The sequence below is a fragment of the Crotalus tigris genome, unplaced genomic scaffold (genome assembly GCF_016545835.1).
Source record: "Crotalus tigris isolate CLP2741 ecotype Arizona unplaced genomic scaffold, ASM1654583v1 scf7180000018922.241687, whole genome shotgun sequence".
Taxonomy (NCBI): domain Eukaryota; kingdom Metazoa; phylum Chordata; class Lepidosauria; order Squamata; family Viperidae; genus Crotalus; species Crotalus tigris.
The window spans coordinates 111,635-241,687 of record NW_024097275.1 but is presented as its reverse complement, the minus strand read 5'-3'; the positions used below and the strand labels follow the sequence as shown (position 1 = coordinate 241,687).

Genomic DNA, 130,053 nt, shown 5'->3' with positions numbered 1-130,053 from the left:
TGGCCAGAAGACATCCTCCTTGGCCATTTCAAAGACGGACTAAACTATGATCTATATGATGCTTGCCTGCCCCGAGGGGACCCACATCGACTTGAAGAATGGTACGTCTTGGCAGAGGAAGCAGAGATCGACATATTGAAGAGGCATCGCCGAAGAAAACAATGGAGCCGCCCCCCGCCTGAGCTGACACACCAACCGGTGAAATCATCGGATACAGCCAAGAAGCAAATGGGGTGTTTCAAGTGCGGAAGAGAAGGGCATCTGTCAGACCCAGCGTAAAACACTTTGAATAAGCGGGCTGCGACGCTGCTGAGAGGTGTCTGCGATGCTGCAAATCAGATGGGCGGCGCTAGAGATGCCGACGCTCAGCTGATGACGTCCTGCCTGCGACGCGCGTCTGGGGACTGATTTGGGCTGCCGAGAATCAGATGGATGGTGTTAATTATTCCAATAGGCTGCCAACGTTCAGCCAATGACGCTCTGCCTGCGATGTGCGTCTGAAGGAACTTGAGTTGAATTAATCTGCTGTTTTCAGTTAACTGGGATACTGGGTCTGACAAACATAAGGGGTGTGGCGAGGGTGGAGCGGTGATTGGTAATTGAGGTGTGGTGGCGGGGCTTATTTAATACGCTGGAATGGGAGGTTTCTCAGGGCTGACTTTCTTTTCAACTTAGCAACATAATAAATCCGGAACCTTTGTTGAATCCTGCGTCGTTCCTGATTCTTGGGTTCTGTGCCTATAGTCAGGACGAGCTTACATTAAGTCAGCCCTCACCTCACATTAGTTGCTCTAACACCCGGCGCTCGCTAGGAACAAAGAGCTATGGCAGAGGGAACGCAGGGAGAGGACCCTGTCATGGCTGAAGATTCGGAGGAGTCCGGTGAGCAGCTGGAGGGCCTGGCAGCGAGCGGCACAGGGGAGGAGCCAATGGTGGTTCGACAGAAGGAAAAGATATGTGCTCCCGTTGTTGAGGGTCCAAAAACCAGGCAGCAACGTCCGGGGGATACGGGGGGCGAATGGTGGTTTAGCCCAACGTTGGGGCTCCCTGAGGATGGTCGTGGACGACGGTTGGCGCCCAGCTTTACCGGTTGGAGGGAACGCCGGGTCACTGGAGACCACGAAGAGGACTGGAGCTGCTCCACAGCCCCGGGGCAGTACACCCTGGATGTGCTCAGAGACCAGTTTGGGGAACGTATATACCCCACTACTATACATAGCCCTGGCAAGGATAGCCGACCTTACACCTCCCAGTTCCGGTTGTCCGGTATAGAGCTCAACCTGCACCCGGATGACCAGTTCGCGTTGCGGGAACCTACCACACGGCAGGTGGGGACGGACCGTACACGTTATGGAATGGGGGTGAGGGGACTGGGGAACAGGCCGGCAGACCCCGATGACATGGGCGCAGGACCCACGGGAGGAGGAGCAGGGACTCGCCCTAGACCATCTCTGGAGGCTGGTCGGTATGGAGGACAGGTGCCACCTCCATGGCCTCAGACTATGGTGTGGAACCCTCCCCCTATAACGCTTACATTTGACGGGGACCCAGATCGCTTAGCAGTCTTTCTTAGTCATGTACTGAACCATCTAGATCGCTACTCCACCCGGTATTCATCCAATTGGTCGATGGTGGTTGCCGTCACATCGAGTCTACAGGGAGAGGCAGCTGCATGGGCAGCTGATCTCTATAGTGACCAAGCCAGAGAGCTAGCTGATGTGGGGCTCTTCCTGGATGCGTTAAGAACTAGGTTCGAAGACCCAACACGCTTACAATGGGCGGAGGCCCAACTAGTGGGCCTGCGACAAAGAGGGTGGCCGGCAAAAGAGTACATCCGTGAGTTCCAGAAATTAGCGGGGAGACTGCGATCGTGGCCGGATCGTTTATTAGTTCACCACTTTCGTAACGGCCTGGATAATGAGATACGCCGGGCATGTATAGTGAGAGGGATAGGGGGACGTCTGTCCGATTGGTTCAAAGCCGCAATGGAACTGGACATCGGGTTGAGGGAGCATACCAGTGGGCGTGAGAACAGACTACCACCCCGCCGGGGCCAGGACCCGCCCACAGGCCGTATGGTCCAGGCCACACCGGAAGCAACGCGCCCAAAGACAACCTTTAGGTGTTTCCGATGTAACCGACCAGGGCACCGAGCAGCAGAGTGCGGACTACCGGCAATACCAGGGACACCAACGGCGATCGGTAAACCAGGCTCTACACCGCAGAAAACAATGGAGAAGTCACGGGTAGCCCACCAAACGGAGCAGACACCGATACAGCCAGCTTCCGGTGATCATCCCCCCATGTTGCAGGAATACGAGGAGGATGGTCCTGTAGAAGATTCAATGGTGAGTGAACCAATCGTCCCATTCACCATTCCAGTAACCCTTACGAGCCCAAATACTGGGGAAGCGACGTCTTTCCAGGCATTGCTTGATACCGGATGCACCCGGTGTTTAATTAATAGGGGGGTAGCCCAACAGATGGGGATTAGGGTGACTCGACTAAAATCTCCGATTCGCTTTGAGCAGGTGGATGGTTCACTGCTAGGGGGGGCTCCAACCACGTTGGTGACCGAACCAGTCAGGATGGATGTAGGTGGTCATTGGGAGGTTATCAGATTCATCGTGGTCCCTTCCATGACCGAACCTCTCATTCTTGGTTTGGCCTGGCTGGACAAATGGACACCGATCATCTGGTGGGAGGATGGGTCTCGACGATTGCGGTTGCCCGTGGGTCCTCAGCCACTACCCATGTCTGATCGTAATGGAGATAAAGGGCTAGGTGCTGTAGACCCAATACCGGAAGGGGACGGACCCGGATACCCGTCAGTCTACAACGACCTGGCAGCAGTATTTAGTGAGCATGATTGCGACACCCTGCCACCCCATAGGGCAACGGATTGTGCCATCGAACTTATTCCTGGGGCAAAGTTGCCTAAGCCCAGAATGTACCCCATGACATTCGCGGAGCTAAAGGAAATGAGGGAGTATATCGATAAGAACCTGGCTAGGGGCTTTATAGAGCCGGCGCGCTCTAAAATAGCAGCACCCGTAATATTTCATGAAAAAAAGGACGGAGGACTACGGTTATGTGTAGATTTCAGAGGACTGAATGCGGTATGCGTGGAACCCATTTATCCGCTACCTCTCATGAAAGACCTCCTTGCCCATTTGGCCACCGGCAAGATTTTCACAAAATTAGATCTTCGGGAGGCATATTATAGAATACGGATAAAGGAAGGGGATGAGTGGAAGACCACTTTTAACTGTCCCTTAGGGAGTTACCAGTTCAAGGTGATGCCTTTCGGTCTACAGGGAGCCCCGGCTGTATTCATGCAGTTAATAAACGAAGTGTTGCATGACCATCTTTATAGGGGTGTACTTGTGTACTTAGATGATATACTTATATACTCGAGTACACTGGAAGACCACATACAATTAGTGCGAACGGTGTTGCAAAAATTACTAGATTCCAAACTATACTGTAAAGTATCAAAATGCGAATTCCACAAAGACCGTATTGATTACTTAGGATTCCGGGTTTCTGCGATGGGAATAGAGATGGATCCCAATAAAATACGCAGTGTATTAGAATGGCAAGCCCCAAGGACTCATTGCCAATTACAGCGGTTTCTGGGGTTCGCTAATTTTTATCGTCAGTTCATACCGTCCTTCGCTGATGTGGCCCTACCATTGACTCAGTTGTTATGTACCAAACACAATACTGGTAAACCCCGGCCAAAACAACCGCTGGAATGGACCATGGCATGCCAACAGGCCTTTGAAAAGTTAAAAAGCCTGTTTGCACAGGAGCCGTTATTGGCACATCCTAACCCGGACAAGCCCTTTGTTGTACAGGCGGACGCTAGCGATGTAGCCGTTGGCGCTATTCTATTGCAGCGTAATGAGAAAAACATGCTACAACCGTGTGCCTACACGTCCAAAAAATTCACTGAAACAGAACGACGTTGGGCAGTGTGGGAAAAAGAAGCATTTGCAGTGAAATGGGCATTGTCCACTTGGCGCCATCTGTTGGAAGGGGCTCAACATCCCTTCGAAGTCTGGACAGATCATCAAAATCTTGCTTCAAACACCAAGAAAACTAGCGCCTAAACACGTCCGATGGGCACAGTATTTCCAACGTTTCAAGTTCTGTTTAAAGGTTGTTCCGGGTGGAAAGAACTTTCTAGCGGATGCACTCTCCCGAATGCCCCAATATGACAGCAAAAGGGAACAGGTGATCCAAGCTGTCATACCTCAGTGTAATGGGGAGCACGAAAAGGCAGAGATTTGTACAAGGCTAGCAACTTTTGAAGAAGAAATAAAAACAGCTTTAGTAACTGATCCTTGGCTATCAGCGAATCCAGGGATATTGACCTATCGTAATGGTTTGGCCTGGTATGGCGATAAATTGTATATACCTCAGGAAGTGCGCAGCCGGGTATACCATCAATGTCATGACTCCAAAGTAGCAGGTCACTTTGGTTTTGTAAAAACATTACATCTAGCAAGAAGGCGATTTTGGTGGCCAAGCTTAAGGAAAGACATTGAAACATACGTAAAAGAATGTAGGGTTTGTGCACAAGCAAAGGTAATACCTAAGAAGCCAATGGGATTGTTACAGTCAGTGTCTGATCCGATACGGCCATGGCAAGATATTGGCATGGACTTCCTGGTGGAATTACCAAATGTAAAAGGTTATACAGTCATATGGACGGTAATAGACTTATTTTCGAAGCAGGCTCATTTTATACCCTGCAAAGGGCTGCCGTCTGCAACGCAACTAGCGAAGCTATTTGTACAGCATATTTATCGTCTACATGGAGCTCCCCGAAGAATTATATCAGACCGCGGGGTTCAATTCACAGCTCGATTCTGGCGTCAATTTCTGGCCTGTATTGGAACTACCCAAGGATTGAGCTCTGCATACCATCCATGTACCAACGGAGCAGCGGAACGAGCCAATGCGGCTGTGTCATGATATCTACGCTGCTATGTCTCTCACCAACAGACGGATTGGATGGATTATATACCCTTTGCCGAGCTAGCGTACAACAATGCAGTGCATAAGAGTACCGGGTTAACCCCCTTTCAAGTGGTATATGGCTACGATCTGAATCCCTTACCGAGTTGTGAACCACTAACGTCCCTGGCCACGAAGCCAGGGGACTGGATGTCCCGTGCTAACCAAGTGTGGCATACAGTACAGAAAGCACTGATACAGGCGGGGCAAATAGCTAAGGAACAGGCAGATAGAGGTCGTAGAACGGCAACCCAATTCCGAGTAGGTGACCAGGTGTATCTCTCGACCAAATATCTTAAGTTACAGGTACCCTGCAAGAAGTTGGCGGCGAAATACGTGGGTCCATTTCGCATAATACGCATCATTAATCCTGTTACGGTACAACTCCAACTGCCGGTCTTCCTTGGTAGAATACATCCGGTTTTCCACGTGAGTCTGTTGAAGCCGATAGAAAGGAACACTCATACAGAGCCTCCTGGACCTATAGCTCCGGGACAGTATGAGATACAGGATATCATGGACTCACGATGGCGGGGGGGCAAGGTATACTACCTGATATTATGGAAAGGATATCCCCTATCCGATGCCTCATGGGTGCGGAGTGAAAAGGTGTTCGCTCCGGAGCTGCTCCGAAGATACCATAAAATATGGCCAACTAAGCCGAAACCGAATGAGGGGGGGGCTCAAATAATATATAGATACTGTTGACCAAACGATGCATTAACCTGTGACGTTCTATTCCAGGGGATCCCGTGGTGAGGGGGGGCCGAATGTCAGACCCAGCGTAAAACACCTTGAATAAGCAGGCTGCGACGCTGCTGAGAGGTGTCTGCGATGCTGCAAATCAGATGGGCGGCGCTAGAGATGCTGACGCTCAGCTGATGACGTCCTGCCTGCGACGCGCGTCTGGGGACTGATTTGGGCTGCCGAGAATCAGATGGATGGTGTTAATTATTCCAATAGGCTGCCAACGTTCAGCCAATGACGCTCTGCCTGCGATGCGCGTCTGAAGGAACTTGAGTTGAATTAATCTGCTGTTTTCAGTTAACTGGGATACTGGGTCTGACAAACATAAGGGGTGTGGCGAGGGTGGAGCGGTGATTGGTAATTGAGGTGTGGTGGCGGGGCTTATTTAATACGCTGGAATGGGAGGTTTCTCAGGGCTGACTTTCTTTTCAACTTAGCAACATAATAAATCCGGAACCTTTGTTGAATCCTGCGTCGTTCCTGATTCTTGGGTTCTGTGCCTATAGTCAGGACGAGCTTACAGCATCGAGCTGTAGAATGCCGCTCAAAGGCCCCCCAGCACAACCCAGACAGATCCCCAATCAACAAACCCAGAGGGTATTCAGCTAAGCCAAAAGAAACAGCCATGAAAATGATGGAAATTGCAGAAACCCCCACCTCTGCTCACCAAGGGGAAAGAACTCCAGCCTACACCACAGGGACGGTGGATGCCTCAGATGACAGCTCGGAAGGCGAACCCCTGGTAAGTGGACGCATCACACCCATCTTCAAAACAGTGACTATATTAATCCCCCCCATGCCCGAAGCTGTGAAGGTGAAAGCCTTAATAGACTCTGGCTGCACCCGCTGCCTCATTAGCCCAACACTAGTGGGGAATCTGGGCATCCCATCCAGGAGACTGGAACAACCAATCTCATTTGGCCAGCTAGATGGATCCATAGCAGGGGGGGTGCCAGCTACCCTAGCCACTCTGCCAATACACCTCTCCCTGGGCAACCATGAAGAGGACTTAACGTTTGTGGTGACCCCAGGTATGGAATGCCCAATGATTCTAGGGATGGAATGGTTGAAAAAATGGAACCCCTGGGTAAATTGGAGGACGACAGAAATCAAATTCCCGAAGGGGGACCCTATGGACTTAAAACCCCAAGGGAGGCTACCAGAATCAAGAATAGAAAAAGCATCCATAGGAGAGGAAAAAAGATTAACAGAAATACCAGAGGAATATAGGGACCTTGCTGAAGTCTTCAGTGAGGAGAGGGCGAATGAGCTTCCCCCCCACCGACCCACAGACTGTACCATTGAATTCAAGCCTGGGGCAAAACTCCCGAAGCCCAGATTATACTCCATGAGCCCAAAGGAGAAGGAGGAAATGGAAAGATTTATAAAAAAAAACCTGGAGAGAGGTTTCATTGAGCCAGCCAAGCCTAAAGTGGCTGCCCCGGTCCTTTTTAGAGAGAAGAAGGATGGCTCTTTACGTTTATGCGTGGATTATAGGGCCCTGAATACAATCAGTGAAAGCAACCTATACCCGCTGCCCCTCATGAAAGACATGCTGTCACACCTATTGAAAGGGAAATTTTTTCTAAACTAGACTAAGGGAAGCTTACTATCGCGTGAGAATTAAGGAAGGGGACGAATGGAAGACTGCATTTAACTGCCCCATGGGGTGCTATCAATTCAAAGTCTTGCCATTTGGATTACAAGGGGGCCCTGCAGTCTTTATGCAATTAATCAATGACGTTCTAAGGGAGCACCTGTTTAAGGGGGTCCTTGTTTACTTGGACGACATTCTTATCTTTACTGAAACAAAAGAAGAACACGTCAAACTTGTCAGAGCGGTTTTAAAGAAGCTGCGAGCCGCTCACCTATATGCCAAACTCTCAAAATGCGAATTCCACCAGGAAAGGATAGACTACCTAGGCCAGGGGTAGGCAACCCAAAACACTCAAAGAGCCACTTGAACCCGTTTCTCACCAAAAACAAAACACCGGGAGCCGCAAAACCCTTTTGATATCTAAAATGAAGATAACACTGCATATATCCTTTTTTATCTTTATTATAAGTGTGTGTGTGTGTGTGTGAGAGAGAGAGAGAGAGAGTGTGTGTGTGTGTTTGTGTATGTGTGTGTGTGTGTACACACACACACACACACACACACACACACACATTAAAAATAAAAGTAAAAATATGACTCTTGGGAATATCCATACTATTAAAACAATGATCACCGAGAGAATGCTTTAAGAGAATAAAATTACATACACACATAGGTAAAAAAAGGATATATGCAGTGTTATCTTCATTTTAGATGTCAAAAGGGTCTCTCTCTCTGTGTCTCTCTCCCTCCCTCCCTCTCTGCCCTTGGTCTGCCACTCCTCTTCCCCCACTCTCTTTCTTTCTCTCTTTCCTCTCTCTCTCCCCCTCCCTCTCTCTCTCTCTCTTTCTCTCTCTCTCTTTCTCCCCCCCCCATCTGCTGCTCACCTGGCAAGCTTCAAGTTGTTGTCCAACAATCTCAGGGGTAGGCAACCTCGTCTCTTTTATGACTCATGGACTTCAACTCCCAGAATTCCTGAGTCAGCCTAGCTGGGCTAGCTAGCTCTCTCCTGCCCTTCCTGCTTCCTGCAGAGACGCAGCAAAGGGAGGAGCTCCGCCCAGTAAGCTTTTCAGCTCCTCGGAGAACAATGTGAGTGCACTCTCTTTTACACATATATATACACACACACACACACAAAACACACACACACACACACACACACAGAGAGAGAGAGAGAGAGAGAGAGAGAAGCAGGGAAGCGCAATTGCCTCTCTCTGTCTCTCTCTGCAAAGGCAGAGGAGGCTGGGAGCCACAGGGGAAGGCTCAAAGAGCCGCATGCGGCTCCGGAGCCGCAGGTTGCCGACCTGTGACCTAGGCTATCGCATATCCCCACAGGGCATTGAAATGGACCCGGAGAAGGTCAAAGCAGTACTAAATTGGGCACCACCCCGCACAAGAAAGCAACTACAAAGTTTCCTGGGCTTTGCAAATTTTTACCGCCAATTCATCCCCTCATTTGCACAGATAGCCTTGCCCCTCACTAACTTACTAAAAACGAAGGGAACATCCTCAGTAAAACCTAGCCAGCCACTAACATGGACAATGGAGTGCCAAGCAGCGTTTGAGAGACTAAAGAGACTTTTTTCTGCCGAACCAGTACTAAGGCACCCAGACATGGACAAGCCCTTCATAATACAGGCAGATGCAAGTGATGTGGCAGTGGGGGCTGTGCTATTACAAGAAAATGATGATGCAGTATTGCAACCCTGTGCATATACATCCAAGAAACTCACGGAAACAGAACAGCGCTGGCCCGTATGGGAGAAGGAGGCTTATGGGATACGTTGGGCATTACTCACGTGGCGACAGTTCCTGGAAGGCAACAAAATCCCCTTCCAGGTGTGGACTGATCACAAAAATTTAGAAGCCCTGAAAACTTCCAGGAAACTCAATCCCAAACAAGCCCGCTGGTCCCAGCATTTTCACCAATTCCAATTTAAGCTCAAACATTTACCAGGAAGAAAGAACTTCCTGGCAGATGCACTATCTCGCATGCCCCAATATAACAGCGCACGAACCACAGACTCTAGACCAATAATGGCAGAGTCACAACTGGCAGCGCCAGTAACCACAAGAACCCAAGCCAAAATAAAACCACAACTGGACAGCCAAACTGGGATTGAATTCAGAAAAAGTTTGGAAACAGATGATTGGTTCCAGAAAAACAAACATGTGTGCACAATGAGAGACGGATTGCCTTGGGTAGGGGAAAAGTTATATATACCAACAACTCAAAGACTAACTTTCATGCACCTTTGCCATGACACAAAATCAGCAGGGCATTTTGGATTTGTAAAAACTTTACACTTAATTAAACGGCAATTTTGGTGGCCATCAATAAAAAAGGACATAGAAAGTTATGTTGCCAGCTGCCCAACCTGTGCATCAGCAAAGAGGTTGCAAGGGAAATCGCCAGGGCTATTACAACCAGTGGCAAGTCCCTCAGCCCCCTGGAGGGAAATAGCCATGGATTTTATAGTGGAATTGCCAGAAAGCAATGGGAATACTGTTATCTGGACAGTCACGGACCTATTTTCCAAACAGGTGCACTTTATCCCTTGCCAAAAAATTCCCACTGCAAAGGCCTTAGCAAAACTTTTCATCCAGCACATTTACAGATTGCACGGGGCACCCCAACGCATCATCTCTGATAGGGGAGTGCAATTTACGTCTGCATTTTGGAAGGAATTTTTATCCCTCTTAGGGACCACTCAGGGATTGACATCTAGCCACCACCCTCAAGGAGATGGACAAGCGGAACGCTGCCAGTCGGTACTTGAGCAATATTTGAGATGTTTTTTAAATTTCCAACAGAGTGATTGGACGGACTTACTTCCTTTTGCAGAAGTTGCCTACAATAATGCAGTCCACTCCAGCACAGGCTACACTCCTTTTCAAATAGCCAACGGTCAAAGTTTCAACCCTATGCCAGAGTTAACCCCAAAAGAACCAACGATCCCTTCACTGAAAGAATGGATGGAAAACCTACAAAACACCTGGCCAATAGTCAGAAAATCACTAGATGAAGCTAGGCGGGCATACAAAGCACAAGCCGATAAAAAAAGGGTTGAGCCTACACCATTCATTATAGGAGAAATGGTGTACTTATCTACAAAATACCTAAAGTCCCTACAGCCCTGTAAAAAACTTGGACCAAAATATATAGGACCTTTTCCAATTAAAAGAATCATAAATCCAGTAACAGTAGAATTAGAATTACCCAAAAACCTCAGGCAAATACACCCAATTTTTCATTGCAGCTTGCTGAAAAGAGAGCATCAGTCACATCTACGGCCAAAAATCCCCCCACCACCACCTCCACTCATGGTGGAGGGTGAACAACACTTCGAAATAAAGGAAATCCTTGATTCTAGGAGATATCATGGGGCAACTCAGTACCTAGTTGCCTGGAAACACCTACCTCCCTCACAAAATGAGTGGGTCCATAAACGTCATGTCAGAGTCCCGAAGCTATTGAAGAAGTTTCACACAGAGTATCCTAACAAGCCTGACTAAATTTTATACTTGTGTTTTCTTTCAGGTGGATCTCTCTTATTGTTAAGAGGGGCCGGATGTCAGAATCCAATTATATTTCATCTTTAAATTATCAAATATAGAAACTCCCAATTCTGCCTTCTCTGGATTCTGCCATAAGAGGGAGAGAAGGGGGAGAACAAAGGGGCTTTATGGCCCTCACTTCCTTCTTTACACTTCAAAGAGCTGAATGCTGAATGTGTGTTTATTGTAACCTCGAAGCGTTAACATACCAAAGGAGGGTAGTTGCCTTTCATGTAGTTATCTGAAGTCCCCATGCAGACGGAAGAAAGAAGAAAGGGGGTGGAATTGTGATACTTGAAACTATCACTGGAAGGGGGGTTGATTGGGTGGGACTACTGGGGAACCCCTTAAAACCTTGAATGGGAGAGCTTGAACCCCAAGTCCTGTCTAGCATGCCTGCAACCATTTTCTCTTAATAAAGGATTCCTGTTGGAAGAATTATTCCAAGAGTTCTGTCTTCTTAAGATGCAAAGTGGGGTGGGTCCTTACACCTAGGTCTTGCAAAATCTGGCAACTGTTCTTTGCACAGTCAACAGGACAGTAAACCCGGATCTGACCATCAATGATAAAGGAAGAGGAAGGCTAGGTTACTTCCCTTTCCTCTCCTGAAAACTGCATGCAAACCAGCCATTAAAGGAGTTTGCCTGACAAACTGTTAACAGAAAGGTAGGGTGCTTAAAAAGACAAGCACGAGGGCATGCCAACGTCGAGAAAGGTAACATTTTTAGTTCCCAACTAATCGCAACACCTTGGTGAGGGCTTAATGCTAACCCCCGCACTTCCAGAACCAACTGAAAAATAACGCTCAGGCTGCCTCAAGAAGTCTATGTGCCTGCTGTCTCGACCTATTTCTAAGGTTCAGGTAGCAGATGCCCATCCTCTACGGAGATTCTTGGGCAGAGAAATGACCAGGAGCAACTTTAAGGATGGAGAAGGAGTTGTTGATGTCTGCAGGTTCATATAGAAGAGGTAAAGAGAAGGGAAAGTCTGGGTCCTAACACATTCAGTGAAGGGGGAAATGGGTACCCTCTACCCTTGAGAATGGAGGAAGAGGCATCTTAATAGAATAGAATAGAATAGAATAGAATAGAATAGAATAGAATAGAATAGAATAGAATAGAATAGAATTGGAAGGGACCTTGGAATTCTTCTAGTCCAACCCCCTACTTAGATAGGAAACCCTATGCCTACTAATGATGTCTGGTGGGTAAATCCCTTGGCATTACCATGAGCCCTTCTCCAAACACTTGCACAGGTCAGAATTATCAGCAGAACTGATTGTTTTCTATTTTACACAACACCCCTCTCTCCATCTCAAACAGGAATAATTAAAAAGGAGCAAAAACTTTGTAACAACACTAATCTGGATTACAAGGGATTCATCTTTTCAAAGCAGTCCAGAATTGTTGTAGAGAAAGCAAAAACAGCCAAAACTATTGCTCGATGTATCATTATCACAGATGCAGCACTTTAAATTATTCTGCTTAGTGACTGTATGATGCAGCAGCAAGACATTGGATGGGATCACATAACATACAGTATCACAATCTAACAAAACACAATGACAGAGTTCAGGCAATGTGTTATGTTGAAACAGGTGAGCCACATACTTTAATGTAATGGCCTAGTTCATACAGCATGCTGAAATAGCAGTGTGGTTTCCTAAAAGACATTGAACCACAAACCACCTGGCCTCTTTTTAGTCTGGTCTAGGATTTTATGTGAACCCATCCATCCACTGGATGGTTCAGAAGATGTACTCTGCAACTAGAAGTATCTACTATCCAAGTCATTTGGTCAGGTCTTGTGCTAGCTAGGAATGAGAAAGCTGAAGCAACTGTGAGTTTCTCCATCCAATGTTCTAGAACAAGTATGGGCAAAATGTTCTTGTAAAGAGGATCATACTGACTCAAGACATGGTGGGCAGGCTGAACTGAAGAATGGATGAAGCCAGAACCTCAAATGTGTCAGGACTCCAATTTTCTAACCCCCATATACATTCTCTCCCTCTCTCCTTGTGGAACTTGTGGAAATGATGGCCTGAATTGATCTCCGTGCAAAATCCATATTTTCCCCACTCTGTCTCACATCGGTGCTGACAACTCTTAAAAGAATATCAACAAAATTCATGCTGTCAAGACAGAAGCTCTCATAATGATGGTGATGGCTATGTTCCACCAAAAGGACATTTATTTAAGAAGCCACCCAGAAGTTGCCACCTACTTGTTAGAATAGGAGTCAAATATTCCCTCAGATCTGCATCCCTACTTAGCATCGAGAATGGTGTCTAAGGGTGATATAGGTGAGCAACCAAGACCTTTGAGATGATTCCCAATACAACTGTCATAATCTCTCAGCAGTGGTCATGCTTAGTGACTCTCGGCATGAGCACTCAATCCCAGCCATGTGGAGAGCATCACATTCCATTCCCCAAAGATACAGTCCCAAATTTTTACCTTCCTCTGGTTCCAGTTCCCCTAGGGTAGACGCCAACACACCCATCTCCTGACATTTTTTGCTGTGGGCTTTTGACTTCATATGTTTAGTCAGATTCCCTGCAAATGAAACAGAACAGGCACAAATTGTCAGTTGTAGTTTGCTAGCTACAGGCAGCAAATAGTAACATAATCGGCAAGCGATGCTTTACATTCCAAGCCAGAAACAGAAGGCTGCTGCTCTTGACATCAAGCAGCTGCCCTCAGTGGCTAATTTGTTGTCTGCTGCTCCCAATTACTACAGAATTGCTTTTCACAACTGCTAGCTCTCATGCAATGCAGAAAAAGCCAGCAGGCACATGCTTTGCAAAAACAGGGAAAGCCCTACTCAGAACTCTTCTATGTGACATGCAAAAGAGGCAGGGATACGGGATGCTCATTGCCAGAGTGCATAAAGCAGAGATGGCCATATCATGCCTATGGGTGCCAGGTGGCTGCAATTCTTGAGATGATGATGATGGAACTCCCAAATCAAATAAAGCTCACAGATTTTTTTTAATAGAACTATTAACTTGGGTTGTCTTTTTAGTATGAAAAAATTACCTAGGACATTAACCCAATCGTAAATTCTACTCCAGAAATTAGCAAAGATAAAGATGTCAAAGGAGAACTGAGAGTAGAGTAAAACTAAGAAGAAATTAAAGTTCTCCGCTAGAGTATGACCACATTCTCATTTTTAATTTAGGATAAACTTTATGATAGTTCTTTCACCTCTTGCTTTATCCTTACAATATTTTTTATTTATTTAAATGCACACACTTTGCACTCTGCAGTCTGTTTTTTCAAGGTCTCTGCTACCATTCCACTAAAAACCTCAGCCAATTTTTATATTCTCCCCACTTCTGGAAATCACTAATCAGGTCATCTAAATCAACATCTTATTTTTTTAAAAGGAGTACTGTTGTCTTTGCTCAGTTGCTAAGTCATGTCCAACTCTTTGCAACCCCATAGACCACAGCACACCGGCCCCCCCATCCTCCACTGTCTCCCAGAGTTTGCCAAATTTTATGTTCATTGCAACAATGACTATCTAACATCCCATTCTCTGCCATCCCCTTCTCCCTTTGCCTTTCAATCTTCCCCAAATCAGGGTCTTTTCCAATGAGGCCCTTCTTTTCATTTGGTGGCCAAAATATTTGAGCTTCAGCTTCAGGATCTATCTTTCCAAAGAACAATCAGAGTTTATTTCCTTTAAGATTGACTGATTTGATCTCCTTACAGTCCAAGGGACTCTCAAGAGCAAGAGTCTTCAAACTTGGCCCTTTTATGACTTGTGGACTTCAACTCCCAGAATTCCTCAGCCAGTGTGCCTGGCTGAGGAATTCTGGGAGTTGAAGTCCACAAGTTATAAAAGGGCAAAGTTTGAAGAACCCTGCTCAAGAGTCTTCTCCAGCATAAAAAAAAGTGGCTGCATGCAAAGTTTGCTCATTTAACAGTAGATCATAATCTGAACACAATGGCAAGCAAATATGAAATAGAAAAGATTTGAAGAGGTTTTATTTAGAATTACCTTAATTTCTTACGTTTGAAAGCAAGACAGATTTGCTTCAGACACAAGAACTGCTTTAAATTAAATATAGGCTGTGCTTTGGGAATAGTGTCTACGTGTCCGATAATAAATCAAAACTGGTAACTGCTCAGCTTCCAGGTGCTCAAGTAATGTGACTTGAGTGGGGAATGTTGCAATAAAGCAATAGAAGAACATGATGAGGGATTGAGCTAGTGAATCATTGGAAACCCTGATAAGAGCCTCTGTGCATGACTCTATGCATTAAGGGTCATTTAAAAAAAAACCCTTCAATCTATGTCTGTAAATTAAATTGCAGTTGTTGCTTAACCCAACCATAGAATTTAGTCACAAGTCTCAGAGAATGAAAACACAAAGGGATTGCATGATGTGTTTTTGGAGATTGCAACAAGGAGCGTTTACAATCCTACAATCTTAGAATGATTTTTTTTGCAGTTCAGAATGTAAGGAAGGGAGAAATTCTCAAACACTCAAGCCAGAGAAACATTTGGGAATGTAGTACTAGCTTCATTGTGAACCCTTAGAACCTGTATCCAACAGCAAGTAGAGGAAACCAACTTTATCAGGTCCTAAGTAACCAATTTCTCCATTGAAATCACCAGAAGTAAATGTCTATTCTCTCTTAAGCAGCAAAACAGAAAATGTGCAATAGAAGGGAAGACATATGACTGGGCTATGAAAGAAATGAAATCAAATTATGGTTGGAGTACTGCAAGTGTATTGCAAAACATTTCCTTTTCTTTATTAGCCTTTCACACAAATACACTTTTTTCCCCAAGGGACAGAGTAGATCAAAAATAAGAAGGCATTATGAAAGACTTATTTTAGTGGATCTTTTAAAGTTTTGGTTCATTCCTGAATATGTTTTCATATCTGAGTTCTCGTAATGCAACAGTGTTTCCAACTGTTGGGCAAGTAAGTCTAACTATATAAATTAACAGGGGGGGGGGAAACTGAGGTGCCAGGTAGACATGCTCCCCACCCAAGTCTTGGGTGCACCCACAGTAATTTCAAGTTGCTACCAGGAATCAGAGGAGGGGAAATTATTAAATGGGAAATAATCCTATCAATTGAGATAAATTAATGTAAATGGACTGGCACTGAAATCAAACATGTTTAGTTTTGTTTTGGTTTTTTTTTTTAATCTGATTTCACCCATTTTTTTTAATGTCCTGATTCAATTCACATTGGGAAAGTACAGTTCACATAGTCTTACTCAAAGGATTAGTTTAGCCTTTATCTTGAAAACTGCTATATATTCTTGAACTATAAGATTAGAAAGACAAAAAGACATGAGTCCAATTGTTTCTTCTATAAGCTACTTTACCTAGAGAAAAAAAATGTTTTTCAGTAGTGTAAAAAACTATTGTCCCAATTACTTAATGTAGAAAAGATTTTTAGTTTCTGATTTAGAATAACTACCGGATTTTCTATTTACAAAAATAGGATTTCTTCAAATTAATCCTCAATACCTTAAAACTTCTCCTCTTTCTCACCAACAACAAATACTATAGCATAAGTAGAATGTTTCAGACTCCCAAATTCCCTTTTAGGACTAGACTTGAATTCAGGCCCCTTAGTCTTAACCAGTGCTTTTTTTCTAAAAAAAAAAAAAAAAAGGTGCTGGAACTCACACATGTCATACAACCTGCCTTGCCTACCCTACAAGGTTCCATCCAAAAAAGGTGCCGGAACTCCGTTCTGGGGGTTCTATAGAAAAAAAGCCCTGGTCTTAACATACTTTTAAAACTCTAGATTACTGAGGACTTCTGGAGAATATAGTAGTTTGCACCTTATTTCATGACCTTAAATTAATATATATTACCCTAATACAGAGGCTAGAAGTTATCCAAATTAGTCCAGAATGTTTAGCATGTGTACATATCATGGTAATGATTAATCAATCTGGACAGTGATTCCATTTTTTGCTTATGGATCAATGTTATGGCACAGACAAAACTCCTTTTTATAGTCCTCTTCCTGTTTCAAATATGAAAGTGGTAATAAATAGAACTTATTTTTGCTATTGTTACAATTATCTAATCAAGAAGAACCTTAAAATAATTGGCATATTACACCATCTAAAGAAGAATGAATTGTTAATAATAAAAAATCAACATGATACATTGAGGTTTATTCATTGTGGAGGTATGTTTTCAATGAATTGTTACACCTCAGTCCCCCGAGCAGATACCTTCTCATATATCATAATGTTTAATTATATCAGTGGGAACAATGGAAGAGTTATTAAATAATAGAGTATATTATTCCCAACCTGAGCTAAATATGAGCACGTTTTCTTGTTAGTACCGAAATTCATTTTTGTCTACTCTCCATCTTTCTTTCTTTCTTTCTTTCTTTCTTTCTTTCTTTCTTTCTTTCTTTCTTTCTTTCTTTCTTTCTTTCTTTCTTTCTTTCTTTCTTTCTTTCTTACAATCCTCTGTAATATTTGCAGCTAAGTCATAGGGTGTTAATGCTATAAATCAGGGGTACCAAGCTGCCGGCCCATGGCCCATGCCATGAGGAAACCATGCCCATTGTCGGCAGTGGAGAAATAGTTCCGATACGTCACGCGACATCCCATGACATCGCAAGTTTGACATGTCTGCTATAAATAAAGGATATTGTTATTCAGGGGAAAAAATTAAGGACAGAAATGAGAGGATGAAATCATACCGACTGACCACAGCCCCGTGTCTCCTCATACATGACTAGAGATAGGAAGAAATGTCAGTTTTTCCATCTCTTCCAATTACTCACTAACTGATAAAATCAGTCCAGATTGGGCTTCTCAGTTCTAAGGTGTTTTTTTTTAATCCCATCTTTATTACTTTATAAATAATTCAAGGTGGTGAACATGCCTACTATTCCTTCCTCTTCCTATTTTCCGCTATTAGGTGGGTTGGTCTGAGAGACAGTGACCGGCAAGTCCCTCAGCTGGCATTCATGCCTAAGAGAGGACTAGAATTCACTGTCTCCTGGTTTCTAAGCCAGCACCTTCACCATTACCCCAATCAGTTTAACAACATTTATTCTTTTTGAGTAGCCACAGAATTTGGGATACACCGAGCATAGCAAAATTTATGCAAAGATCACTATATGCAGCCGATCAAAAAAGATAATAGTGTGATGGCATTCTTTACTATATATCTCTCTGTTTGTATATCTGCATATCTCTGCCTCTGTACTCGCTTTTTTCAAGTTTTTAATAGGCACTCTTAGGATCAAGCTCAAGTTAAATTATAATAATAAATTCTCTTTGCAACAAACTACCAAAGCAGACAGAAAAGGGAAAGGAAAAAAATGGGGAAAGGGTCCGTTCACCAAAATTAAGGGTTTTCAATTATCATTTCTTTCAGTATTGGAGAATGGAATGTGCCTTTGCTCTGCACTGTTATTGGATTCCAAGTGCCTTAGATGTGCTCAAATAATTCTATGGCACAGAATAATCTTTTACTGGATCTTAAAATACATGAATAATATAGCTAATCTTTTCCCACCTTTTAAGGTGAATATTTGGAATTGCTTAAATTCACTTAAAGGCTACACCCCACTTACCCATGATAACAAGTGCACTGAAAAGTACCCCAGATTTGTTTGTGCAATAGAACTTGGTTTCTTTCTAGGAAACAAACACATAAGCAAGAAAACTTGGCAAGGGGGGGATAACTCAGAGAGGAAAGAATTCTTCCCACCAAACTGATCTCTCCAGACACTGGGTTTTCTTTACGGAAGGAATAAATGCTATTCTACCTTGTAACTCAATGACTAATATTGTTTACACTATTATATTTGACCAATATCTGAGATTTCTGGAGGACACAAATCTGACTGCAAATTATTTCCTGATTGCCCAACTATCTTATTTTCATAAGTATCTGAGACTTGATATAGCATCAGTTGAACATACCAAGTCCCATATTTAGATTTCTTATCTTCACCTGAAAACTTTTGATAATACCACGGATACTAGGAACATTTTGCTAGTTTAAGCTTCAGGGTAAAATCCCAGAAAAACTGTCGACAATCTTTTCACCGTATCACTTTCTCCAAAGTTATATTATAATAATGTTTACAAATGGACAAAATTGGAACCAGAATAGAAACAATGTTCTATGTCTGCTTTGATAGATTTCTGTTATGTAGTCTATCTTTTATATGCAGAGATGAGGACTTATATTTTCATCATGCAAGCATTATGATGTTCCTTGCACTAAGACTCAACCCAAAAAAGATTCAGGGGATAGATGAATTGCAAATCCCCATCTAATCAAGAGAAATCAAAGTTTTCCTCTAGCCCTCCTTATATGAAAGTTCAGTCCTCCCTACCACCTCAAATTCTGAGAACTACATTATAACCCTAAGGTTTCTACTATTTTTCAGCTACACAAGCAGCACAAAACTACAGTAATTGTCTTGAATTGTTTAAAGATTGCTGCCATCATCATCCAGGAATTAAATAAATGACTAGGTTTTCTGCCTTCTTAGATACTGTATTCTCTGCTGGGACAATAGTTTTTCTTTATGAAGTTGTCCAAGGTCCTGAAAATGGTGTGATTATCTTTACTGTACATGTTCTATTTTTCCTGCATACTTGTACTCTTTTCTGTCTAGACAAGCCACAGTAGATATTCAGGAACTTATTTCAATACCTTCAAAGAAGGATTTGCAACATTTTAAGAGCTGCTGATTTTTTTTCTGTCTCAGATTAAAACTTGGAGAGAGAAAAAGAAGACTGACTTTGTGCATGCCCCATCTATTTCCCCATATTGGACACACAATTGTGTACAATGTACAAAAAAGAAAAAGAGTACCGATGGAATCAGAAAAGATATTTTATTCCTCCTGTATGCTATCTGTATTCTTGCCAAGAGTTGCGGAAGGTATTCAATATAAAGGAATGGATGCTGGGAATTGAGGGGATTCTGAGCAAGGTATTGGAGATTGTAGGTAGGTAGGTAGGTAGGTAGGTAGCGGGGGGGAGGGATAGAGAAGCAAATTCCAAGCATCTAATTACTTTGGAAAAGAAGTTCAATTCTTTCTGATTTTCTTCAGGAAAAAAACCTTCTAAACAAAAATGAATGAAGGCCCATTTCCCCATGCCTATGTTTCATTGAACCGCACAACAAACTCTGTATACATCTCAGAATTCAGATGGCGGTCAATGAACTCTAGAACAGAATTTACATTGCCTCACAAATGTTCATCCCACTTTTCAATTACACCAAGTTAGCAAAGAAGAGTTCCAAATACTTTTTCCATAGCCATTCATGTACTCCTTTTGGGCAAGCATTGTATGCCAACTGAATATCTCTTTTCAAAGCCTTGGCTATTTCCAGTTTTGCAACCTGACACTTTTCAAACTAATGTACTATCTGAATTCAAACACAGAGCTAATACTTTACATGTAGAAGACCCAACAGTGACTTTTGATTCCCCTAGAACTAGAAATGAGAATAACCCAAGAGAAGTATTCTGAACTCCTAAATTTACATTTCAATTGTAAGCCGATTTCCCTTAAGCAAAAATATGCATATTTCGCATATCAGTTTCTGATATCCTAGGTAGAGGTTTCTATACCTTGGTCAAGGTTAGAACAGGCTAATTGGCCACAGAGGCTTTTGGCAAAGCCCAGACTTAGTGCCCATGCAACACTGATGATTTTTGTGAATAGCAATAGCAATAACACTTAGACTTATATACTGCTTCATAGTGCTTTATAGCCCTCTCTAAGCAGTTTACAGAGTCAGCATATGGCCCCCAACAATCTGGTTCCTCATTTTACCGAGCTCGGAAGGATGGAAAGCTGAGTCAACCTTGAGCTGGTGAGAATCGAACTGCTGGCAGCCGGCAATCAGCAGAAGTTGTACTGCAGCTGGCAGTACTGCCTTCAAACCACTGCGCCACCACCATCATCACTATTACTTGCAAAAAAATCCATACCAATTTAAGTTAAGGTGCCACTTGTCCAAATCTGAACACGTTACTTTCTGCAAATTTTTCAACAACACAATGGCTAGTAGCTAAATTCCCTTATGCCTGTAACTGATTCAAAGTAATTGCTTCATGCAGCAAAGAGCTATTTCCACTGAAAATAAAGGAATACTGTGCTCTTAAGAGTATTGAACAGATATACTTCTAATTTAACCATACTACTATGTTCTTAAAAATAATTGTTTATTTTACTTTAAGTCATCCCTCTTCCCATCACATTCAGCAATAAAAAAGCTGCAGCTTGCTCATATTTCATATTCTCTTGGTTTATAAATCCTTCTGCCTGCAGTTCAGTCATGCTTTCATAGTTACCTTTATTTCAAGAATTAAAACTATCTCTTAGCTATGAATAAACCAAAAATGAGAAGTAATAAAGATAACAGATTCAGAAGCTTAAAGAGATGTGGGAGGCAGGCAAACTGAGAAACCCACAGATTTGGATTGGAAGTACAGTCCTTTGGGAGAATACAGATAGCCCTTGACTTATGACCACAATTGGGCCCAAAATTTCAGTTGCTAAGTGAAGACAGTTGTTACAGTAAATGAGTTTTGCCCATTTATGACCATTTTGCCACAGTTGCTAAGTGAATCACTGCAGTTGTTAAATTAGTAACACAGTTACTCACTGGCTTCCCCATTAACTTTGCTTGTCAGAAGGTTGCAAAAGGTGATCACATGAGCCTGGGACGCTGCAACCATCATAAATATGAACCAGTTGCTGAGTGTCCAAATTTTGATCATGTGGCCATGGGGATGCCACAATGGCCATAAGCGTGAAAAATGTAAGTCACTTTTTTCAGTGCTGTGAAAAACTTTGAACGGTCACTAAATGAAAAGTTATAAGTCAAGGACTACCTCTATGTTTCTTTGATCCAAAACTGCCAATAAGAGTATGTCAAGGATAAAAATGGATAGCATGTGTTAGTTTGAGATTGCAAGCACATAAGGCTGGAGGTGCCCTTGAATGCCTATAGGACCTACAAAATGATGCCTCTGCATGGCTTTTGCCCTGTAACAAGATATTATTTGGTTGCCTGTTCAATTAACAAATGCATGGTATAGATGTTCATTGTTCAAATATGCTTTCAGTGAAGGAACAAGGGAGATTTATATCAAAATGACTTTCTCTAGCTTGGCAACCACTGGTTCTGATCTCCACAGGCTCAAATGTTATACAGGTGGTCCTCAATAGTTCATTTAGTGACCATTCAAAGTTACAACAACACTGTAACTTATGACTGTTTTCCAGTTATGTCAGAGAGTGCACAGTCTTATTGTGTCGAGATAACCCAGGAATAAACACAGTAAACAAAGATTTGTATTAAATGATGGTTTATCTTACACTATCTACACTATCATACATCAGGAACAATATACATACATGTGCTAATAGAGCAGGATCCAACAAAGTAGGAAACAGAAGAAGAGAAGTGAACACATCAGCAGAGCCTTCCCTTTATTCAAAGGCTCTTAAAGGGACATAGACCCTGCTGAGTCATTCCCACCATTACATCTTTCATTACATAAGCTGGTTAGCTGTTACATTATTACCTTGACAAATTACGACCTTTGTAGCATCCCCAGGATCATGTGATCAAAATTCAAATGCTTGGCAACTTATGACTCATACTTATGACCTTTGCTTTGTCCCGAGGTCATGTGATCACTGTTTGTGACCTTTGGACAAAGTCAATGGAGAAGCCAGATTCACTTAACCACCCTGTTACTAACTTATCAACTACGGTGATTTACTGTGGAAAGAAAGGTCATAAAATGGGGCAAAACTCACTTCACCACAGACATTTTGGGGTCAATTGTGGTCGTAGGTGGAGGACCACCTGTATATTATATTGACTATTTTAACGGGTTTTGAAAAAAATGCTAACTGTCTCACTTAACAACAGAAATGTTGGGCTCAATTGTGGCCCATAAGTCGAGGACTACCTGAACTAAAGGCATACTCCATTCAAAGGTTTCCCTGTGATCTGATTATCCAGCAGATGATAGCTTTGCTTTGGCATGCTTCAGCAAACTTCAGCCAGTTTGAAGTTCTAGGTCTTCTCCAGCTGAACTTTAAGCATCATATCTGCTATTGTCCCCAAGGGAATGTCAACCAGCAAGCCAATGCACTAGGAAGATGAGCTCAGAGCTGACTGATGCTTACCTTTGGTTTTAAAAGCAAAGTTACAGTACTTGCAGACATAGGGCCTGACGTCTGTGTGCGTGTGAATGTGTTTCTTCAGCATGCTGGGTTTCTTGCAGCGAATTCCACACTCCTCACATACATACTTCCCTCGTCCACGGCCTCGCACATACACATACTCTTCGTTTGATTTGTACCTATGAGCAACAGGGTGTCATGGTAACAGAAATAAAAGATTCCCACCTTAACATAGCAAGTCTCCTTGAAAAGAAAAATATAATCATAGAACCAACACACAATCCCATTGCATTATTCATGGCTGCAGATTAAAAACGCACTGAGTGAGCATCAGAGAACCATGTGTGTGCATATGGAGTCCTACAGAACCTGAGATGTAGAGATTTCATTTATAACCACACCACCTCTACATCCTTTAACGGAGAATGTCAGTCTTTGTGAACAGTTCCTTCTTTGTCCAGTTTGAGAAAGGCAATGTTAGACAAGGATGGGAGAGGGTCCCCATCCATCCCGTGCAGTTCATTTTAGGAATACTACATTAGCAAGAAGAGAACCATGAGTGGTATCCTGACTCCTTAGAGCACGGGTGTCAAACTCGCCGCATCATGTGACGTGTCGTGACATATAGCAACTTTTTTTGCATTGCTGGAGCTGGGGTGGGCGCGGCTTCTGCATGATGCAATCAGCCCACGGGCTGGCAGTTTTGACACCTCTGCCTTAGAGGAACCAAATAATTAAACACATTTAATAAACAAGGGATTTCACTTTCCTGACAGTTTACAGAGATGAGAGGTCCTTGGTGCTCTCTGAGCTTGCTTGTATGTTTGTATGCAAACATTTGTATGCAAATGTTTCATTACTAGAATTGATGATGTTACCTAGTTTGGGTAATGAAACGTCTGCAAGAAAACAACCAAGCTCAGAGAGCACCAAGGACCCCTCATTTCAGCCCTGAGCTACAAATATTCTCCTTTAGTGCACAGAGTTTCATGTAAGGGATGTCCACACCCATCATAGTAAGCTCAGATCTTTAGCTTTGTTTTATTAACAAGGACCCTCATACCAAACAAACACGCCAACCCATTCTAATCATCTTCAGCCACATATCTTATTAATGCCTTTTACTGAAATCTAAACATTGCAGAAAAAGTTTGTGAACTGAAATCTGTGGCAAGAAATTCATGTGGAACATATCAGGGAATGATATCCCCACTCTTAAACCCTGTTAGCTTTTGGCTTAGCCTAGTAACACTAGCTTCTCTTTCCCACTAGAGCAGGGGTAGACAATCTTGGCTCTTTTATGACTCGTGGACTTCAACTCCCAGGCTCAGGAATTCTGGGAGTTGAAGCCCACGAGTCATAAAAGAGCCAAGGTTGTCTACCCCTGCACTAGAGTAATAAACAAAGTCATCATTCATGTACCTGGAAAGTAAAAAAAACTGTGGTGATACTCATAATTCACACCTATTATTTGGAAAAAAGTAGATAAGCAATTGCTTCCTCACATTTTTCCTACATTCAAAGCATAGAAATATGTCTCTCCAACTAAGAGAAATTCAGATGGTCAATGTATGTTATTTGGAAGAAGAGAGGGAGAGTGCCTTGAATTTGCAAGAAATATGGCTTGGGAATTGGGGTCTAAAATATTTAAAGGAATCCCCCCCCCCCCCAAAAAAAAAATAATTTGGAAAGGAGCCAAAAGAGGAAAGTGAGAAAGCTCAACTGAATCAGAACAATTATATTGGTTAGCTTTACAAAGGAGAAAGTAGGAGAAAATATCAGTTTTAGTTTAATTGTGGTTCATTTAAACAAAGAAATAAATGAGGAAATGCTAAGGATATATCAAATATGTTGGGAAAATATTAGTAAAAGAATAAAGTCAGTTAATACAGGTTTCAAGGAAGTTCAAGAACTGATGTGCCTAAACACAGTACATCTACTAAATAATTCACTGAACAAGAACATTTGTATAATATATAACTGCACAAGGAAGGAGGGAGAGCCAGAAATGTCAAGAACCTTAGAATCCTGTCGCTTAATTGTTGATTACAACACTGGAAAATGTAACATCCTTGAAACAAAGCAAAAAGAAGAAATGGAAGGGTCCTAACACCTCTCACTCTCTACCCAAGATCAAAATTGCAATAAAATATTTTTGTCATCAGAAAGCGATGTGGTTAGAAGACACTTCTTGCTCCTGTTGGCAACCACAGAAGACATTTCAATAATGCAGAAAGCCACAGAGTAGGGGTCTTCAAACTTGGCAAAGCTGGCTGAGGAATTCTGGGAGTTGAAGTCCACAAGTCATAAAAGGGCCAAGTTTGAAGACCCCTGCCATAGAGCAAGCAATTACTGCACAAACGAAATTGATCATTTTGGTAAAACAAAAGTTTTGGTTTTTTTCTAATTATCTTCTTAGTATCTTCCCCTTCTTTTTTTTCTTTCTGTCATTTTCTTTTTTTTTTCTTATGCATACAGTCTGAATAATTTAGGCTGAAACTTATAAGTGCTCTGTAGTTACAATTGCTACTGTTCACATAAAAGTTAATAAAACTATAATTAAAAAAAACTTGGATCATGGAGAATCAATGAAACCCAAAGGCTCATCTGAACAGCCTCACCTCACCTGCACAGTCTATCCTATTGTACAGCTATATATTAAACAGAGTAAACTGGACCTAGTTATTTCTGTTAATGCAGACAATTTTTCTTGAGTAGCTATTAGTTCAAAAAAGGGAGGGAGAAAGGAAATGAACTGCTGGGCAGGTTAACTCTGATGAAAAGGCATATTATTCTTTCCTGGCAGGTTCAGGTTAAAAATCCAAAGGAAAAAATGTCACAGTAGTCACAATATTGACCACACTGGCTGATAGAGTGGATTCATGCAAATTCAGGCAGCAGACTTGAGAAATGATGCTTACAAATATTGTGCTTTGCTTTCCCTTATTTCAGCGGTTCTCAACCTTCCTAATGCCGCGCTCCTTTAATACAGTTCCTCATGTTGTGGTGACCCCCAATTTATTTTCATTGCTACTTCATAACTGTAATTTTGCTACTGTTATGAATCGTAATGTAAATATCTGATATGAACAGTGTATTTTCATTGTTACGAATTGAATATAATTAAAGCATAGTGATTAATCACAAAAACAATATAGCAATGCTCGATGGAGAAGCTTACTCTTCTTTGCTCAAAAATGTTGTGAGGGAGGGAAGGAGATGGAGAAGGAAGGAGATTGAAGGGGGAAGGAAAGAAGGAAGGAAGGAGAGAGAGATTGAAGGGGAAGGATGGAGATGGAAGGAAGGAAGGAAGATTGAAGGGGAAAGGAAGGAGATGGAGAAGGAAGGAGATTGAAGGGGCAAGGAAAGAAGGAAGGAAGGAGAGGGAAATTGAAGGGGAAGGGATGGAATTGGAGATAGATGGAAGGAAGGAAGGAAGATTGAAGGGGAAAGGAAGGAGATGGAGAAGGAAGGAGATTGAAGAGGGAAGGAAGGAAGGAAGGAAGGAAGGAAGGAAGGAAGGAAGGAAGGAAGGAAGGAGAGAGAGATTGAAGGGGAAGGGATGGAGATGGAAGGAAGGAAGATTGAAGGGGAAAGGAAGGAGATGGAGAAGGAAGGAGATTGAAGGGAAGGAAGGAAAGGAAGGAAGGAAGGAAGGAAGGAAGGAAGGAAGGAAGGAAGGAAGGAAGGAAGGAAGGAAGGAAGGAGAGATTGAAGGGGAAGGGATGGAGATGGAAAGAAGGAAGGAAGATTGAAGGGGTAAGGAAGGAGATGGAGAAGGAAGGAGATTGAAGGGGGGAGGCACTGCCAAGGACGCTCAAGCAGCTCTGCACAATTGCCTGGGGAGGGGGATGCTCTGGCGGAAAGCCTGGTGGAGAGTCAAGTGGCGGCACTTCTGAGGCCTCGGAAGTCGCACAGAGGATCTGCACGCCTTGGAGCCGCAGCCACCCTCTCACACCCGCCAACCTGGAGCCCCCCCGCCCTCTCCCAGACACCCCCCCCCGGAACCTGCCCGCCCCTCCAGCCATCGCAGCGGTGGGGTTGCAGGAGCCCCTTTCCACGCCGCGCAGCCCATCGCATGCAAGAGGGATGCGGCCGGAGCATCAGCTCCCACTCGGAAGGTGCCACTTCTCCCCTCCCGGCCTGGCCAGCTGGCCTCCGATGCACATGCGGGCATTGTCGCCACCTCACCCTCTACCCCACCCCTTGGCCGCTTCCGAGGCCCGGAGCCCAGCAAGCTGTAAAGGAGCCGCTCCTGTCCGGCAGCTCCACAGCCGTGCCAGGCACCAGAGGGCCGAGGTGGCCTTCAACGGCGAGGGAGGCGGGCTGGGCGGCGCGGGGGCAACTCCCACGCAGTGCGGAGGGCGGCCAGGGCGGAGCGCAGCTGGGCAACCAGGAGGCATGGAGTTGAAGCCCACAAGTCATAAAAGAGCCGCAGCTCAGTTCAGCTGGCAGCGGCGGCAGCAGTTTTCTCGCCCTTCTCCTCTCCTTCCTCCTGCTGCCCTCAAAGCGGCTCGAGCGGGATCCAGGAGGAAGAGGGGTGCCTGGGGGGAGCAGCTGGGCTAGCGGTGGGGCTGGCGGGACGCATGGCACCAGCCCCCACCGTGGCTCCATTGACGGATGGAGAACCAGGCCGGACAGTGCAAGGGCGGCGGCAGCGGCAGCCGCTGCTGCATCATTGGGGGTCCCTGCCACCCTGCGCTGCCCAGCCTGGTCCTCCGTCCATCAATGGAGCTGTGGTGGTGGCTTGTGCCATGCAGGCCGCCAGCCTGGCTGCTCCCCCCAGGCACCACTCTTCCTCCCGGCGCCTGCCTGAGCTGCCTTGGGGGCAGCAGGAGGAAGAAGGGTGAGAAAACCACTGCCGCTGTCCACCCCCCCCGCTGCCTGGCCTCACCCTCCACCCATCTGATAGAGCCGCGATGGGGGCTGGTGCCATGCAGACCGCCAGACCCTCGTCCAGCCTGGCTGCTCCCCCCAGGCACCCCTCTTGCCCCGGCGCCTACCCGAGCCACCTTGGGGGCAGTAGGAGAAAGAAGGGGAGGAGGAAGACGATGGCAAGGAAGCTGCCACGAGCGCTGGGCCTCAGGAGGCGGCTCTCCTCTTTTACCTTTGCTGAATCTCCTTCTTCCTTCCTGGCAGCCTGGACTGTGGCATGCCTTCCTGGACAGCGGGTCCAATGGTCGAGCTGGCTGAGGATCGCAGGGGCTGGTCTCCCTCGGGCTGCGACTTGTGGGAGGGCTGGCCTGCTCAGCGGAGCCTCCAGAGGGCCACTCCCAACAGGGATCCCAGGGCTTCCCCAGGCAGCTCCAAGGCCACGAGGCCCTGGCGGTGCTTCTCCCAGGGGGTGGGGCACTCAGGCACAGGACCAATCAGGAGCCCTGCAGGAGGTAAGTCCGCCTGAGAGAGAGAGAAGGGAAGCTTAAGTGCCTATCTCTCTCTCTCTCTCTCTCTGCAAATGGCGGAGGAGGCCATGTGGAGACGGATGCGGAGCGGTGTCTCGGTTCCTAAGACCATCGGAAATATGTGTTTTCCGATGGTCTTAGGTGACCCCTGTGAAGCGGTCATTCGACCCCCAAAAGGGTCGTGACCCACAGGTTGAGAACCGCTGCCTTATTTAAAATGAGGTGGGCCTATAAAAAACCCCCAAACCCAACTTTTCTCCTGGTTTTCCTTAGAGCCAGCCATTCTCAAGCTACCGTTTTCCAAGGCAATTCCAAAGAAGTCATATCACATGAAGACTGGGAACCCCAGGGTCAGGGAACTTTGCCAAACTGTATGTTCCCAGATGCTGTATTGCTGTACATGCAAGATTGGAGCCACAAACAGCTGGGAAACTTGACAAAACAGGAAAGGAATCCCTTCCAGACCTTAAATACACACCAAAAGGATAGGGTTGCTGAGTGAGCATTGAGAAAAAAATGATTCCCATGTTAGTTATGGGGGGGGGGAAATGACATCTTTGGGGGTCTAGCTAGTTCTCTACCCAAATCTTACTGGGGCTATGAAATTGTCTTTTGAAGTTTGCCTACCGAGTGATAGAAAATGGAAGCCGACAGCAAAGCAATGAAAAAAAATGGTTTCTTTCAAAGAAACCACAGAGATTTCAAAGAATTTGGCCCAAGAGAACTTGCCTGTTGGAGATTCTTTTTTAAAAAATTTTTTTTTATTGATTTTTAACAATTACAATCTTTAGTGCTTAGTAAACAAAGTGTTGTCTGGGTTCACCTATTTAACATTAACTTCTTCACTACCACACAATCTAGTGTTTTTTCCCTGATCCTCCTTTCTTCTCAAATACGATGAGGATGTTTATATTCAATTTTGTATCTATTAATAATAGGAAGAACTATATTTGCATAGTGTTGACAAAATGAAAACAATTTGAGAGATTCTTCATCATCTTCATTCCTTTCCTACAAAAAGCTGATATGAAAGTCTTTCTTGTCCCAATTTGATATATTCACCACAATCTTGCAAAATAGGTTAGGTCAAAAACACAAGGAGGGCATCAAAGAAGGTGTCCTTTTTTATGACATTTTATTCATCAAGTGATAACCTTTGATTTGCCCAGAGCTTCTAGGAATTTAAGTACAGTAAACAAAATCTGGCCCTTCTGTGTTGTTTGTCCTGTCCTGGGAAATTCGAGCTGCTAGAGTTTTCCCCCTATCAAACCAGATAGTCTGCAACACGCTTCTGTTTAAACGAGTGGTTCTGAACCTGTGGGTCGCGACCCTTTTGGGGGTCAAACAACCATTTCACAGGGGTCGCCTAAGACCATCGGAAAACACATATTTCCGATGGTCTTAGGACCCAAGACACCGCTCTGCATCCGTCTCCGAATGGCCTCTTCCGCCATTTGCAGAGAGAGAGAGAGAAAGAGGCACTTTCGCTTCCCTTCTCTCTCTCTCAGGTGGACTTACCTCCTGCAGGGCTCCTGATTGGTCCTGTGCCCAGGTGCCCCACCCCCTGGAAGAAGCGCGGCCAGGGCCTCGTGGCCTTGGAACTGTTCGGGGAATCCCTGGGATCCCTGTTGGGAGCGGCCTGCTGGAGGCTCTGCTGAGCGGGCCAGCCCTCCCGCAAGCCGCGGCCCAAGGGAGACCAGCCACTGCGATCTCCAGCCAGCCCGACCATTGGACCTGCTGGCCAGGAAGGCATGCCGGAGTCAAGGCTGCCGGGAAGGAAGAAGGAGATTCAGCAAAGGTAGGAGAGGAGAGCCGCCTCCTGGGGCCCAGCGCTGGCAGTGGCTTCCTTGCCATCCTCTTCCTCCTCTCCTTCTTCCTCCTACTGCCCCCAAGGCGGCTCAGGCGGGTGCTGGGGCAAGAGGGGTGCCTGGGGGGAGCAGCCAGGCTGGACGAGGGTCTGGCGGGCTGCATGGCACCAGCCCCCACCACGGCTCTATCGGATGGGCAGAGGGTGAGGCCGGGCAGCGGGGGGGGGCAGCGGGGACAGCGGCAGCGGTTTTCCGCCCTTCTCCTCTCCTTCTTCCTCCTGTTGCCCCAAGGTGGCTCGGGCGGGCACCGGGAGGAAAAGGGGTACCTGGAGGGGAGCAGCCAGGCTGGCGGGCCGCATGGCACCAGCCCCCACCATGGCTCCATTGATGGACAGAAGACCAGGCCGGGCAGTGCGGGGGCGGCGGGGACTCCCGCCGCTGTCCCCACAGCCCCCGCGCTGCCCGGCCTGGTCCTCCGTCCATCAATTGAGCCATGGTGGGGGCTGGTGCTATGCAGCCCGCCAGCCCCTCCGCCAGCCTGGCTGCTCCCCACAAGCACCCCTCTTCCTCCTGGCTCCTGCCCGAGCCGCTTTGGGGGCAGCAGGAGGAAGGAGAGGAGAAGGACAAGAAAACTGCTGCCGCCGCTGCCAGCTAAGCTGAGCTGTGGCGCCAAGCCGGTGTCCATTCCTCCTGGTTGCCCGGCTGCACTCCACCCCCGGCTGCCCTCCGCACCGCATGGGAGTCTCCCCGTGCCGCCCAGCCACTTCCCTCGCTGTCGAAGGCTGCCTCAGCCCTCTGGCGCCTGGCGTGGCCGTGGGGCTGCCGGGCAGGAGTGGCTCCTTCCCAGCTTGCCGGGCTCTGGGCCTCAGAAGCAGCCAGGGGGCAGGGAAGAGGGCAAGGCAGAGGCGATGCCTGCATGTGTGTCGGAGGCCACCCAGTCGGGCCAGGAGGGGAGAAGCAGCACCTTCTGAGCGAGAGCTGGCGCTCCGGCCACACCCCTCTCGCATGCAATGGGCTGTACGGCGTGGAAAAGGGCTCCCGCGACCCCACCACTGCGATGGCTGGAGGGGCGGGTAGGTCCTGGGGGGCGGCTGGGAGAGGGCAAGAGGTGCCGGGATGAGGCTGGGGGGGCTCCAGGTTGGTGGGTGTGAGAGGGCGGCCAGCAGCTCCGTGTGACTTCAGAGGCCCTGGAGGTGCTGCCGCTTGACGCTCCACCAAGCTTTCCGCCAGAGCCTGCCCCCTCCCCAGGCAATTATGTGGAGCTGCTTGAGTGTCCTTGGCAGCGCCTCCCCCCTTCAATCTCCTTCCTTCTCCATCTCCTTCCTTACCCCTTCAATCTTCCTTCCTTCCATCCATCTCCATCCCTTCCCCTTCAATCTCTCTCCTTCCTTCCTTCCTTCCTTCCTTCCTTCCTTCCTTCCTTCCCCCTTCAATCTCCTTCCTTCTCCATCTCCTTCCTTTCACCTTCAATCTTCCTTCCTTCCATCTCCATCTCCTTCCCTTCCCCTTCAATTTCTCCTTCTTTCCTTTCCCCTTCAATCTCCTTCCTTCTCCATCTCCTTTTCCCCTTCAATCTTCCTTCCTTCCTTCCTTCCTTCCTTCCTTCCATCTCCATCTCCATCCCTTCCCCTTCAATCTCTCTCCTTCCTTCCTTCTTTCCTTCCCCCTTCAATCTCCTTCATCTCCTTCCTTTCCCCCTCAATCTTCCTTCCTTCCTTCCTTCCATCTCCATCCCTTCCCCTTCAATCTATCTCCTTTCCTCCTTCCTTCCCCCTTCAATCTCCTTCCTTCCTTCCTTCCATCTCCATCTCCATCCCTTCCCCTTCAATCTCTCTCATTCATTCCTTCCTTCCTTCCCCCTTCAATCTCCTTCCTTCTCCATCCTTTCCCCTTCAATATTCCTTCCTTCCATCTCCATCCCTTCCCCTTCAATCACTCTCTCCTTCCTTCCTTCTTTCCTTCCCCCTTCAATCTCCTTCCTTCTCCATCTCCTTCCTTTCCCCTTCAATCTTCCTTCCTTCCTTCCCCTTCCCTCCCTCATAACATTTTTGAGCAAAGAAGAGTAAGCTTCTCCATCGAGCATTGCTATATTGTTTTTGTGATTAATCACTATGCTTTAATTATGTTTATGCTTTAATTATTAATTACCCACCCCACTTTGCATCTTAAGAAGACAGAACTCTTGGAATAATTCTTCCAACAGGAATCCTTTATTAAGAGAAAATGGTTGCAGGCATGCTAGACAGGACTTGGGGTTCAAGCTCTCCCATTCAAGGTTTTAAGGGGTTCCCCAGTAGTCCCACCCAATCAACCCCCCTTCCAGTGATAGTTTCAAGTATCACAATTCCACCCCTTTCTTCTTTCTTCCGTCTGGATGGAGACTTCAGATAACTACATGAAAGGCAAATACCCTCTTTGTTATTAAGGTAGTGCTAACGCTTTGAGGTTACAATAAACACACATTCAGCATTCAGCTCTTGAAGTGTACTGAAGGAAGTGAGGGCCATAAAGCCCCTTTGTTCTCCCCCTTCTCTCCCTCTTATGGCAGAATCCAGAGAAGGCAGAATTGGGAGTTTCTATATTTGATAATTAAAGATGAAATATAATTGGATTCTGACATCCGGCCCCTCTTAAAAATAAGAGAGATTCACCTGAAAGAAAACAAAACAGGTATAAGACTTAGTCAGGCTTGTTAGGATACTCTGTGTGAAACTTCTTCAATAGCTTCGGGGCTCTGACATGACGTTTATGGACCCACTCGTTTTGTGAGGGAGGGAGGTGCTTCCAGGCAACTAGGTACTGAGTTGCTCCATGGTTTTTCTGGAACCATTCATCTGTTTCCAAACTTTTTCTGAATTCAATTCCAGTTTGGCTGTCCAGTTGTGGTTTTATTTTGGCTTGGGTTCTTGTGGTTACTGGTGCTGCCAGTTGTGATTCTGCCATTATTGGTCTAGAGTCTGTGGTTCGTGCGCTGTTATATTGAGGCATGCGAGATAGTGCATCTGCCAGGAAGTTCTTTCTTCCTGGTAAATGTTTGAGCTTAAATTGGAACTGGTGAAAATGCTGGGACCAGCGGGCTTGTTTGGGATTGAGTTTCCTGGAAGTTTTCAGGGCTTCTAAATTTTTGTGATCAGTCCACACCTGGAAGGGGATTTTGTTCCCTTCCAGGAACTGTCGCCACATGAGTAATGCCCAACGTATCCCATAAGCCTCCTTCTCCCATACGGGCCAGCGCTGTTCTGTTTCCGTGAGTTTCTTGGATGTATATGCACAGGGTTGCAATACTGCATCATCATTTTCTTGTAATAGCACAGCCCCCACTGCCACATCACTTGCATCTGCCTGTATTATGAAGGGCTTGTCCATGTCTGGGTGCCTTAGTACTGGTTCGGCAGAAAAAAGTCTCTTTAGTCTCTCAAACGCTGCTTGGCACTCCATTGTCCATGTTAGTGGCTGGCTAGGTTTTACTGAGGATGCTCCCTTCATTTTTAGTAAGTTAGTGAGGGGCAAGGCTATCTGGGCAAATGAGGGGATGAATTGACGGTAAAAGTTTGCAAAACCCAGGAAACTTTGTAGTTGCTTTCTTGTGCGGGGTGGCGCCCAATCTAATACTGCTTTGACCTTCTCTGGGTCCATTTCAATGCCCTGTGGGGATATGCGATAGCCTAGGTAGTCTATCCTTTCTTGGTGGAATTCGCATTTTGAGAGTTTGGCATATAGGTCGGCGGCTCGCAGCTTCTTTAAAACCGCTCTGACAAGGTTGACGTGTTCCTCTTTTGTTTCAGTAAAGATAAGAATGTCGTCCAAGTAAACAAGGACCCCTTTAAACAGGTGCTCCCTTAGAACCTCATTGATTAATTGCATAAAAACTGCAGGGCCCCCTTGTAGTCCAAATGGCAAGACTTTGAATTGATAGCACCCCATGGGGCAGTTAAATGCAGTCTTCCATTCGTCCCCTTCCTTAATTCTTACGCGATAGTAAGCTTCCCTTAGGTCTAATTTAGAAAAAATTTTCCCTTTCGATAGGTGTGACAGCATGTCTTTCATGAGGGGCAGCGGGTATAGGTTGCTTTCACTGATTGTATTCAGGGCCCTATAATCCACGCATAAACGTAAAGAGCCATCCTTCTTCTCTCTAAAAAGGACCGGGGCAGCCACTTTAGGCTTGGCTGGCTCAATGAAACCTCTCTCCAGGTTTTTTTTTATAAATCTTTCCATTTCCTCCTTCTCCTTTGGGCTCATGGAGTATAATCTGGGCTTCGGGAGTTTTGCCCCAGGCTTGAATTCAATGGTACAGTCTGTGGGTCGGTGGGGGGGAAGCTCATTCACCCTCTCCTCACTGAAGACTTCAGCAAGGTCCCTATATTCCTCTGGTATTTCTGTTAATCTTTTTTCCTCTCCTATGGATGCTTTTTCTATTCTTGATTCTGGTAGCCTCCCTTGGGGTTTTAAGTCCATAGGGTCCCCCTTCGGGAATTTGATTTCTGTCGTCCTCCAATTTACCCAGGGGTTCCATTTTTTCAACCATTCCATCCCTAGAATCATTGGGCATTCCATACCTGGGGTCACCACAAACGTTAAGTCCTCTTCATGGTTGCCCAGGGAGAGATGTATTGGCAAAGTGGCTAGGGTAGCTGGCACCCCCCCTGCTATGGATCCATCTAGCTGGCCAAATGAGATTGGTTGTTCCAGTCTCCTGGATGGGATGCCCAGATTCCCCACTAGTGTTGGGCTAATGAGGCAGCGGGTACAGCCAGAGTCTATTAAGGCTTTCACCTTCACAGCTTCGGGCATGGGGGGATTAATATAGTCACTGTTTTGAAGATGGGTGTGATGCATCCACTTACCAGGGGTTCGCCCTCCGAGCTGTCATCTGAGGCATCCACCGGCCCTGTGGTGTAGGCTGGAGTTCTTTCCCCTTGGTGAGCAGAGGTGGGGGTTTCTGCAATTTCCATCATTCTCATGGCTGTTTCTTTTGGCTTAGCTGAATACTTTCCGGGTTTGTTGATTGGGGATCTGTCTGGGTTGTGCTGGGGGGCCTTTGAGCGGCATTCTACAGCTCGATGCCCTTCTCTTCCGCACTTGAAACATCCCATTTGCTTCTTGGCTGTATCCGATGATTTCACCGGTTGGTGTGTCAGCTCAGGCGGGGGGCGGCTCCATTGTTTTCCTCGGCGGTGCCTCTTCAATATGTCGATCTCTGCTTCCTCTGCCAAGACGTACCATTCCTCAAGTCGATGTGGGTCCCCTCGGGGCAGGCAAGCATCATATAGATCATAGTTTAGTCCGTCTTTGAAATGGCCAAGGAGGATGTCTTCTGGCCAATTCAGTTTGCTGGCAATGGCCCGGAATTCTTGTGTATACTCGGCCACTGGGCGTTTGCCTTGCCTCATCGTTGTTATTCTTTCACGGGCTTTGCGATCAGCCAGGGGGTCTTCAAATCGTCTTCTCAAAGAGGACATGAAACGGTTGAAGTTACTGAGTTCTGGGGCATTGGAGTCATGCAAGTTCACTACCCAATCCGCAGCTGGTCCATCCAGGGCAGATTGCACGATCCGGATGCGGGCTTTGTCGCTGGGAATATCCTGCCCATATTCCTCCATGTAGCTGAGGACTTGGGTTAGGAAAAACCCCAAGCGTGTTGGCTCCCCTTTGAATTTCACTTCCAACGGTGGACGTCTTGGAATGGATCGGTGCCTCTGTTGTGGGTGGTAGTGCCTTCCGTCCAGATTGCCATCTGTGGTCCGGTAGGGGGTGGGGGCTCCTGGATCAGTAGATGTCCCTGGGGTTGCAGGTTCCACGTCCCCCTCGGTGTCTCTCCCTTTTCGGCTCCAGGAACTGGGGCGGCCGTAGGGCTCAGTATTCTCCTCTCCTAGGGAGCTGAGAGTTCTCTTCATCAGGTCAATAGCTTTCTCTAGGATCCAGTCTGAGTACGGTGCCCAGCTTCCTCCCTCTTCACTTGCGTGCAGGGATTTCTCCATCTCCTGCTTCCATTCTGGTTGCTTGGTCCCCCGTCTCAGGGTCACCTTTCTTGATTCCTTTCCCCACTCACTTTTCTTTCCAACGCCCATCGACCAGCGAGGCTTGTGGTCCTGTGTCTCCACCACTTCTTCTCCTGAGGAATCTGGCCTCTCGGATCCCAACATCTGGCAAGGTTCCAACTGGGTCAGCGGCTCTCTTTCCAGGGAGTTTTCCCCCTCTCTTGCTCCATTGTCTGACATGGTAAATTTTTGCAAAATCCCCCGGCAAGGGTCTCCTTCCAGGTGGATTAATTTTGCAAGTCCTGTCTAATGTAAGGACCCACCCCACTTTGCATCTTAAGAAGACAGAACTCTTGGAATAATTCTTCCAACAGGAATCCTTTATTAAGAGAAAATGGTTGCAGGCATGCTAGACAGGACTTGGGGTTCAAGCTCTCCCATTCAAGGTTTTAAGGGGTTCCCCAGTAGTCCCACCCAATCAACCCCCCTTCCAGTGATAGTTTCAAGTATCACAATTCCACCCCCTTTCTTCTTTCTTCCGTCTGGATGGAGACTTCAGATAACTACATGAAAGGCAAATACCCTTCTTTGGTATGCTAACGCTTTGAGGTTACAATAAACACACATTCAGCATTCAGCTCTTTGAAGTGTACTGAAGGATGTGAGGGCCATAAAGCCCCTTTGTTCTCCCCCTTCTCTCCCTCTTATGGCAGAATCCAGAGAAGGCAGAATTGGGAGTTTCTATATTTGATAATTAAAGATGAAATATAATTGGATTCTGACATTATGTTTAATTCGTAACAATGAAATACACCCTGCATATCAGATATTTACATTATGATTCATAACAGTAGCAAAATTACAGTTATGAAGTAGCAACGAAAATAATTTTATGGTTGGGGGTCACCACAACATGAGGAACTGTATTAAAGGGTTGCAGCATTAGGAAGGTTGAGAAGCACTATTTTTAACATAAGAATGCTTTGTACTGCTTAATAATAGCAACAGGGAAATTATTAAGAATAAAACAGATAATAAAAGATAAAGGAGATGTTTTATAGTTGAGTTTAAATTCTTGAGATTATGATGGTAGGTTGCTATTTCCTTCATCTGGATGAGTTTTCTGATGTCCTAGTCTAGCTTACCATGCCCTCAGAATTTTCTGGGCATGTACTATCGAAGTACTAACCAAGTCTATGGAGATTCTCAGTCATACAGGTCATGGTTGTCCCAAAGGTGCTTTTTCAAAAGGCAATTGGACTTTGTTTTTCCTTGAAGACGTTTCACTTCTCATCCAAGAAGCTTCTTCAGTTCTTCAGTCAAAACTGAAGAAGCTTCATGGATGAGAAGCAAAATGTTTTAAAAGGAAAAACCAAGTCCAGTTGCCTTTTGAAAAAACACCTTTGGGACAAGCTTGATCCTGTTTAACAATATAATCATAACAAATGCCAACTCAAGAAGCTGAAAACCTGTCTGAATTACATCTGTAAGAACATTCCTTTCTGAATGTGTCGAGGAAGATTCTCAGTCATCCAGGTGCAGTTATCTGAAAACTGAGTCTTGCCAACTGGATTTCTTTGTGTTAATTTGAGATGTTTCAAATTAACTCCTCATCCAAGCAGCTTCTTTAGTCAGAGCAAGTTGGTTAAGCAGAGTCGTTGGGATGTACCAACTCATCCTGAACCAAATTCAGGCTTTGTTCCCCAAAATGTGTGGCAATTTTCAGATTCCTTTCAATTCCTGAACTGAATTTAGGAGAAGTTGCTCCCTGTCTTTGCTGCTTCCAGATGCCCTCAAATGTAGCTAGCAGGGATGATAAAACAATCCAAGGTGAGTAGGGAAGCAAAATAGAAACCCAGGTTGTTTCCATAACCTCAGAGAAAAATGCATAATAGACAAGTGTCTTATGAAAAAAAAAATATGTACCAATGCAAAGGACTGCTAGTCTTTTCCAAGATCTTTTTTTACATGCTATAATGAAAAGCTCTTGTCAGAAAAGATTTGCCTTGACCGAACCATCTGCATTTTAGACAGAAACCATACAAATGCAGCCCTGGATTGCACTCCAGATTTATGATCCAGATGTGACCCTTTGTGTTAACTGTTTTTCAGCAGTGAACCAGGCGCAAAAAGTATGGTTCCACAGAGTTGACTAGTTGCATAATCCTAGCATTTTTGATTTGGCAGAAATAGACAAGTAGCTGTCACCCACAAGAACCAGAATGCTTGGGAATTAGCAGATATTTTATCATTGTTGCTAAGACACAAGATGTTATATAACGTCACCCGGGGAAAAAAGCCAAACTCCAGCAGTTGCCAAATCTCTCTTCTTCCCACTTCTACCACTGAGACAACTTTTGAGTATTTTGCATCAAATAACCAGCTGGTGGCTCAGAAACTCATTCCTGAGTATTTCTAAAGAACAAATTCCCTCTTGACTTAACAGTATTAGAAGCCACACTCAACCAGAGCATAGCAATAGCAATTGCACTTCTTATATACCACTTCACACGGCTTTACAGCCCTCTCTCTGTGGTTTACAGAGTCAGCCTGTTGCCCCCAACAATCTGGGTCCTCATTTTACTGACCTCAGAAGAATGGAAGGCTGAGTCCACCTTGAGCCAGTGAGATCAAACTCCTGGCAGTGAGCTGAATTAACTTGCAATACTACATTATAACCACTGTGCCAACCACGGCTCATTGAGCAGGCATACTTGGGCTCACAACTTGCCTAGAATTTAACTGGCTCTATTCTATGTACGCACAAGCTTTTGAGTCAGTTCTGTCTCAACTTGGCCCTGTTTCAACAACATAACTAAATGAGCCAGGGTGAAGTTAATCTGCGATGGGGACACACATTAACTGATTAGGTATAACCGGCTCTATATGTAAAGTGATATAGGCTAACCATATACCTAGCTAACCCATCTGAACTCTACAGGTGTAAAGCTAGGGGTTAATTGGGTGAAACATGTTGTGGAACAGAGTTACTGAGCAGAGAGTAAGTATTCAAAAAGGCAAAATATCCTTGATTTCTACAAGCAAAAATCCCCAGGAAATTATCCAGTTTAGTGTGAAACAGGGTATTTACAAGGTGGATTAAAAACAGTCCATAGTTTGTGGGAAAGAACAAACTTCATGGATTTTACATCAATATAGGTAGTCCTTGACTTAAGCACTTTTGCTTTACAACTATACAAAGTTATGACACACTCCCCAAAAGATACTTATAACCCAGGTTCCAAGTTACAGCAGTGCCGCAGTGATTATTCACTCTTACAATTGACTGCAAGGCCATTGCAGCAGGCCCTCCCACCTATCTGCCACCCATCCTGCTAGGTCTCTGCAGGCTTCCGTCTGCTTCCTGCTCTTTAAGGAGGCTCCATTTGTCTTTACAATCTCCTTAAAAATAGAGCCCCCTACAGGCTCATGACAAACTAATCAAAGAGAGAAGCAAACTAGATCTAAGGAGAAATTTCCTGACAATTAGAACAATTAACCAGTGGAACAACCTGCCTCCAGAAGTGGTGAATGCTCCAACACTGGAAGTTTTTAAGAAGAGACTGGACAGCCATTTGTCTGAAATGGTATAGGGTTTCCTACCTGAGCAGGGGGTTGGACTAGATGACCTCCATGATCTCTTCCAACTTTATTATTGTTATTGTTGTTTTGTTGTTGTTATTATTATTATTTACTGCTTGCTCACACCTGGACATTTTACAGCCCATGGGCCCCATATAACCCTTTGGCAGTCCCTCTCTGGCCCACGGCGTCAGACAGTTGACAGGGCCATCGGGACATCAGCAGGGGGACAGGAGGCGGCAGCAGCAGCTGCCAAAACAATCTCAGTTTCTCACATGGCCCCTTGGGAAAATTAAATGTCCACTACTGGGCTTGCAGAATAGCACAAGGTTGCCATGAAGCAGCCCCCATGTGCTGATAGTATCTGCTGCCTGACTTTAGGCTCCCTTGGATGGCTGGGTGGGAAGCAGGCTGAGGCCTATGGGGACCCAAGGAATAGGAATTGGATCACGGGGTGCCTCAGTGTTGGGGAGGCCTTGAGAGACCTGGGGCAGGTGAGCCTGGGCCTGTACTAGCCTTCCAGGACCTCCTCAACTCCTGAGATACCCCATGCTTCAATTAGCAGCCTGCACATTGGTTTAATAGCCACATCAGGGAGAGCAGGGGGTGGAAGTCATTAAGCAAGGCCATCTCACTTAATGACCATCACTACTTGCGACTATAATGGGCAATGTAAGGACTCACCTCAATCTTACATCTTAAGAAGACAGAACTCTTGGAATATCTCTTCCAACAGGGATCTTTATTAAGAGAAGCTGGTTGTAGGCATATTAGACAGGATCTGGGGAATCCTTTCCCACACTTCAATGTTTTAAAGGGTTCCCAAGCAGCCCCACCCCACAGTTCTTCCGGGCAATTCGATCCGTTAATCCGCTCTGTTGGCACGATCACTCGTCCTCTCTTTCCCAAATTCCAGGCGTTGGCTTTTTCCCCACCTCTTTTCCCTCACTGCTGGCAAAGAGGAGAACTTCAGAGGGACTAAGATGAAAGGCAGATGGCCACATTGTTTGTTTAGTCCTCTCGAAGAGAATCACAAATGGTCACTTTGTTGTTAATGAAGGAAGTGAAAGTCATAAAATCCCTCCTGCTTATCCTCCTCCCCTTTCGTAGTATGACAGAATCCAGAATAGAGTGCGAATTGGGTTTTATCAGAGTAGGTAGATAGAAATGAAATATAATTGGATTCTGATATCCTGCCCCCTTAAAAATAAGAGAGATCCACCTGTAAAGAAAACAAAACAGGTATAAAAGGTAGTCTGACTTGTTAGGATACTCTGTATGAAACTTCTTTAATAGCTTCGGGGCTCTGACATGATGTTTATGGACCCACTCATTTTGTGAGGTAGGGAGGTGTTTCCATGCTACTCGGTATTGAGTAGTCCCATGATATCTCCTAGAGCAGTGGTTCTCAACCTTTCTAATGCCGCGACCCCATAATACAGTTCCCCATGTTGTGGTGACCCCCAACCACTTATACATCACCGGGTGCCAGGGGCATGGCCAAAGAAAAGGGGGAAAAATGGTGGACAGACTTGTTTGGCGACCCCCGTGAAATGGTCATTCGACCCCAAATGGGGTCCCGACCCACAGGTTGAGAACCACTGTCCTAGAGTCTAGGATTTCCTTTATCTCGAAGTGTTGTTCTCCTTCCACCATGATTGGGAGTGATGGGGGGGGGGAGTTTTGGCCATAAGGGTGACTGCTGTTCTCTTTTCAGCAAACTGCAGTGGAAAATTGGGTATATTTGCCTAAGATTTTTGGGTAGTTCTAATTCTACTGTTACTGGGTTTATGATTCTTTTAATTGGAAAGGGGCGTTGTCTTACCTGAATGCCTTTTCTCAGCATGAGGAATGTAGAATCCACGAATGGGTTGATTTAATCTTCTAGCCCAATCAGACCAAACAATCAAAGTTGCCACGCCCCTGCAGGGTCTGAGCATGCCCCAGTTTCGAAAGGGCGAAGCGAATGATTGTTTGATGTGATGGCTCTGAACTGCTAACACTAACCTAACTGCTAGTAATGATCAGGGAGGAGGTGGATTCTACATTCCTCATGCTGAGAAAAGGCGTTCAGGTAAGACAACGCCCCTTCTCCAGCATGTAAAGGAATGTAGAATCCACAAATGGGACTTACCAAAGCCCCTATGATCCCACGGGTGGGAAGCAGGTTGGTTAAGTGTCGGTGCTGAAATGGACCACTTGTTGTAAAACCCGACGGCCAAAAGCGGCCTCTGTGGAAGCAAACTTGTCGAGTTTGTAGTGGAGAATGAATGGTGAAGGGGACGACCACATAGCCACCTTACAGATGTCCTCTATGGACGCCTGAGTCTGCCACGCCGCCGACGTGGAAGCGCTACAAGTAGAGTGCGCTGTCAGACGGCTTGGGACAGGTAAAGAGTAAGCCTGGTAAGATTGAGTGATACAGGCCTTGATCCACCTGGCTATAGTAAAGGAGGAAACCTTCTGTCCCTTGGAAACTGAGTGGAAAGAGACAAACAATGCCTCCAATTTGCGAAAGGAAGCTGTCCTCTTGATGTAATGATGCAATGCCCTACGTACATCTAGGTAATGCCACTGCTTTTCTAGCGTGTGAGAAGGATTGGGACAAAAGTTTGGTAGTACAATGTCCTGAGCCCGGTGAAACAGTGTATTCACCTTGGGAATGAATGAGAGATCTAACCTCAGCACCACTCTGTCCTGATAGAAGGTACACAGGTCTTCCCTAACTGAAAGAGCAGCCGACGTGATGGCTACTAGGAAGGCCACCTTGTGGGACAAAATGTGAAGAGGACAAGACTTTATAGGTTCAAAGGGAGACCTAGTGAGTGCCTGCAGAACCCGAGGTAGTTCCCAAGATGGATACCTGTGTACTACCGGAGGTCTGGTGTTGGAGACTCCTTTCATAAAGGACTGGACCCTGGGATGATGGGACAATGGAGTGGCATTGGCACAGGTGAACACCGTGGAAAGAGCAGCCACCTGTCTACGCAAGATGTTGGGCACTAAGCCCTTAGCCACTCCATCCATGAGGCATTCAAGAATCACTGGAATAGTGACAGAAGAGATAGACAAACCCTAACAGGTACACCAGTCACAAAAGTTCTTCCAAGTGGCATTACAGATCCGGTTTGTCGCCGGCTGTCTGGAAGCTTGGATCATAGCTATCACCCTTGAAGAATAAGATCCGCATATCAGGAACTGGTGCTCAGATGCCAGGCGGCTAGTTGTAGCCACTGCGGGTCTGAATGGCGTATGGCCCCCTGCGTTAGAATTATCCTCTCTGGAGGGATTTGCCAAGGGGGGGCTACAGTGAGGTTCACAAGATCCACGAACCATGGACGCCTCAGCCAATACAGGGCCACAAGGATTAGCTCTGCCCGTTCCTGTAACAGCTTCCTGATGATGGCTGGGATCAAGGGAAGGGGTGGAAGGCTGGCTGGTCAAGGAGGGCGGAGGGCGTCTGCTCCCTCCGAACCCTGGGATGGGTACCGAGATAGAAACCAGGGAAGCTGGGCATTCGTCAGGGATGCAAACAGGTCGACTTTGGGCTGACCGAAATGATGAGTTATCTCCCGAAAGAGACAGCGATGTAGACGCCACTCCGAATGATCTATCATAGATCGACTCAGAAAATCTGCCTGGTCGTTTTCCACCCCTGAGATGTGTTCTGTCTTTAGGGACAACAGATTCTGTTCCGCCCATGACCCCAGACACTGGGCCTCGGACATTAGAATTCACGATCGAGTGCCGCCCTGCCTGTTGACATGGGCCTTTGCCGCCAGATTGTCTGTCAGAACCAGCATGTGGCGGCCCGCCAACTTCTTGTGGAAATGGCGAAGTGCTAGGTGTATGGCTCTGAGCTCTAACCAATTGATATTTTTCTTGAGATTCCATTGAGACCACCGCCCCTGGGCGAATTGGGATTGCAGATGTGCCCCCCCCATCCAAACAGACTGGCGTCTGTAGTCAAGGTTACCCGAGTCGGTTCTCTGAACAGGGATCCTTTGGACAATGCTGGGGACAACCACCAGATGAGGGACGTGAGTGTCTGTGGTGGGACTTGCACCCTCTGTGGAAAACATGCTACACCCCATTTCTGGTAAGGGAGTAGAAACCACTGCAGTTGTCTCGTATGGAGCCTGGCCCAAGGCAGGCTCCATACTGAGATCAGTTTCCCTAACAGCTGTGACAGTAGGAGCAGGGTTACACGTTTCTCCTTGCACAACCTGGTGACCATCGTACATATGCTGAGCTGACGCTCCTGAGACAGGAAAACTCGGCACTGGTTGGTGTCTATTATTGCGCCTAAGTGGAGCAAACGGTTTGCTGGGATCAGATGACTCTTTGGGAAGTTGATCATAAATCCATGATCCTGGAGTGTCTTGATCGTCAGTGCCACGTCTGATCGGGCGTTCAGTGCCGAGGATGACTGGATTAGGATATCGTCCAAATAGCACTGAATGCGGACTGGTACCAACCTGAGCTGTGCAGTGAGAACCGCCAGGATTTTGGTGAAAACCCTTGGAGCTGATGATAGGCCGAATGGCAGGGCCCTGTACTGATAGTGATGGTTGGAATACCTGAATCTGAGAAAATGCCTGTGATTTGGATGTATGGGAATGTGCAGGTAAGCTTCTGTCAGATCTATGGATGTAAGAAAGTCCCCCGGCTGAATACTGCCCAGAATAGAATGAAAAGTTTGCATCTTGAATTTTTGGTAAATTAGGTACCAATTTAGAGCCTTGAGGTCTAGGATCGCCCTCCATCCTCCCGAGGCCTTTGGCACCATGAATACGATGGAGTAGAAACCTAGTCCTCATTGATCTGGGGGTACCCGCTCTTTTGCCTCTATGCTTAACAGATGACAAATGGCCTCCTCCATGAGACCTTGTTTCACGGGATTTCGGGATAGGGGGCGGATGAAGCGCCGAGGGGGGAGTGTAAGGAACTCCAGAGACAGTCCATCTCTGATAAAGGTTAGAAGCCAATTGTCCGTGGTGGTGCTTTCCCATTTGTGGAAGTATAGTGCCAGTGTTCCGCCAATGGGGGGAATCCGCCTCAAGTCACTTTAACTTTTGGAAAGGATGACCTCTGCCGCGAAAGGGCTGCTTAGCCTGGAATTGTGGCTTTGGCTTGTCTCTGTAGCCGGACCGGTCCGATGAGCGGTCCGGCCCTGCTTGAAAAGGCCGATACCCACTCCAGGTAGTTCGGTCTGAGCCAGACTTAAACGACGGATGCCAGTTGTATGGAGAAAACCGTCCGCCCATTTTTTTTGACAATATGAGCTAGTACCTTCAACTTTTCTTTGTTTTCAGTCAGGTAAGGAGTGAGAGCCTCTCCAAAAAGGCGACCCTTTTTTTTTTATTGAAAGTTTTTTAAATTTTACAAAACAAATCCCCTCCCCAACCCCCCCACCCTCCCATACCCTCCCCCCCTCCCCAAACCTCCCAAACCCTCCCCCAACCTTCCCAGAGTTGAGTACAGGCTTAATTAAAAATTTTCAAAAAAAAGAAAAGAAAAACTTAAAACACATATAAATCCTAAACAAATCTAAATACCTTAAATTAAATAGGTTATCTTCTCTAAAAAAATAATAATTACAGTCCTTAAACACATTATAATATACTCTAAACATTTTCTAATATCATACTTATAATATTATTCATCATTCTATATAAACTCCCTCCAAAACACAAATTTAAACATTACTTTCTTTGAACATCTATACGTACAATATAAATCTAATCTCTCCCTCTTTCTTTATCATAAAACAAAAAAAAAATAAACATATAAACCTTCATTATACCATTGAAACAAAACACTCTTTGAATACTTAAGCTAAATACTTAAACTTAAACTTTAAACAAATTGTCTTCTCTTAAAAATAATAGTAATAACGATAATAATTTAAAAAATCCAATCATTAAACACGTTGTAATATACTCTAAACCTTTTCATGTCATACTTATATTCCATCATTCTTTATAAACTCCCTACAAAACACAAATTTGAACATTACTTAAAACTTAAAACATTAAAATCCCCTTATACGCATTTAAATCTTTACCAATAACAAATATCATCTTAAACACATTGTAATATACATCTTCACCAATAACAAATTGCATCTTAAAAATAATAATAATAATAATAATAATTAAAAAAACCCAAACATTGAGGACATTATAATATACTCCAAACCTATTCATAACATACTTATATCAAATAAATACCTAAACAAAATACTTAAACTTAAACTTCTTATCTAAAATTTTCATTCAGTCTCCATATCAGTCTCTCTTGCCCATAAGCATCGAAAGAAATGCGTTAAAATCTGCCCTTGAAGATCGCTCCAAAAAATTTGTAAGTCCTGGTTCTCCCACAAACTCAGGAACCAATACCTGTGAAGCTTCCTCAACCTCCTTCTTCTGTTGGTCTTTCTCTTTACGACCCTTTTGATATGGTGCCACAGCTACTCTCCATTTGTGCCTGGTATCGGCCTTCCAATTTTTTAGTCAGAACAACCGGCGTGCGGCCACATTGGAAGCTATGGCCTGAGACGAATATTTGGCCGACTGCAGAGACACATCCGCCATATATTCCAGTGCGGCCCTTAGTTTAGTGTCATCCTGGTGAACCCTTACTTCTTCTGGGGATATTCTGGCCTGTGATTCCGTGAGCCAGATTAATGCAATTCTGGCGAAGAAGGAGTTAGATGTTGAGGCTCTTATAGCCCAAGCCGATGCCTGATGGGTCCTTTTGAGGGAAATCTCAGACTTCTTGTCCTCAGCCTTAAGGGCCTCCGACATATCTCCTGGGATTTTGGTGTCTGACAATATGGGGGCAAGAGCCTCGTCTACACCCGGAACTTCAAGGACATTGTTGAGGGAAGGGACCGTATCTAAGAGCTTACGATCTAATTCCCCCGAGAGCAGAGAAACTTCCAGGAGATCCCCACTGATCCTGAATGGATTTGAGAAACACGGGGGGACAAGGTATCTGTAGGTTCTTCTTGACCGTTTCCAGAAACAGTGGGTCAGAACTCTGTCCAGAGTCCTGATCGGTCGTCTGTGGTTTCACCGGTTCAATTTTTCAGGTGACATTGGCCTTTTGTAAAAGAGAATAGAAGGAATTTGGATTAAACACCCCTACCATAGGAGTGGCCTCCGCCTGAATGTCTTCCCCGTCTGACCACATGCCTTCTTCCGGAATCTGTGCGGAATAATCCAATATCTCGCACCCTTCAGATTGAGGTGGAGAACTGTGATCTGAGATCACATACTCCCTGGGATGCATAGTTTCCGTGGGTGTAGGGGGGTTTGATGGTCCTTGGACCAGAATGGCCCTCCCTGAAGCCGCCATCACCTGAGCCACTGCCTGTGAGATCATGGCTTGGAGCTGGACAGTAAATGAAGGATGTTCGGGGCCCCAAGGACCCGCTGCCATCAGCGTGAAAGATGCTGATGGGATTGGGGGAGGGACGACTGTAGTAACCTCCCCGAGACCCACAAGACACTGAGGAAGGTCCTGGCTCAGCAGCTGGAATTGAATCTTCGACCTGTAATCTCAATTCTCTGTCAAAGAGGGACAGATGGTCCCGTTCATATCCCAGCAAAGAGCCCTGGTCCAGGGTCTGCTCGGGAGACCAAGCCCGTGTAAAAGGGGAAGGTCGATGTTCCCCTGATGTGGATGCAAGAGGAGGGGAGGGGATAAGCTGCGTCTCTCCTGCCCGTCGCTGGGCTTTGGAGAATTGTTGCTCCAGCGCCCTATGTATGCTATCTGCTTGCTTGTCATCAGCCTTAGAGGTCCGTTTGACCTTGGTCTTGGCTTTTGCAGGTGTATCCTGACTGGATGGCTTGCATTTTACATTTCCACTGGAGGTGGAAGCCTGTGAAATGGTGTTATCTGCCATATTGAAATAAACAATAGGAAAGAAACAACAGGTGTTCACCAGGAGATCCCTGGATCAGTCCTGTTCTGCAGGAGAAGAAAGGGCAGGTTTTCACCAGGAGATCCCTGGATCGGCCCTGGTCTGCAAGAGAAAGGAAGGCCACGGCCCACCAGGGTGGTACGGGCCTGCACAAGGGTCTGTGAGGTTCGGCCCACCGTTAAGCATGGAGTCACTTATAAGCGATATAAGCCGCGCTACACTCAGGGGCTGTCCTCCCCATTCAATTTTTCAGGCCCACTGTAATAGAGAGACAATTTGGCTGAAAAAGTATCAAATGTCAATTAAAGATAAGTCTATATATGAATATAGATATATATCTTGTTTATTTTAATTCTGTTTTATTTTAATTAATTTTTATTTTTTATTTATTTTTTATTTATTTTTTTTGACCCTCGTGTCTCACTTAGTGACGACTAGGACAGTAAGTGCTGACCACTATGCAGACAGCAGAAAACAGGCAAGGCAAGCAGCAGTCCAATCTGTTGGCACTGGATATTTGAAAGGTACTGGTAAGTCACATAGTCTGGAATATTACTAGATAAAATGGAGTGAGAGACTCAAGGTATTTTCCCTATGTCCACTAGGTAACCTAAGATTAAGCAGCTAAAGCACGAGGTAATGAAGATCTAAAAGAGTGTAATTAGAACTCCTATTCCCCCCCCCCACATAGGGAGAATCACCAAATAAATGTTGCTTTGTGACTGAGAAGCTGTAATTAGGTCAAAGCAGTCAATTTAATGTGTGCAATTGGGCGAAGCCCAAAATGGTGGCCACGGCGATCTAATAAGAGATAAAACAAGCTGAGAGAAAAGATCCTCTTCTGCAAGTAATCTGGTAATAAGTTTTTTTAGTCAAACAGTTCACCTGTGGTTTAGGTAATTTATAGCTGACAATCAACAGTAACAAGGAAGCACTTGAGTAATGTGAGGATCGAGCCTTCTAGAGGCTCAAAATGGCGCCCACAGGTTGTTTGAATTAGTAATGAAACCAGGAAGGTGAATTCAGAATTTTCAGCCGAAAACTAGTAGTTTAAAGCTTCGCATTCACAGCGAAGATCCTGGGAGGGGGTGGGCAGGTGGATTGCAATGAGGAGGCAGTGATCGACGATCAGCTGTCTGCCTCTGAAAAACTCAACGGAGAAGGGAATTGATTAAAGAGAGAAGAAATGGTGCAGCACTGAGCCCAGAGCTGAACCAATCCCGCCCCCCCCCAAAGAAGGGGAAAAAAGGGTAGAGAATCCACGAATGGCAATAACTATCTTTCTGAATTTAAATTGGGAGCCAAATTCTCACGTCTCTTCAAGGCTGAGACCAAATGAAACTGGGGCATGCTCAGACCCTGCAGGGGCGTGGCAACTTTCATTGTTTGGTCTGATTGGGCTAGAAGACTAAATCAACCCATTCGTGGATTCTACATTCCTTTACATGCTGGAGAAAGGCCCTATATATTTTGGTCCATGTTTTTTACAGGGTTGTAGGGATTTTAGGTATTTTGTAGATAAGTACACCATTTCTCCTATAATGAATAGTGTAGGTTTGATCCTTTTTTCATCTGCTTGTGTTTTGTATGCTTGCCTAGCTTCATCCAGAGCTTTTCTAACTATTGACCAGGTGTTTTGTAATTGTTCCATCCATTCTTTCAGTGATGGGATTGCTGGTTTGTTTTGGGTTAGTTCTGGCATGGGGTTGAAACTTTGACCGGTAGCTATTTGAAAAGGAGTGTAACCTGTGCTGGAGTGGACTGCATTATTGTAAGCAACTTCTGCGAAAGGGAGTAGGTCCGTCCAATCCAACTACTGGAAATTAAGAAAGCATCTTAAATATTGCTCAAGTACTGAGTTTGAATTTTCCGCTTGACCATTCCCCTGCGGGTAATGGCTAGATGTCAGTCCCTGAGTAGTCCCTAAGAGGGATAAAAATTCCTTCCAAAATGCAGACGTAAATTACACTCCCCTATCAGATATGATGCGTTGGGGTGCCCCATGCAATCTGTAAATATGCTGCACGAAAAGTTTCGCTAAGGCTTTTGCGGTGGGAATCTTTTGGCAAGAGATAAAGTACACCTGTTTGGAAAACAGGTCCGTGACCGTCCAGACAACAATATTCCCATTGCTTTCTGGTAATTCTACTATAAAATCCATGGCTATTTCCCTCCAGGGGGCTGAGGGATTTGCCACTGGTTGTAACAGTCCGGGTGATTTCCCTTGCAACCTCTTTGCAGTCACACACTTTGGCCAGCTGGTCACGTAACTTTCTATGTCCTTTTTCATGGAAGGCCACCAAAATTGCCGTTTAATTAAGTGTAATGTTTTTACAAATCCAAAATGCCTTGCTGATTTTGTGTCATGGTAAAGCTGCATGAATGTGACTCTTTGGGTGCTGGTATTATAACTTTTCTCCCACCCAAGGCAGTCCGTCTTTCATTGTGCACACGTGTTTATTTTTCTGGAACTATTCATCTGTTTCCAAACATTTCCGGAATTCAATTCCAGTTTGGCTACCCAGCTGCGGTTTTAATTTAGCTTGGGCTCTGGTGGTTACTGGCGCTGCCAGTTGTGATTCTACCATCATCGATTTAAGAGTTGGTGGCTTGCGTGCTGTTATATTGGGGCATGCATCTGCCATGAAGTTCTCCCCCCCCCCCGGCAAATGCTTCAGCGTAAAGTAGAATTGGTGAAAATGCTGGGACCAACGGGCTTGCTTTGGGTTCAGCTTCCTGGGTGTTTTCAAGGCTTCCAAATTTCTGTGGTCTGTTCATACTTGGAAAGGGATTTTATTGCCTTCCAGGAACTGGCGCCACGTGAGTAATGACAAACGTATCCCGTATGCCTCTTTCTCCCACACAGGCCAGCGCTGTTCCATTTCGGTGAGTTTCTTGGATGTATATGCACAGGGTTGCAATACCCCCTCTCCTCGCTGAAAACTTCAACAAGATCTCTGTATTCCTCTGGTATTTCTGGTAGCCCCTTTTCTTCTCCCATGGACGCTTTTTCCATTTTTAATTTTGGTAGATCCCCTTGGGGTTTTAAGTCCATGGGGTCCCCTTTCAGGAATTTGATTTCTGCCATCCTCCAATTTACCCAGGGGTTCCCTTTCTTTAACCATTCCATCCCTAGGATCATTGGGTATTCCATGCCTGAGATCACTATAAACATTATGTCTTCCTCGTGGTTGCCCAGGGAGAGGTGGATTGGTAATGTGGCTAGGGGAGCTGGCACCCGCCCTGCTATGGACCCATCTAACTGGCCAAATGAGATTGGTTGTTCTTGCCTCCTCGACAGAATGCCCAGATTTCCCACTAGCATCGGGCTAATGAGGTAGCGGGTGCAGCCAGAGTCTATTAAGGCTTTCACCTTGATAGCTTCAGGCATGGAGGGAATTAATATAATCACTGTCTTGAGGATGGGTGCGATGGGTCCACTTACCAGGGGTTCGCCCTCCGAGCTGTCATCTGTGGTGTCCATTGGACCTGCAGTGTAGTCTGGAGTTCTTTCCCCACGATGGGCAGAGGTTGGGGATTCCACCGCCTCCATCACTCTCATGGCAGATTCTTTTGGCTTAGCTGGAGACTTCCTGGATTTGCTGGCCGGTGATCTGTCTGGGTTGTGCTGGGGGGCTTTCGAGCAGCATTCTACAGCCCAATGCCCCTCTCTCCCACATCTGAAGCAGCCCGTTTGCTTCTTGGCCATAGCCGATGGTTTCACTGGTTCGCGCGTCGACTCAGGTGGTGAGCGGCTCCATTGTTTGCCCTGGCGGTGCCTCTTCAGTAGGTTGATCTCTGCTTCCTCTGCCAGGACGTACAATTTGTCGAGTTGGTGTGGGTCCCCTCGGGGCAGGCAGGCGTCATATAGGTCATAATTTAGGCTTTGAAATGGCTAAGGAGGATGTCTTCCAGCCAGTTCAGTTTGCTGGCAATGGCCCGGAATTCTTGCGTATATTCGGTTACCAGGCATTTGCCTTGCCTCATCATTTTGATCCTTTTGCGGGCTTTGCAATCAGCCAGGGGGTCCTCAAATTGCCTTCTCAGAGAGGACATGAACCGGTTGAAGTCGTTAAGCTCTGGGGCATTGGAGTCGTGCAAATTCACCACCCAATCTGTGGTTGGCCAATCCAGAGCAGATTGCACAATCTGGATCCGGGCTTTGTTGCTAGGGATGTGCCACCCATATTCCTCCATGTAGCTGAGGACTTGGTTAGGAAAAAATCCAAGCGTGTTGGCTCCCCCTTGAATATCGCGTCCAGTGGTGGGAGTCTTTGAATGGATTGGTGCCTTCACCGTCAGTGATATTGTCTTCCATCCAGATCACCATCTGTGGGTTGGCGGGGAGAGGGGAATACTGGATCAGTGGACCTCCCCGGGGCTGCATGTTCCAATTCCCCCTCAGTGTCTCTCCAGTTGTGGCACCAGGAGCTGGTGCGGTCGTGGGGCTCAGAATTCTCCTCTCCTAGGGAGCTAAGGGTTCTCTTCATCAAGTCAATAGCTTTCTCTAGGATCCAGCTTGAGTGCAGTGCCCAGATCCCTTCCTCTTCGCTTGCGTACAGGGATTTCCCCATCTCCTGCTTCCATTCTGGTTGGTTGGCCCCCCATCTCAGGGTCACCTTTCTTGATTTCTTTTCCCACTCACCTTTCCAACGCCCATTGACCACCGAGGTTTGTGGTTACGTGTCTCCACCACCTCTTCTTCTGAGCAGTCTGACCTCTCAGATCCCGACATCTGGCAGGTTTTCAGTCGGGGCAGTGGCTCCCTCTCCAGAGGGCTTTCTCCCTTCCCTGCTCCATCGTCTGACATGGTATCTTTTGCAAAGTCCCCAGCCAGGTTCTCCCTTCCAGGTGGACTAATTTTGCAGTTCCTGTCTAATGTAAGGACCCACCTCAATCTTACATCTGTAGAAGATAGAACTCTTGGAATATCTCTTCCAACAGGGATCTTTATTAAGAGAAGCTGATTGTAGGCATGTTAGACAGGATCTGGGGAATCCTTTCCCACACTTCAATGTTTTAAAGGGTTCCCAAGCAGCCCCACCCCACAGTTCTTCTGGGCAATTCAATCCGTCAATCCGCTCTGTTGGCATAATCACTCATCCTCTCTTTCCCAGATCCCAGGTGTTGGATTTTCCCTCACCCCTTTTTCCTCACTGCCGGCAAAGAGGAAAACTTCAGAGGGACTAAGATGAAAGGCAGTTGGCCACACTGTTTGTTTAGTCCTCTCAAAGAGAATCCACAAACGGTCACTTTGTTGTTAATGAAGGAAGTGAGAGTCATAAAAAAAACCTGCTTATCCTCCTCCCCTTTCGTAGTATGACAGAATCCAGAATAGTGTGAGAATTGGGTTTTATCAGAGTAGGTAGACAGAAATGAAATATAATTAGATTCTGACAGACAGGCTACATTATAGTCGTAAGTCAAGGACTACCTGTACCGAGAACAATCTTTATGTTGGTTCCACATAAATATTTTAAACATATTGATAAATTAACGGTCAGATTTTTAGGAAGGAGTATACACCTAGGATTTCCTTCTTAAAGTTTCTCTTACAACAAGGGTGGTTTTAATTTTTTTAACAATATCAGGCTTATTTCCTAACCTCGATCATGTACTAGGGACTGAAATAATATTGAGTATTTGCCACTGTGGGCTCAGTTTGAGAATTACCATTCAGTGCCCTTACACGTTCTTGGTTTTAATTACAGCAGGAATCTAGTTAATTTGTAATTATTACCAGTTAAATAGTAAAACAGGTTTGTGGAAAGCAATTAGGGGTTAATAATGTTAATGTTTGTTAAACTATATCACCCAAATTTAAAACATTTTAGTCTAAGAACCAGATAGATCAAAAATGGACAGCTGCAAAAAAAAAAAAAAAAAAAAAGGTGATTATGTATTCATGGAAAAATGTTGGTCTCCCAGACTCTAAAAATTCATTTAACATCTGTCAGCTCTCAGCCGTAGAATTAGCTTTGTAACAAAGAAAAGACTAGCCTAGACAATACAATTCCATGTGGTTTAGGTTTAATTCATTCTTTAAAATGGAATCATAATGATGAAATATAAGAAAATTGTATTATTTTAATAGCCTGAGAAGGAATGGATGATTGGGTAGGTGAAATATGTATTCAGTCTTAATGGCCTTTTAAATATTTATGGTTAGAAATAATGTAGGTTTGTGGGGTTTTGTTTTTGAATTTTTAGATTTGTTCGGGTTGTTTTAAGATTTTCTTTTTGTTGTGGCATTTTTAAACATTTGCTTCCTATCCCCTCCCCGCCTTGGGTAGTTCAGATAGGATTTTTTTTTACTTTGTATTTTTTATATAATAGATTTCTTTTTTTAAGTGTGTCATCTTTCCAAATACTTTTAATGGGACCGAGTTATATCCTCAGTAATTCAAATTCCCATTTGACATCTAGGATTGTGCAATCTTTGAGACTCAAGATTATTTTTGTCACTACTGTTGTTACATGAAAGCTTAATCTATATGACTATATCTGTCATTTTTATACGAAGAGCTATTTTTCACAGCTGAAACTTGTAAGAATTTGGAATACCTTCAATTTTTCAGCCAAGATGAACATGTATTTGTCTGGAAACAAAAATAAGTATATTTGATGATGATGATGATGATGGAGGAGGAGGAGGAGGAGGAGGAGAAGAAGGAGAAGGAGAAGGAGAAGGAGAAGGAGAAGGAGAAGGAGAAGAAGAAGAAGAAGAAGAAGAAGAAGAAGAAGAAGAAGAAGAAGAAGAAGAAGAAGAAGAAGAAGAAGAAGAAGAAGAAGAAGAAGACGAAGAAGAAGAAGAAGAAGAAGAAGAAGAAGAAGAAGAAGAAGAAGAAGAAGAAGAAGAAGAAGAAGAAGAAGAAGAAGAAGAAGAAGAAGAAGAAGAAGAAGAAGAAGTAGTAGTTGGAAGGGACCTTGGAGGTCATGTAGTCCAACCCCCTGCTCAGATAGGAAACCCTATACCATTTCAGACAAATGGCTGTCCAGTCTCTTCTTAAAAACTTCCAGTATTGGAGCATTCACAGCTTCTGGAGGCAGGTTGTTCCACTGGTTAATTGTTCTCACTGTCTTACTCTTTGGTTAGTTTCCATCCGTTACTTCTTGTCCTGCCTTCTGGTGCTTTGGATAATAGCTTGAACATAAAACACTGAAAATAAAGAGTCAAGACAAGAAAACCAGCGTGTCTTTAAGCAGATCACCCACTCTGATTGTACCTATTTCCACATATCCTTATTTTTCACTATCTGTACAGAAAATCGAGAGGCTCTTTTTATGCCCTTCCGTAAAAGGTAAAGTGTATTATCTGCCAAGGAAGCAAACAACCCCAGTTCCTGATCAGCAATTCCTTCCTTCTTGTCCCATACAGTGTGTGGCATGCACACAGAAGAATTGCACATCACACTAAATTTTGCTTGTTTGTTAGATAAGCCACAATAAGCAGGTTCATATACCTGATAAGCAATAAATCATGTTGTACAAAATCTAGTCCAAAAGAAATCTAACAAGCCACATTACTGCCTATGGTGGATAAGTTAACTCAGCAGTCATGAACTGGCCCTGGAAGAAGCAGGGAGGAGTCAAAGAAGCAGAACAATTACAGCAGTGCTTCTTGACTTCAATAAGCTGCAGATGGGTGGACTTCTAAGTGTCTCCAGCCTATATGTCCACTGCTGAGCATTCTGAAGTTGATTTTATTTATTTGGAACTATCAAAGATAGGCAACACTGACTTGTTTTCTTGCTATTTGCCAAGACCCAATTCTTCTTCAAGGTTTTTTTTTTTTTAGCTTTATCTCTACTTCCAGGATTTTAAGATTCACACAGACTGTGAGTTCACAGTTCAATTTACTCTTTTAATATTATTATTAGTTGGTCACAGATATTTAGACTGGATTTGGCATTTTTATCCACCTACCAAGTCATTTCTTATCAATAATTGTTAAATCTGGAATGTTCTGTGGCAGACACTTGTCTGATTGAATTCTAAAGCCCAGAATACTTTGGCTTAGTTTTCTATTATATAGTTTATTTTGTGGTCCCACCAGTTTTTGCTTGGAGACAAGTGGTATGTCTTGCAGATATTCCAATGCACCACTGTTCTACTTTGTCAAACCTCTATGCATCCCTCTATGCCAGGGGTGTCAAACTGCCAGCCTGCGGGCTGGACACGTCACACAGAAGCTGTACCCACTCCTTTGCCAGCAATGGCAAAACCGCAAGTTTGACATGTCTGCTCTATGCTGTTTGCCATGACAAGCCAGGATCCCTGGTTGATCTCTCAAACAAATACAAAATTGGACAAAATACCATTCTTGATTGGCTTTTGTAGTAGTAATACTGATTCTAGTTCTTAAATCAGGGTAAACTAAAGGAAATCAAACAGGTTGTTTAGATGTGAAAGTACATAAGCATGATTTTGGAAAATGGGAACAATTGGAAGAATACATATTCATGGTAAGCAACAGCTGTTGGATATTCTGGCTTATTATGACTACAAAGACTCTTTTCAATATCATTTAAATGAGTGAAGTAATATCTTGCCCCATCTTCTTATGCAGAAAATACAACCTTAAAAACAAAGCAATTGCACAGAATTTCTATTTTAAACATCACATTTTTTTAAATGCCATCTACAGGTTCAATTTAGGTAAAAGCTCATAAATCTCTGCTCATTTCTGTTTGTGTTGTGCCCTGCAGATTTGTATTGTCTGCTTATTTATGCCAAGGGCAACCTGCTCACTTTTCACCAATAGCAATGAAAAAAGGTAATAAAGCAATAAGCTTGAGCTTCTAATTTTATATCTGTAGTTCCACATTTGGCTATTTTTATTAGGAATCAAAAGTTCTACCTAATCAAGTTTAAAAAGAAAAAAGAAAAAGAGAAGAGTGTTTAATTATATATACCAATCTATTGCTTTCTTAGCTCAGCCTATATTTACGTACTTAAAAAAACCCCATCATATCAATATGTCCTTCCTGATAAAGCAACACAAATAAACCTTGGAAAACTTATACAGATATTGCATTTTATATTTGGTCTTAAAATGACCACAAAACTCCATCCACTGGCAATGTTAAAACTTAACTCTACTGTTTAGACTGTGCATTCATGGACAAAGGTGAACTCTTTTAAAAACTGCACAAGCAGATGGGAAGAAAAGGTCCAAGCTTGCTGGAGACTAATATAAAGTAGAATAACACATTGAGCTACAATAGCATTTGTCTTCAGCACCATTGTTAGATCAGCTACAGTAGCTGCTGAAGCTATCATTTTGATTACAAACACAATAGCTAGATCTACATTATCATGGTAAACCAAAAACATACAATTGGTTTAGCACAATATAAGAATCCAGCCACTGATAGGGAATAGGTTTCTATAAAGAAGAGCAGAAGGTGTAAAAAAAAAATCACTCAATATGAACTCAAAAGCAGGGAAACTGTGTTCCTCTAATCAATATTTCTCAGCCTTGGGAACTTTAAGATGTACAGACATCAACTCTCAGAATTCTGGCTGGCTAGCTGGAGAATTCTGGGAGTTGAAGTCCATAGAGCTTAAAGTTGTTGAGGTTGAGAAACACTGCTCTAGACATTGGGAACTATCATTCCTGTGACTCCTCACAGTCAACCTTGCTGTGACTGTTGGGAGTTATAGTTCAGTAAGGTCCAGAAAGCCCCAGTTCTTTACCACTGAGAATAACTTGGAACATTTATCCCTAAGTCAACCAAACTGGTTTTGCACTATTTCCTGAAGATATTGTGGTTGTTGCTAATTCAGCATCTGAGATTTGGATGTCAGTATTCACTAGAGGATAAACTGGTTGTGGTTCTGATAAGAACTATCAGACAGTGGAGAAAGAAAAGGAGAAAAAAAATCCTTTCCATTTGATCTAATCTTTGGCAAGGACTAGAACTTCTCTCTTCCAAGAATCCCAAACTTCAATGTTTTCAGTTTGAAGATTTTTAAATTAAAAATGCTTCATATCTCCCTCACTTTCTGTCTGATCAAAAACCCAAAATGGAGATATGAACATTTTTGGTGGCAAATTACTACCAATACCTTATTATGGCATCATTATAGTTTGGGTTCATAATCTTGTATTAATATCTGGAGCTATATTAAATTTTTCAAGAGCAGTCAGTGGTATCTCTTTATATGCAAGTTAAACACCATGCAGCCACTGGAACAATCTTTTCTGAATGGTAAAAAAATCCACATCTGGATAAGAAATCAGAAAGTAAAGCCTTTAGGGTTTTATGGGAAAGAATGAAATCAAACTGTCAGAGGAAACAGTAAATGCAGACATATATACATACTCAGAGAGAGAGAGAAATTCAGAATTAAACAAAAATAAACCCCAACAATAAAAAAAATCCTATGTGTGAATATATTTTCCTTTCCTCATCTGCTATGAACCTTACAGCTATAATTAAAGGATAACCCATTCTGGAAATCATAATCTCATGCAGGTCTGTATCCTATCTTACCCTGTAGAAAACTCTAATTCATTAGGCATTATTGGTGGTTGGGGGGTGTTTAAAATAAAACAATTACCTCCTATGAGAGAGAAAAATAAAATAGGAAATACCTGTTAGAAGTTGATACTTAATGATCTACAATGTTCAGAATGCTTATTTGGTAAAATCTGAAAGTCTAGGCAGACAGGCATGCACACACACACAAAAAAAAAAACATATGTTCATGTACATATACAATGCACTAATGTCCATGGAGATTCTCAGTCATCCCGGTCATGGTTGTCCCAAAAGTGCTTTTCAAAAGGCAACTGGACTTTGTTTTTTTCTTTAAGAGGATTTATTTCTCATCCAAGAAGCATCTTCAGTTCGGAACAGAAGATGTTTCTTAGATGAGAAGTGAAATGTCTTAAAAAAACAAAGAAGTCCCGTTGTCTTTTGTCTGCACTCAGTTGGATCAAGTCACTTAAAGCGGCACTAATTCTAGAACTACACCTGTGTTTTCTACAGGCTGAACAATCACCCAACTCATATCTCTTCTAAGCATTTGGGGGAGGTTTCTGGATTTGAAAAATAATAGGTAGATCTTCAATTTAGCTGAACTGGCAAGAAGTCAAGGTTATTGTTATTTTCTTCTCGGTGCTCTCTATAGTTCCAACTATATGGCTGCAACATTTAAATAAATAAGATGAAAATTAAAGTAAGTTCCATTTCAACATTAAACACCCCAATCTAGAGCATCAGACCGAAGCACAGAAAAGAAGTCTTTATCTATGGAAAGAGGGCCAGGGCTAGAAACTGGACTACACGTAATCCTCGACTTACAATAGTTTGTAGAGTGACCATTCAAACTTACAACAGCACTGAAAAAAGTGACTTATGACCGTTTTTCACACTTAAGAGCATTGCAGTATCTTTATGGCCACAGGATCAACATTTGGACATTTGGCAACTGACTCATATTTATGACAGTGTCCCAGGGTCATGTAACCATCTTGCAAGCAAAGTCAATGGGGAAGCCAGATTCACTAAAGTGTGTTACTGACGTAACAACTGCAGTGATTGACTTAACTTTAGCAACAAAAATCATAAAATGGGGCAAAACTCTTTTAATAAGAAATTTGGGGCTCAGTTGTGGTCGTAAGTTGAGGACTAAATGTATAACATTATACACAAACAAGCAACAGAACATTTGCACAAGATTGTACATACATTATTTTGGACAGTCAGCCATAGGTGAAACTAGGATGAGCACATGTGATTTATCCTTTTAGCATCAAACTCTTATCCAACCTACTGAGATACTTGAAACAACACAACCCAACTCAAATCGTCTGGAAAAAGTCAGATAATCCAGCCCCAATCAATTCTTCTATTACTGCACAGGTAAAAATTCAGAAAATGAGAAACTGGTCTACTATTCTTGAAACCCGAAGCTACTTACCTGGCATATGAGTTGCTAGAGCCCACAACTATAACAGTGATGAGAGACAGAGAAAGGAAAGTAAAAAACTAAGCCTAACTGGAGCTAATAAGGGACACCATTGCATTTTCCTCCAAGAGTTGTTTTTAGACTCAAAGCTTCCTCTCCATCAGACACTATGGAATATGAGAACAACACAAATACTCACCCTCCTTCAAAGATCTTGATCCTGGTTGGTTCTCCTCGCTTGGTTACATGAATGTCATCTTCAGTTTTTCCTCTTTTATCTCTTTCCTTACTGGTTTGCATTGCATCTTTCTGGCCTTCACTGGGAAGGAGTGAGGGCAGATGGACCTATCTCCCCAAAAAACCAAAGCAATTTATTATTCTTTTTTAAAAAAAGAAAAAAAGAGGAGGAAGAGGAGAAGGATGGTCACTGATCACAAACACCTTGCTTTAATCTCTTCCTGTGAAGTAAAAAGTGGGCAGCCATTTCTGGCATGAGTTGCACTAAAATCAAATTTGGTGCCCTTTCTATGTAAGGGAGCTTTAAGTATCTTTCAGTGAAACTAAGTGCAATGAGTAGATAATAGGTTGTACCTTAACTGTACTTTGAGCTGTACTCCAAGGGCTCTAATCATTGGTTATCTTAAACGTGGGCTGCTGTCAGTTGTTTCAATTTCTACAGCAGGCGTGGGTAACCATGGCCCTTTTATGACTTTTGGACTTCAATTCCCAAAAATGGCTGGCTCAGGAATTCAGGGAATTGAAGTTCGCAAGTCATAAAAGGGCCATGGTTCCCCACCCCTGTTCTAAAGGGACACAGGATGTCCATCTCTGCTAAAGATGGGTGATCCATTCTGAAGCATGGAGATACCAATACTAAAATAAAATAAATAATTAAGAGAAAAAGTCTAGTATTACTAAATGGGACAGGACAATTATTTATGTTTTGCCAAGAAAGGTCAGCCACGTATAAAAGTAATTAATCTATGGATTCGGGACTAAATCCTCAGCAGTAGCATACTCCAACTCATAAGAATGGACGGAACCCAGTTATATGGTTTTTATTGGATATAATTTCTTTGTGGGAATAAAGGAGCAAGCTTCTCTCTCTTTCCTTCCATGGCCCCTTAAAATCTACTCCAGAGGATGCCTCGGTCACCAGAATGGGTTTTGGAGTTATGCTGGGAATGAGAAGCGGGTTGGGTGAGGAGGGCACAGGGGAGCACAAAGTCCTATTGTGCTACCAAAAGTCTGGTATGATGCTCTATTCCAGGGGTCTTCAAATTTGACCCTTTTATGACTTGTGGACTTCAACTCCCAGAATTCCTCAGCCAGGCATCCAGGCTGAGGAATTCTGGGAGTTGAAGTCCACAAGTCATAAAAGGGCCAAGTTTGAAGACCCCTGCTCTATTCCATCCATTATCATCTAACCAGCCAGTGAGAAGTTAAAGAAGAACAAACGTGTAATGGGTGCCAAGGAATCTCTGCAGTCAGTTAGATAATTGTTTTAACAGGACAGAGGAAAGAGGTTACATGACTAGAACCATTTTCAAAAACATGAATCTGGTTTTCATCTAATTTTTATTTTTATTTTAGTCTACTTTCAAGTTAAACAGTCTGACTCAACAATCACCCCAACATTATGCCAAAAAAACACCCTTTTTGACCCTGCAGGTGTTTCTGAGTATTCAGCCTTCTTTTCATCTCGTGGCTGACTGCTTCATGTTGTCTTCAGCCCAAACACCAAAGCTTTTCTCCAGGATAAACATGAAACGCTATGATTTTTATATAATTCTGTAAGATGTTACTTTACTCCTATGCTATGTCAGCCTCTGCTAAGCAACACACAGTCTTGGATCCAGACTCCCTCATTATGCCTCAAAGCATTTTAAGACCGTAAAATCCCATCAAGCTCCTGTGATGAGACATTCAATGAAAATATTAAAACATTAAAATGATCTGCTCTTCTCTAAGGATTACTAAGAGTTGTATGCATAAAATAACACAAAGCACTATACTTTTTATTTCTACTTCTCTTGACAGAAACCACTATAACAGTCATTTTAATTGAGCACTGCCTTCCAAGGCTCATCACCAAAGATTGCCACATTCCAGACAAATGTAGTGAATCTCCCTGGCCCAAACAACCAAACTATAATAATTTCCAAGTTTGATCAGACATTACTAATTTCAGGGCTCAACTCTCCCTAAAACCAGTCTTTTTTGTTCATTGTTCTTTGCATGATTTCACTTTTTAGCGGAGCCCTCAACCACTCCAAGGTACTTTCAATCAATGATCTGTCTGGCATGGAATCGATTTCATTGCTACCATAAAACATGTAACTGATTTTACATACTGCCCAAGAACAGCAAAGGTTTCTGAAAAGTGTCCATACTCATCTTGCATAAGTTGCCATTTACCTGGGGTGCCAGATTTAGGAAGCCTTCTATGACTTCTATTAACAACTATTTGCAAGCCAACTCACCACAGCCAATTCGCTGTGGCCAACTCACCATCGCCAACTCACAGTGGAGCAACTCACAATTCAATTTAATTATTTTAAATAAATAAAAAATATTTTAATCTTTGTCATTCGTATTTCATTTGGTCCCTCCTTTTGCATCCTATAATGATTCTATTCCACCCTTTCTCTGATATTAGTGTAACTTTTGTCCTGCAGCAAATTGGCCATGGCTAGCTGTCCATTGGCAAGTTGACTGCAGCCAGGTGATGCAGCAAGTTGGCCGTGGCGAGTTGGCCACAACAAATTGGCCCTAGTGAATTGCCATAAATGCATTGAACTGACTTCAGGAGCAGCTGCATTCAGTTTTCTCTGAACTGGGAGATACGTTAGCTTGCCTATTTCTATATGTTTTGTTGTGCAGAATAATAAAGCTCCCTAGCTGAAATCTGAAAAGAGTAAGTTGTTAACTGAAATCTAGCAACTTACAAAGAGGAAGCTTCCACACACTAGTCACTCACAGTGTTGGGAATAGACAGTGTACAAATGACTCAGCACTGGGGCGCTCACTAGGAAGCAAGGCATTTAATACAATTTCCATGGCAAGGATTGATTCTACAATTTGATCTGGGCAGCAAAGCCAACAAAGAAGTGTATCCACAGCCCATTCCTTGGGCTGACCACACATTATAAGACTATAAAATGGATCAGGCTGACCTTCTCCAAAGCAGAACCTTTCAAAAGTACTGGCTTTACTCCTGTGATATTTCCTAAACATTGGTAATTCTGAAAGTTGCAGCTCCAACATATTCAAAGACACCAGACTGGGGAATGACAGAAGAAAGCAATTCTGTTGGAGAACCCAATACACCCAGGTGTGTTGTCTTTAGCTAGTTTGACAGCAACTTATTTTAAGTAACAGAGTTGGGGTTCTAAAGCAACTTTCTCCAACCTGGCATCTTCCAAATATGTTGGGCTGAGAACCTCCAAAACATCCAACCAGCACTGCTTTGGGGAGCCAGTTCTAGGTAGTCGTGACCCAACTCATCTGAATAATATGTTGAGCCAGTTCTTTGAAGCCTGGCAGCAATGCTGTCCAATTCTTAAACAAACAGATGAGGGCCAAAGGAAAAAATGATTTTCCTTACCTCTGACATTTTGGGGTTCCTGGAACTTGAGGGTACAAGCCTTCCTGTCTCTGGATGTGGAGCAGTAGCCATGGTGTAGGTTTCTTTGCTCACCTTTTGCTTGGAGCGTAGGAGTGACAGGGCAGCTTTAGTAGATACACCGGGGAGGTTGGGATTATACAGGCTAATGCACCAGCTGGCATACACAGAGGAACTGTGGTCAACTTGCTGAATGTGATTTGGTTTTGTGTAATTTAAATAGCACCAACTGACATTAGTAGTTGTGTGGAGACTGGGGAACTGAAGTACCTTCTTAACATCTGTACTGTCCTGAGACTTCTTGGAGCTTTGAGCAGCCACTGAAGAACATGCTGAGCTCAGAGGATTTGCCACCAAGGCTTCTGCCGATTCTTTCAAATCCTCCTTCTTCACTTTCTCAGGAGCGTGGTTGCTTTCAGGCTTCTTTCTTGCTGGCTGCTTACATTCTTTTTGAACTTCAAAGCTAGAGGCCTCAGACTGTGGCAAGACCAGGTTTAAGGCAGCCTGGCCTTTGGGGGATTCTGACTGTTCAGACAATATATCCAGGAGTGTTTCTGCCTTGGCTGCTGTTTGATCACATTTTTTCCCTTCCTCCATTGTATTGGATGTCATCACTATTTCCAGCTTCTCTTCTGTCTGGAAGAACTCTTCTTCCTTCACTCGTTTCTGCTGCTGCGTTTCCATGGTGAGCTCCAAGCTCCCAGCTGGAGAAAGCATCCGCTTGCTTCCTCCAGCATTTGATGGGCTCTCTTCGAGATCCAAGACGCTTTCAGACATGGGGCCCAGGGGAAAATAGCCTTTTCTTTCTGACAGAGACAATGGCAGCCGCAGGTACGGACTGTGGATCAGGGTCTTCTGCTGCTCTGTGATCATTTGAGCCAAATCAAGACCAACACTGTGAACATTAGCAGTGCAGACCAGAGTACCCTTGGTCTGATAGTCCTCAAATTTTGGCAGTAGGATTGAAGAGGTGCTGCAGTGGGACTGAGTGACTAGGATCTGGGAAAGAGTGGTGTACATTGCACTTCCGTAGGATGGCATGTTAGCCTGAATGCGAACTGGGACAACTAGAGATACCACAGGCTCTGAACAGGCAGGTACCACCAACTGAGAAATGGAGATGGATGCAGAGGGGCTACTGGGCCGAGCTAAAATATGCAGTCGGCTCTCAGAGCCATAATCTATAGATGGGGAGAAGGTACGGCTTCCAATTTCAGGAGAGAGGCTGGATTTCAGATGGGGCAAGTGGGCACCAATGTCACTTGGCAGCTGGAGAGCAAGCTGTGACTGAAGAGGCAGAAACAATGCAGAAGGGAGTGGTGAGGATCTTGAGTAATGGAAGGGCAAGACTGATGGGCTCTGCCTGATTATGATATCAGCCGGGTATGACAGCAGCGGAGGGGCAATGTGTAACTGGCCCGGATGCAGCAAAGCTTCTTGAAAAGGAAGTGCTGTGCTTTGAAATAAGGAATGAGGGACCTGAGAGATGGAATACTGACTGGAGAAGATGTCTGCTACGGTCTGAGAGGAGAAAAGCTCAACTGAATGTCCCAATGGTGGCAAAAGGTGCTGGAATGGTAAAAGAGAAATTTGTGGGCCCATGTACTGCTTTTCATGGAGGGTTAAATGAGGGACAGGTGGATGGACCACTTGCAGAGCTTCAGCATAGGAATATGTGCATAAGGACTCAGGACAGTCTTTTGGCTGATCCTTGTCAGCTGGGTACCCTCTGTGAGAAGAGAAAGAGGAGGAGGAAGAGGAGGAAGGCAGCTGTTGATATGGCAAGCTTGCAGCAGGAGACTGAGTCGAAGGTTGCACAGATTCCTCGGTCTCAGCTGTTCCTTTGGAGGCAGAGTCTGGCTCATGCTCTGGGTGCCTGGTGAGAGATGCCTGCCGGACCAAAAAGCACTTTCTCCTCTCCTGTGGAGCTGCTGTTGTTGTTGTTGGAATTTGGGATATAGAAGGAGATGAAGACAAACTCCCATAGTCAAAGGACTTGCTGCGGATCTCCGACATTGGAGAGGAATGTGAGACATTGGGTGTCTGTTCAGAAGCAGACCTCCTCATTTCTCGGGAATGATGGTGATGGTGGTGGAGATGGGAACTTGGTACTGTTAACATGTGGGAGCCAAGGCCAAGAGGTTTACCATGAGATTCAGAGGACTGAGAAACTGTTTCCTCTCTCTCAAAAGAAGCTGAGTGACTAGAAGTATGGGAGATGCTGCTTTCCTGACTTGGGCTTCTGATTGACTCAAAACTGGATTCTCCAGAAGACTGGGCCATTTCTGCTAGCCGTAGCCTCTTCTTTTTGGGTGGTAGCTTTTCTGCAGGAAGTTGGGAGAGAGACTGGCTTCTCTGTGGCCACTGAAATTTCTCCAATTTTTCTGGCTCTTTCGGTGGAGGTTCCGGTTCCATTTCTGGCCTATCAGGTTCTTCAGTGACCAGAATCTCAGGGACTTGAATATTAGGTTGACGCACAAGCTTTGGCTGAAGGGAGTGAGTTAGTCGGCCATGTTGGACTTCTGGTTGGGAGGCATAAGATAAGAGCAGCTTTTCCTCTCCTTCTAAGCTACTCTGCTGTTCTATGGAATCTGACTTCTCAAAAGAACTTGTATGTTGGATGACAGAGATTTCCTTTGAGGTTGTTCTCCTCTCTTTGCCCTCTGGAGTAAATGGGGGATTTGCAGTTCTAGGATGAAAACTTATACTAACCTCAGAAAGAGGCATAGGTTGAGCAGGTTCCATTGCTGGCTTCACAGACTTGGAAATGAGTTTCAAGGCCACATCACTGGATTTCAACCCCATAAACTGAGTGGCTGGTCCACTTCCAGAAAAGGATGCTTCAGTTAACTCAAAAGCTGGTGGATCTTCATCATCACCAAGACTCTTTTCTTTTCGCCTCTTCCTCAGTGGAGTCAGTTCTAAGCTAGTTCCCAACTTATAATGCATCACTTGTGGCCCTGGATCAGAGTCCATCAAACCTTTCTCCATTTCAGATAAAGTATATGAACTGGAAGAGTGAGGTTTGGAGATCTGAAGTTCTGAACAATAGTACTTCTTGTGGGCTTCATAATTATCTCGTTTTTTGTATCGAGCACCACAGATATTGCACTCATACATAAATCCTTTTATTTTGGTGCCCTTCCTTGACTTCTTGGTCAACTCACTCTCCTTGGTCTCTTGCTCTTCTGGAGGTCTGGAGAAGCTTTCCTTGCCTGCTGCACCAACCTCTTCTGAGCTGTACTCCATTCCCAATGGTAGCTCAATAGCTGGCTGCCGTTTTAGCATTCGGGGATGGGAAGACATCTGATTGTGGCTTAAGATCTCCGATTCAGCAATGTGATCATCGAAAGAATAACTACCTCTAAAGGAGTGAGAAGAACTCATAGTGCATACAGCTGAAGGCATAGAGTGGCTTCTTAGAAGAGGCACTGTCTCCGTGGCACTGTGGGATTGCTGGAACGATAACAAGGATGGTTCAGGCTTCATTTTTTCAATATGAGATGTCAACGACTTTGATGGATCTGGTTGGCTACCGGAACCAGGTTTGATGTCTAGCTGAAATGATTCTCTGAAAGAGCCAGGCTTTGGAGATTCGATACTGCTCCGTCTAGACAAAGAACTCCTTCTCGGTTTAACACTATCAATTTCACTCGTATCAACAACTGCCTCATTGATGGTGATCAGCTTGGTGATATGTTCAATAACCTGTGTCCGAGGCACAGACAAAGGAACAGTACTCACCTTTTCTTCAGACGATATTGGGGGAAATTCTGGACTCGTGGTTGTGGCTAACATAGCAGTCCGCTGGCCTATCCTCCCACATTTGCCAAAAATGATTTCTGCGTATGATTTTGCATTTGTATTCGGCGGACTGATTTGCTGCTCTGCACTCTCTGATCTTGAGAAGTAGCCTGATTCGGTGCTTCCTTTACTGCCAGGACTAAGGAAAGCCTGTTCCTCGATAACTTTCTTCCTCTCACTTAGACGGAGTGCAAGCTTTTGTTTGATAGTGTGTGTTTCTTCTGATTTATGACTTTGGGCAAGGTCTGAGGACGGCTCTACAAAAGCACTGCTGTCATCAAGGGATTGAGACATGCTAGAATGGGGGAAGGAGGTGCTTTCTTGGCTTGAACCTTGACTTCCTGCCCCATACAACATAGTTTGCTTTCGCCTGGTGGATAGTTCCAACAAATGGCCTGGGGTGCTTCTGGTCTCCTCTTCAGAATCTGTGCTTTCTCCTTCTGTAGGCTCTTCAAATTCCTCTCCACCTATCTTCTCCACCTCCAAGCTGGAAGGATACAACTCTGTAGCAGTGCCTGAAGATAACCCAGCTTTGATGCGATGAGCGTGAGATTTTCGGTGCTTGTACAAATTGCTTTTGGTTTTGAAGGAAAAGCCACAGGGAACACATGGATAGGGTCTCTCACCTGTGTGGGATCGGATGTGTTTCTGGAGAACACTTGGTTTGGCACAAGGCCGGCTACAGTACTGGCAAATGTATTTGCCTGGCTTCTGTGGCTTCTTTTCCTTCTTGTGTCCTTCTTCAGATGGTTTCAAAGAAATCTGCAAAGTACGAGGGATGTAGACCTTTTGAACAGGGGGCTTGTCTTCTTCAGTAGAAACAGAGGAGCAGGATGGTAAGATCTGACCGTGACTGGAAGGGAGCCCAGAAGAAGGAAATGAGCCAGAGGGAATTGATCTTGCTGGATCAACAAGCTGCCAGGTAGGCCCTTCTTGCTTTCGGGGAGTCCTGTATGCTGGTGACAATGAATGCTGTTGAAGTTGGGCCATGTGCGATGGATGCTCAAAGGAGGAATGCTTGGGTTGAGCTTGTCCTGTCTTCTCCTGAGCCTCCTCCATTGAAAAACGTTGCTGGGATACAACATCTTGGAGGGGAGAGCCTGGCAGCAGAGCAGAGCTGCTTGGATATGGAGTCATGGAGGAGATACTGCTTTGAAAAGCTTCTCCTTTCACGAGCCTCTTTCTTGGAGCCTCATCCCCCTTTTTTGTACTCCTCTTGCTTTGTTCAGGATCCATGGCCTTTGAAAGGGGGAGCAGAGGGGAGCCTAGAAATGCTATTTCAGGAAACTGTCACCAGGCTTCATTTACAGCAAAGAGAGGTCTCTCCTGTGGCGTTCCTGCTTTGCTTGCATTGGAGATGAAGCCAGAGCTTCATCTAATGAGCCACTGTAGATTCAAGATTTCGAAGTGTCCCAAGTTGCTATTTGATTCAGGGGAAAAAAATCCTGAAGTAATAGAGGGACAGTGTGTGTGTGGGGGGGGGGATGCGGGTCAACAGAGTTCACACTGGTAAAGCATGACAAACTACTTCAAAGCAGGAAAACTGTCCAAAAGTTGCAGTTCAAATATTTTTCTTGTGAATTGTGTTGAAGCTTTAAACCGAGCCATTGCAGTGCCGTTGACCATGGCAAGTCTTCAAAGACAAGAAGCAGCCCAGGAAGTGCCTTCTGTTCTTTTTTTATGCAAATCTTTGTAAACTTGAGACTCCTATGTTCATCTTGCAACCATCCCTCTCTGTGTCCATCCTTGGCTTGGGGAGAAAAAAAAAACACATACAGCAGACCACAGCTTTTTCTGTGTGAGCATGTGCATGCAATTCTCTCTTTTGTCTTTCTGCTCTTTCACTTTGATGTTCAGAGACCTTGGAAGATGTTACCACTCACCTTTCTGAAATGACAACAAAGAGAGAAACACATTCAATTACTATCATTCCCAGTTCTCCTACTTTATGCTGTCAAAAAGGCAGAGTTCTTAGTCTTCTTCGGGCATTCAGCTGGACATGTGACACTTGTGAAATAACTGCACAGAGAATCCCCAATCCTTTCTCTTCCTCACTTTTACTGAATTCTGTTGGAAATCTCCTCTCCTGAAGGAAGTATACTCACATTTGCTTGGACACAAGGACATCTCTCTGCACAACCCAGGACCTCAAGAAACCATAGTCCCAGTCAGTGCAGAAGGCCATTCTCACATCCATGCAAACTCAACCACAGTGATGTGGAGGTCAATAGAAATTAAAGAGTGGGACTTCCGGTTCCGGTTCGTGGCGACTCTAGTCGCATGGGGAGACTCGTCTCCTCGGAGGCTAGCCTTCCCTCTGCCAGTCGACTCTTATACGGGTCGAAAGTCACCCTGGAGGCTGTGACTTCCGTCGAAGAGGCTTCGGCTCGGCTGTGGAGGAGCGGCAGCTCCTCCAGCTTCTGGGTGATCTCTGAGGGCCGACGGAGAAGAAGAAGATTGGCCAGTAAAATGGCCGATCATCCTGCTGCTTTAAACCACAGTCAAGAACATCTAAGCTGTAAGAGCCCTGTGGTAAATCCAGGTGAGATTTTTCTTTGTTACTCTCTCTACTTGACTTTGTTTTTTTTTTTTGCCTGTAAGAGCCTTGTTGGAATTATTTCCCTGGCTAGAGAAAGCAGTTTTTACATTTTTGGGAAAGAAGGCGTTTTACAAGATTAAAATTTACTTTCATATTTTTTGGGATACAGAAAACTCTCTCCTTTTTGGTTCTGCTAAGATCTGTACTATCACCTGGTGTTGGAAGATTATTTCTTCTTTCACACTATACTTTTAAAGATAGAAACAAAGCAATGCTGTCTGGAAAAGACTCTTTCATAACTTACTGAGGACATCTAGTGATGAAAATTTAATATTGCATCTTCTGGTTACTCTTTTGAAGTTAAACCACACCTGACCTTCAAATCATTTTTGGAAAAAGATAAACTGAGCTGTGGGAACTGTGGGAGTGGATATAGACTAACTCTTACCAAATACAGCCTCCACAAACAAAACAAACAAATAAACAAATAAAAACTATTACTAACTACTATCAAAATAGAGAATTTGCATTCACAATTAAACTATAAGCTTATACTGGAAAAGATACATGAGGCCACTACAGAAATTTGTGCCATATTGAAAGAATCTACTTCAGAACTAAGATCCAGAAATTTCACTTCAAACATTCAAATGGATGACCAGACTACACCTGACTATTTTACAAACCAAATTATATTAGAAGAGGAATTAACTGAGATAAAAGAGGAGCTTATTTTATCCTACAAACCTTTCATCTGTAACTTTGAGGAACAGAAGAAGCAAAGATTGAGATTTGAAATTACAAAGCAATGATATTTTAAGGAGGAGAAAAACAAATGCCTGATGCAGAGGATGGGACTTTTATTTCTTCAAAGGCCATTCCAAGCAACAAAAATAGACTCACTGATTGAAAGGGAAGCGTGTTTATGGAAACCTGCCTGGTATAGGAAAAAACCTAGAAGTAGACTTAAAAGAGAAATCTAAAACTGTGTAATGGATTAAAATTCAATCCTTGCTTCACTTACAGCCTTCAGTGATTCTTTCTTTTAGCTCTTACTTACATCCACCTAGCTTTCAATGGCATTGATGGCAGGTGCTAGCTATTGATAGCTAGGTGGATGTAAGTAAGAGCTAAAAGAAAGAATCACTGAAGGCTGTAAGTGAAGCAAGGATTAGTCGGCCTGGACCTGTTACAAGGTCCATGCGTAGAGTTTAGGTGTGGCTATGCTTATAAGCAGGTTTCCTCACTAACTGGCTTGTATCCTGACGATGATGGCAGATGTTAGCCATCGAAAGCTTGATTTTATTTATTAAAACCTTGGTGTTTTACTTCCTGGTGATCGCTTTCTTTTTTACTGAAATGTATGTACCCAGGAATCGCTATTCTTCAATTTTTAATGTAATTTTTAATATATATATATATATATATATATATATATATATATATATACACATATACATATACACAGACACACACACACACACACACAGAGAGAGAGAGAGAAGCGTAATTTTTAGAATAGATATTTTAAACAAATTAAGAATGTATTGGATTGTACTTATGTAGCGTTTGGGAAATATAAGAAAATTATTATGTACTGGAGTTGAAAAAATGATGACTGTTTAGATTGGGATGCTTTTAATAATTTATGGAATGTTTTAAATTACTAGGATGGATTTCTTGTATGACCACAAAGACATGATAAGGCATGATAAGTAATTGGAGAAAATTTGAATTTCGTTTAATGAATTTGAATGAATTAAGGTTTAATATTATCTTGTTATTTTAAAGAGATGGATTGACTTTGGGATTACATATATATAGGGCTGATCAATATTTTATTGCTATTAGGATATCTATTGTGTAGTGAAAGAAGAAATAAATGAGATTGGTGATAAAATGAGGGATGTGAGAGATTAAGAATTAGAATTGATAATTTCTTGTTTTAAATTTAAACTATTGTAATTGTAACTGATAAAGTTATAATACAGGTTTAATAGTGATATAAATTTAAAATAGAAATGGAATATTTAAATGTATCATGTTAATTGAGGGGAATAGAGAGGGGATAGTGAAATTTATTGAGTTGTGTTGTTTATGTATATTTTTACTTTTGAATGTTTGACCACCCAACCACCACAGTGGGTCCTGAGTACTTTTTCTTAAGAATTTAAAAAAACCAATAAAATGTGTTTTAAAAAAAAATTAAAGAGTGGAATTGTACATAAGACCTTGTTCTCTACTCTTTCTGTGGGAGATGGGTTGGCAGCTAGTTCCCAGGGCAGTATGCCAAAAATATCAGTGATGAAGTGCTAGCTATCTTGCACAAAGTTGCAAAGAAAAGCTCTGTAAATTGGTGAAAAGGACAGAAGCTCTGGGGTTAAAATGCATATGTTATTTGAAGAAATTACACATCCATTTTGTTAGATGTGTCTTTATTGTTAAAGATAGTCCTCTAACAACCAGTCATTTTTGACCACCATCCATGATGTTTTTTGCCAGTTTCTGACAAAAAACACCCATTCAGATGAACAGGTTTGCTTAATGACTGGTTTAATGACATTCATATAATGGCAGTTGTGAAGAAAGACAGAAATGTACTTCTGACAATGTGGATGTCCTGATTTGTGACCGCAATGACTTATGACTGTAATTACAGTCATAAGTCAAGGACTACCTGTAATTAGCCAGTCAATATCAAGTATCTAAAAAAATTCAGTCAACATTTCAGCCAAATATAAGCCAAGAGAGTCTGACATTTAACTGAAGTTTCATTCCTACAAAAGTAACTTTTGAGGCATAGGACAGTGCGGGAATCCAATTCATGTAATTTCTTACTTTGGGGACAAAGATGAATAGGTGCACTTTCGAACTTGAAGGCATGATCCAAATTAGACAAATCAAAACAGACTCTAAATCAGATTTTACAACAATTTTTCCAAGGCACCTTTCTGGCTTTGCAAACTGCCAGGGGAGGGAGAGGGGATGTTTCTGCATGAGCGGCAGATGAGCACACATGTGCAGATCCATTTGCGTGAGCGGCAGGCACGTATGCCGACCACTCATGCAAATGTAGCGTTGTGCACGCATGTTTGTGCACTGCTCGTATAAGTAGAGCTGTGCACATGTGCGCATGCTCACCTGCTGCTTCATGGCATGGTTCCAAACAGGCCATGGCCTGATAGTGAGCTGCGGCCCAGGGGTTGGGGACCCCAGTTCTAAGGTATTCAAATACCAGTACGAATGCTTGGGGTGACTGAAACCAGTAGCAAGATGGGAAGGGAGGTTTTTTTTTTTCTGTAAGGGTAGCAAGCAACCATTAACTTCTTCTTGAACTTCAACAGTATAGCTCAGGGGTCTTCAAATTTGACCCTTTTATGACTTGTGGACTTCAACTCCCAGAATTCCTCAGCCAGGCATCCAGGCTGAGGAATTCTGGGAGTTGAAGTCCACAAGTCATAAAAGAACCAAGTTTGAAGACCCCTGGTATAGCTATTGCTCAGATCTCCCCCAGCTGTTCGCATTTTTAAAAGTTCTGTATGCTAGTTGCATTCATACAATTAGAACTCTATATCAAAATCAGAAATCATCCCACTGAAACCAACAGGTGAGGTTCCTGAATATGCATGTAAAATATCCAGCTCCTTGGCTGCAGTTTAAGTAGACATGCTAGAGTTCCATTGTTGCTTATACTTGTTGATGTTATTATTTAAAATAAAAGAACACTAAACCAATAAACACAGCAGCAGATGTACTCCAGAAAGCATGTGTTGCCAAGATGACCCCAATCTGTAAATGGTCACCATAACAACATACTGCATTTGATTTAACAAAATTAACTCGATTTTTCCTCCTTGCAGCAGCTGCAAGCTGAGTGACTTAATAAGGTTTGGTACTTGCATTTATCAGTGAAAGAAAATGTGTTTGTCTGCTTAACATTAGAAATCTCAGCCAACAGAGGAAGAAGCTGATGTTCTTTGGGATTTACATAAAGGAACACAAGGAGGGGGGGACAGGAAACTGCATGGAAGATCTCTAATAACAGTAAGACTCAGAAAATTTCTCATCAAGTCTTATGGTGCCAACCTTCTAGAGCCACTGCAGGCATAATCAGAAAGTCATGCTTTTAGGGAACAAAGAAAGATGACTTCTCTTGAAGCAAATTCTGGATGCACCTAGCAACGGTTTCAGGTTTTAGAAAGCTAAAAGTAACAACAATCCAGTATTTAAATAAGTTTGTATAGTAGTTAAATTCTGTAAAACGCAGACTGAAAATGTGATGCCCACCATATATCAAAAGTAAGCATCAGTCTTATCAGATCTGTAGAGTCCTCACAACCAGCAGCAATCAGCTAGGGCAGTTGCAAAAAGACAGACTGTTTCAGCATGGAGATGGGCTGTGTTTTAGTGGTACATGTGTTTGTGGGTCAATCATTAAATTGTGTCTGAGTTTTCATGACCCTATGGACCAGATGTCAAACTCACGATGTCACGTGATGTCGCGCAATGTATTGGGACGATTTTCCCATTGCCAGCAATGGGATGGGCGTGACTTCCGGATGACACATCTGGCCCACGGGCCGGCAGTTTGACACCCCTGCCATGGGCCATAGCAGGCTCCCCCCTCCCCCCTGGTCTTCCACTGTCTTCCAGAGTTTGCCCAAATTCATGTTCATTTCATCAATGACACTATCTAACTGTCTCATTCTCTGCTGTCCCCTTCTCCTTTTGCCTTCAATCTTTCCCAACATCAGGGTCTTTTCCAATGAGTCCTCTCTTGTCAGTAGGCGGCCAAAGTATAACTAATGGGCTAATGCTGCACATAAGCCTCCAAAAATCTATTACAGTGGCACTTTTCCCCCTTTTAACAGCAATGAAATAGGAGAGAATAGCAGAAGAGATATTGTTTTTAATTCAGTGCCAAAACAGTAAAAAAAAAAAAAAAAAAGCACCCCAAAAGGCAGAGGGAGGACACCAAAAGTTCTATCTCTCTCCCATCTGCAGACATCCCAACCACATCACCCCTGGCCCTCAGCAAGAGAAAGACTGATAATTGTATGCAGTACGAACTGTAAGGATTGAAAGTAAATGTCAGAGGTATAATTCAGCACCTGCAATGAATGATGTGAAAAACTTGAAAACGCCCTCAAGCTGAGAAAGAGAGTGGGCAGGCACAATGGTAGAATAGATAGGCAAATCATCTAACCTTGACTTAAAAGCAACTTCCTTTGTTCTGAAAATGATGGCTTCTAATCATTTCTCTGAGCAACTGCCAGTCGGTATGCTAGGATGTGTCACTGATGTAAGCTGCATGGAGAAATCTGAAAATCCATTCTCTCTACAAGAGAGAGAGAGAGAGAGAGAGAGAGAGAGAGACAGAGACAGAGACAGAGACAGAGACAAAGGAGGAAAAAAATGACCCAACTATCAAATAAATTTAACATTAAACATATAGAATCCACCCCAGCTGGATGCTGAAAAAAAAAAGAAAAGATCTCCTTCCTTTTACATACCAATAGTTATGAGCTTTGTTGTTGTTAGTGCTGGATATTTGTTTGTTTTTCTGTTTTGTATTTTTTTATTTTTTAATCATAAAACAAAATAAATATTTTTTTTAAAAAAGAATGGCAAAAGTTTGCGACTGGTTGCTTGCTTTTAACAAAGCACAGGAAGCTTGCAAAAGCCAACTCATGAGGCCTCCTGTCCCTTACAAGACCCCTCACTTCCCTCATGTTGCTTGAATTATAGTCCACCACACTTGAAAGGCATCAGGCTGTGTATGACAAAGACGGATGTTCTTTTGATCAGAAGGCAGATTGGTGGAACAGCACCCTGCTTCTAGAAACCCATCATCTCAGCTTGCCATTTTTTCAGCACAGAGGCAGGCCCTTCTTAACAAAGCATCAATGCTACCAGTGTTTTCCCCGAAAATAAGATCGGCTCTTATATTAATTTTTGCTCCAAAAGACGCTTTAGAGTAGGGGTCTTCCAACTTGGCCCTTTTATGACTTGTAGACCTCAACTCCCAGAATTCCTCAGCCAGGCACGCTGGCTGAAGAATTCTGGGAGTTGAAGTTCACAAGTCATAAAAGGGCCAAGTTGGAAGACCCCTGCATTAGGGCTTATTTTCCGGTTAGGGCTTATATTCGGGGAAATACAGTACTAAATGCGTCCATCTGGCTGACGATCTTAACTGGGGCTTATTTTTGGGGTGGGACTTATATTACGAGCATCTTGAAAAAATCATACTAGGTCTTATTTTACAGTTGGGTCTTATTTTCGGGGAAACACGGCATCATCAACCATTTATAAAATATGGTGCAAACTTTTCAAAGGACAGGTCTGAGGAACATTGGCAATCACAGGCATGAAGTTGCACAGGTGTGACTTGCCTACAACACATTAACTGTTCTGTTCCTTGAATCCCACACACATGTCAGATGGAGTCACAAACATTCACTTTGGCCAACCCCTCTTTGTTGTTATTACAATTGCACCCAACGTGTCCCCTTGCTATTCAGGTACGCTTTGACTTATAATAGTTCGTTTAGTAACCGTTCAAAGTTAAAACAGCACTGAACTATAGGACCATTTTTCACACTTAGGACTATTGCAGCATCCCCATGGACACATGATCACAATTCAGATGCTTAGCAACTGACTAATTGTGATAGTTGCAGCGTCCCAGAGTCATGTGTTCATATTTGGCGACCTTCCGACAAGCAAAGTCAATGGGGAAACAGATTCGTTTAACAACTGTGTTACTAACTTAATAACTGCAGTACTTCACTTAACAACTTTGGCAAGAAAGATCGTAAAATGGGGCAAAACTCTCTTAATAATAAACATCTTACTTAACAACAGAAATTTTGGGCACAATTGTGGTCATTAAGTCAAGGACTACCTGTATAGAGATCTGCCAATTTTTTCAGCAGCCTTTTGCAGCTTTTCTTTTAATTCTTGTTTGACAAGAGCAAAGAGGTAAATACTATCACTTCCTCCTTACTATAAAAATAGATCCAGGTAGGAGGAGATGTATGTGTGAGTGAAAGACACAACTTTGCTTTTCAGTTTTTCTTTGTTTTTGTTTCCCACTTATCAAGGAGATGCTATGTTTCTTCTTCAATTGATGAGAGAATTGAGCAAAACTGGACTTCAGGTTTTTAAAAATAGGGGAGCATAAATTGTGTTTTTTTCATCCCAACTAGATCTAGTGGGGACAATCTGAAATGCAAAGTGAAAATAATCCAGCACCCACAGAGCAGTGGATGTCTTATGGATCACTTCTGATCTTCCAAACCTGTTTTTCTAACAGGTTTGGTATTGTCAAGATGGTATTGTCAATATTAGTCAGAAAATTTCTCCAGCATTGGAGATGGAGAATCCACCAATGGGTTTAGACTGTATTCCTGCCCAATCAGATCAAGTCAGCCAAAGTTGCCACACCCATCCTGGACCATAGAGATCTCAGTCTTGACTTGATCTCGCCTAGGACAGACGTGCAAGTTTGGCTCTTAGGCAGGTACAGTCTCCATTGGTGGATTTTTTCACAGTTGCTGAGCTGTGCTGTATTTAGCATAGAATTTGTTTTTTCTATTATCAATTAATCCATTCAGGAACATCCTAAATTCCAAATTTTCAACAGATTTCTGATGGGAGGGGGAACAGAAACTGAGTGTCCAGGAGGGAACTCCATTTTCTTTTCCTTCCTCCTTCCAAACCCGAGCAATAATCCTTGCCCAAGGGTCCCTGAATTAATTAATTAATTAATTCCGATGGAATAGCTGAAGTTAATTTCTAAACCGGTCTCAGATCGGTCTCCCTTGGGATTGGAGCTTGCGGCTGCAGCAGTTTTTCCCTTTTGCTCGACGCGCTCAGGTTCCTTTTAGGGAACCTTTACTATTTTGGAAGCTGCAGCTGTAGCTCCGAAGCTTATTTAAGCCAGTATTTCCATTCATTTGTCTCGGTAGCTCACCCTCTTCGATCCGTTCCTCTCCAGCCGCAGGCGTGCTTGCGCGCCCAGCTGCTACCGATGATCAGCTGGTAGGTGGCATAGGAGGGAGGCAGTCAGATAAATTTGCTGAATTTTCCTGTTTTGGGAAACGTTTTTCCCACAAAAGCAGGGGGGCTCTCATGCCAAGCGATTCTTCTTCCACGAAGCCTCCCAAAACGAGGCAGGTGCGGCCGTTCTTCATACACAGCCGCCATCTTGGACCACGTGGTTCCTAATTTCAGGGGATTCTACTCATTATGTTGGAGGAAGGGGCTCTTTCCTCCTCAAAACTAACTTTCCCATAGTTATCACAAAGAGGATTAAATTAGGACAGGCGGAATTGGACAGACAGTCTGCAAGGACGCACTGCAGGTCCACCGTCACTAAGCAGGCCACCAATTTGGGGACGGCCGCCATCCTATTCAATAATTAGTTTCAGTTTCACATTTAGTCCTGATAATTTCCAGGTGCTCCTTGTTGAGGCCTACTTGGAATTTTCACAGTGATTTTTTTATAAAAAAAAGATATTAGATCTAGTAAACTGTTGTCTTAGTTCTTCACAACTATACAGATTCACTTCCTTTGTTCACCGCCTTTATTAGGTTTTCAAGCTTGGTGTCCCAGCCCCATTCTGCTCACACTGACTCATTGGATTGGAGGTTTCCAAATCATTCACAAGTTTTATCTGGGTTCCAGGCATACCCCATAGTGCGTCTGTTCTTACCCATAACAGCCCTTCCTGGGTTCCAGGCGTCCCTTATTGTGTGCCTGTTCTTATCCGTGCAACAGTTATCACTGGATTCCAGGTGTCCCCATTAGTGTGCCTGTTCTTATCCATGCAGCAGCTTTACCTGGGTTCCAGGTGTCCCCATTAGTGCGCCTGTCCTTATCCAGTATATAATACTCTCTGCATCTCAGGGGCCCCCTATTGTGTTCCTGAAGTATCAGAGAATGGAGGAGTTCACATCTACCACTAAGGGCAGTTTACCATCCTCATCGGCTCCAATGAATCCCAATTCACCTGGTCTGGTGAGCGCAGATAAAACTGTGGCCAAGAGCAAGGAAAAAACTAGCAAAGCCTCGAAGAGGTCTGAAAAGCAGGCCAGCTGGAGACACCAAGCTCCGGAAAAAGAATTTTACAAGACACAAAAAAGGGCCAGGACAGAAACCTCCCAAGTTGAGGACTTGGCTCTTGACCTACCATTAGGACCCCCAGCCTCCCCCCTGGGAATATGGTCGACGGGGGAGTCATTTCATTCCCCTGCGCAGAGTGGGAGTGGCGGAATCCTTCCGGTTTCCCAATCCACAGCTACATGGGTCCATCACGGGACCCCCGAGGCGACCTTCACCCCTACGGCGGCCAGTCTCCAACTAAGCGAGCCCGTTCTCCTCCCTACGGAGGACCGTCTCGCCTTGTTGATAGCGCAAGTGGTAGACCACGCTCTTGATGCCAGGGCACAAGCCTCTAGTTCAGGGGTTGTCCTTCCGCCTCCTACTCACCAATCGGTCCCTCAGACTTATTATGCCCCATCTTCCCCATCTGGGTCTACCTGTTCTGAGGGTTCATCCCTCCATGCACATGACATTGATCAGGGGATTCCAATGTCTGAGGAGGAGGAGCTTCCCCCAGAAGACCCCTCCTTCAGCGGCCTCTTTAATCCTTCCTTCTTTGTCACATTGCTCTGCAAAGCCACATCCACAGCCCATCTAGGGCCTAATCCTTCCGCATGAACAACCACCATTTCCTCAGAATCAGAGGTGGATCCAAATTTCACCAAACCGGTGGCTGCTCAACACCACATTCCTTGTCCCTCCATGTTCTTGAATGCAATAAGGAAACAACGGATATCTCCAGCCTCACTTCCCCTTCCAGGTAATATGGATAAAAACTTATACAACGTAGCCAAGGATTTGGAGGAGGCACTGGAAGTGCCTGCGGTGGACGAGCCATTCGGGCCCCTAGTATCCCCCACTGCCATTCCCGGAGATGTCTCTGAGGCTCTCAAAGCAGAGGACCGTAAGTGTGAACTCACCTATCACAAAACGCATCAAGCAGCTGCATGGGCTATTAGGGCAGCCACCTCTGCATCCTTCTTCAATAGGTCCGCTCTCTGCTGGCTCAGGCAACTCCAGGCCTGTATACCAGCGGAGGATATCCATACACATCAGGATCTTAGCAAAATGGTAGCAGCCACAGAGTACGCATCAGATGCCACCCTCCAAGCTTCCAGGTTTTCCTCCAGGGATATGGCGTCTAACGTAACTGGTCGCCGTATTCTGTGGTTGAATCACTGGCACGCAGACGCCAAGTCCAAGTGGCATCTTTCAGCTGCCCCATATCAGGGAGGTAAACTGTTTGGAAATGTGTTGAATCCTTATTTAACTGAGAACAAGGATAAGCACAAGGTTCTTAATCACCTCATTAAAAAAGTGGACAAATGGGCCAATTATTACCAATGGCGGCAGCCATTTCATGCAGGAGCTAGGTATAGCTACCCCCAACCTACACGTTTCTTTCTGGCTAGACAGGACAGACAAGAGAGACAGCCTGACAGACAGACAGACAGGCCTAGACAGCAGTTTCAGGGCAAGCAGCCCTTTCGCTGGAACGGCCGACCGTTCCGCCGATTCAGGTGACTCTCTGGCCAGTCCTCCCATAGGGGGCAGACTTTCCCTCTTTGCCCACCAATGGGAGGCCATCACCACAGACGTGTGGGTACTAAACACCATACATCACGGTCTGTCCCTAGAGTTCATTTCCAATCCTCCAGTTCATTTTCTATCTTGTCCCTACCCGTGAAACCGAACAAAAAAGAGATTAATGAACGAGGCCATTCAACATCTGTTAAATATACGAGCCATAGAATCGATACCAGCGGACCAGAGAGGTCGGGGGTTCTACTCTATCCTCTTTGTCGTTCCAAAGGCGTCAGGGGGATGGAGAACCAGTTTAGATCTCAAAGTCCTAAATTTTCATCTGGCATACCGCAAATTCAAAATGCAAACACTCCGCTCCATCTTAGGAAGTGTAAGAAAAGGGGACTTCCTGATGTCTATTGACCTTATGGAAACGTATCTCCATATCCCCATCTCTCTTGCCCACCACCGATTTCTAAGGTTCACATACAAGGGGTGCCATTTCCAATACAGGACTCTCCCATTTGGCCTCTCATCAGCTCCCAGAGTCTTTACAAAGATCCTGGCAGTCCTGGCAGCTCACTTAAGGATGATACCAGTCAGAGTCCAATGTTACCTGGACGACATATTAATCCAGTCATCATCCATCCAGTCCGCCAAGACGGAGCTAGAACTGGTGGTAAAGCTGCTCCAAGACCATGGCTTTTCCATAAATTTTCCCAAGAGTCATATGGTTCCCACAACCAGGCTACTGTACCTCGGGGCCATCATAAACACGGTGGAGTGCCGGGTGTAGTTATCTCAAGAACGCTGGAACAGCATAAGAGAGTCAATCCTCACACTGCACAGGGGTCAGACAGCAACACTGGTCAATCTCTCCCAGCTGTTACGCAAGATGATCTCGGCCATAGCAATTGTCCCCTGGTCCCGGCTTCACTCCAGGGAACTCCAGTGGTTCATGCTCCCCTTCTAGAGATGGAACCTCAGTGCCTCCCATCGAAGGACAGGAATCCCACAACAGGTAGTGCGATCCCTCAGGTGGTGGTTGTCACCCACCATACTCAGAGGGTTATGTTTCAGGGAACCAGAACGGCTAGTGCTAACAACCGATGCCAGCCTGTTCGGCTGGGGAGCACACCATCATTTGCAGTGGGCACAGGGCCGTTGGTCTCGCTCAGACCTTCGCCACAACATAAATTGGCTCGAGTTAAGGGCCATACATCTAGCCCTTCGCCACTTTCACAGTCTGGTAAAGGGGCGTCACGTACTGGTCCTTATGGACAACGTGGCCACCAAGGCTCATGTGAACTGCCAAGAGGGCACCAAATCTCGGGACTTACTGACCGAGTCGCTCTTACTGGGATCTTGGGCAGAGCACAATCTGGCCTCCATCAGGGCCGATCATATTTCAGGAGAGGCAAACACTCAGGCCGACCTTCTGAGCAGAACTACGGTGGATCACTCAGAGTGGCGCCTTCACCCGAGGGTCTTCAGAGAGATCTGTCACCATTTCGGCCTTCCACTTTTGGACCTCTTTGCGTCCCCGAGCAACACTCAGCTGCCTCGGTTCTTCTCCTGTTTCCCATTCCAGGGGTGGAACAGACGGATGCTCTTCAGAGCCCATGGCCACAAGGTCTGCTTTATGCCTTCCCTCCTCTACCTCTTATCCTGGCGGTAGTACGCAAGCTTCTTCAGAAGCAAGCGGAGATACTCCTGGTGGTCCCTTATTGGCCAAGGAGGCATTGGTTCGCCGATCTGATGAACCTCACTCTAGCAGACCCTTGGCAGATTCCTCTGGAACAGGTCTCTCTCAGCCAAGGCGTTATTCTCCATCCGGATCCCCAATGGCTCCAGTTAGCCATCTGGCACTTGAGCACTCACTCTTGACATGGGAGCTCTACTCCCCGGGGGTCATTACTGTCATCCAGGCCTCACGTCGTCCTTCCACAAACCATATATACGAGGCCATGTGGAAGAATTTTCAATCATGGTGCTCTGGTTATCATTTGTCACTCTTGGAACTCACTATTCCCCATATCCTGGACTATCTGTTACAGGGCCTGGAGCAGGGCTTGGCCCCAAACACTTTGCGCAGACAGATAGCTGCTCTTTCCACGGTCCTCACCTGCGACTCTGTGGAGTCTTTGGAACATCACCCTTTAATTCGCTCATTCCTTAAGGGGGCTTCTAATACCAGACCCCCTATGGTGCACAGGTACCCTTCATGGGAACTACCACGGGTTCTTTGGGCTCTTACCAGGTCCTCTTTTGAGCCCCTGAGGACGTGCAACGTTCGCTATCTGTCCCACAAGGTGGCATTCCTGGTGGCAATCACGTCGGCACGACATATTTCAGAATTGGCAGCACTTTCAACACGGGATGATCTCTGCATTTTCCACCAGGATCGAGTGATCCTTCGACTCGACCCTACTTTCATCCCAAAGGTTAACTCTCTGTTCCATAGATCCCAGGAAATAGTGCTGCCAGACTTTTGCCCCAACCCATCGCATGCTCTGGAACGGCAATGGCATAGCCTGGATGTCCGTAGGGCACTTCGCTACTATATTTCATGAACAGCGATGTTCCGCAAATCAGAAGCCTCTTTGTATCCTTCCATCCTTTCTCCAGGGAGCGGAAGGTTTCCTCTTCCATAACTGGCAGGTGGATCAGGGCGTGCATTGCCGGGGCGTACCAAGCTGAGTCATTGCCGGTTCCACGATGTGTTATGGCCCACTCTACAAGGAGTGCGACTTCTGCAGCATGGGCCACCCAGGCGTCCATTGAGGATGTCTGCAGGGCGGCTACATGGACTTCACCATCTCCTTTCATACAACACTACAAGATTGATAGGTTTGCCTCAGCAGAGGCTTCCTTCGATAGGAGAGTTCTCCAACAAGTTTTGCATCAAAGTGCCACACCGAACCAGTCTACTACCCACCCTCAGGGACAGTAGGCTTTGGTATGTCCCATTGGTGGATTCTCCATCTCCAGTGCTGGAGAAGGGGCATTGTCTTACCTGAACACCTTTTCTCAGCATGGAGATGAAGAATCCACTCCCGCCCTTATAGGTAAATTAGGCCTAGGGTTAGTTATTTTTTATGAGCCACAACGTCTTGCTGTCAGTCAATGGCTACGCTTACGTCAAGACTGGGATCTCTATGGTCCAAGACGGGCATGGCAACTTTGGCTGACTTGATCTGATTGGGCAGGAATACAGTCTAAACCCATTGGTGAATTCTCCATCTCCGTGCTGAGAAAAGGCGTTCAGGTAAGACAACGCCCCTTTTAGTGCCATAAACAGTTTTCTGAGGAAAGATGTAAAATTAGCTACTCTAGCTTCTGCAGGTTCTAATGTACTTATTCTGCATTAAAATAACTCTTTCCAAAATCTCAAATATATATATTTCTTTTCAATATTGTGCCTATGAGGATGTTACCACTTCATCAGCAGTTCTAAGTGTATTGAAAGTAAAGAGAAAGGATGTTGGTAAAATTCATTGAACAGACTGAGCATGTTTCAATGAACATCTCTCAGAACAAGAATCCTGATTTCCAACTTTAAGACAAGTAGGGTATATGTGTGTGTATATATATAAACACACAGACACATCCCAACACCCACACCTGCTCCACCTAATAGTAAGAGAATGGGGAATACTTACAGCAAAATTGATCTTCGATGGCTCTAATGGTCTTTGTGCTTCTTTTTTTAAAATAATTTTGCCCAGGGCTTAATTCAACCTGTAAAATAACAAAAACACATGCTCATCAGAGAAATGCATTTCAGACAAAAAATAGCATTTGACAATGTGAATAAGATCTGGAGCTCAAATTAAACACTTTACCCAAAAACAAACACAAGACACAGCTTTGATGCTAAGAGTTGGCTTAGTTTACATTATATATTTTGGAATAAAAGGCTCACTTTACCTTGGGGGTAGGATAACGACTACAAACTGGGTAAAAATTCATCACATAAAATTTATGGGAGAGACTCAATTTTGGCAGGAAGATTTGGATTTTTTAAAAATAAAAATAAAAATTTTGGCCTATTTCTCTACATAGATTGCCCATGATAGGAGCCAGAGAATGTTTTATCTGAGACACATTCAGACCAGGAAAAATGTCTGACAAATTCAAGAGTAAATTGTATAACAGAATAATAGAGTTGGAAAGGGACCTTGGAAGTCTTCTAGTCCAACCCCCTGCTCAAACAGGAGATGCTATACCATTTCAGACATGTGTTTGTGTGTCTGTGTGTGCGTGTGTGTCTCCCCCAACAAGGACTAAACATCATCTCCCTCTGAATTTGATCTTGAAACATCTTAATTCAAAGAAAAAATAAATATAAGTAGCTCATTTAAAAAACTTTGGCACTGGCAGCCGCAGAAGTCTCAAGAAGATACAAAAGTTGATTTTGGGTATCAATGGCTCATGACTGAATATCTGCAATTGCTTTTTGAGGAGTTCAGCACCTGACGATTAGCAGTATAGGTCCATATGTATTTCTTGTCAAGTGTTTTGAGTTTTGCAACTGGCATTTTTCAAAGTTGCCCAGGTAACAGAATGCTGCTAAGCCACACAGGATATAACCAAAACAGTACTATAAAATTTTGATTGCTTTGTAAAATGGATTAAAAAGAAAACAATTTTGCAACAGCAAGTCAATTTGAAGTAGAAGGCAAGGAAGAAAATCCAAAAAAGGTCTTTAAAAAGTCTAAAACCACAAAAAGTCTTGAGGTACAAGGCAATTCTAGCTTTGCTCACTGTCTGGAAATCTTGGATGCCTGAAAATTTTACATCCATTCAGCTGCCAGGAAAAAAAAAAGGCATAAATTAACAGGACTGTATATAAATTCCAGCAGAAGTGTCTTCTGTGCATGTATTAAAGACTAGAAAATGCTAAGCATGCAACATATTACTATCTTGAGAGGACCATTCAAACGTCTTCCAATCTTCTCACAATACTATAATATGATCAAAATGCAGCCCTAAACTTACTGAACATAGAATAACAGAGTTGGAAAGGACCTTGAAGGTCTTCTAGTCCAACCTCCTGATCAACTAAGAGACTCTGTACCATTTCAGTCAAAAGGTTGTCCAGTCTCTTCTTAAAGGCCTCCAGAGATGGAGCACCCACAACGTCTGAACTCACTGAAACCCTTTGGACATTTCTGAGCTGTCACACATGGAATGATTCAACAGTGTAAACTATAACATAATAAATTATCTTTGCAGCAGTATGAATTATTGGATTTGAGATACTTGATTAGCTTGAGTTAAAGACAGTTGGCCTGAATTATTAGATTAATTTAAGTGATTGTGATATTTGCATTAATTATTTTTAAGTCTACACTGAAACTCTTTCAGCCTTCTGAAACAAAACCAGGCATTCTATAAACTGATTAAACTGATCAATTGAGTGTTTTGAGTTGAAAATCATTCACATTTGAAACATTTTAGCTACTGTTAGATGCAATCCATGTCTTTGCTTGAAAATGTGTCCACTTGTCTAAGGAAAAAAAACAACATCCCGGTAAATTAGGGTGGTAGAGACCATTTTGGGAATCCCAAATGGATTAACTCATTCATATAGAAGAAAACTATGATGTACCAATGAATTGGAAAACAATTTCTTTGTCCCCATTCACATACACAGCCATTTCAGTTTGGTTGGCAAGTCACTTTTATTCAGTGGGAATCCCAGATATTCAGTTTTTGAGATATAATCTTTTAGGTGAGATAGAAGTATTGTGTAAGCCAGACTGAATATATCAAAACATATCACCTTTGTGACCTCCAAGGAAAATAGAGTTTGCAAAAGAAAATTATGCTAAAAGTGATGATAAAAGCAACACATGCAATTCATTTAAATTCACTTTCGGTCACTGAAACCTCTCACATATGGTTGCAGAACTGCCCCAATTTTATTGCATATTAATATACCTTACCTGAAATCCTAAAACATCAGAAGTTACATAAGAGCACAGGAGACTATATTTTACTGGCTGTTATTTCTGCAGCATAACCAAGTCAGATACAGCTGCTGTAAAGCCCTCTCAACTAAGTTAAGGCTTTGATTTTAGCTTATTTATAGATCTGTACATTATGTAAACCTAACAAATAGTTTAATTCAATCCTTCACCTCATTTTGAGCTTGAAACAGCTGTTTTGCCCAAATAGGCTGCCTCAGTCAAAGTGAGTTTAGAACTACTGTGTTTCAAGTCCCCAGTCCTCTTTTAAGCTTACAACCCTTTACAAATAAGCTGAACAGCCCATCTGAAAATGCAAAATAGTTGTTTCAAACTCAGTCAGGACACTCAGTATGATTTAGACCTGATACATTTACATTCCCCTGGTTAACTCAGTAACTAGTGGCAAGTGGCAAAAAGGTGACAAGCAACAGAAAGAAAGCAGAACTATTTAACTCGTTTTTTGCATCTGTCTTTACACAAAGGGAAAAAATAGACCAACCTATCAAAAATAGCGCCATAAAAAACAGAATAGAAACACAAGATAGGCAAGAAAATGGTAAGTGAGCACCTGTCCAGCCTAGACGAGTTCAAATCACCAGGACCAGATGGATTACACCCCAAGGTTCTCAAGGAACTGGCAGATGTGATCTCTGAACCATTGAACTATATTTTTCAAAGATCCTGGAGCACTGGGGAACTACCGGAGGACTGGAAAAGAGCTGATGTAGTTCCCAGCTTCAAAAAAGGGAAAAAAAATGGACCCAGGAAATTACAGACCTATCAGCCTGACCTCAATATCTGGGAAGATTCTGGAAAAGATAATCAAACAACAAATCAGCGAACACCTAGAGGCAAACAAAGTCATTACTAAAAGCCAACATGGGTTTGTCAAAAACAGATCATGCCAGACAAATCTTATTGCATTCTTTGACCAAGTGACAAAATTAGTGGATCAGAGGAATGCTGTGGATATAATTTATTTGGACTTCAATAAGGCATTTGATAAAGTAGATCATAACCTACTACTTGATAAGATAGAAAAATGTGGGTTAGACAGCATCATCACCTGATGGATCTGTAGCTGGCTGACCGGCCGTACTCAGCGTGTAGTCCTCAATGGAACCGCATCTACATGGAGGGAAGTGTGTAATGGGGTGCCCCAGGTCTCTGTTCTGGGCCCAGTACTTTTCAACATCTTCATCAACGATTTGGATGAGGGGATAGATGAGGAACTCATCAAATTCACAGACGACACTAAGCTGGCAGGAATAGCCAACACTCCAGAAGATAGGCTTAAGATACAGGAGGATCTGGACAGACTTGAACACTGGGCACTATAACAAAATGAAATTCAATGGTGAAAAAAGTAAGGTTCTACATTTAGGCAAGAAAAACCAAATGTTTTTGTATAGTATAGGGCGGTACCTTGCTCAATAGTAGTAACTGTGAGAGGGACCTCGGAATCCTAGTGGACAATCACTTAAATATGAGCCAGCAGTGTGCTGCAGCTGCCAAAAAGGCCAACACAGTGCTAGGCTGCTAGGAATAGAATCAAGATCACGTGAAGTATTAATACCACTTTACAATGCCTTGGTAAGGCCACACTTGGAATACTGCATCCAGTTTTGGTCACCATGATGTAAAAAAGATGTTGAGACTCTAGACAGAGTACAGAAAAGAGCAACAAAGATGAGTAGGGGACTGGAGGCTAAAGCATATAAAGAACGGCTGCTGGAATTGGGTATATCTAGTTTAATGAAGAGAAGGACGAGGGGGGACATGATAGCAGTGTTCCAATATCTCAGGGGCTGCCACAAAGAAGAGAGAGTCAAGCTATTTTCCAAAGTACCTGAAGGCAGGACAAGAAGCAACGGATGGAAACTAATCAAGGAGAGAAGCAACCTAGAACTAAGGAGAAACTTCCTGACAGTTAGAACAATTAATCAGTGGAACAACCTGCCTCCAGAAGCGGTGAATGCTCCAACACTGGAAGTTTTCAAAAAGAGACTGGACAGCCATTTGTCCGAAATGGTATAGGGTTTCCTGCCTGAGCAGGGGGTTGGACTAGATGACCTCTAAGGTCCCTTCCAACTTTATTATTATTATGATTGTTGTTGTTGTTATTATTATTATTATTATTATCATGGATCATGGATCATTGCACAGTCAGCCAGATGTTCAGACTGGATTTGGCATTTTGTCTACCTATCGAGTCCTTACCCAGGACCTAGGATAGGCAGATGTGGATGTTTGATGGTATTACAGATATCGTCGCAGGATGGAAGCAGTTCCTAATAAGGCCGCCTTTTGCAATTGACTAATAGCGAATTTGTCAATGCCAATGGTGTTCAAGTGGTGCTCCAGTTGTTTTGGGATTGCACCCAAGGAGCCTATTACTATTGGTACTAACCTTGCTTGCTTTTGCCACAGTCTTTCTATTTCTATTTGTAGGTCTTTGTATTTTGTTATCTTCTCCAGTTCTTTCTCGTCTATTCTGTTGTCTCCAGGCACTGCCACGTCCACTATCCAGACTTTTTTGTCTTTCTTATCGACAATTGTTAAGTCTGGGGTGTTATGTTGCAGGTGCTTGTCTGTTTGAATTCTGAAGTCCCAGAGCAGTTTAATTTTATCATTTTCTATGACTTTCTCTATTTTATGATCCCACCAGTTTTTGCTTACAGGCAAATAATATTTTTTGCAGATCTTCCAATGTACCATTGTTGCTACTTTGTCATGCCGCTGCTTGTAGTCAGTCTGTGCAATCTTCTTGCAACAGCTTACCAGGTGGTCCACTGTTTCTTCAGCTTCTTTGCATAGGCAGCACTTACTGTCTGTTGCTGTCTTCTCAATTTTGACTTTATATGCATTTGTCCTTAAGGCTTGGTCTTGTGCAGCCAGAATTAGTCCCTCGGTCTCTTTCTTCAATTTTCCTGCTCTTAGCCATTGCCAGGTCTTGTTATTATCTGCTTTCCCAGCTATTTTTTTAATGTATTGGCCATGTAGTGCTTTGTCTTCCCATGCCTCTATTCTGTTCTTCATTTGGTCTTTCTTGTAAGCCAGTTTGGTCTCTCCAGTAGTTAGTAAGCCTTCCTGATATACTAATTTCAGTGCATCTTCATCATTGTTCTTCAGATATTCTTCCAAAGCCATTTTTTCTTCTTCAACCATCTGATGTACTTGTAGCATTTCATGCCCACCTATTTGCCTTGGTAGATAAAGTCTATTAATGTCACTGCGTGGATGAAGAGCATGATTCATTGTCATTATTTTTCTGGTCTGCCTATCCATTGCTTTTAGTTCTGCTTGAGTCCAGTCCACTATTCCAGCTGTGTACCTAATGACTGGAATTGCCCAGGTGTTGATAGCCTTTATGGTATTTCCTCCATTGAGTTTGGACTTTAAGATCTTCTTCACTCTCTTGATGTATTCACCTCTAATCTTTTTCTTGACTTCAGTGTGCTTGATGTTGTCAGCTTGAAGGATAGCCAAGTATTTGTAGTACTCTTCCTCATCCAGACTCTTAATGTTATTTTCGTGGGGCATCTTGATTCCTTCAGTTTTCACTATTTTTCCTTGTTTGATAGTAAGTGTGGCACATTTGTCCAAGCCAAACTCCATAACAATATCTTGGCTATATATATGGATAGTGTTGAGCAGCGATTCTATTTCAGATGATGTTTTTCCATACAGCTTCAGATCATCCATGTAAAGGAGGTGGGATAGCCTGGCAGATGTTTTTGATGTTTGCTAGCCATGTCCTGAGTTATTCAGTATTGTTGACAGAGGAAATAGTGCAATAACAAATAGTAATGGTGATAATGAATCTCCTTGAAATATTCCTCTCTTTTTTTTAATATTTTTTTTTTATTTTCCATTTATTCATACAAAATACAATTCACAAGATAAAATAAATTCATAACCATTGGTACCACCTGCCCATTCCCCCCAGGCCACGTCCACCCTCTCTGGTACCTTCCCTACTTCCCTCCTCTTTCTCTCCTCCCCTCCTACTCTCTTCCCCTCCCCTTCTCCTCTTACCATCCTACTTCCTCCCTGCACCTTCCTCCCCTCTCATCCCTCTCAAACACATGAACGCAGCATAGGGGAAATGCCCAAGCAGCACGTCTCTCGTAAACTACCATATCTATATAATCCACCCTCTCACCCACCCTCAACCCTCCCCCCCTCACTTCCCAGAGCAGAGTACAGGGTTATTAATGAGAAAGTTAACAATAAAAAAAAGAAGAAAAGAAAAAAGAAAAGGGAAGAAAAGAAAAAAAATATCATACTTAACCTTTAACTCCCCTTAAATTAAATCATCATAAACGAATCTCTACAACATTTGCTATAAAATTTACTCATAAAATAAATGAAACTTTGTAGTCCCATACTTTTTCTGAATATAATCTATCCATCTTCTCCATACAATAATATATCTTTCTTGTGTATGATTCTTCAAATAAGCAGAATTTTTTGCCATTTCTGCAAAACTAGAAACTTTAAATATCCATTCTTCTAAAGTAGGCAACGAATCTTTCTTCCAATATGAGTCTACTAGTAACCTTGCTGCAGTTAATAAATTCAACATTAAAATAGTTTCTTTGTTATTTAAGTCCACAAAAATACCCAATAAGAGTACTTGAGGAGTGAACTTTATCTTCCTTTTAAAAATCTTTTGAAATCATAATCCAAAAAGCCTTTACCTTTTTACAATTCCACCAAACGTGAAAATATGTCGCATCCATATTACCACATCTCCAACATTTGGGTTGTAAATCTGAATACATACAAGATAATTTTTTAGGATCTAGATGCCATCTATAAAACATTTTATAAAAATTTTCCCTCAAATTTTGAGCTTGTGTAAATTTAACATTTCTAATCCAAATTATCTCCCATAAGTCCAATGGGATCGGTTCCTGGATATTCTGAGCCCATTTAATCATACAATCTTTGACAATTCTGTTTCCGAGTCTAATTCTATTAAAGCGTTATAAATTATTTTTATATGGGCCTGATTCTGATCTTTAATCTGAATAACCAAATTTTCATCTTCTAATGTTATTCCCTCTTTCTTATCTACAGTCCACCTGTCCACTATTTGTAAATATTGAAACCATGACTGTAGAATATTTTCTTGCCTTAATACATCTAGGGATTTTAAATGCCAGTCCAAACCTGACCAAATTAATAATTCTTTATACGAAGTTTTATCAAAGTTCATCCCCTTAGAAATTCCCTCGACTGCATGTCTAGGAATCTTCCAGATAGGTATTTTATAATTTAACCTATGATAATACTTTTTCCAAACTCGAAGTAAGGCACTCCTCAAAATATGTGATTTAAAAGCCCGATCCACTTTCTTATTAAAAATTAAATATGCATGCCAACCATACATTAAATCCCACCCTTCAAGAACAAGAATATCCTTGTTGGTTAAATTAAGCCAATCACTTATCCAAGTTAAGGCGGCTGCATCATAATATAATTTCAAATTAGGTGCTTTAAGTCCTCCTCTTTCTCGGGCATCTTGCAAAATCTTAAACTTAATCCTTGGTTTTTTCCCAGCCCAAATGAATTTACTGATACCCTTCTGCCATTCTTCCAAATTTACATCTTTTTTTAAAATAGGTATCATCTGAAACAAGAAAAGAAACTTTGGTAGAACATTCATTTTTACGGCTGAAATTCTCCCCAACAGTGACAATTGCAGTTTTTTCCAATCATTTAAACCCTTTTGTACTTTTGCCCATAATAATTCATAATTATTCTTATATAATTTTCCATTTGAAGCAGTTAAATATACTCCCAGGTATTTAACCTTTTTCACCATCTGAAAACCTGTAGCTTTAACCAAACTTTCCTTATCATTAACTGACATATTCTTAGGTAGTATCTTAGTCTTATGATTATTGACTTTAAAACCAGAAACTTTTCCATACTGTGTTATAAGTTCTAATAGACAATCAACCGCTCGAGTCGGTTGTTCCAAAATTAAAACCAAATAATCCGCAAAAGCCCGTAATTTATACTCATTCTTTCTTATCTTTATACCCTTGATTACCGTTGATTCTCGAATCTGGATCAACAAAATCTCCAATGTTAAAACAAATAACAATGGGGATAATGGACATCCTTGTCTTGTCCCTTTTTCAATATTAAAAGTCTCAGTCAGTCCCCCATTAACAACAATTTGAGCATATTGTTGCTGATATATAGCTTTAAGTGCATGTAAGAACTTATCCCCAAAATTCATTTTTTCTACCAGTGAGAATAAAAATTTCCAATCTAATTGGTCAAAAGCTTTTTTAGCATCCAAAAATATAAAAGCCACAGGAATCTGATTGTTCTTATCCAAATGCTCAATTAAGTTAATAATTTGTCTTACATTATATTTCATATATTGCTCTGTTATGAATCCTGATTGATCACTGTGAATCAAATCCTTCATAACCTGCATTAATCTATTTGCCAAAATTTTAGTAAAAATCTTATAATCTACATTTAATAATGTGATTGGCCTGTAATTCTTAGGCTCTGTAGGATCTTGATCCTCCTTTGGAATCAATGATATAAATGCTCTTTTCCAAGAAGGAGGAACTTGTGCTCCCAACAAAATACTGTTAAAAAGCTCCTTTAATGGCTCCAGCATTTCTTTAAATAAATTTTTATAATACGTCGACGTCAATCCATCTGTTCCAGGAGACTTTCCCACCTTTAACTGCTTAATAGCTGAACCAATTTCCTCCACAGTAATTAAACAATTCATCCCATTTTGCTGTTTCTCAGAAAGTTTAGGAAAATGTACTGATTGTAAATATTTATCTATATCCATTCCCTTTATATTGTCACTTGAATATAGTTTTGAATAAAAATCTAAAAAACTCTTTTTAATCAAACTTTGCTGCAAAACCTCGGTACCTTTATATTTTACTTTCTCTATAATCCTAGCCTTCTGTTTCTTCCGTAACTGATAAGCCAACCACCTCCCAGGCTTATTCGCATTACAAAAAGTATTATGTCTCATATAACGCAGATTGGTAGCCACCTGATCTGCCATCAACATATTAAATTGTTCCCTAAGCATCTTTATAGAAACCTTTAAGTTATTATCAGTTGGGTTAAGAACAAGCGCTTCTTCTTTTAGTTTAATTTCATCTTCTATTTCCCTACGTCTTTGTAACCTTTTATCCCTAAAAAATTTATTTAAATGAATCAAAATTCCCCTCATATACAGCTTACTGGCGTCCCAGACCATGGGCATCGATGTACCCTTATTCATATTTAAAGCAAAAAACTCCTTTAAATACTCTTTACATTTTTGTACAAACTCTTCCCGAGTAAACAAATTCTCATTCAGTCTCCAGGGTCTTCTGTTCCCATCTTCCAAATGTAGCTCCATCCATGCCGGACTATGGTCTGACAAAGTCCTGGGGAAGATTTTTATTTTCCTCACCCTAGAAAGAAAATCACTAGTAATCAAAAAGAAGTCAATCCTTGAAAATGACTGATGTCTATCCGAATAAAAGGTGAAATCTCTATCACTTGTATTTCTTTCTCGCCAAATGTCAATAAATTCCAACTCTTCTTTCAAATCAAAAAAAGTTTTGGGTAATTTAGTTTGAGTGAAATTTTTAGAAGAGCTCTTTTTGTCTATGGTTATATCCAAAACTCCATTCCAGTCACCCATCAAAATTACAGATTTATAATCCAACTGAGATATTTTCCCATGCAAAAGCTTATATAATTGCTTCTGTTGTTGATTAGGGGCATATAATCTAACAATAAGAACTTGCAGGAGACTCATATAACTTTAAAGGATTCTAAATTCTTGATGAATTCCCGTCTGGGCTCACATTTTACTGCTCCAGCTCCAGGGAAAAAAGGGGGAGTGGTAATTTATGTGAAGAAAACTTTTTCAGCTAAACTAATTGAGGCTGATTCTGAAGGAAGATATCTTTTTGTGGAACTATTATTACAAGGCCGAAAAATTCTTATTGTTGGACTATATGCTCCCAATCAACAACAGAAACAATTTTATAAGTTGCTGCATGGCAAGATATCTCAGTTGGATTATAAATCGGTAATTTTGATGGGTGATTGGAATGGGGTTTTAGACCCAACTATAGACAAAAGAAGTTTCTCTAAAACTTGTATTCAAACTAAACTACCTATGACTTTCTTTGATTTGAAGGAAGAATTGGAGCTTATTGATCTTTGGCGAGAAAGGAACATAAGTGATAGAGACTTTACCTTTTATTCTGATAGACACCAGTCATTTTCAAGGATTGATTTTTTTCTGATTACTAGTGACTTCCTCCCTAGAGTGAGGAAGGTGAAAATTTTTCCCAGAACATTGTCAGACCATAGTCCTGTGTGGATGGAGTTATATTCGGAAGATGGGAATAGAAGATCTTGGAGATTGAATGAGAACTTGTTTAATCGGGAAGAGTTTGTACAAAAGTGTAAAGAACATTTAAAGGATTTTTTTGCTATAAACATGAATAAGGGGACATCGATGTCTATGGTGTGGGATGCTAGTAAAGCATATATGAGGGGAATTCTGATTCAATTGAATAAAGTTTTTAGGGAAAAAGGGTTACAAAGACGTAGAGAAATAGAAGAAGAGATCAAATCAAAAGAACAAGAGTTGGTTCTTAACCTTACTGATAATAATTTAAAGGTATCCATAAAGATGCTTAAGGAACAATTTAACATGTTGATGGCAGATCAGGTGGCTACCAATCTGTCGTATATGAGACATAATACTTTTTGCAATGCGAATAAGCCTGGGAGGTGGTTGGCCTATCAGTTACGAAAGAAACAGAAAGCTAGAATCATAGAGAAAGTAAAGTATAAAGGTACTGAGGTGTTTCAGCAAGACCTGATTAGAAAAAGCTTTTTGGATTTTTACACAAAATTATATTCAAGTGATAATATAAGGGGTTTGGATATAGATAAATATTTATAATCAGTACATTTTCCTAAACTTTCAGAGGAACAACAAAATGGGATGAATAGTTTAATTACTGTGGAGGAAATTGGTTTAGCTATTAAGCAGTTAAAGGCTGGAAAGTTTCCTGGAACAGATGGACTGACTTCGAGGTATTATAAGATCTTATCTGAAGAAATGATAGAGCCATTAAAGGAACTCTTTAATAGTATTTTGTTGGGTCTGCAAGTTCCTCCTTCTTGGAAAAGAGCTTTTATATCACTGATTCCGAAGGAAGATCAGGATCAGGATCTTACAGAGCCTAAGAATTATAGGCCAATCTCCATTAGGCAAATAGACTAATGGAGGTTATGAAAGATTTGATTCATAGTGATCAAGCAGGATTTATAACAGGGAGATATATGAAACATAATGTTAGACAAATTAGTAATTTAATTGAGTACTTGGATAAGAATAATCAGATTCCTGTGGCTTTTATCTTTTTGGATGCTGAAAAAGCTTTTGATCAATTGGACTGGCAATTTTTATTCTCTTTGGTAGAGAAAATGAATTTTGGGGATAATTTTTTACATGCACTTAAAGCTATATATCAGCAGCAATCTGCACAAATTGTTGTAAATGGGGGATTGACTGAGAATTTTAATATTCAAAAAGGGACAAGACAAGGATGTCCATTATCCCCATTGTTATTTGTTTTAACATTGGAAATTTTATTGATTCAGATTCGGGAATCAAAGTTAATCAAGGGTGTAAAGATAAGGAAGAACGAGTATAAATTGTGGGCGTTTGCGGATGATTTGGTTTTAATTTTGGAACAACCGAATCAGGCGATTGACAGTTTATTAGAACTTATAACACAGTATGGGAATGTTTCTGGTTTTAAAGTTAATAATTATAAGACTAAGATATTATCTAAGAATATGTCAGTTAAAGACAGGGAAAGTTTGATTAAAGCCACAGGTTTTCAGATGGTAAAAAAGGTTAAATATTTAGGAGTATATCTAACTGCTTCAAATGGAAAATTGTATAAGAACAATTATGAACCACTATGGCTAAAAGTTCAAAAGGACTTAAGAGATTGGAAAAAATTGCAATTGTCATTGTTCGGGAGAATTTCAGCCGTAAAAATGAATGTTCTACCAAAGTTTCTTTTTTTGTTTCAGATGATACCTATTCTTAAAAAAGAGGCAAATTTGGAGGAATGGCAAAAGGGTATCAATAATTTTATATGGGCCGGGAAGAAACCAAGGGTTAAATTTAAGATATTACAGGATGTTCGAGAAAGAGGGGGACTTAAGGCACCTAATTTGAAATTATATTATGATGCAGCCGCCCTAACTTGGTTAAGTGATTGGCTTAACTTAACAAATATGGATATTCTTTTTTTGGAAGGTTGGGATTTAATATATGGTTGGCATGCATATTTAATTTTTAATAAGAAAGTTGATCGGACTTTTAAATCACATATTTTGAGGAATGCCTTACTTCGTGTTTGGAAGAAGTATTATTATAGATTAAATTATAAAATACCTATCTGGGGGATTCCCAGACATGCAATTGAGGGAACTTCTAAGGGGACAAATTTTGATAAACTCTCGTATAAAGAATTGTTAATTCGCTCTGGTTCGAATTGGCATTTGAAATCCCTAGATGTATTAAGGCAGCAAAATATTCTACAGTCATGGTTTCAATATTTACAAATAGCGGACAGATGGACTGTAGATAAGAAAGAGGGAATAACATTAGAAGATAGACAATTGGTTATTCAGATTAAAAATCAAAGTCCGGCTCATATAAAAAGAATATACAATGTTTTATTAGAGTTAGATTTGGAAACAGAATTGGTTAAAGACTGTATGATTAAATGGGCTCAGAATATACAGGAGCCGATCTCATTGGATTTATGGGAGACAATTTGGATAAGAAATGTCAAATTTACACAAGCTCAAAATTTGAGAGAAAATTTTTATAAAATGTTTTATAGATGGCATTTAGATCCTAAAAAATTATCTTGTATGTATTCCAATATTCAGCCCAAATGTTGGAGATGTGGCAATAATGATGCGACATAGTTTCATATTTGGTGGAATTGTAAAAAAGTAAAGGCTTTTTGGATTATGATTTGGTGGAACATTCAAAAGATTTTTAGAAAAAAGATAAAGTTTACTCCTCAACTATTTTTACTTGGTATTTTTGTTGACTTAAATGAAAAAGAAACTACTTTGATGTTGAATTTATTAACTGCAGCAAGGTTATTAGTAGGTTTATATTGGAAGAAAGATTCCTTGCCTACTTTAGAAGAATGGATATTTAAAGTATCTAGTTTTGCAGAAATGGCAAAAAATTCTGCTTATTTAAAGGATCATACACAAGAAAGATATATTACTGTATGGGGAAGGTGGATAGATTATATTCAGAAAAAGTATGGAATTAAAAAGTTTCATTTATTTTATGAATGAATATTAAATATTATAGAGAATTGTTTCATAGGTTATGGAGTTAAAGGTTAATTATGATAATTTTTTTCTCTTTTTTCTTTTCCTTTTTTTTAAATTATTATAAATTTTGTTATTATTAACCCTGTATTCTGCTCTGGGAAGTGAAGGGAGGGGGGTTGGGGGTGGGAGGGAGGGTAAGGGAGGGTAAGGGGGATTTTTTTTTTACTTTAAAATTTTATTGTATTTTTATAAATGTTTGTATGTTAAAAAATAAAAAATTGAATTGAAAAAAAAAAGAACTTTCTTGCCTTGTAGCAATAATTCCACAAAGACATATCTTCCTTCAGAATCAACCTCAATTAATTTAGCCAATAAATTTTTCTTCACATAAATTACAACACCCCCTTTTTTCCCTGGAGCTGGAGCTATAAAATGTGATCCTAGACGAGAATTTGTCAGATATTTTGAGTCCTTTGAAGTTATATGAGTCTCTTGCAAACATATCAAGTCATTGTTATGTTGTTTCAAATAGTGGAAGACCTTTCTCCATTTCTGTGATGAATTTAAGCCATTAACATTCCATGTCAAGAACTTGGCCATCTCCACTGGCCTGAAGCCTCTGAAGCATAACCTGAAGATCAATTGTTGAAGATCTTTTAGGTCTTGCCCCTCCCACAGGCTCTGTAGTAACCATTCCTTCTACTTTATCACCACTCTTCTGCTGCTGCTCTTTTTCTTTACGTTTGTGGGCAGCTTGTGTCATCCTTTGATCTTTTATCTCAAGATTCTGTACAGGCAACACCGCTTGTTCCATGACCATCAATGAGGAGGCTCCTGCCATAACAGGCTCTTCAATTATCCTTGTTTGTAGAGGTGAAGACAGTCTTGCCTTTAAAATAGAGTGATAAAAATCTCTTGCCTTTGAAACTGTAATTAATCTATAACATATTTCATCATAATTCACTACTATTCCTCTTGGAATCTCCCATCTAAACTGAATTTGACGACGTTTTAAGTCATCAGACAGAAAGGTAAAATCTTTTCTACCTTTTAAGATTTTTAGAGGTATTTCTTTTAAAATTATCACATCTTGAGCTGCAATTTGAAATCTCTGTTTATAAAAAGCCTGTATAATTTCATTGCAAATAGATCTTCTGGAAAAGTAAATAACCACATCTCTTGGTAGGTTTCTCTGTCTGGCAACCCGTGAGTTAACTCTGAAAATTTTTTCTATCTCATTCCCAACTACTTCTGGTCTCCATCCAAGGTTAAAAGCAATATCTTTAACAATAAGCATCTTTAAATCTTCCTGGGAATTTTCTTACTCCATTTCTCTGTATTGTGAGATAGTTTGTTCATCCTGTGTAATTTCTATCTTATTCTCCATTTCCTCCATTCTAAATTCCAGTCTTGCTGCATTTTCAGTAATCTCCTCCATTTTATCATCAATCCTTTCAAGAAATATTCCTCTCTTGATATTAACCTCTCCCAGCCTCTCACCATTGATCTGCAACTGTGTCTTCCATTGTGCCATTGATCTTTGCACAAATTTTATGATGTTTCTACTGACTCCTGTTATTTCTAGGCACTTGATTATCCAGTCATGTGGCAGAGAGTCAAATGCCTTTTTGTAGTCAATCCATGCCACATTCAGGTTGGTCTTCCTTTTCTTGCAGTTTTCCAAGATCATTTTGTCTATTAGGAGTTGATCTTTTGTTCCTCTGCTATTGGGGCCGTTTCCTTTCTGCTCAGGTGGAAAGAGATTGTTTTCAACTAGATGCTGTTGTACTGCATCAGCTACCACACCAGGTAGTAATTTGAAAGTTGTTGGTAAGCAGGTAATTGGCCTGTAGTTACCTGGTGTTGCCCCTTTTGCTGGATTTTTCAGTATTAGGTAGGTTTTCCCAGTTGTTAGCCACTTTTCAATTTCTCCTCCTTGTAGTATATTGTTGAACTGCTTGGCAATGAGTGGGTGTATAACAGTTAGATATTTCAACCAAAACCCATGCAGTTCATCTTCACCTGGTGCTGACCAATTTTTGATTTTCCTTGCTCTTTTTTTACCATTTTTGTTGTTATTACTAGTTCTTTCATTTCAACTTCTGTTTTATTTGCATCCACCTCTTTTAACCAAGCCGCATCATTGTTGTATTTCTTTGGGTTATCCCATATCTGCTTCCAGAACTGCACTGTTTCTTCCTTGTCAGGTACTGACTGATTCCTTGTAGTTTCTCCATTGATGGATTGGTAGAAACGTTTCTGGTTGGATTGAAATTGGAGGTTCTGCCTATAGTTTGCAATTCGAGCTTCATATTTACTGATTTTCCTGGCTATAGCTGTTATTTGTTGCCTTATTATTTCCAGTGCTTCCTTGATCTTCCTTGTTTCTAAGTGGTATTCCTTGATTAGGTATTCTTTGGTCTTCTTGTTCTTCAGCTTCTTTTCTTTCATCTGTTCTAGCTTGCTTGCATGTGATCTTAACTTGCTGATCTTATTTTCTAGTCTAATCTTCCATTTGTTTTTTTTTTTTCTTCTTTGTTGATTTTGCATCCCAGGTATTCAGTTATAACTGCAGTTGTGCTGTACATTAGTTGGTTTGTTTCTTGCAATGAATTGGTGCTTATACTTGATATTGCAATATTTGCATTTTTTAATGCTTGTGCTAGCTGTTTCTTTGGAACAAGCTTCAATGCAGGTAGCCTTATTCTGTTGTTTTTGTGCTGTTCTAGATGCTCAGTTATTCTTTGTTTCAATTCTTTTATTTCTTTAGTTAGAGGGTTTTGTTCTTCCTGAGGTAAAGGTGCCTGGTTTCCAAATGAGAACAGTTATATATCTCTGCTGGATTCCTTCACTGCCAACTCCCCCTGGTTTGCCTCTACATTATTATTATTATTATTATTATTATTATTATTATTATTATTATTATTATTAGACTAAGCATTTCAGGCAATAATTGAATCAGCTTGCAGGTCCATTTAGGTGGTACAAACAGGTAGTCCTTGACTTACGACCCCAACGAATCCCAAAATTTCTGTTGCTAAGCAAGATACTTAAGTGAACCTTGCCCCCATTTTACCCTTTTCTTGCCACACTTGTTAAATGAATCACTGCAGTTGTTGAGTTAGTAACACAGTTATTAAGTGAATCTGGCTCCCCCATGGACTTTGCTTGTCAAACAGCCGCAAAAGATGATCATGTGACTCTGGGACATTGCAACCATCGTAAATATGAGTCAATTGCCGAGCATCTGAATTTTGATCGTGTGACCATGGAAATGCTGCAATGGTCATAAATGTGAAAAACAGTCATAAGTCACTTTTTCCAGTTGTAACTTCGAACGGTCACTAAATGAACTGTTGTAAGTCAAGGACTATCTGTACTGTTAGGACACCATGGTAACCTGCAGTCTGGAACAACTGAAAAGAGGGTCTTAGTGTTTTCCTTTGTGACACCCTCTTAGATCCTTGAAGAGGACCATCCTTTCCCTTTCTGCTCATACTCATATCTCGGCCATAAACATTTTTCTTGTGCATGTCCCATTCATCACTTGGGTAATATATGAATTGGATGAACTTCACCTGCAGTTAATATTTACAGACTTACTGTAATTTTCTTTTCCATCCAGGTCCTCTATATTATTTAAGATATTAGACTCCCTTCTCCCTATTAATTCTTCCAATATGAGCCAGATCTTGCCTGCAAGTCCATTACTACTGTCAGGATATAATTCATCAGTCTGACCAATTAGCTCCAGGTCAGGATTAACTGCATAACTCCAATGGCCCATAAGTCAGAGAATGGCCTAAATAGCAGTTTAAATCTAAGAGCCCTGTGGTTCAGTGATGAATCTGAATCTTTATGCCATTTATGGGCTCAGGGCAGCCAAAACCAGAGGAAGACTTTCTGGTCTAGCCCAGTGCATCAGTTTCTTCATTTGCAAGACTTAATGTCTTCCTTAAACAAAACAAATGGGGTACACAACCTCAAAGCCTTTGTTTTCTTGTGGAGGATACCTCACAAAATCGGCCAAGATGTATCTCTATGAATCATTAACGATAACAGATCTTTTTCTACTACTACTCCACCACTATCTTTACCATCCAATAAAATACTGGAGGCATTTTCTGATCAACCCCAACCCTTCCTTATTATAGGTGAAATAAGGTTAGCCAACTGCTAGGGTCAGCTGAAAAACAAATGAGCTCAAAAAACAATATTTGCTTGCAGTCATTTACGGAAACATTGTAAAAAGAATCCCTACCAATAGTAGATAATAACAACAATTACAATGCTACACAAACCAAATTCATTTGTATTTATTCTCAGGACTTCACTGTATAGCATACAAATTTCATCTGCAGCTTGCAAGGGCCTATATCTTTGAATAACTTCCCAAGCCCACGACAGGATAACCTACTGTAGTGAAGGGAGCTGAGACAAGCCAATGCATTCAGTTTTGTTTGAATATTTGAAGGTGTGACATCCTCTATATAGCCTGAATCGCTTGATGTTATAGCCAAAGTAAGCAATGCACCAGACAATGAAGTCATAACATCCCCCATGAAGGTCATGACATCATATATCAACAATTATCTTTTTTGACTTTTTTCTTCCTTACTCCTCTATTAACCACTAGAGGGAGCAACCTCATTGCAAAAATAAGGGGGGGGGATATTGAAAGCATGAAAGGAAGGTCCCTTAATTTGGGGCTAATTTCTCAAAGGTGGAAACTGCTAATCTTGCTAAAAGCTAATCAGATCACAGTGCACTGTATTACCAATACTTTCTAGTTAAGAAAAAAGAGGAAAATGTACTTATATGAGCCATCAATTACCAGTTAAATTACCTAGTAGGAGATATGATACCTTTTAATAAAAATGTCTTGGTTTTAAAAGGTGCTATCAGACTCCTCCTGATTTTCAGTTCAACCATAGTCCCAAAGATGCTTTTTTATTTTCAAAAGGCAACTGCACTTTGTTTTTCCTTGAAGACTTTTTGCTTCTCATTCAAGAAGCTTCTTCAGTTTAGTTCATTCAGAACTGAAAAAGCTTCTTGGATCAGAAGCAAAACATTTTCAAGGAAAAACAAAGAAAATCCAGTTGCCTTTTGCGGGGGGGGGGAAGCATCTTTGGGACAACCATGATCTGAATGACTGAGAATCTCCATAGACATTCAGTTAAATCATAGTTACACTTAAAAAAAAAAGTCAAATTGCTTAAATGTTACTAGTTAGTCTTTCCTGATCTGATTCCCTCTAGACACATTGGAATTGCAGTCCAATCTCAACATATCCAGAGGATGTCAGTTTGGAAAAGGCTAAGTAATCAACAGCATTGGAGATTTTCCCCTCTCTTTTCAGAAAAGTGACTTCACTCACAAAAAACCTTTTCCTAGAACCTGCCAGATTATGTCTTCATCAATATGGTAACACCATATCTGCATTGAATCAACTTTGGAATGTAAAGTAGAAATCTATACAGCCAGGTGTGCTTCCATGTTAAAATGATAAGCCCATCTAGCACTAAAATTATAATGTCAAAATTGGAAGATGACTGAGCATATGTCTAATTGAAACTCTTCAACAGGGGAGATACAATATTTGGAAGAAGGATTGGTTTTCTCTACATGGAATCTTTTTTTCTTTCTTTCTTTTCTTTCCTTCCTTCCTTCTTTCCTTCCTTCCTTCCTTTGAAAAAAAAGAGCATTATTTAGTAACGTGAGCTCCCACCTAAAGTCTTAACGCCTTCTGGTCATCATATGTGATAGCAATTTTTAGAACCCAGTTGAAGAGGCATTAAAAGAAATGTATAACAATATAAGAGGGATTATATGGAGTCAGTTCAAAGATCTGTTCAAAACTTCCATTCTATTCCCACAAAGGTCAACTGCTACTTCTGTGAAGTCCACCAACAGGACCTAAAGTGATTGAGCCCACCCAGTCACAGTCTCCAGCTACTGGGATTTAGAGACCTATTTCCTGTGGAATTCTTCAATTATGACAATGACTAACCACTCTTAGCCTTTTCTTTCATACGTTCTGTCTCTATCACAACCAAATATCACAGTAAACCACCACCCCAAGAAAATTCAACCATATATTGATTCAAAGGTAGCTTTCTAGCCCCATCTTTCTCTAGCAATGCAAACTCAGTTTCACTCCAGTGCTCTACGTGGGGAGTATGGGTCATTAACCATATGGTTCCTGGTAGCACTACACCTTTGGAGATCTCTTCTGGTGAACCCCAGCTTCCTTTTCCTGATGTTTTTTTTTTTAAAGGAGCCCCAAGCTTTGTTTGGAGATGCAGATACCTGCCCAAAAAACTGGAATGGCAGGGAGCATATACACTATGTGCACTTGCAGTAAATGGTCGTTTTATGATTTTTCATGCCTGCCATGACAGCCACTTTATAGGAATGTCCACAACTTCTCTTTTAAAAAGTTATTGTACAATGCTAAACTAACCAACAAAAGTACAACAGTGTTAAGGTATTATTGCAACCACAAAACTGTACTGTACTGTCCTTCTGGAGCAGGTTACAAATATTTTTAAATACAAAAATTAAATTCATAAACATAGCGGGAGGCAGGCAGGCAGGCAGATGAAAAATTTTTATAGAAATTAGGTTGGAACAAAAACATTAACCATAAAAGGGAATATTTGTAGCTCAGGGTTGAAATGAGGGGTTGCTCTCTGTTGCTCCTTGTTGTTTTCTTGCAGACATTTCATTACCAAACTAAGTAACATCATCAGTGCAGTTGATCAGCAATCCATTCTTGCAAATCAGGAACTTGATTTCCATTTCAATTTCATTAAACTTCCAAAGGCATCAATTGGGTAGCAGATTGAAAAGTTTTATCCTTGCAGCATAACTAAATGGAATAAATCTTTTGATGCTGGACCCTATAATGCAGTTAAGTTGGGGTGGGTTTTTTTTTTTTTTGTGAAAACAGCTTTTCAAGTTCCTGTCGGATGCCACACCAGTCAATTGCAATAAATCATTAAAATGTTGTTATCTAAAAAAACACTGTTGCACAAGGTTCACTTCCTCTTTCTTTCATTAGCCTCTCTAAAAGAATACTTTTTCTAAAAGACCCAAAACTCAAAATTAACATCACTGTCTTCACCACTCTTTTTTTTTTTAATTTGCTAGGAATTTTTATCTCTGATTACAAATCTCAGAACAGGGAATGTATGCTTTTGAAAGACAAGAGTATTTTCTCCTTCTGACAATTTTCTCCTTCAATGCTCGAAATCAGGATCACCCGATAGCAGAAGATACAGAACAAATCAAAAAGGAAAACAAAAAAAATGCATTATTTCTTTATGGGATTTGCTGCCAGGAAGTACAGTGTCTTGCCAGGTTGTATGTTTCAATGCAAGAGGGGTTAGATTGGGTTGGGTATTAGAGCTGAAGTTCAAAATCTTTTGTTCAGGATGCTCACTATTTATCAAAGGACAACAAGGCAACAAGGACAGTGCCAAATGAATCCATCATCCGTGTTTAGACTAGCACTGATATGCTGAGCCCTATCTGGGAAGCTGATGCCCAGCATTCTTTATTTCTTCTTTTAAAAATTAATGTCAGAATCAAGGATAAGGCTATGCACAAGACTGGAAGTGCACAGAGGTGATTTTTTAAAAAAAATACAAACCTGTACATGTTTTATATGAAAACACTTTCCTATAACAAAAATGGCTCATATCTCCAAATCAGACATGTACTGCACAAGTAAATAAACAGGACCATCTAAAGTAGGCTTCCTTATTACTATGATGTCCAGGGTCTAGAATAATCTAGCTATATTTAGCCATGATCACAAGCTCAAATAGCTTTCAGAGTCAACTAGAAGAATTCAGTTAATAGAATTCAAGGCAGATAGCTACTAAATGCCAGATGTTGGAAAGACATACAGAGATTTCAGAAAGGATGCACAATTTGGAAAATAGGGCTTGGGAGACATTTTCTTTCCATCTCTCTTAATACTAAAATTTAGAGTTGTTCCAATGAAATGGAGTGATGAGAGATTTGGGATGGATGAAAGCACAAGCCCCTTCGCATGATACATCTTGCTGCCTGAGGAATTCTGGGAGTTGAAGTCCACAAGTCATAAAAGGACCAAGTTTGAAGACCCCTGATTTACATGATCAATCACAATTGGTTTCTGACAAGAAACGTGAGAGTCCTAACCCTAACCCATTCTGATAAGAAAAAAAAAAAAAGGGGGGGGGTTTGCCAACCAACAGGAACAAATCTGAACTGAAAGCCAGAAGTGTAGATATCATGACTACATCATACGCATGGCTCCATGAGAAGCCAACAACTTCATGGTTGACTTAGAACAAAACTTTCTCATCCTAAAACCTCTTTGCTCAGGATTCATTGACAAGACTTTCATCATCTCTTACTAAATTACATCCCATCGTCATCAACTTCAGCCTTATTCTACTTAAGAACAAGTCCACCTCTCTGATGTCATAATAAAACTTCACAATGGGCAAATAAAGACTACATCAGACATGTCAAACTCGCGACGTTATGTGATGTCGTGCAACATATCGGGACTGTTTTGCCATTGCCGGCAATGGGGTGGGCACCTCTTCCATGTGATGCATCCGGCCCGTGGGCCAGCAGTTTAACACCTCTGGACATTCTTAAGGAAACCTTACAGTGAGGAACCTGTGCCAATGTGAAAATTATATTCCCTTCCACAACTTTTTTGGGGGGGAAATGGGAACAGCAATTTGGGCATTCTTCCTCTATCCTGATTATTGGATGTCCATATTTTTGACCTTTCTGAGCCTCTGTAGAACTGCTCCCATCATAAACAAATCTTCACTAATCCTTAGTGCAGCGGTTCTCAACCTGTGGGTCGCGACCCTTTTGGGGATCAAATGACCGTTTCACAGGGGTCGCCTAAGACCATCGGAAAACACATATTTCCGATGGTCTTAGGAACCGAGACACCACTCCGCATCCATCTCCGCATGGTCTCCTCCGCCATTTGCAATGAGAGAGAGAGAGAGAGAGGCACTTAAGCTTCCGTTCTTTCTCTCTCAGGTGGACTTACCTCCTGCAGGGCTCCTGATTGGTCCTGTGCCGGGGTGCCCCACCCCCTGGGAGAAGCGTGGCCAGAGCCTCGTGACCTTGGAGCCGCCCGGGGAAGCCCCGGGATCCCTGTTGGGAGTGGCCCGCTGGAGGCTCTGCTGAGCGGGCCAGCCCTCCCACAAGCCGCAGCCCAAGGGAGACCAGCCCCTGCGATCCTCAGCCAGCCCGACCATTGGATCTGCTGGCCAGGAAGGTGCGCCGGAGTCCAGGCTGCCGGGAAGGAAGAAGGAGCAAAGGTAGGAGAGGAGAGCCGCCTCCTGGGGCCCAGTGCTGGCGGCAGTTTCCTTGCCATCCTCTTCCTCCTCCCCTTCTTCCTCCTACTGCCCCCAAGGTGGCTTGGTGGGCGCTGGGGCAAGAGGGGTGCCTGGGGGGGAACAGCCAGGCTGGACGAGGGGCTGGCGGGCCGCACAGCACCAGCCCCCAACATGGCTCTATCAGATGGGTGGAGGGCGAGGCCAGGCAGTGGGGGGAGTAGCGGGAGGGCAGCAGAGGTTTTCTCGCCCTTCTCCTCTCCTTCTTCCTCCTGCTGCCTCCAAGGTGGCTCGGGCGGACGCTGGGAGGAAGAGTGGTGCTTGGGAGGGAGCAGCCGGGCCACACGGCAGCAGCCCCCACCACAGCTCCATTGATGGACGGAGGACAAGGCCGGGCAGCACAGAGGCGGTAGGGACCCCTGATGATGCAGCAGCAGCAGCCGCTGCTGCCGTCCCCGCCACCCCCACATTGCCCGGCCTGGTCCTCCATCCATCAATGGAACCGCGGTGGGGGCTGGTGCCGTGCGGTCCACCAGCCCCTCTGCCACCCCGGCTGCTCTCCCCAGGCACCCCTCTTCCTCCCAGCTCCCGCCCGAGCCGCTTTGGGGGCAGCAGGAGGAAGGAGAGGAGAAGGGTGAGAAAACCGCTGCCGCCGCTGCCAACTGAGGTGAGCTGCGGCACCGAGCCGGTCTCCATGCCTCCTGGTTGCCTGGCCATGCTCCACCCCCGGCCGCCCTCCGCACCACACAGGAGTCTCCCCCGCGCTGCCCATCCTGCCTCCCTCGCCGTCGAAGGCCGCCTCGGCCCTCTGGGTGCCCGGCGCGGTCGTGGGGCTGCTGGGCAGGAGCAGTTCCTTCCCAGCTTGCCGGGCTCCGGGCCTCGGAAGCAGCCAGGGGGTGGGGAAGAGGGCGAGGCGGCGGCGATGCCCGCATGTGTATTGGAGGCCAGCCGGCCGGGCCGGGAGGGGAGAAGTGGCGCCTTCCGAGCAGGAGCTGGCGCTCTGGCCAGACCCCTCTCGCATGCGATGGGGAACTCTGGGAGTTGAAGTCCACAAGTCTTAAAGTGGCCAAGTTTGAGGACCCCTGGTTTAGTGTCTAACTGAGGGCTGTCTAAAAAAGACAGACTTCTGGAATGGGAACTGAGAGCTTGGATTGTATAGTTGGTTGTATCCTAGGCCCCTTATGGAACACACAGGTCAATTATTGTGGCATGGGCCTGTGTGACTCCAATGAGCATCCATCTATCTATAGCTGATCTCCTCGGAAAACTTCTCATTCATTAATTTGAATATCTTAGCAATCACATTGCTAGATTTTTAAGTCTTCCAATTATTATACAAATAAATTATAAGCTGTCCGGTCAGTAACATATTCAATTCATCCCAGTCTGACTATTCTAAGATAGATGCATAAATAATATGGAGGAAAATGTCCTTTTTGTCCTGCTGCTTTTGAATGACATTTTTAAAGCAAAACCATGCCAACTTTTGGTGAGATAACAGTATAATAATCAGTGTAATCAATGTAATACCGCAATCTTCTTTGCAACTGTGTGTGTGTGTGTGTGTGTGTGTGTGTGTGTGAGAGAGAGAGAGAGAGAGAGAGAGAGAGAGAGAGAGAGAGAGAGGTGTATATGTACACACACACACATCTATATAAACACACATACACAGTATATATATATATATATATATATATATATATATACACACACACACACACACACACAGTATATACTGTATATGCATTGTGCGTGTGTGCTTTTAACAAATTTATAAACATTTCTAAATGTTTTCACTTTGTCACTATGGGGTACTGAATGTAGATTAATGAGAAAAAAATGAATTTCAACAACTGTAGAATCAGGTTGCAGCATAACAAAATTGACAAAAATGAAGGGGGGGCTGAATACTTTCTGAATGCACTGTATGTACACACATACATATACAGTGTGTGTGTGTGTGTGTGTGTGTGTGTGTGTGTGTGTGTATTGTATATTTATGTGTGTACCTATAGTGCATTCAGAAAGTATTATACATTATAGTATATATATGAGATTCAATGGAAGGACAAACAGGAAATAGACATAATCCTCATCTTACTTTCTCAGACAGAACTCATTCCCTTCATATATTCAACAACTTTCCCGTATTTGCTCCAATTGCCAGCCTTTAGCCAATAAAAAGGTCTCTTAAAAGCACAACATTTCTAATTCAGTCTTGTCATAAGAAACCTGGGTCTTGTACACTTCACCTTGGACTGAAATATATAAACCAGGGGTCTTCAAACTTGGCCCTTTTATGACTTGTGGACTTCAACTTCCAGAATTCCTCAGCCAGCATGCCTGGCTGAGAAATTCTGGGAGTTGAAGTTTGAAGAACCCTGATATAAACTCACGCTCTATAGGTTGGGCAACATATTCCTATCATTTAATGACTCTCCAAGGGCTGAAGCCACACAAACTAGACCCTGCAACAGATCCTCTTTCCAAACTCCAGCTGGTTGGAAAGAGGAGTCATTAGCGGCTGTTTGACCACACAAGGTAATGCCCTCCATCCCCAAATCACAAATGTGAACTCCAAGTTCACATTTGACATCAAGAGAGCAAACATGCCTCCAATTCCAGACACTTTGTTCCCTGTGAGGCTGCGTGCTATTCTTGAAAAGGAATGGGCACGAAGAAGTAAATATTTAGGGTCCTATAAAAAGCCTTCTCCATATAATATTTATTTAAAATACAGACATTATAGTTTTTTCGTTCTACAGCCAAGTGTCCCAAGTACAAACGGAGCCTGAGCTCCTGGAACACAAGCCAGTACCTTATACCCACTTGTTCTATCTCATCTAGCTTAAAGTGGTTGGATCTGACTGGCAGAAGCTCTCGCTGTTACAGCAGGAGAAAAATCTTTCCCATCACCTTAATCTTTCAAACTGGAGGAACCTGGGACTGAACTGAAGACTTGCTGCACACAAACCCCTAACCATCCATCTATGGTTCCTTCTGAAAGAGGAAGTCAACTTTATGAACTCTGACTGCCAGCAAGAAAAGGCACTTTTAAGGATGTCACACTTTTGTTTTAGCTTGGGCCATGGTTGGTTGAGGCTGAGATTTTTCCATCCCCACCACATGTGGTCTTCTACCCTCTAATTGTCTCCACTTGTCCTCAACAGCCTTCTCTCTCCTTTGCTGCATCCTCTTGCCCACTGCTGAAGACCTGGTTCTATTGATGGAATAAAATAAGAAGACAGAATGGAGTGTTTCACTTCAGACTTCAAGGCACAAAGTTTTGAATTCTGTCCAACATAGGTCTTTCAAACAAATCTGGTCCTTACGCAGCAATAAAATCCCACTGAAATTATGTTGGGGGTCCTGCCAATTCAACATCATGCAAATCATCCTTTCAAAACAGGTGTTAATTGACAAGGAGCTCACGTGTAAACAGTTCAAGTCTACCCTGAATCATGGAAACTTTTGGCCTAATCTTCGTCTCAGGGAGTAACTAGGAAGCTAAAATGAAAGGACATCCCTATGCTGTCTATAATTCCTGAAAGAAAGGCTGCATATTAAATGAATGAATTAAAGAATGAATGAATGAATTGAAACAATGAAAGGAAGGGTAGAAATGCAGTAAATAACATAAACATCAAAGAGGCTTTTGTGGCTGTTTGCTCCAATAAATGGTGCTTTCTTCTACGGGTATGCTTTCTGAGATTTTCAGACACCCAGAAGGCATCCTGAGAAAGATCAACTTGTGAAGTCAAAATATGGCAGCTGTGTAATAATAATGCCCATGTTGTAAGTTTTGCAGCTTTTTAGGCATTCTGTGTCAATTTGCCCAAGAAGAGTGATGAGAGAGGGATTAATGTAATGTATCTATGAAAGTCTCAAAGCAAAACATTTAGTTTTCTCCTTACTTAACTGTTTCCTATCCCAGTCAGTGAACATTAGTGAAACACTGTTTTAAGATCGCAGTATTTCTGTTATATTCTGTTACCTTAGATCCTGTTATATTCTGTTACCTTAGATCATGCACATACATGTGTAGATAGCTAGATAGACAGACGGGTAAGAGATGAATTGCATTTATTCAGAATCCAAAAAACAAAGAGATTTCTGTAGATTTTAACAGGTCCTGCAAACTGATCTTGGATTATAAACTTCAGACAGTGTATTACTTCCTCCTCTTCCTTCTTTAACACTTCCCCATTTTAGGTGTTTCACTCTCTTTGTGTTCTCAGCATAATAATCAGTGGTGGCGTATACTGCATATCCTTGATTAATGAGAAACAGTGTTGTGATGATGCTGACTTAAAAGACCACAGTTTTGATATTTTTGGATTCTTTAGAGGCAACATTCATTTGTAGACTTTTATGGAGTGCCCTTAGCTTTTCACCTTGGACTAAATTATTTTCATATGTTTGGGGGCTGATGAACAATCTGAAATTTCACAAAGGGATCAATGAATTGAAGAGTTTGGGGATAACATCGAGCAAGAGTTTGACTTAAACATTCCTACATATTAATATTGGCAGCAGGGATCACCTCAAAAGCCTTAACAATCCTCACCATACTATCATTTTTTAATGTGACTGAAGGGATAAATGATTAAATACATGAGATGTAATAACAGGAACTATACGTAAAACAGAATCCTGCATTGCTGCAGAGCTGAAAGCCAAAAGGAGTTTCAGAGAGGGGGCTGAATCAGGAAAAGAGCACGGATGCAGTTGTTGGCACTTAACAAGGAAAACAAACTGGAAACAACAGTTTCTACTTTTGCTAATGGGTTCACTTCTACCTGGATTCATCAACAGTACTCAAGGATTCTTTTTTTAACAAGCAAAAACGTCACATTGTGAATAGCAGACATAGATTGTTCCAGGAAGGGTAAGTGAGTTGCAAGTCCTGTTTTAGCATTCGTCACTCATTCATCTCCAAAACAGAGACACGTGCACCTCCCCCATAAGGAACGAATGTTATACCCACACCTCCAATGCAGGCAAGCACACACCTACACATACACTCCCCAATAGGGAAAAGAAGGTAAGTCCCCATTTTGCACATTTAATGATATGTACTAAAGCCAGGAAAATTTACTCAATTCTTCCTATTTCTGCACATCGCATTAAAATACTAATGCTGCTGCAAAATGCCATGTGGATACTGACACTTTCTCAAGCTCTTTTCTTAAACCTTCCCTAAACTTCATTAATTAATCAATTAAAGCATATGTCATCACCCAGAAGTACAACATACTCCTACATGTTCCAAAGCACAACTCACACTTTCGGTTGGAAACCAAAGTCTGATCATCATCCTTACTGCCTACACATGAAAGATGAGACAAGGCTTAAAGATCTTGTATGGTGGCTTAATCTAGTAACATGATGGCTGGCTCCAATCTTCATCTATGATAGTTGACTTACAAGGGTCTACACTGAATTGGTTTTCTTGTAAGTTCCTCTGAATCTCCAGACTGGACCGGCATATAAACTGGATTGAGGAGGCCATACAAATATCCAGGGTCACAGTTCCAGAGAGTGCTCATTGCCAAGAAGACTCAACAGAACTCCTGAAGATAATGGCTCCTTGGTGGTGGGATTCTCAGGAGGGTTCCTCTCCCTGATCTTAGTGGGAATCTCAATTCCACCTTTGATCAAGTTGTATGGTGGTGTTGACGAATCCACTGACAATTTATGTTCTATGAGCTTATCTCATGGAATAGATATGATTCCCTTGTCCAGAAATCAACTCTTGCAGTCTTCAAGTCCCCTTTCTGCAGGTTTCTGTCATGGTTCTGATAGAACCAAATAAAACAGAACTCCAAGGCTAGAAACTTCCTCAAAGAACATGTTTATTGAATACAAAATATCGGCACAATCAAAAGTGAACCCAAGTCTGAAATTCCCTCCAAAGAGTTACACTATTACAAAATCAAGCTTCCCACCCCAGTGCTATGCAATCATCCACGTAGCTTGGCAGGCTTTCTAACAAAACGCCAACCCTCTCTAACATAACTGATAGAATGATCTTGATTCCCATGGGACACAGAATTGTTTAGCCTAGCAAATCTATTCCACACCCCCTCCCACTCGTGTGGCAATCTAGAACGAGCAAGATGGCTGCAGCCAGGTTCGTTGTACAGTTGACAGCTTCACAGTCCATTCCAGCCACAATTTCTGAAAAGGGACAGCAGGATGAAAACAGTACCAGCAACCCTACATTTCTTTAAAAATGTAGCATATCACATTTCTTAAAAAATGAAGGAAATCTAAAATGGCATCCAGGCCCTAGCTACATACAGCCCTGGTCACATGCATTGTATGGCTTCCACCTCTTTGTGAACCTTAATGTTAAGTGGATCCCTGGGTCATGACCAGGGTGGTTGCTCCCATTTCAACTGATTGGGGGAAGTTTATTGGGGGAGTACAAATATTTCCAGTCATTTAAATAGGAACAAAAGTCTCAACTTGGTGGGTTTTTGAAGATCTCCAAATCTTATAAGATGGTTCTACAGAGCCAGAATGATTCATAGCTTGTAGCATCCTTTTTAAAATACCTTTCAAATGGTTGACCATTACTTCACTTCCAGGTTCCATACATGAATTACTGTATTATAAATGAACAGTAAAAAGCTATTTATTTTCTGATTGGTGTTTTAAAGATTGGCAAACTTGAGCTGAGGCTAATTAGAAAAGTAGGATTTCAAGTTTAGGATTGAAGGCCATTTATAAATAAATGTACAATTTCCATTGCAATCTAATTCCAAAAGCTTAGAGCAACCCTCATGGGTTTCTCTTTGTCCGCTTTGATCTTCATAACAACCCTGGAAGTAGCTATCTTGAAAACTAGAGGCTTGGATAGTGATTTAATAAATAATTAAAAAATAATTTAATAGGAGAAAACAAATTCCAATACTACAAAGCTAATTATATTTTTTCCTGATTTATTTTTACATATCTGATTCCAATCCTTGTGCCAGTAGATTGCTAAGATTAATAGATTTATTAACTGTATGTAATTGTCTTATAAAGTACAGCAATTCAAAATGTGATAAAAGTAGCTTAATTAATCAAGCAGAAATGCTGGATAAAGTTATTTAGCTATATTAAAACTTTAAGTGAATTAATTATCTCAGAATTGGGGCAGGAAAAGGGTCAACTAATGTATCCCACTCCTCTCATATTTTTTTCCTTGTTTTATCTATTTCAGATTTTCCTTTCAAACCCACCTCCAGGTTTTCAAGTCACATCAAACCATAATTCCCTATCCCTGAGTTTAAAACAAAACCAATTCATTGAGCAAAGGAGAGCTTGACAGCCAACTCAGGACAAATAAACTCATCCAAGCTGGTTTTACACATTATCTTCCTACTGATGCTTGGGTTCTCCTTTCTGAGACAATATGCCACATGTAGCGTCAATCAAGACCATACAGTGGCATTTATGTATGCTGTTCTTCATTTCACAGAGAAGCAAAAAATAGTGAAACTTGGAGCTAAAAATAAGAACATCCTGTGCGTACTATGTTAGTCAATGTAATTTAAAATTTTTTGAGGAGGAAGGCTGACTAGTTTTCTGCCCAATAAGTTTTTAAAGGTGACTATCTGAAGCTTTGGAAGAAACAGCCAAGAATGCATGCAAATTTGATGCTTAAATATATATGCATGTTTCTCAAGTTATGGAAACATTCTACAATGACCCTGCCACAATTAGAGAACTTTATAAGGGCTAAGATGCCTAATATATAAGAAAGATGTGAGGGAGACTTATGATCGCTTTTCACACTTAGAACCATTGCAAGATCCCCATGGTCATGTGATCAAAATTCAGACACTTGGCAACTGGTTCATATTTATGACGGTTGAGTGTTCCGGGGTCAAGTGATCACTTTTTGCGACTTCTGACAAACAAAGTCAATGGGGAAGCCAAGTTCACTCAACTGTGCTACTGATGTAACAACTGCAGTGACTGACTTAACTTTGGCAAGAAAGGTCATAAAATTGGGCAAAACTCTCTTAATAAATGTCCTACTTAGCAACAGAAATTTTGGGCTCAATTGTGGTCGTAAGTCGAAGACTAAATGTACAATATTATACACAAACAAGCAACATAAAATTTGCACAAGATTGTACATAATTTTGGACAGTCAGCCATAGGTGAAACTGGGATGAGCACATGCGATTTATCTTTCTAGCATGAAACTCTTGTCCAACTTATGTCACTAACTTAACAACTGCAGTGATTCACTTAACAACAGGGGCAAGAAAGCTTGTAAAAAATAGCAAAACTCACTTTACAACTGACTTGCTTAGCAGTGGAAATTATGAACTCCACTGTGGTCCTGCTTCAAGGACTACCTATAATCAGAGCCCAGCATTTTTCCAAATTCTGAACTCAACAATTTTGCACAGATATGCAAGGGCACTTCATAGTGTAAAAATGCCTCTGTTATGGGTCATGAACATTTAAAAATAACATTTTTCTCTTTTCTTTCTTTTTAAACAGACTGATTTAGAAAATAAATAAAAGGACTTTAGTGTGAGCACGTGCAAGCCGGACACCAAACTGTCCATTCCCAATTTTGGAAATACTTGGAAACTCAGACGCAGTGTGCTGGGTAGCTCTAGCTGGTCTCACATTCCCAAATGAGCAAAGCAGCAGCAAACAAGCCCCAGCAAGAAGCAATGTCCAAAAATAATGGTAGGAAGTATCTTTATCATTTGACACTCCTCTCCCTTTCCTCACACCTAAGGTCATTGCTGAGAACTCAAGTGGACTTTTGAGAGGTCATTTGCAAATCTGGTTTTAAGCCTTTCTGATAGAAGGGTGAAATTAAGCCTACAGAGATGTTGATTAGGACTAACACATCTGAACAGCATAAATCCAGAACATTCTCTGTGTCTCTTTATTAGTTCTACGCTGCCCAGGTAGCTTCTTGTGAAATGAGCAGCCATATAAATGGGTTAGAAATGCTAATTGCACATTATTGCAAACTGCTGTTCAATCTGGATCAAATAGAGGGCATTTAAAGGAGGTCATCTTTTCCTCCCCCAAATTTCTTTTTAAAATAATTTTATTAAAAGTTTTGAATAGAACAGTAAAAGATTTTCCTCCCCAAAATTTCTTGAAAGCAATCTCTTCTTCACTCACAATTTCTTCTTCCAAAGTGCATTTAATTGAACCTAGCGACTACAGGATGCCCGCTTTTCTCTGCCTATAGAAATTGCATCTTTAGTTCTTGTTCATCGAAGGATAATGCACATTTGAAAAAATTACTTTTATAAAAATTAAGACGGCACCTCCAGATGTGGTTCCTGCTACCGCCAAAATGACACCGCTCAAAAATAAAAAAGGAAATATCAGCAGAAGGAGGAAAGAAGATCAAGATTTACTGAAGACCAGAAGACATCAGGAAAAGGACTGAAAGGGAAAAGAGAAGAGCTCAAACCTTTCTGACAAAAATATATTCAGGTTGATTGTTGGAGGAAAAAGAAATGCAAAAATCGAAAAAAGAATAAACTGGCAGGTTTTCTTTGCACTAGAATCAGAGTATGGCATAATGGTGACAAGATGCAGGTAGAGCTTCTTTCAAAGCAAAGGGCAATCTGCTTCTCAACCATGGCAGCTTGAAGATGGGTGGGCTTCAACTCTCAGAATTCACCAACTGGCACAGCTGGTGAGAGAATTCTGTGAATTGAAGTCCATCCATCTTCAAGCTGCCACAGTTGAGAAACACCTATTAGTGCCTATTGCAGCCCTCAGAGACCTCCAGGTGTTATTGATATGGTTCCATACATACGTAACACCAATCATATCAGAAAAGCCCTGTGTATTTTTCAAGTTACAAAACTGATCAGGAGCATCAGAAAAAAAGGCAGATGTTGGCACCCATCTATATTTCAATTTGTATACAGGTTCATAAAATGAAAAAAAGCAGACTAACATTCTTCCCTTTTCCTAGTTCTCTTCATAAAGGTTTTTGAGAAGCTCCTTCCCAACTCTATTAGTCTGCTTAGTGACAATGTTTTCAAATTGGTTTCCACCTGATTTCCCTGGTTTTATTAGTCTGCAGATGCTGCTTTGTAACATATAAGTATATGTTTGCAGAAATTAACAGTATTATACCTGTGTGCACCTGTCCGGGTAAGCATTATGTTGAAAACAGGATGGGTTTGTATCTTGCAAGCCTCTTTGAAGTTTGTTTAGAGAAGAGACTATATATAGCCAATGAATAAATAAAATATGTCTACCTGTTCCTTTATCATCTTGGTTCTTTCTTTTTGGAATCTGCTGTGAACTTCCCATATTTAGAAAACCTTAAATGCACCTCACACACATTTTATTTATTTGTTTTATTCAATGTGTACAAATTCTCAAAAGAATGTAATTCTACATTCTACATTCTATTATCTCCAGTTCTTTTGACCTACAACACATCCCTGGGCCAAGTCATCATTAATTCTACTTTTGTTTCCTTCCAGAAATTTTGTCCTATGTCTAAAAAGCACCTTATTTTGCCACAAAGATTTGTGATGCATTAACTATTTGGACATTACAAAAACAAATAAAAATTATTTGTCAGACTCTAAAGATTAATCCTGATGTTATTGGAAAGAGAGCCAATATACAGAAGCATGCAGAGCTTATTTTAGACATGGATCAGATTTGGCACATATTTACATATTTAAATCCAAAACAAAAATTTGAAAGAAATTTCCAAAAGAAAAACCCAAAAGATTTAATCAAAAAGATAGCTTCTAAAATGTACTGTACTCACCTACATATTGTATTGAAAGATTTCAGCAATGCATTTTGTTGACTATCAAACAAAATTTAGCTTTGCCAGGTATCTCAAAGTCCTTACCCACAAAAAGGAGATTTACATAGAAATCTTAGGCACAACCACAAACATTTTTTATTAAGAGTAGTTATAATAAGAGTTGTGTCTTTATAAAATATGCAGTTCCAAAGCTAAGGAGCATCAGGAATTTTGCTAAATCTGTTCTCTAAAACTAAAGTGGGAGGTGATGCTAGCATTAATTTTCTGCAGTATTCAGGAACAGAAGGTGACCTGAGATACCTCAGGCTAATGTTTCTCAAATTCAGCAACTTTGAGGTGTGGACTCCAACTCTCGGAATTCCCCAACAAGTTTATAAACATTGTGACAGAGCTAAAAAAGCTATACTACACTACAGCAAGACAACAAGAAGAGTGTAACAGATCTGGCCCTATCAAAAGGAAAAGGCTGCTACCTCAACTTCAAGGCTGATGGCTAGATGCAAGTTAGCAGCCACCAGTCTTATAAAGCAGGATTTTCCCAAGCTGGTGCCTTCCACACTTGCTAAACAATTACACCACTTATTCCCAGCCGACAGGTTTGAGGGTTGGGATTTCTGAGTTTTAGGCTCATAGTTTTTGAGCATACCACAACTAGCATAAATACATACTAAGCCAGGAGGATCAAAGGCTGGGTTCATACACCATACTAAACCTAGTTTCTATTTAGTTTAGCATACTGTCCATTCCCAGCCACACTGTGGTTGATAAACCCTAATTTATGACTTAGTCTGCTTGGCAGAGCTGTCTGTGATCAATTGTGATTAATGAAATCATAATTTGCCTGGCAAAATGTACGATCCAGCCCTGTGTATAAAGTAGTGCCCTTTCTGCTGCACATGCAACGCTGCTCTGTTAAGATGACCAGCCAGGTCCTGTGCTATAGCTTGATATTATAATACACCAGTATTGTTGGAGCTATCTAGTTTTTCTAATCAATTGACTTCTGTCTACTTGGTACTGTTATTCCCTTTTATGGTTTGCCGCATTTTATCTGAAAGTGCTTTGCTAGACCAGGGAGCAGAGAAAAGTGTTATGGAGAGCACTGGTGCGTCTGTCCCATACTTGCTAGCTCCATTTTATCCAGCCTCCTATTTCTCCAGAAGTCCACCAGATGCCCAAGAAAACAACTGTAACACAAGAAGGAAGGCAATAGCCTACAAGGGAGTTTCTCAATCTTGGCAATGATAAGATGTCTGCAATTCCCAGAATTCCTCAAGCAGCCTCCTGGCTGCTGAATTCTGGGAGTTGAAGTCCATACATAACAAAGTTGCCACAGTTGAGAAACACTAGCCTACTATAACACTAATCCACTAAAACAGAGACAAGGGAGGATTGGCTGTCCAGTGAGTAACAACAGTTTTCTTCCTACATGTGGCAAGGGGATCCTGAGATTCAATAATAGGAAAAAAAAAAACAAGACAGAGACACAAGACAGTATTAAAAAAAAAAAAACCCAGCCAGCAGTGTTCCGCATTTCCTAGTTTCCAAGCAAGGCACATCTTAATTTTGCAAGTAGTTTACCTGCCCAGTTTCCTCCCAGCTATGAACTGCCTGTTAGACCTCAGGCTATACATTATAAATCATCCCAAGAGCTGATATCACTTCCAGGAGAACCAATTCCAGTTACGGGCAGTTTTAAGCCTCAAGAATAGGAAAAGCTGTATGAGATGAAGAGAGGTATAGAGCCGTGAATAGCAATAGCATTTAGACTTATATACCTCTTCATAGTGTTTCAGTCCTCTCTAAGCAGTTTACAGAGTCAGCCTATTTCCCCCAACAATGTGGGTCCTCATTTTACCAACCTTGGAAGGATGGAAGGCTGAGTCAACCTTGAGCAGGTGAGAATCGAACTGCTGACAGATGGCAGAACTAGCCTGCAGTACGTACTGCATTCTAACCACTGTGCCACGGCTCTTATCTTATGAATGCCTATGGGGTGGAAGGTATAATACACCCTTAATCCTGCCACTTTTGACACCAAACTCTTTGTATGTCTTTGGAGATTCTCAGTCATTCAGGTCATGGTTGTCTCAAAGGTGCTTTTTCAAAAGGCAACTGGATTTTCTTTGTTTTTCCTTGAGGAATATGTTTGGTTCTCATCCAAGAAGCTTCTTCAGTTCTGACTGGAATGGGGTGTGTGTGTGTGTGTGTGTGTGTGTGTGTAAGAATTATAAACATCTTCCTCAAAGAAAAAGGAAAAAAACACAGTCCAGTTGCCTTTTGAAAAGGCACCTTTGAGACAAACTTGTGTTTTTACCATGCAGCTTGAAACTTACTCTACTATTTTACAATCCAATTTTGGCAGCAAACCTTGTGGTATTAATTTCCCCTAAGAAGGACTGTATAGCTTAAGTTATTACAGCTCGTTTAGCAAGACTTAAAGCATTTAAAAAACATAAATAATTAGAAGCTACTTTCAACTGCTAGTTTCTCAGCCTTCAGATCTGGAACCCAATGCCCAGATGGGGTTTATGCCTTAGAAAAACCCAACTGATTTAAACACAACTTGTTTTCAAGGATCTACATTGAGTATCATGGTGAAAAAAACCTGAACCAATTATAGAAAATTAGAATGAAAGAAGTTTTTGGTGTACACTTTCCCACCTGGTCTAACTAGGATTTATGCTGGGCAATGCTTCACAACTGCTTGTTCCCTTGTAAATGGAAATTATGGAGAGTGTTGTACAAAATATTTAAAAGCACTAGGCTGTGGAAGGCAAAACTACAAAATTATTTCCCCAAAGTATTATCATCACTTTAAATAACTGTCCAATCTTCACTCAAATGCATTCTGCCTCTGAATCTGGAGGCTCCCAAATATCCCCTAGAAATCTATGAATCGCTATCGCCTAAATCACTGAATCACTTACGAAACAATCAGACTCCAGAAATTTATCTAAAAATGGCACATTCAGTACAAAACTTTGTGTGTACACAGGAAAAGCAGGGGCAGGTTAAGTTATGGCCAAGTAGGCACCAGCCTAGGGGTGTTAAAGCTTAAGGTGCATCAACACCTCTTCCTGCCAAATCATTGTAAAAACACACAAACGGATGGGAGGTGGTGGTGCCATCAGTCAATATGGCCTGGGGATGCCACACAACCCTGAGTGGGCATTGGATAAAATCTATCTGAAATGTGCTGTCAATTAATTGCACTTTGGTGAACTTATACTAATAATATAAGCAGCATACTATCTCCTGCTGTACAGTTTTCATTTAATAACTGTCTCCTTTAGCAACCATTCAGTCACAATGGTGATAAAAAAAATAACTGCAACCAATCCTTGCATGTACGACCTTCATGGGTCTGTATAGAAAGGAAAGCTGAAGTCAGATCGCAAGCACAACTGCTGTTTCACTTAACAACTGCTTCATTTAATGATCAAGTTGCCGATCCCAGTTATGGTGGCTAAAGATGGACTACTTGTATTCCAAAGGCAAACCTTGGTGGTCATTTAGCCCTATCCCATCCTGAACATACTCAGTTAGGCAGCAGTCCAGAGCTGACAATATCTGCAACAACTAAACAGAGTCAGAGCTGAGGCCATCAGGAAATCCTAGCATTGTTGACTACACCAGGAGTTCCCAACCCCCAGTCCGTGAACTGGTACCGGGCCTCAGCATGCCAGCAACTGGTCTGCACAAACAAGCAAAGCCCCATCCATGGGATGTAGGCAGCACACAAAACCATGCACCCTGCGGTCTGCAGAAAAACCTCTCTCCACAGAACCGGTCACTGATGCCCAAAAGGTTGGGGACCTCTGGACTAGACTATAAGGTGGTAACTGCAAAATATCCCAGAAGGAGGAGACTGTTCTCACCACTGAATACTGTTCTCACAAGAAACAGGTTTTATCTTTCATATATCCCACTTAACCAACCTGTGAACAGCATCTTAGATCTCTGGCCCTTCAAACTTCTCAAAGCCTCAAGCAAACAGGAATTCTGTAAGTCTCCAGGCCCAGCTTGCCACCCTCCCTTAGAACTTTTTTCCTAACTTTAGTGGAAATTGTTTCTTTGCAATTGTCTCTTCTGTCTGTTCCCTCCGATCCAGAGCTAATTTCAGAGGGATTGTGCAGCCAAAATATTCAGAAATGTCTTTTATTTCCACACTAAAAACCCCTACACCCCCCACTCAAAAGAACTACTTAGTTCAGTAGAAAGAGGCAGCAGAAACTACTTGGTAGCCATGGAGGCAAACAGCTGTAAATCCCTTCAAATAACCTCACCAATAAGGAAAAAAGTTCAGATGGGTCAAGTCACCTACCGCTTGTCCCTGTTCTCTCCCCAAAACATCTGGAAAACCTTACCAGAAAGAAGGCAGAGTTGAACATCACCGGGACTTTATTCTCGGGTTAAACCTGCAGGGCTTCCCTTGCTCAGTCATTCCTGCGTTGCCTCGCCGGAACCACCCTGACCTTGGGAGCCCCATCGCCCGAGCCGATTCATTCCAGATCTCCCCGGGAAGCTTCCCAGAGGATGCCTTCCCCCTCTGCTCGGCACGCCAAGCTCAAAGTAATCCCCGCTCCCTTGCTCCAGAGGTTAATTCCCCAGCGAGTAGGTTTCGTTTTAGTGGGCTGGGGGAGGGGGAGAGCGGGCGCCGTAATGAGAGGCATCCTCGCACCCCACCCAGCTAGAGAAGAGAGAGAGAGAGAGAGAGAGAGAGAGAGAGAGACTCCAGCGGTGCTCTCCAGCGCTGGCTCCTGGCCTTCCGCTGGCCGCCAATCAAGAGCAACCAAGCCCGGCTTAATAATTACCCGACGGAGGATTTCTGCAGCCAGCCAAAGTCCCGCTTGCTCATCCCTGCCAAGAGACCTCATGTAAAGGAGAGAGAGCGAGAGCGAAGCGAGAGAGGCGCCCGAGTCTTACAACTGGACGCAAGTTCGCCTCGGGTGGAGGAGTGGGGGTGTCCTCTCGTCTCCCGCCCCGCCCCGTCGCCCTTCGCCCAGCTGACCGTAGCCCGCAGCCGATCACGGGCGAGGATAGCCTGGCTCGGCTGCCTTCGCCAACTCACGTGGCCGCCGGGCGCAGAGGCGGCCGAGAGCTCCCTTACCCGGGTCTCCGCGGCCACAGGCTCCCCGCGCCGCCGCCGCCGCGACTCGCTTCGCCAGCGGGAGAAGTCGGAAGCTCGCAAGATTGGGGAGGCGGGAGGGGAGACTCTTCTTCGCCGAGCGGCGTCCCCCCCCCAAAAATTTTTTAAGCTCCTTATTTGGGCAGTGATGTCAAGGGAAGTTGCTCAGGCGGCGCCGCCCACTTTTCCCCCTCGCTCTCCTCCCTCCCCCTACACATGGTTTCCTCCGGGCCGTCAGAGAAGCCCGCGGGCGAGGGACCTCTCCACGGGCCGCCGGCGGCCTCGATTCCTTGCGCAAAGCGCTTGGACGCGCGCCAACCGCGGAGCCGACGGGGAAGGGGAATTCCAGGGCGGCGGGGCTGGAGAACAAGCCCGGAGCTTGCCGCGGCTGACACTCGGGCAGGTTCCTTCCGGAGCAGGTCCCGCTCCCGAAGTGACTCCTAGCTGGGCTGGGTGACAGCCGGTCGAAGGAGCGGGCGAAGGCGCCGGTAGAACCGCTCCTGCCCTTTTTTTTTTTTAATGTTAAGAAACCCACGTGGAGCGACAATAACAAAGCGAGCGGCGACTCAGCCTGCAGAAAATCCAGGCGGTGGCTAATCGTGCCTCCTCAATTCAACGACCGGGAAACTTGGGTCCTCACCCGTCTTTCTTTCTTTTTCTTTCCTTTTTTTTCTTTTTTCTTTTTTCTTTCTTTCCTTCATCTTTCTTCCTTCCCACCCTTCTTCCTTCCTTCCCTTTCTTTCTTTCTTTCTTTCTTTTTCTTTCTTTCTCTCTCTCTCCCTCCCCCTCCCTTCCTTTTCCTTTTTTCCGCATAAAGCATATCAGACATGAACTACCCCTCACCCTTTTCTGTTCGCTTTACCCTGTATGGTGTATAACTGTGAAAATGTTTGTATGGACAACCAGAAAAGCCTGTCCCTCAACCTCAGCTGTTGTAAGGCTCAGGAAGTAAAAATCGTTTATTTTAACTGCGCAGACCTTTTAGGATTGAATTACAAATTTGGAACTGGGGCAGGGAGCAAGGAAGCAACACCAAAACCAGTAGGGGGGGGGGCAATTCTTCCGGGTGGCAGGAGAAGGAGGAGGAGAAAGAGGAGGAGGAGGAGGAGGAGGAGGAGGAGGAGGAGGAGGTTGTTTCGCTTTTCACCCAAGAACAGGTGACCATGGGGATGTTGCAATGGTTGTAAGTGTGAAAACCAGTACAGTCACTAAATGAAATGTGGTAAGTCAAGATCTACCTATATAGTCATTTTTGAAGTCATGGAAGTTAAAATCACACCAAGATTTTTCAGATAGCCCTTAACAGTCTTTGCCTTCAGAGATCTGTTAACAACTGCAAAAAGTGGGGCCTTTTCCAGAGTGGCAAGCTTTCCCTTCTCCACTGCATGCATGTTTCAGATATTTGTTTAAAAAGTAAAACTGTAGGATTCCCCCTCCCCCAGAGGAGGTGAATCAGGTTTTATTTTATTACCCTGTTACTACCTCAAATTTGCTACAATTTACTGGTGTTTTGATGGAATGATTGCTTAGCTTTTATGTAACTGGAAAGCAAGCTATAAATATATTCCAAAAAATGAAGCAGGAATAATAGATGTTAAATTTGGGGTGGGGATGGTTAAAAGGCTATGTTTAAATAGTTCAGTTTAGGGCTTAGAACCAACACAAGTCAATCATCTAACTCCCAGCCCAGACTGAAGTGGCTTGCCTCAAACTTGGGAAGGTTGTGTTTACTTAGTAATAGTAAGTTCCCTCAGGCTAGGAACAATTGTTTGTCTTGAGGAGACACGGCTTGTGTATCCAGCCCGCCTTGCAAATCATATATGTTTCCTTCATGTTTTTCAAAGAAGGGAGAGTCAATTTAGCCTCTTGTCCCAAAGACGCTTTTTTCACGAGGCAACTGGACTTCCTTGTTTTTCTTTGAAGACTTTTGCTTCTCATCTAAGAAGCTTCTTCAGAGTTGAAGAAGCTTCTTGGATAAGAAGCAAAACATCTTCAGAGAAAAACAAGAAAGTACAGTTGCCTCGTGAAAAAAGCATCTTTGGGACAACCATGACCTGGATGACTGAGAATCTCCATAGAAACATAGCCTCTCCTTCCTTGATTTTCTTCAGTGACACTGTGGTCCAATGGCTTTTATTCCTTTATTTATTTAGGAACGAAAATATGCCCTACACTCATTTCCCATTACAAGTAGTCCTCAGCTTACGACCACAGTTGAGGCCAACATTTCTGTTGCTAAATGAGACAGTTAAGTGAGCTTTGCCCCATTTTACGACCTTGCCACAGTTGGTTATTACTTCCCATTGACTTTGCTTGTCAGAAGGACGCAAATAATAATCACATGACATTGGGGACTCTGCGACCCTCATAAATATGAACCAGTTGCCGAGCACCTGAATTTTGATCACCTGACCATGGGGATGCTGTAATGGTCGTAACTGTGACATTAGTCACAAGTCTTTTTTTTCAGTGCCATTGTAACTTTGAATGGTCACTAAAACTGGTGTAGGTTGATTATCTGTGTATTGCATCCCATTTACCTTGAACTGAAACAAACAAATCTGCATCTTTTTGTTTTGTTTTGTTTTTAAAGTTACCATCCCCAAGAATTGCTTGACATACAAATTTGCCAGAGAATAGAGAGCCTGGTTAACTTCCTTAGAATCTAGCACTGAACAGAGGATCCTGCATTCATTTTTCTTCCCAAAGTTTCTTTTTTTCCTTTTTTGCAGAAAAAAAACCCCGAAGAAAGCAATGCTGAGGGTCAGACTGAGCCAGTGGTTGGTCTGATATTGAGGTAGAAGGGATATCTCTTGCGGCCAAGGAATGTCTGGCAAAACCCAGCATATTCAAAGGGAAGGAGAGGCCTCAGGAACTATTCACACCCAACTGCATCATGGGACTGTTGCCAGCTGAAAAATACCGTTTCTAAGTCTGTCTTGCACAGCCCAGTCCACCGGTGCGAAAGGTTTGCCAGCTCATGACTGTTGCTGCTGCTAAGTCGAGATACTTTAAACAAACCTTTACAAGCTTTCTCTACTATAACAGGACAGAGGATTTGATAGCTCCATCTTTTCCATAAATTAAAACTGGAAAAGTAAGGCCATTTGCCAGTTGTATTTAATTTTGAAAATGGACCATACCAGCATTCTCTGCTGAATGGGGAATTGTGGCAACTAAAATACTTAACACGAGATGGGTGGGCTATGAATACTCTGGGTTCAAAGTGATGCTTCCAAACACAGGCCTGGAGACTGAGTTCACACATCACATAACAGAAGTAAGCATTTCTTATGGTCAAGAGACCAGGTGTAAGCTCAGCTTATAGAAAATTACAATTACATGAGAGTGCAACTATGTCCAAAATTTGCTTAACAGCCAGATTTGCTTAACAGTTGCATTATTCACTTAACAACTGCAGTGATTCGTTTAACAACTGTGGCAAAAAAGATTGTATGAATGGGCATGACTCACTTAACAACTGCCTTGCTTGGCAATAAAAATTCTGGTCCCAATTGTGGTCATTAAATTGAGGACTATCTGTAATCCTGTAAGAGAGTCAAGGATGAGATTATCACAGATATCTATGGAGAATCTCAGTCATCCAGGTCATGGTTGTCCCAAAGTTGCTTTTTCAATAAGCAAATGGATTTTCTTTGTTTTGCTTGAAGACGTTTTGCTTCTCATCCAAGGAGCTTCTTCAGTTCTGACTGAGTTCAAGCAAAAGGGGCGTTGTCTTACCTGAACGCCTTTTCTCAGTACGGAGATGGAGAATCCACCAATGGGTTTTCTCTGTCTGCCTGCTCTTGAGACCAAGTAGCCAAACTTGATACGCCCCCTCTTGCTAGGAGATCCAGTCTTGACGAGGGCGAAAGTGGTTGAAGGTAGACGAGGTGTTGGCTCTCAATCCCTAAATATCGGCCTAACTGACCTAAAGAGTGGGTGTGGATTCTCCATCTCCATAAGGCGTTCAGGTAAGACAACGCCCTTCTCCAGTACAGGAGATGGAGAATCCACCAATGGCACATACCAAAGCCTCACTGGGAAACAAATAAGGCCGGAACAATGTCCCCGGAGACCACCTGCTGAAGGACCCTCTGACCAAAGGAGGCATCTGCGGAAATGAAGCGGTCAATCCTGTAATGGGGAGGGCAAGGACCATGTTGCAGCCCTGCAAATCTCCTTGATGGACGCCTGAGTGGCCCATGCCACAGATGTCACAGCACTGCGAGTGGAATGGGCTCTAAGATGACTTGGAGCCGGCAAGGAAGAAGACTGGTACGCCTCCGCGATACAGGCCCTGATCCACCTGCCTATAGGGCCAGCGGACACCTTCTGTCCCAGAGAAGCCGGATGGAAGGAAATAAAGAGGGCCTCAGATCTGCAAAAAGGCTCTGTGCGTTTGATGTAACACCGCAGGGCCCTGCGGACGTCCAGTGTGTGCCACTGCCGCTCCAAGTCATGGGAAGGATTGGGACAAAAAATTGGTAAAATGATTTCCTATGCCCTATGGAAGAGCGAGTTGACCTTGGGCACAAAAGTGGGATCCAACTGAAGAACCACCCGGTCTCGGTGGAAGATGCAAAGGTCATTCCTGACTGAGAGAGCAGCCAGCTCAGAGATACATATGGCAGACGTGATGGCGATTAAGAATGCAACCTTAAGAGACAAGGCCCACAATGGAATAGTAGCAATGGGCTCAAAGGGCGGTTTTGTTAGAGCACGAAGGACACGAGGCAGCTCCCAAGAGGGGTACCTGTGTACCACAGAGGCCTGGTGTTGCATGCACCCTTGATGAAAGTGCATATTCTAGGATGATGAGCTAAAGGAACTGAATCTGCACAAGTGAGGAATGTTGATAGGACCGCCACCTGCCTACGAATGGTCGCAGGGGCCAGGCCTCTGTCCAGGCCATCCAGAAGATAATCTATGATCTGAGGGATGGTCAATTTGTAGACATCCAGTTGTCACCTTTTACACCAATGGCAAAAAAAATTCCAAGTAGAATCATAAATTCGATTGGTCACCAGGCGACGAGAGGCCTGAATCATGGTAATTGCACGTGGTGAAAATAACTCTTGCATCATGATGCTGTGCTCAAGTGCCAGACGGTCAACTGTAACCACTGAGGGTCCGGGTGCTGGAGGATCCCCTGGTGTAAGGACATGCGATGTGGAGGAATCTTCCATGGAGGAGACTGGGAGAGATTCATCAGGTCGGTGAACCAGGGCCTCTGTGGCCAGTACGGGGCCATGAGGATCACTTCTGCCTGCTCTTAGAGTAGTTTGTGGATAGTCGCCAGGATGAGTGGGAGGGGAGGGAAGGCATAAAGGAGACCTTGTGGCCATGGAGTCCGCAGGGCGTCCGTCCCTTCCGCCCCTGGAAGATAATCTGGGGAATTGGGCATTGTTCAATGATGCAAACAGGTCGAGAATCAGATGGCTGAACCTGTGGGAGATCTCGGAAAACAGATCTGGATGTAACCCCCATTCTGAGGGGTCCACCGTAGAGCCACTCAGAAAGTCTGCCTGCTGGTTCTTGACCCCCGAGATGTGTTCGGCTCTGAGAGACGCCAGGTTGGCCTCTGCCCAGGAACCCAGTAGCCGTGCCTTGGACATAAGGGACCTGGACCTGGTGCCCCCGTCGGTTGACGTGTGCCTTGGATGCCATGTTGTCCATGAGGATCAATACTTGACGGCCCCTGATCCAGTGTCGGAATTGACAAAGAGCTAAATGGATGGCTCTGAGCTCCAGCCAATTGATGTTGTGTCTCAAGTCCGCATGGGACCAACGGCCCTGCGCAAACTGAGACTGTAGATGGGCTCCCCAACTGAATAGACTGGTGTCCGTCGTAATGGTGATGCGGTCCGATTCCTTGAAAGGTGACCCCTTGGTCACCACTTGTGAGAACCACCAGCGTAGAGACCTGAGGGTGTGGACTGGGAGTTTGACCTGACAGTTGGATGCACTAGCATTCACTCGCTGGAATGGTAGGAGGAACCATTGAAGGTCCCGCAAGTGGAGTCTGGCCCAGGGAACTATGGCTATGCGGGAGCCATCTTTCCCAGAAGCTGGGAGAGTAAGACCAGTGGAACAGTGCGGTCCCTGTATACCTGACGAGCCAAGTCCCTGATGCTGACCAACTGCTCCTGGGACAGATAGACCATGCAGTTTGTGGTGTCTATGATGGCTCCCAGGTGCAGAAGCCTGGATGAGGGAATCGTCTGCCTTTTTTGGAAGTTGACCAAGAACCCATGCTGTTGGAGGACCTGAATAGTGAGTTCCAGGTCCAACAGGGCTGCCCAGAAGGAGGATGCTTGGATCAAGATGTCATCCAGGTAACACTGGACAAGTACCGGTACCTTCTTCAAGTGGGCAGCTAGTACAGCCAGGATCTTGGTGAACACCCTGGGTGCCGAAGAGAGGCCAAAGGGAAGGGCCTTGTACTGGAAATGACTGCCCCTGTAACAGAACCTGAGGAACCGCCGGTGAGCTGGATGGATGGGGATGTGGAGATATGCTTCCGTGAGGTCTATTGGCGCCAGGAAGTCTCCTTGTCTGATGCCTCCCAGGATGGACTGGAGTGATTGCATCTTGAACTTCTTGTAAGTGATGTAATAGTTCAGACATTTGAGGTCTAGAATCACTCTCCATCCCCCCGAGGTCTTGGGGACCACGAAAAGGATGGAGTAGACTCCCCCTCCCATGTCGTCCAGTGGTACCGGTTCTATGGCCGGAATCTCTAGAAGATATTGAATGGCCTCCTGCATAAGTCCCTGTTTGAGTGAATCCCGGGAAATGGGACAGATGATGAAGCGGTCCAGGGGACTGGCTAGAAACTCCAGAGACAGACCAAACTGGATGGTTTGTAAGACCCAGGTGTCTGTGGAATTGAGTTCCCACTGATGGAAGAAGTGGGTCAGCCTTCCCCCAATGGGAAGTGCAGTGTAAGAGTCACTTGGACCTCCTGTAGGGGTGTCCTGCCCCTCGAAATGGCCGCTTAGATTGGCTCTGCTGCCTGAGCCGAAAGCCCGGCCTGTCATATGGACAGTCATACAGCCTGTCCTGTCTGGGTGTGTATGAGCGGGA

At 43.0% G+C, this 130,053-nt stretch overlaps 1 protein-coding gene across 1 annotated transcript; it reads right to left on the bottom strand.

Annotated features, from left to right (window-relative positions):
• Positions 1-13,270: 13,270 nt before the first annotated feature.
• Positions 13,271-87,393, bottom strand: HIVEP3 (HIVEP zinc finger 3). The gene is made up of 6 exons (XM_039357416.1): positions 87,367-87,393; positions 83,988-84,066; positions 63,335-69,043; positions 59,927-60,072; positions 23,109-23,284; positions 13,271-13,482 (listed from the first exon to the last, which is right to left on the bottom strand). The coding sequence occupies exons 3-6, from the start codon at positions 68,390-68,392 to the stop codon at positions 13,271-13,273; spliced, it is 5,592 nt and encodes a 1,863-aa protein (XP_039213350.1). The 5' UTR covers positions 68,393-69,043; positions 83,988-84,066; positions 87,367-87,393.
• Between the last annotated feature and the right edge of the window lie 42,660 nt (positions 87,394-130,053).

Excerpts from the sequence above, each read along its gene's own strand:
- HIVEP3 (XM_039357416.1), bottom strand. The coding sequence starts at position 68,392 with ATGGATCCTGAACAAAGCAAGAGGAGTACAAAAAAGGGGGATGAGGCT. Across the intron at positions 60,073-63,334 it reads GGAACCCCAAAATGTCAGAG|GTCCATCTGCCCTCACTCCT; the intron begins GTAAGGAAAATC and ends TTGGGGAGATAG. Across the intron at positions 23,285-59,926 it reads ATCAAGATCTTTGAAGGAGG|GTACAAATCAAACGAAGAGT; the intron begins GTGAGTATTTGT and ends TGTTGCTCATAG.